We start from the raw sequence: 144179 nt of genomic DNA, 5'->3' as shown, positions 1-144179 counted from the left end.
TTTCACTTTCATAAGAGGCTCTTTAGTTCCTCTTCACTTTCTGGCATAAGGGTGGTGTCATCTGCATATGAGGTTATTGATATTTCTCCCGGCAGTCTGTGCTTCCTCCAGCCCAGGATTTGTCATGATGTACTCTGCATATAAGTTAAACAAGCAGGGTGACAATATACACCCTTGACGTACTCCTTTTCCTTTTGGAACCAGTCTGTTGTTCCATGTCCAGTTCTAACTGTTGCTTCCTGACCTGCATACAGATTTGTCAAGAGGCAGCTCAAGTGGTCTGATAACCCCATCTGTTTAAGAATCGTAGCACCTACAAGAACCCAGGTCCGGGTCCTTGATTGATGAGCGGAATAAGTTCTGAGCCTCTCCCACACATGGGGGCTCTCAGACCACCAGCAGCCCATCCGTCTACTACCAGTGATCTGCTGTTTCTACTGGCCACGTCCCTGACACACTCTCTGCTTGGAAACTCGGTGCCTCTCGGCGTCTCCACGACCGACGGGCAGAGACGAACACAAGGTAGGAAAGAGGGAGAGAAGACGTGGAATCTCGGAAGCTGGGCTCAAAGTGGGAAAGCCTGCGGGGGAGAGACTGGATCTTGGAAGCCAGGGTTGCTGGGGAAGGGCGTGGGGGTGGTGCAGTGGGGAGCGTGCGTGGTGAAGGAGCTGGCTAAGTGGCGCTGGAGCAGGAGGTGGCGATGTAAAAGAGTGAAGGCTGGGAGGCAGGTGGATGGCAGAGGAAGGGACGTGGGCCAGTCCTGGCCCATCAGCGACATGGGCACGTCCCTGTCCCCTCCATCCCGGGTCTGTGGTCTGCCCAGAGGGCGTGGACGCCCCACCTCCTCTCCTCGCATCCTTGGAGACGGAGGGTGGGCGTAGACCCATCGCATCACACACAACCCATCTAGCTAGCTGGCCCATAGCCTTATTTCTTGCTTTCGCAACAGCTTAGGGCTGTCCTCTCACTTCACAATTTAAGGCTTCCCTTGTGGCTCAGACGGTAAGGAATCAGCCTGGAATGCAGTTCGATCCCCGGGTTGGCAAGATCCCCTGGAGGAGGAAATGGCAACCCACTCCTGTGTTCTTGCCGGGAGAATCCCATGGACACAGGAGCCCCGAGCCCTATAGTTCACGGAGTCACAAAGAGTCGGACACAGCTGAGTGACTAACCTTTCCTTTCCTTTCCCTCATTTCTCCCCAAAGGCTCACACACACCTTAAGCTCCGTCCCAGTCCCTGAAAACGCACCACCTCGGTCAAAACAGGAGCCCAGGGGCTCGCTCTCTGTTCCAGCCAACGCCCTGCCTCTTGGTTGAGCGGGCTCCCCTCCCCTCCCTGTTCCTCCATCAACCTCAGTCCCAACACCCTCTGCTCCGTGGCAGCTGCTAGTTTTTTATGATTTTAATTGGTGCCGGGGCCCACCAGGTTTACAAGCCCCGTGTCGACACTAACGGGACTTTAATAAGACAGCTAAGAGGTAACGGGAGCCGGGGGCTCTATAAATGTTTTAATTCACACAAACCCACCCAAGTATTTCCATGTATACCCGCTGCGGTCAGGACATAAAATCCACAACACTCTGCGGTGGATTTCTCCATGCCGGCCTCTCAACTCTCCTACCCGCCCGCCCCCTCGAAGTCGCCAGCCCACAGCGTTTTAGTTTTTTTTCCTTTTTTCCCTTGACCAAACAAGGCTGAAGTTGAAGCTCCACCTGATGCGAACAGCCAACTCATTGGAAAAGACCCTGATGTGGGAAAGATTGAAGGCAGGAGGAGAAGGGGACAACAGAGGATGAGATGGTTGGATGGCATCACTGACTCGATGGACATGAATTGGAGCCAGCTCTGGGAGATGGTGATGGACAGGGAGGCCTGGCGCCCTGCAGTCCACGGGGTCTCAGAGAACTGGTCATGGCTTCATCAGTGAACAGCAACGAAACAGGGCTACGAGATCTTCGCCAGTCTGAGCGCTTAGAAAAAACTTCCTTGATAATGTACCCATTGCCTGCAAGAGCACCCCATGAAGAAACCAGTGTTTGTCACTGTGTCTTGTATTCGAATATGCATTTTGGGGTCATGGATGGATGTCCAAATGCACAAAAACATCTGCTGGTATTTTCATCTGTCTTCTTTGTACTTGGAAGACATGCATGGACATCTGATGTCCGTGGTTTTACAGGGTGGGGAATAATGGCTCCAAAGATGCTTTGACACAAATAAATGTATTTCAGGCACACCTGTTGTGCAAAACTGTAGGCAAGAGATTGAGATTTTTCACAAGAGGTGTGCCCTGGGTCAGGAAGATCCCCTGGAGAAGGGAATAGCAACCCACTCCAGTAATCTTGCCTGGAGAACCCCAGGCACGGAGGAGCCTGGCGGGCTGCAGTCCATGGGGTTGCAAAGAGCCATGGGTGCCTCCTTTATCAAGGCTGAATACTATTCTGTTGTGTATCTACACCACGGACACTTGAATTTTTTTCGTATCTTGCTATTATGAATAACACTGCAATGAACATGGGGGAGCAGATGCCAGTTTCATATCTCTGGACGCATAAATAAAGCTATTATATTTTATTTGGAAAATTTGTTAAATTTTATATTGGAATAGAGTTGATTAACAACATTGTATTAGTTTCAGGTGCAAAGTGATTCACTTAGTTATAGAGGAGTATCTCTTCTTTTCCCATTTAGTTACTACAGAATATTGAGCAGAGTTCCCTGTGCTATACAGTAGGTCCTTGTTGATCATCTATTTTGTTATTTTTCAAATCAGTTTTTTTATTTATTTTATTTACCACACTGGCACATGGGATCTCCAAGCCAGGTCAACCTGGACTGCCACCTTGGATCTCCAGACCATATGTATCCCTTTTGTGACTGTGTTTCTCATCCGAGGAAGCCTGAAACATAAACCAATCACGTGTGTGTGTGTGTGTGTGTGCGCGTGTGTGTGTGTGTGCCAGTCGTAACCGACCTGCCGTGACTCTTTGTGACCCCATGGACTGTATCCCACTAGGCTCCTCTGTCCATGGGATTCTCCAGGCAAGAGTACTGGAGTGGGTTTCTGTGCCCTCCTCCAGGGGATCTTCCCCACCCAGGGATCGAACTTATGTCTCTCAAGTCTCCTATGTTGGCCGGCAGATTTTTTTTACCACTAGCACCACCTGTGTGTGTGGACAGAGCTGCGAACTGGTCTCTGGATTCCTGGTTTGTTCGTTGACAAGAGACTTCATTGACACCAAGAACACTGAGAACATGGGACAGCCAGACTGTTCCCCCTGAGAAGAGCACACCCTCCTCTCCAGGAAGAACCGGACTCCGCTTCTCTTTCCAGTCATCATGCAGTTGTTGGCACACCTTCCCCCTGGATGGAGCCGAAGAATGGACCCCATTTCCAGCACCAGCCGCTCTGTGACCCAGCCATCTCCTCTCTGTGGAACAAGGTGAACGCTCCCTGAATGACTGGAAAATCCAGGCTTGTTTATCAGGGTATGAGTTTGCTCGAGGCTGCAGAGCAAATACCGCACGGGGTGGCTCCAACAGCACGCTTATTCGTCCCAGCGCTGGAGGGTGGGATTTGAGCTCCAGGTGTGGGCAGGGCTGGCTCCTCTTGAGGCCTCTCTGGCGGGTGTGTAGCCGGCCACGTCCTCCCTGCGTCGTCACGTTGCTACCCCTCTGTGTGTGTCTATATCCTCATCTCTTCTTCTGAGGACCCCAGTCTTATGGGATCAGGGCCCACACTGATGACCTCATTAACCCTCATCAGAATTCCAGTCACTCCCCTCCTCAGAATTACCTCTCACTCTCCTCTCAGAATTTCCTCCCATCCTTCCGATGTGTCAGAAACCTCACTCACATTGTATCTCGCAGAAATCATTCACACAGTTTTACTCAGAAAACATTTCTCACCATTCATTGCTTAGATGACCTCTATTTCCCTAGTCTTAGAATAACCTCTCTAATTTTCACAGAAATTCCTGTCACCATACGTCTCTCAAAATTCCATCATTCCCTCATAACCTCCATCATGAAAAGACCATGAAACACTACCACACTCAAGAATCCTTTGACCAGCCTTCTAACCCTCCTTCTTTCTGTCAAATGTCACAACAGAACCTTAGATTTAGCCTCAGAACTTCCCTATTTCTGTCAGACTTCAACTCAGAACTTTATTCGATGTTCACATTTCACATCAGAACTTCAGATTGGACCTGAAACCGGCTTCTTGTTGTCATATTTTATATATAGCCTCCTGTATTCTGTGAATTTTTCCATGAGAACTTCCTTATTTAATCAGATTTTACCTCAGAACTTCCTACTTTCTGTCAGATTTACCTGAAAACCTCCTTCCTTCAGCCAGATTTTACTTCAGAAACATCTATTTTCTAGCAGATTTTACCTCAGAATTTCAGGTGATAACAAAGACCTTCTCTCTGTCAAATCTGAATTCAGAACCTCGTCTTTTGGTTGGATTTTACTATGGAATACCGTAGTTTTGGTGAATTTTATATCAGAATCACCTAGTTTGTTACAGATTTTACCACAGAAGTCCCTAGTTTCTATCAGAATTTATATCAGAACCCCCTAATTTCTGTCTGATTTTACCTCAGAACCCTAACTCTGTCAGATTATACCTTACAACCTCATGGTTCATGTGAGATATCACCTCAGAAATGCCTACTTTCTGTCAGATTTTACCTTAGAACATCCTTTATTCTGTCACATTTGACATCAGAACCCCTAGTTTCTATCAAATTTGGAATCAGAACCCCCTAGTTTCTGTCAGATTTTACATCAGAAACTCCTACTTTCAGTTAGATTTTACCTCAGAAAATCCTTCTTTCTGTCAGATTTTACCACAGAACCTCCATCTTTTTGTCATATTTTACCTCAGTTCAGTTCAGTTCAGTCGCTCAGTCGTGTCCGACTCTTTGCGACCCCATGAATCGCAGCACGCCAGGCCTTCCTGTCCATCACCGACTCCCGGAGTTCACTCAGACTCACGTCCATCGAGTCAGTGATGCCATCCAGCCATCTCATCCTCAGTTGTCCCCTTCTCCTCCTGCCCCCAATCCCTCCCAGCATCACAGTCTTCTCCAATGAGTCAACTCTTTGCATGAGGTGGCCAAAGTACTGGAGTTTCAGCTTTAGCATCATTCCTTTCAAAGAACACCCAGGACTGATCTCCTTTAGAATGGACTGGTTGGATCTCCTTGCAGTCCAAGGGAATCTCAAGAGTCTTCTCCAACACCACAGTTCAAAAGCATCAATTCTTCAGTGCTCAGCTTTCTTCACAGTCCAACTTTCACATCCATACATGACCATAGGAAAAACCATAGCCTTGACTGGACAGACCTTGTTGGCAAAGTAATGTCTCTGCTTTTCAAGAACCCCCTCATTTCTGTCAGATTTTACCTCATCTCCCCTTAGGTTCTGTCAGATTTTGTCTGTTAGATATCACATCTTATGTCATTAGAAAAAAGTTGAGCCATCGCTTTGCCATCAAAGGCTTGTGTGGTCAAAGCTATTCTTTTTTCAGCAGTCACGTATAAATGTGAGAGCTCGGTCATAAAGAAAGGTTAGTGCCAAAGAATGGTGCTTGAATACTCTTGCTAGTTTCTTGGACAGGAAGGAGATCGAACCTGTCAATCCTAAAGACAATCAAGCCCCAGTATTCACTGGAAGGACTGATGCTAAAGCTCCAATACTTTGGCCACTTGATGTGAAGGAACGACTCATTCAAAAAGACCCTGCTGCTGGGAAAGATTGAGGGCAGGAAGAGATGGGGGTGACGGAAGTTGAGATGGTTGCTTGGCCTCACCGACCCAATTGACTTGCGTCTGAGTAAACTCCAGGAGATAGTGAAGGACGGGGAAGTTTGTCGTGCTGAAGTCCGTGAGGCTGGAAGCAGTCGGTAATGACCTTGCGACTGAAAAGTGACGACATGTTGGCTTCCAGTACTGGAGACCGGAAGCCCAGAATCCGGGCGCCTGCCGGGCTCGCCTGCCTCCCGCATGTGTAGACGGCTCTCTCCCCGCCGTGTCATGGGTGTTTGCCCCTCTGTGTGTGCCTGTCAGATCTCCTCTTCTTCTAAGGATCCCAGTCCTTCGGGTTCAGGACCCACCCTAGTGACCTCATTTATCCCCTTTAGATATCCATCTCTAAATCCAACCACATCCTTTGGTCCTAGGGGTTTAGGACTTCCAGGTAGGAATCTGGGGGAGACAGAATCCAGCCTCCAACATTCACGAAGACCAGAGTCCCTTTCTACTTTTAGGACGCAGTTTCCGTGAAAAGCCGTGACACGTTACTCACGCGCAGCTATTGGATCGCAGGGGAATGAGGGATCACCGAAGCTTCAGTCAGGGGTCTGCAGGTGATCGCGTGCGTCTCTGAAAGGTCAGCACGGTCCCTGGGCGGCTCAGACACGTGTGCTGGCTGTTCCCGACAAAAACCTCGACCCCCAGGAATCTCACAGCGATCACGTACTTCCAGACACGGGAATCTTGCCCGACCCACTTTCGGTGAAGGGGTGCACAGAGCTTCACCCCCTGAAACTCTGCTGAGACCCACAGCAGCCGTTTTCCTGCAGGTTCAAGCAAAGGGCCTTTCAAGTCCCCACATAAGCCACAGTGGCGTAGGAGAAACCTCTTTTTATTACACAGCTGCCCAGGGACCCCTAAATTAGATTCCTGTTCCGTCCAGCATTTCCCTCTGTTCTTAAACAACCACCCAATGCATTTCTCAGTGACTGTCTCGCTTCATGGGCTCACCCCGCTAGGAGGCGTGGGTGACAAGACATTAGCAGAGCCTCCGCGTAAACTTCATACTTAGCTGGCCGGTGGGGCAGGTGGGCCGTGCCTTCTGCTGTCTCCATTCTCTCACAACGACTGAGAGATGTCGGAGGCAAAGAAAACACAGCCCAGAGTCAAAAAGCGCGAACCCACATTTTTTCACATCAGGCCCCCGCCACCGGCGTCTGTGTTCCGACGAGCAAGACCTCACTAATGGACTCAGCATTGTGGGTTCCTAGGCAGGCTGTTCCCGCCTCCTTCCAGCCGAGCTAAACACGTCGGAAATTAACCAAGTCTGTGACCCAACAACCAACAATTCATAAATTCATTAGATTAAAAAAAAAAAAGACTAGCAACACAGCAATTCTCTTTAATAGGTTTCGGTCCTATGTCTAATTTACATTTCTGCCTTCCCTGGCAAAGATATTACTTCATTAAGATTTTTTTTTTTTCCCTAAATGAGAGAAATTTTAATGACTTCTCTTATTTATTGCTTCCATATGTAAGTAGTTATCTTCCTTACAAATGGAAATGAGACCCCAAAATTACCGCAAATGGGGCCAGGCCGCGGAGCGTATGTGTACCCGCTCAGAAAGGGCCCACCTGCCTCCTCGAATTACTGTTAACCGGCCCGTCCACTGAGCAGACGCTCTAATAAGCGGGCTTTGAAAGTTACTCTCGTTAAATTTATTTGGGACCGCGGAGAACACGCCATCAGACTCTGGGCAAATGAGGGCTGATAATATTAAACACCTGGTAAGCCTCGGCCCCCCGGGGGGGTCCGCGCGGCTGCATTTGACCCCTGACCCCGCAGGCCTGCGATTCCTGGGCTGAATTCAGACGAGGGCCGGTTCTGAGGGAAAACACCTGTTGGCTGAGGTGACCTGGGAGACCGAGAAGGAGGGGACGGAGGCACCTGGGCAGAGCTCAGCCCCCGGGGTGCAGAAAAAACAGGTGTTTCCTTCAGGAGGGGCCGGGGTACTGGGGTTGTCACCGCAGAAAGTGGAGGGGCCCCGGGGATAGGAAGCCGGGGAGGGTGACATGCATTCTGCCACTCCAAGGACGCTTTCCATCCCCGGTGACTGTCTCCCAGCCCTCTAGCAGTGGGTAACACTTCGGGAGCGTCGTCATGAACATTGTACTCAAGGGACCGGCGGGGGCGGGCGGACGGACCTGGGAAACTTGGGATCGTTGTGGGGCAAGCGCTGGGGTCTGACGGAATTCTCTGTGGAGGCTTCTTAGGGAGACACAAGAAGGCAGTCTTCATAGGTACAAGCCTTGATAAACTCTGTTTCCGGAGAAGTCACCACAGATAAAAGCAGGGAGATCGCAAAAACCTGTGGTTAAGCTGACTGGATCACGAGTGGTAGCTGATAAGTCACTTCTTTCCATCGACAAAGTCATGATGGTGAGAGAGGGAATTAATACAATAAGGTGGGGGAGCCTCAAGTGGAGGACAGATGTCTTTCTCTGTAGAAATAGGTCCTCGGAGGAGGACAGGAGTGTTTGTCTGTATATAGAGGTCCTCAGGAGCAGGACAGGGGTGTTTCTCTGTAGATACAGGTCCTCAGGAGCAGGACAGGGGTGTTTCTCTGTAGATACAGGCTCTCAGGAGGAAGACAGGGGTATTTCTCTGTAGATACAGGTCCTCAGGTGCAGGACAGGGGTGTTTCTCTGTAGATACAGGTCCTCAGGTGGAGGACAGGGGTGTTTCTCTGTAGATACAGGCCCTCAGGAGCAGGACAATGGTGTTTCTCTGTAGATTCAGGTCCTCGGGTGGAGGACAGGGGTGTTTCTCTGTAGATACAGGCCCTCAGGAGCAGGACAGGGGTGTTTCTCTGTAGATACAGGTCCTTGAGTGGAGGACAGGGGTGTTTCTCTGTAGATACAGGTACTCGGGTGGAGGACAGGGGTGTTTCTATGTAGATACAGGTCCTGAAGTGGAGGAGAGGGTTATTCTCTGTAGATTCATGTCCTCAGGAGCAGGACAGGGGATGTTTCTCTGTAGATACAGGTCCTGAAGTGGAGGACGGGGGTGTTTCTCTGTAGATACAGGTCCTCGGGTGGAGGACAGGGGTGTTTCTATGTAGATACAGGTCCTCGAGTGGAGGACAGGGGTGTTTCTCTGTAGATACAGGCCCTCAGGAGGAGGACAGGGGTGTTTCTCTATAGATACAGGGCCTCAGGAGCAGGACAGGGGTGTTTCTCTGTAGATACAGACTCTCAGGAGCAGGACAGGGGATGTTTCTCTGTAGATATAGGCCCTCAGGAGCAGGACAGGGGTGTTTCTCTGTAGATACAGGTCCTTGGGTGGAGGACAGGGGTGTTTCTCTGTAGATACAGGTCCTTGGGTGGAGGACAGGGGTGTTTCTGTGTAGATACAGGTCCTGAAGTGGAGGAGAGGGTTATTCTCTGTAGATTCAGGTCCTCAGGAGGAGGACATGGATGTCTATGTAGATACAGGTCCTCAGGAGGAGGACAGGGGTGTCTATGTAGATACAGGTCCTTGGGTGGAGGACAGGCGTGTTTCTCTGTAGATACAGGCCCTCAGGAGCAGGACAGGGGTGTTTCTCTGTAGATACAGGTCCTGAAGTGGAGGACAGGGGTGTTTCTCTGTAGATACAGGTCCTCGGGTGGAGGACAGGGGTGTTTCTATGCAGATACAGGTCCTCGGGTGGAGGACAGGGGTGTTTCTATGTAGATACAGGTCCTCGGGTGGAGGACAGGGGTGTTTCTATGTAGATACAGGTCCTCGAGTGGAGGACAGGGATGTTTCTCTGTAGATACAGGTCCTCAGGAGGAGGACAGGGATGTCTATGTAGATACAGTCCTCAGATGCAGGACAGGCGTGTTTCATGTAAATACAGGTTCTCAGGTGGAGACAGGGGTGTTTCTCTGTAGATACAGGCCCTCAGGAGCAGGACAGGGGTGTCTATGAAGATACAGGTCCTTGGGTGGAGGACAGGGGATGTTTCTCTGTAGATACAGGTCCTCGAGTGGAGGACAGGGGTGTTTCTCTGTAGATACAGGCTCTCAGGAGCAGGACAGGGGTGTCTATGAAGATACAGGTCCTTGGGTGGAGGACAGGGGATGTTTCTCTGTAGATACAGGTCCTCGAGTGGAGGACAGGGGTGTTTCTCTGTAGATACAGGCTCTCAGGAGCAGGACAGGGGTGTTTCTATGTAGATACAGGTCCTCGGGTGGAGGACAGGGGTGTTTCTATGTAGATACAGGTCCTTGGGTGGAGGACAGGGGTGTTTCTCTATAGATACAGGCCCTCAGGAGCAGGACAGGGGTGTTTCTCTATAGATACAGGCGCTCAGGAGCAGGACAGGGGTGTTTCTCTGTAGATACAGGCCCTCAGGTACAGGACAGGGGTGTTTCTCTGTAGATACAGGCCCTCAGGTACAGGACAGGGGTGTTTCTCTGTAGATACAGGCCCTCAGGAGCAGGACAGGGGTGTTTCTCTATAGATACAGGCCCTCAGGAGCAGGACAGGGGTGTTTCTCTGTAGATACAGGCCCTTAGGAGGAGGACAGGGGTGTTTCTCTGTAGATACAAGTCCTCAGGAGGAGGACAGGGGTGTTTCTCTGTAGATCCAGGTCCTCAGGAGCAGGACAGGAGTGTTTCTCTGTAGATACAAGTCCTCAGGAGGAGGACAGGGGTGTTTCTCTGTAGATAGAGGCCCTCAGGAGCAGGACAGGGGTGTCTATGTAGATACAGGTCCTTGGGTGGAGGACAGGGGGTGTTTCTCTGTAGATATAGGTCCTCGAGTGGAGGACAGGGGTGTTTCTCTACAGATACAGGTCCTCAGGAGCAGGACAGGGGTGTTGGTCTGTAGATACAGGCCCTCAGGAGCAGGACAGGGGTGTTTCTCTGTAGATACAGGTCCTCAGGTACAGGACAGGGGTGTTTCTCTGTAGATTCAGGTCCCGCAGATGTTGGACAGAGGTTTATACCTTTTTTTTTAGGTTTATACCTTATAGATCACACATATTCATTGTTGGGCTTCCCAAGTGGCCCTGCTGGTAAAGAATCCGCCTGCTGTACCGTAGACCTGGGTTCGATCCCTGGGTCAGGAAGTTATCCTGGCGATGGGAAAGCCCACCCAGTCCAGTATTCTGGCCTGGAGAATTCCATGGGCTGTACAGTCCATGGGATCGCAAAGAGTCAGACACGACTGAGCGAGTTTCACTATCTCGGTAAGTTCCAGGTAAGGACGTTGTGTGTATCTTATGAAACGCAGGGATTCGTACGGACCTTAACAGAGTTTTCCGAGCAGCAAGCCCCTTTCTGGGTCCTCACCGTTCTCTCAGATTCCTTTTCTTGATACTGATGTGCGTGTGATGATGGACTGGGAAGGGTTTGTCTTCTCTGGAAGGGACTTCTCTCCCGAGGTCCACTTAGAAGTCAGGGTGCAGGGGTTGCTGGCTCTCGTGTGAGGATCGCTCTCCAGGACACCCCCAGGGGGCCTTCTCCTGCCAGCGCTCCACCGGGGCCCCTCTCCCCACGTCTCATACTTCATTTTTGTCAACGGGTTCTGGCCCTGAAAGGCCTGTATTTCATCTCTCCTTTAATTTATTGACTGCCTCTCTTGCAGCAGGATGACAGGGAGGGAAGGTAAGCCCCCCAAATCCTTCCGTTAATTTTTTTCCTACGCGGTATTTGAAGGTCACCCCCGGCCAGGGTGGTGGCGGCAGGGAGGGGGCGGGTGGCATGTGTCTGGGGGGCGCCGGGCCCCCTTGGACCTGTCATCAGAGCCGTCTTACCTGCTGCGGGGGCCCCTCCGGTGGCCCGGGGCCCTCGCCTTCCGTTTCCACACCCTTGGGGACTCTGTAAGCGCTCAGATATTAAACAGCCAATTTGGGACCATTAAGGAAAAAAAAAAAAAAACGGCAAAGGAAGAGGGGGAAGGCGGCCGTGTCTGTGCTGGGGGAATTCAGCTCAGACTTGTCAGAAATCATTTCTCCCCGGACCGCGGGCAGCCTTCGGATCCAGCCGGTTCCCCGGCACTCGGGTGCAGGCGGCGGGGGTCTCCGCTGGTCCCGCACGTGAGAGGTCACAGGCCCGCGCGGCGAGCCAAGACTCTCATTAACGCAGCTAGATCGTCGAGGGGGGGGGCAGAAAGGAGAGAGAGAGAGAGACAGACAGGGAGAGACTGAGGGATGGAGCGTGAACCAGAGAGATGGACAAAGAGAGATGGGGAGAGACGGAGAGCCAAGACAGACATGCAGCCAGAAAGAAAGAGAGACACCGAGAGAGACAGACAGACAGACGGGGAGACAGACAGACGGGGAGAGATGAAGAGAGGGATGGGGGAGAGGCAGACAGACAGACAGACTGGCAAGACCGGTGACAGCTGCCTTTTAATTTTGTGTGTGTGTGTGTGTGTGTCTGTGTGTTTTGATCGTGCGCCTGGCTTCTTCTGCGTTGGCGGACACCCACATCTGAAACCCATCAGTGGAGCCTATTCGGTTTTTTTTTTTTAAATTTTTTTTCCCTCCAAGATGTATCAAAACTCATTGTCATAATGAGGTATTCATGCCGCCGTATTTTGGGGCGGTGGTGGGTGGGTGGGTAGGGGGTTCGGTTTAAACAATTTGCAACCTCTTTCCAAGACGACGGAGGTAGAAACGGGGCGAACACAGGTTTTCTCTGAACGACTTCCTCTCTCGGCCCGGGAGACAAGCGGCAAGAACTGAAGCCCAATTGCGTGCGCGGGGCCCGGAGTCATCAGTTCCCATCACGCTGCTGGCGTGATCCCTGCCAGCCTCCATCAGCGTGTCGTGCTCTTGACGGGCCTCCGTCGCTTCCACTTAGCGGTGAGAATGTCAAGCTGTCAAGGGTTTTTAAGGCCGCGAGTTTGGAGAACCCTCACCGATTTCTCTGCCAGCCAGAGGGTGGAATCTCAACACCCCACCCTTCCCATCACCTCCTCCCTGACTCCACGGCCTTCACTCTGCAGAGTAACTGAATGTGATGGCACCTCTGGAGAAAAAAAAAAAAACAGGGAGGGAAGATTTTCAAGATGATTCCCCTCCTCCCCGGGGGGACCCCGGAAAGGACCATTGTTTTCCTGCTTTCTGAAGAGCAAACTCCGGGCTTTTCTCTTGGCAAAATAACAGTCAGATGGTGGCGGAATAATGAGTGTTCGTTCACATTGCAATAAGCTTCCAGGTGCCACCTCTCACAAGGCGAGGCTCTCTGGCTGGGGGGGTCGGGGGTCGGTACAGGCCCGGGGCACCCCTCCTCGAAATCTCCGCCAACCCCGGATCTCTTAAAGAAACGCAGAGCGGCAGAAAGCGGGGCGTGGAGGGGATCTGTGCCATTGCCCACAGACATGAGGCACAGTTGCAGAACGCAGCCCAAGTCGGTGTTTTCCCATTCGCGAAAACAGTGGCTTTCGTGTCGGACAGAGTTCTGAAGCAGGAGAGGAACAGACATGGATGGCCAGGCCACCTCGTGCCAGGCCCCGTGCGGAAGCCGGGAGTCGTCCCAAGCGTCTGTGTAATTGTTCAATGTCCGTCTGCCTTGGATCATGGGGATTTCCGTGGCGGCTCAGACCGTAAAGAATCCGCCTGCTGTGCAGGAGACGCAGGTTCACCCCTGGCTCGGGAAGGTCCCCTGGAGCAGGGCATGGCAACCCACTTCAGGATTCTTGCCTGGAGAATCCCCTGGACAGAGCAGCCTGGCGGGCTGCAGTCCATGGGGGTGGCCAAGAGTCAGACAGAACTGAGCAAGTAACACTTACCTGGATCATGGCTCTTTAAAAATTTGTTATTTTGGAGTATTCGCAAAGAGTTGGACACGACTAAGTGACTTTTTCACGCTCCCTTTATGATTGCTTTGCAAAATCGCGCCACTTGGCGGTGTCTAGCAAACTGAATCAGATGCATGTATGCAGACATCCCCTCTCTTTTGAATTTCCTTTCTCTATGCCACCACAGAGCACTGAACAGAGTTCTCTGTGCTGAACACCAGGTTCTCAGCTTTTGATACCCGCCCCGCCTGCAAGGTAGGAGACACAGAAGACGCAGGTTTGATCCCTGGGTGGGGAAGATCCCCTGGAGGAGGGCATGGCAGCCCACTCGTGTTCTTGCCTGGAGAATCCCCATGGACAGACGAGCCTGGCGGGCTACAGTCCATGGGGTTGCAGAGAGTGGGACGCGACGTAGCGACTGAGCACGCACGCACGCACGCACACACGCACGCATGCACGCACACACGCACGCATGCACGCACACACGCACGCATGCACGCACACACGCACGCATGCACGCACACACGCACGTGTTATTGGGCAGAGTGCAGGCTCAGGCGTGTGTGCTGGCGCGCTTTATTGCAGACGCAGACACGGCTGTTCCCCACCAGCCGCCCCCGCCGACCCGCCCCGTCCACCTCCCCGAGGCCCTCTGCTCCGACCGCTGGCCTAAAACCACGTCCGGGGTGTCTCCGCTTGGCCCCCTCGCCTTCCTCCGCGGCATTGGCGCTGGGTGGCGGCTTCCGCCGCCCGCGGGCTGCCACTCACAGGCTAGCTCCCCCACCCCCCCACCCCGTGGCTGTAAAGTTTTATTCGCCATTTAGCAAATTGAAAATACACTCGCCTGCAATTGGGGGGTGTTAATGAGGATCACGTCCAGGAGGGCGAGCCTGCAGTTTCTCTATGAATCGGGTCTTTCTTTGCAGGGTCAGAGGCGGCCACAGAAAAATAAAAGGAAATAAAATAATAGTAGGGGTTTCTGCGATCCTTGAACCTCCCCCTGGCTGGCGCCTCTGGCCTCCCGGAGCAGAAGTGCACGAAAACGGCCTCCCCGAGTCTACGATAAATTTGTTCGCCTGTGTGCAGCCTCATTCCAGTTGAAATATGCTCAGGGTTTAAGTGATCATATTTACATGTTCTCCCCTTAATTCCTTGTCGTCTATATTTCTTATGATCTGGAGGCATGAGACAACTCCCTTTCACACACACACACAAACACACACACACACACACACACACACACACCACAACCGAATTCACAAAGGATGTAAACCTTGGGTTTATTCCTTAAAAGCATGTGTTCGAGCTGGTCTATTTCCCTTTCACCTTTTCAGGTTTAATCAGTAGTGAAATGATGGAAATGGAACAAAATTCCCATTGTTTAGAATTCAAGCAATGCCGTTGTGGTTTTTTTTTTCCCCCTCCATCCAAAATCAGGCCATAGGATAATCCTACATTTTTCTGCTGAGTGCTTCACATCTCCTAATTAATTAGAATGGTATAAAAAGTGCTTAAAGGTTTTCTTTTTCTGTTTATATGTTTATGTGTTTTGACATAGAACTGCAGCTCAGTGGCATTCTTGATGTGAAATTAGATAGGAAGCCTACAAGCAATAATCACTCAGTCGTGTCCAACTGTTTGCAACCCCATGGAGTGTGCAGCCCACCATGCAATTCTCCAGGCAAGAATACTGGAGTGGGTAGCCATCCCTTTCTCTAGAGGATCTTCCCGACCCAGGGATTGAACCGAGGTCTCCCCCAGTGCAGGCAGATTCTTTACCATCTGCACCACCAGGGAAGCCTTCCATGGCTCTGTAAGGTGCCCTAAATACAGGGCTGATCCAGCTCTCAAGGGGAATCTCACCCCGAAAACAAGAAACACCTAGCGTTGCAGGCTGTCCTAGAAATGAGAGGCTCTTGTGAGGCACACTGGTAGTTTTTAAGCCATGGCATCAGACGTGGGAACCCCATTCTCAAAGCTGGGATTTAAGGAAGAAGGAAGGATGGTGGGGTGTGCAGGTGTTACGGCACCTCTCAGAGACACCCCAGCCTTAATTGGTTAAAGTGACACAGAAAGTATTAGCTTAATGTAATGCAAATGTCTGTGAAATGGATTTCAGGAATGGCTCTATCAAGGCGCTTTGCTCAGCTGCACGTGTTTGGGTTCTTTCCTCCCCACCTCTCCCCGCTAAACTCCTTGGGGATGGCCCACTTTCGATGGCCCTTGTGGGAGCAAAAAGGCTGTGGCAGTTCTCCCTGCAAAGCTGGCTACATAGCACCTACCTCCACCTTTCAGACTTCGTGACTAACACTGCTACAAATGTCCATAAGCCACTTTTTGCTTGAAGACCTATTGATAAATATCTTCAGGTGACTAGATGCAGTCGGGTCTTAGACTCCCCACCTGAAAAGTGAGAAGATTGAATGAACTCTTTTCTAGTTATTTCAGCTCACCGAGTCACTGATTGTGGCTTTAGAAAAAAGTCCAAGCGGGGGAATGGGTTTGACTTTGACTGTTGGTATATCTCCCTTTCCGTACCCATCTCCTTCCCTCCCTCCATTTATCCAACCATCCACCCATCATCCACCCATCCATCATCTATCCATTCACCCACCCATCCATCAACCATCCACCCATCCATCCATCATCCATCCACCCATCCATCCATCCATCATCCATCCATCATCCATCCACCCATCCATCCACTCATCCATCTATCCATCATCCACCCATCCATCCATCATCTATCCATTCACCCACCCATCCTCAAACATCCACCCACCCATCCACCATCCATTAACCATCCATCCATCATCCATCCATCCATACATACATACATTTATTTGTCCACCCACCCACCCATCCACCATCAATTTATCCATCTATCCATCATCCACCCATCCATCCATCATCTATCCACCCATCCATCATCCATCCATGCATCCATCCATCCATCCACCCATTCATCCATCCATCATCCATCCACCCATCCATCCATCCATCATCCATCCACCCATCCATCCATCCATCCATCCACCCATCCATCCATCATCCATCCACCCACCCATCCACCCATCATCCATCCACCCATCCATCCATCATCCATCCACCCACCCATCCACCCATCATCCATCCACCCATCCATCCATCATCCATCCACCCATCCATCACCCATCCACCCATCCATCATCCATCCATCCAGCCACCCATCACCCATCCATCATCCACCCATCATCCATCCATCACCCATCCACCCATTCATCATCCATCCATCCAGCCACCCATCACCCATCCTTCATCCACCCATCCATCTATCCATCCACCCGCCCATCTATCTATCCATCCATCCACCCATCCATTCATCATCCATTCACCCATCCATTCATCATCCATCACCCACCCATCCATCCACCCATCCACCCACCCATCCATCATCCATCCACCCATCCATCCACCCATCATCCATCCATCCACCCATCCAGCCATCCACCCATCCATCCATCCATCCATCCATCACCCATCTACCCATCCACACACCCATCCATCCACCCATCACCCATCCACCCATCCATCCATCCACCCATCCACCCACCCATCACCCATCCACCCATCCATCCACCAATCCACCCACCATCCGCCCACTCACCACCCACCCCCCACCCCCCGAGGACACTCGGCTTGCCTCTAGGTTTTGGCTGCTGTGACTCGTGCAGCCTTGGACGCACGTATCTGATTTTCCATTTCGACACTCACTTTCCAGATGCCCTTGGGGTGCCCAAGAGAGTCGACACCAGGGTCTCCTTCTGGGCACCCCCTTTCTCCCCAGCATCCCGGGTTGGCAGGCAAATGTTCCTGTGTGGGTTAACAGTTTAGCCTTCTTTCTAGAGCCCAGATTCACTTCTCCTAGCTTGTGTTTTATACCCTCCCCATGACTTTTCTTGGCAGGCAAACCTCCATGCTGTTCAGACTCACTCTCAGGGGCTCTCCTGTCTCTCATCTCAGGGGTGCTGCCTTCCAAGAACAAAAGAGCTGGCCACCCTCTCCAGACGGTGGCCCATCCCTGTCCCCACCTTTGCCAGGAACTTTGTGGGAATGGTGGTCTGATAAGCTCACTCAGGTGGCCCCAGCTGGGAGAGAGAAGGGGAGATGTAGGGATTTTACAGCAGCTCAGGGCAGATTTATGGGCTATGGCCTCGGCAGGACCATAAAACAAGGTCACAGGCGCGCTGGGGCTCCTACTTAGCCTGGAGCAGGGGCTCGTGCGCTGAGTGGCAGCTGGGCATCGTCCAAAGCCACTTTGAGCCTCAGCAGCTGTTCCTACCACCCACCCACGAGCAGTCTCCAGGCGCGATGGTCCTGGGTGCACGCACAGAGCCAGAGGTCTTGGAAGGGACCTGTTTTGCCATACAGGCGAGCCTCCCAGGAACCCCAGCAGGCCGCCTCTGTTTCTGCACCTACAGACGAGAAGCCTCTGCCCCCACATTGGCTGAACATTCAGCATTTTTCTCATCATCGTCTGGGGAGCTGAGGTTCCTTGCAGTTCGCGTTGCAACTGTTGCTGGTGATGTTGAGGTCCTTCCTTCTTCTCGGCAGGAAGTGACTTTATTTAGAGAGAAACACACGCCACAGACAGAGCGTGGGCCGTCTCAGAAGGCTAAACAGAGAGCGAGACAGAGCCTCGCAATGCGGCATGGTGAAGTCTTCATGGGCTGTGTGTTAGCTGCTCAGTTGTGTCCGACTCTTTGTGACCCCGTGGACTGTAGCTGCTCTCCAAGCTCCTCTGTCTATGGAATTCTCCAGGCAAGAATCCCGGAGTGGGTAGCCATTCCCTTCTCCAGGGGAATCTTCCCGACCCGGGGATCAAACCCAGGTCTCCTGCCTGGCAGACAGATTCTTCACCATCTGAGCCACCAGGGAAGACCAGCTTCTCACTGAGGACCTTATTTCATCAACTGTAAAGAGGAGCCCCAGATAATGGAAAAGCATCTCTATGTATCAGAGATGTGTAACTTGTGTTTATCCAAAACAAACCATGCTTCATGCTAAAGAGTCCAACTCAGGACTAAACTGACCTTCCTGCTGCAAGACAAACATGCTTTTTAAAAACAAACAAACAAAAAACTTTCTTTTTCCCTCTCCCAGAAGCCAGGCTTTACAAAAAGCACAGTTTTGCTTGTTTAAAGAGCTGCTCACAGCCCTAGCAACTGCCAGTGAAAGAGGTCCCTTTTCCCAGTGTATACTCGCTGAGGTTTTTTTTTTTCCCCTCCCGAATCTGTTGTGATCACAGGAGCCGCACACACACAGGACAGAATCACAGATTCCAGAGATCAAATACGGTGCCTGCAGAGAGTGTGGGTTTCCTGGAAGCCTCAGAGTCGCCCTCTGACTTGATGAAGAAGAGATGTCACTTCTCGGGGACAAGGAGCGACCGTCTGGGAGCTTAAGGTGATGTCTCTAATTGACACGCAAACAAGATAAAGAGAGAGCAGGGGTGAAGTATTTCTTTTTTTAGCTGCTGGGAAGTCCTGAGTTCCCGCAACATGGTGGGTGTTGGGTGCGTGTTCTCAGGCTTCTTCCAGCAAAGATGAGTCTCTAGTTCTCTGGGAACTTTTGTTGGAGGAAGGAAGCGGCAGGCCAGCGATGGGCAGGACCCGACTGGGTCTCCTCTGCCAGCTGTGCGACATGGTCCGCTAAGAAAGGCTTCTGTCTGGCAGCGTCACTGGTTCTTAAGATATCCCTGGGGCTCTCGGCTTCTCCTGAATCTGATTCTCCCCTGCCCTGGGCTTAATCGGTGTCCTCCAAATTCTGATTTCTTGGAACAGGACCTTATTAGGAAACAGGGTCTCTGCAGAGCTAATGAACTGAAGGGTGTGAATTGAGGTCCTCTTGGACGGGACTGGCCCTAAACCCAGGGAAAGGGTCCTTGTAAGACATGGAAGAGGAGAGACACGGACGCAGAGGAGAAGCCACGTGGAGACGGAGGCGGAGACGGGAGGGAGGCGGCCACCAGCCCAGGGACGGACGCCCGGAGCCCCCAGAAGCTGGAAGAAGTGGGAGGACCCTCCCCTGGAGCCTCTGCAGGGAGCCCAGCCAGGGGACCCCTTGACCTCAGACGTGTGGTCCCCAGGGGGGGATGGGTGTCTCTCATTTAAGCCCCCAGTGTGGGGTATGTTGTTACAACCGCCCCGGGACACTGACATACTTCAAGCCATGAAGTGGAGGCTTCAAACCCCGGTGAAAGGAAGACATCTTCGAATCCCCATCTCCCTGTCAAGCACGTTGGCCCAGGTCTTTTCCTGTGAAAATAAGAACAAAGCACCTTTGTCTTCCGTGAGGGTTCTCATGCCCTCATTCTGATAGATCAGGACTGAGGGTGTTCAAAAGAGACTCATGACCATTAGGGAAAAAAAAATGTCTAGTGCAGATATTTCAACGCCTGTGAACATCAGTTCAGTTCAGTCACTAAGTCAGGTCTGCAACCCCATGGACCGCAGCACGTCAGGCCTCCCTCTCCATCACCAGCTCCCGGAGTTTGGTCAGACTCAGGCCCATCGAGTCGGTGATGCCGTCCAGCCATCTCATCCTCTGTCGTCCCCTTCTCCTCCCGCCTTCAATCTTTCCCAGCCTCAGGGTCTTTTCCAATGAGTCGGCTCTTCGCATCAGGTGGCCAAAGGATTGGAGTTTCAGCTTCAGCATCACTCCTTCCAATGAGTATTCAGGACTGATTTCCTTTTGGATTGAACACTAGTTACATCTCATTAATGATATGTGCCCTGACACAATTGGGTGATCATGTACCACCTTAAAGTTACCTCTTTCAATCAAGCAAAGGAATTCAGGGAAAGGAGAGTAGGTCAGACTTTGAAAAAAAACATTGGCATATTTGGACAAAAAAAAAAAGGAAAAAAAAGAGCTAGGGCAGTACATTTTGCAATTATCTGATTTTTGAGAAATTGTTTTCAAGGAGCCATTAAAAGTAACCTATTATGTAAAAAAGGTACACGAGGCAAGTAAGCGACCCACTTTCCTCGTCAATTAAGGTGCGGGAAAAGTGTCCTCAGCAAGAAGGAAGCTTGCGTCCCCCCCGCCCCCGGCACTGGCTCTGTTCACTGAGCCGCAGAGATACGAAAAATAAACCCGTGTGAGAGTCCATGGAAACCCACACAGGAAGCAGAGGTGGCCTGGAACGCTGGGCTTTTGTGGTTCTGCAATAATCTTACGCGGGGCTGAAAGCCACCTCCGAGGCGACTTCTGCGGTGGGAGGGTGGGGATGTGACGCAGGAGTCCCCAGCGCGGATGCACCGGCTTAGTGGCTTACTCTCCGACCACACGGTGCGTTGGCATAAGGACACTGGGTATTGTTTACCCGGATCCTCACACATCACAGACATGTACATTGTCCTCAGTTCAGAGTGGGGTTGTTCAGTCCCTCAGTCGTGTCTGACTCTTTGCGACCCCATGGCCCACAGCATGCCGGGCTTCCCTGTCCTTCACTGTCTCCCGGAGCTTGCTCAAACTCACGTCCATCGAGTCCATGTTGCCATCCAACCATCTCATCCTCTGTCACTCCCTTCTCCTCCTGCCCCCAACCTTTCCCAGCATCAGGGTCTTTTCAGATGAGTCAGCTCTTTGCATCAGGTGGCCAAAGTACTGGAGTTTCAGCTTCAGCCTCAGTCCTTCCAACGAATGTTCAGGACTGGTCTCCTTCAGGATGGACTGGTTGGATCTTGCAGTCCAAGGGACTCTCAAGAGTCTTCTCCAGCACCCCAGTTCACAAGCATCAATTCCTGGGCTCCCAGCTTTCTTTATAGTCCAACTCTCACATCCACACGTGACTACTGGAAAAAGCGTAGCTTTGACTAACGGACCTTTGCCAGCTAAGTGACGTCTCTGCCTTTCCATGCTCTTTTTAGCGCCTTGATTCAGGACTACTTCCTTAAAACGTAGACATACACGTGTGATGCCGAAGTCTACGAGGATACTGAACCACTGATACGTAATGTGTTTCAAAGGGGGCAGCGTGAGGACTGCGCAGGCGGGTGGCTGAGGAAGTGTAGGCGGGGCAGCCTGTGAAGGTGCAGCTTTCTTTGCAGATGGGTCTCTTGTATGGTTGGGATAACTTAGGTAGATAACTTAGGTAGTAGTTGGGCTGTTTTCTATCCCTGGGGTACCCTGTGTTATTAACATAATGTATATAGTTGTGACACCTTACGCAGCTTGGGGTATGCTATGTAGTTGCAATATCATATATATTTGGCATATATTGGGGATATATATATATTGGGGGTATATTTGGATACCCTGTTATTGAAGTGGCCTAGACAGCTCAGATCAGCTGTATATACCTGCAGGCTTCCCTGGTACCTCAGCTAGTGAAGAAGCCGCCTGCAATGCAGGAGACCCCAGCTTGATTCCTGGGTCAGGAAGATCCCCTGGAGAAGGGATAGGCTACCCACTCCAGTACTCTTGGGCTTCCTTGGTGACTCAGAGGGCAAAGAATCCGCCTGCAGTGTGGGAGACCTGGGTTCTATACCTGAGTTGGGAAGATCCCCCGGAGCAGGGCATGGCCACCCACTCCAGGATTCTTCCTGGGAAATCCCACAGACAGAGGAGCCTGGAGGGTTACAGTCCATGGTTTCACAAGAGTCGGACACAACGTAGCAACGGAGCCCACTCAGAATAATATGCAGTCCTGTCCTCCTTGCCTCTTTTGCAAACACAGAGGATAGGAATTGTTCACACTGAGACAAAACTGCCGTTTAAAGGAGATACCGAGGTCGGTTTTGCTCCAATAGATATATGCGTGTCGGAAAGTCAGTGTGCTGCGCAAAATCGGTGCATGACCGTGGATGTGATGAGGGGAAACGGGAGTAGGGGCCCTCACGGGTATTACCACCTATAAGTTAGACAGCCGGCGGGAATTCGCGCTGTGACACAGAGAGCTGAAGTCCACTGCTCTGTGACAACCAACGTTCGCCTGGAGGATCCCACGGCCAGAGGAGCCTGGCGGGCTACAGTCCATGGGGGTCGCAGAGAGCCCGACACGACTGGAGCGACTGAGCACGCATCGCCAACCTAGAGGGGTGGGATGGGGTGGGAGGCGGGAGGGAGGCTCAGGAGGGACGGGAGACGTGTGTACCGAGGGCTGATGCATGTTGATGTACGGCAGAGACCACCACGGTGTTGTAAAGGCATTATCCTGCAACGAAAGATAAGTAAGCAAAAAAGGTGGGAGTCTAAGAGAAATGCTGGTGTGATTTTATACACTGCTAGACAAGTGAGGCACGCTTCCACGTTTCAATGCCTGTGGCATCTGACCTGAAAAAGGGTCACATTTGCGGCTTGCTGGTGGAACTGGGCATCAGCGGAGCTGCAGCCTTAGGTGAGGAAATGGAAAAAAGCTCTGTCTGTTTTCAGAGAAAACGGCATAACCCCAGACAGCGACAGGTGGGGACCTTCCTGATAACCCGGTGGACAAAGGGCCTGGGTTGATATCGGCGGCATGCCCACCCCAGTGAGTGTCGTCTGTGTGTTCTCCCTCTAAGGCCTTGTTTCCAACTGTGTGCGCTTTTCTGCACTCACCTCGCCTTTTTTTTTTTCCTTTCCAGCCTGCGATTTTTGCATAAACAAATGCAGAACTCCCATTGGGTCCAACTTGTTTCTCTAATAGAGATCAGTTGCTTTGGAACAGATTCGCATTTTCAAAACAAATTTTTTACAGCAGAGCTGCGGAGTGTGCTTGCATGTCGAGACTGCTTTCGAAAATATTCACCGAGCTCCAAAATCAGTCTGTGCCCGGGGTCTCGGCCAGTAAAGACACGTGGCTTGAAACAGTAGCGGGGAGGGGTTCCTTTGGGTTCGGTGACCATCTGCCTGGTATGTGGGTCCCCGGGCAAGCCTGCTTCCCCCAGGGTTGTAAAGCCCCACCTGGAACACGTGTCCTTTCTGAGAACACCCCTGTGCTGCACACATCACACACAAACATGCGTGTTTGCACACACCTGCTCACACACACAGTACCTAACATGAGGTGTTAACGCCCACCACAGCCAGCGGTCTGCCCGCCTCCTCTCCCTTGACCCGTAAATCATTTGCATACAGGAATTCATCTCTTGATACCACTTTTATTGACAACGCTGACGATTCTTCCAATTTATTTGCGGAAGGGTGGCGGGGGTCGGGGAGGACAAAAATCAACATATGCAAAAGCTGGCTGATCCCGAACTTGACAGGAAAAGGAGGTGACAGTTGCTATTTTAATTTAATTCAAAATGTTTCCAGGCTATTTTTAACTAATCGAGTCCAAATTGTAGCAGCACCCACAGCCTGCCTTGTTTAAGGAACAAAAGTGAAAACAAAAATCTCTTACGGTCGTCAGCAATCCTAATATTTATACTGTGTGTTAAAAGTTGATTAAGATTGTGTTGGAATTAGTATCATTTCAATTCTGTGCAAACAACAGCTGAACAAACTCCCCCTCTACAAAACAAATATTACAGAAAAATAAAAACTTGCATGTGGAGAGATTGCTTATTTCTGGTACACCATCCAAAAAAAAAAAAAGGAGTTGCTAGAATCTTTTTTATTAGATAGCTCTCATTCATACCCCCACGTCTTCAAAGAATGATAAAAATGTTCTTCTACTCAACCATGCCTGCATTTTATTTTGAACGGAAGCACTGGCATTTTGTAGGGAAATGAATGTTCAGCCACCCTTTTATGGGTCCGTGGAGGGGAAAAAAAAAATCAGTAAGCTTATAAGGAAAGGTTTAATTCAAATTGTTGAGATATGAAGTCCATGCATTTGGTGCAAGAGAAAATCATGCAAGAATTGATGGGTCCCCATAGAAGGCTGATTATGCAGCCTGCCGGCCAGGCCCTGCACAGCAGAAGCTATGGACAGGATTCCAGCTCCGCGGTGGAAATATCTCATAGACAGGAGTTCATTTTCATATGGCTTCGTTTTCACTCACCATTTTTTTTGAGGCGCAGAGGAAAGTGGGGTTAGGGGAGAAAAGCTATGCATGCGTCTGAATAAAACATATTTTCGGCCGGACTAGTGAATGGACCGAACCATCTCATGGCTGGTTTCGTCTCAATCAAAAGGGCATGTTTGAAAATGACTATGCCTGTGTGCGTGCCAAGTCACTCAGTCGTGTCCGGCTCTTTGCGGCCCCGTGGACTGCAGCCCACCTGGCTCCGCTGTCCACGGGATTCTTCAGGCAGGAAGACTGGAGCGGGTTGCCATGCCCGCCTTGAAAATAGCTATATTCTGCCTCATTAGAAGAAGTCGAAGAGAAAAAAAGGAAAAGAAAGAGGGAGAGGGAGAGACAGGCTTCCTGCAAAATACAGGGCATCGTATGGAGGGAGATTTTCCTTAAAAAGTAAATAATCGCGAAAGGTCCACTTTACTCACACTGGAAAAAAAAAAAGCGGCTTGCAGCATCGCTGACTGGGGTGCCCCCTAAAGCTTGCAGACAGCAGCTGGAAACAAACACAGTCGTTCCCTGGAAGTCCGTGGCGTGTGAATACGCCGGCACCTCTCTGGTTACGGGAATGGGGACTGGGTCAGGAAACACCTCTGCTCTTTAAGGACAGAACGTCCCAAGGCTGGCTGGGAGGAGCCTGAATGCACCTTCCATAAATGTAATTTTATCGCTATATCGTTGGGGCCATTCATCGCTGCGAGATGCACCCCGAGGTATTAACAGGGACGTGTGAGCATATTTGGGAAGAATCACTATTCCTTTAAGTTCTAGAGACACATACAGTATCAGTGAATGTGCTTGGGAGAAATAAAACCCACAGGCTGCATTTAGACACAAATGAGACGAGATGGCCAGCATGTGTCATGTATACCTAGATAGCATGCATCCAGGGCTTCCCAGGTGGCGCTAGCGGTAAAGAATCCACCTGCCAACACACGACACAAGGGAGACGCGGGTTCCATCCCTGCGTCAGGAAGGTCCCCTGGAGGAGGGCATGGCAACCCACTCCAGTGTTCTTGCCCGGAGGATCCCACGGACAGAGGAGCCTGGCGGGCTACAGTCCACGGGGTCGCCCGGAGTCAGACACGACTGAAGCGGCTTAGCATTCACAGACGAGATGGATCTTAGGAACAGGCTGAGAACACAGTCCGCTTGCCGTCTGCAAGCTGGAGACCCAGGAAAGCTGGTGGTATGTTCAGTCCAAGGACACAGCCTGGAGGGAAAGAGATGATAGTGTCCTAGCTCAAGCAGAGAGAGAGACAGACAGACACGGAGAGAGAGAGAGACAGACACAGGGAGACAGAGGAGGACAGAGGGACTGAGAGACACACAGAGAGGCAGGGAGATTGAGAAAGAGACAGAGAAAGAGAGAGAGACACCAAGAGAGGCCGAGAGACACAGAGAGAGGCAGGGAGATTGAGAAAGAGACAGAGAAAGAGAGAGACACCAAGAGAGGCCGAGAGAGACAGAGCAAGAGGGACAGACGGAGACTTATCCATCCCCCGGCTTTTCTCACTATGCAGGCCGTCGCCCGATTAGACGAGGCCCACCCACCTCAGGGAGCGCGAGGTCCTTTACTGAGACGCCTTGTCCCTGCAGAGACCAGAGCCAGGGGACCGCTTCCCCCAAGATGACCTCCTTCTTTTCTTTACGGACTTTCACTCCACAGCTTTCCTTCTCCTCTGCCTGCCTTGGGGGTCTCCACCAAGTGTGAGCCACAGGGGCCGACCTCCTTGTCAGGGTGAGTTGTGAGCCCACAGCTCCTGTGAGGTCTTTTTTTGGGTGGGTTGCTTATCTCTGTGCCCGGAGGAATGAAAGAACAGGCCCCCAAATCGTGTCTCGATGTTCATTTCTGTTTGCATGGAGAATTCAAGGTTGGGTCTGCTTCTGGTTTGTTTCTTTCAATTTTATTAATTTTTTGAAGTATAGTTGGTGTACATGGTTGTGTGCGTTCAAGTACGCGAGAAAGTGATTCAGTTATACAAATGTACATATATGCATCTTTTTTTCATATTCTTTTCCATTGTGGGTTAGTATAAGATACTGAGCAGAGTTCCCTGTGCTGGGCAGCAGGTCCTTGCTGGTTCTCCGTGTTAAATACAGCAGTGTGTCCATGTCCATCCCAGACTCCCTGACTCTCCCTTCCCCCATCCTTCCCATTGGTGACCATAAGGTTATTACAGAAGATTGAGCGGAGTTCCCTGAGCTGGACAGTAGGTCCTTGCTGGTTCCCCATGTTAAATCCAGCAGTGTGTCCATGTCCATCCCAGACTCCCTGACCATCCCCTCCCCCATCCTTCCCATTGGTGACCATAAGGTTATTACAGAGGATTGAGCAGAGTTCCCTGTGCTGGGCAGCAGGCCCTTGCTGGTTCTCCGTGTTAAATACAGCAGTGTGTCCATGTCCATCCCAGACTCCCTGACCATCCCCTCCCCCATCCTTCCCCCTGGGAACCATAAGGTTATTACAGAGTGTTGAGCAGAGTCCCCTGTGCTGTCCAGCAGGTCCTTGCTGGTTATTTTTTTTATATTTAGCGCTGTGTGTATCTGATACTCCCAAGCACATCATTTTTTCCTCCTCTCACCCCCTTTCCCCTTTAGTAACTGTAAGTTTGTTTCCTTTTTTTAAGTTCACTTTCGTTTTATGTTAGAGTGTAGTTCACGCACCATGTTGTGTTAGCTTCCGGCATACGTTAAAGTCATTCCGTTATACATACATATTACACACGTACATACATATGTATGCGTATATATATATGACTTCCCTGGTAGCTCAGAGGGTAAAGAATCTGCTAATGCGGAGGACCTGGGTTCCATCCCTGGGTCGGGAAGATCCCCTGAAGTAGGAAACGGCAACCCAAGATTCTCCAGTATTCTTGCCTGGAGAATCCCGCGGACAGAGGAGTCTGTCGGGCTGCAGTCCGTGGGGTCGCAGAGAGTGGGACCTCACCGACCCGGTGAGCGCGCCGATTTGGCACAGGGAAGTGCTCCCACTCCCGCCAACGTTTTGGGATCGTCTGGAAAGGGAAACCAAAGAGGAGAAAACGCACGCATGCGCGTGTTTGCGCGAATCACGTTGCCCTTCAGCTGGAGCGAACGCAGCTTTGTGAATCGGCTGTTTCGCTGTGGTCCAGTCGCTCAGCCGTGTCCAACGCTGCGACCCCACGGGCTGCAGCCCGCCAGTCTTCCCCGTCCGCGGGGTTTCGCAGGCAGGAAGACTGGAGAGGGTTGCCGTTCCCTGCTCCAGGGGATCTTCCCGACCCAGGAACTGAACCCGTGCCTCCTGCGTTTGCAGGCAAATTCTCTACCCCTGAGCCGCCAGGGAAAGCACTGCTGTCAAGGTACTCAGCTCTTCTTTTCTAACCCTTTTCTGACTCCCTACTGCATTTGTTACAATATTGCTCCTGTTTTCTCTTTGGCTTTTTGCCTATAAGGCGCGGGGGGGTCTTGGCTTCCTGACTAGGGATCAAACCCTCAGCCCCTGCACTGGAAGGCAAAGTCTTAACGACTGGACTGCCAGGAATGTCCCCAGGCATTCAGTTTTGTTTTTAAGAATTCAGTATCGGTTTCAGTAGGCAGGAATACTGGAGTGGGTTGCTGTTCCCTGCTCCAGGGGCTCTTCCCAACCCAGGGGTCGAACTCCGGTCTCCCGCAGCGCAGGCGGATTCTTCACCAGCTGCACCTCCAGGGAAGCCCTATCAACGGAACGCCATTTACGTTATCAAAGGGGGCCTTCGGGTTCTGCGAGTGATTCAATCATAAGACAGCGCACTTGGAATTTCTCACCTGAATCCTGTCAAAGAGATGAATTCATTTCAGGGCGAGAAAAGCCCACAGAGGGAGGAAGGGAGGATGTTGCCCCGGCCGCGGTTGAATCTTATTAAAACCTGACAGAGCCCGGCCCCAGCATCTCAGAGAGATCCTAGGAAGATGTGGGAAGGCAGCATCGTTACAGTGCCCGCTGTCTGAGAAGTCAGGCCCGGCGAGGTCGTCGTTAATGACTCCCTGTCAGGTTGGGAGGATGCGGGGAGGACAGCTGGGAGACCTCTGAGAAGGACCTGCGGTTCCGCTGTAGTTTCATTAACAGCGGGAAGAGACGCCGGATTTGATCCTCTGGACAGAGGACATGAGGTCAGGAGGGGTCATAAATGCCTCGAAGAGAGATGTGAAGATACAGCGCAGCTTGGAAATGACAACGATGGGCAGGTAAATGAGATGCCGGTAAGGACCAGGGTGAGCTGCTGAACAGCCCGCGGTCGTCAGGGGACTCGAGACGGTCCCCTTGGGGTTGGGAGACAGGGGTGCCTTTGTGAGCTGAGGATAAACCATGCCAGCTGCACAGAACTGGGGGCTTCCCGGGTGGCTCAGTGGTAAGGCATCCACCTGTGCAGGGAGGAGACACAGGTTCGATCCCTGGGTTGGGAAGATCCCCTAGAGGTGAGCATGGCAACCCACTGCAGTATTCTTGCCTGGAGCATCCCACGGACAGAGGAGCCTGGAGGGCTAGAGTCCGTGGGGTTGCAAAGAGTTGTCATCTCCAAGGAGAAACCATGCCAGGTACCCAGGTTTGGCATTTCTGAGGGCAAACACAGAGGCACCCCATGTAATGCTGCTGCTGCTGCTAAGTCACTTCAGTCGTGTCCGACTCTGTGCGACCCCATAGACAGCAGCCCACCAGGCCCCCCCATCCCTCGGCTTCTCCAGGCAAGAACGCTGCAGTGGGTGGCCATTGCCTTCTCCAGTGCATGAAAGTGAAAAGTGAAAGTGAAGTTGCTCAGTCGTGTCCGACTCTTAGCGACCCCATGGACTGCAGCCTATCAGGCGCCTCCATCCATTGGATTTTCCAGGCAAAGGTGCTAGAGTGGGTACCCCAAGTAACGGGCAGTACTCAAATCCATTGTTCAGTTGCTCAGTCACGTCCGACTCTTCACAACTCCATGGACCGCAGCACGCCAGGCCTCCCTGTCCATCACCAACTCTTGGAGGCCACCCAAACCCGGGTCCATTGACCTGGTGATGCCATCCAACCAGCTCATCCTCTGTCGTCCCCTTCTCCTCCTGCCTTCAATCTTTCCCAGCATCAGGGTCTTTTCCAGTGAGCCAGCTCTTTGCATCAGGTGGCCAAAGTATTGGAGTTTCAGCTTCAGCATCAGTTCTTCTGATGAATATTAGGGCTGATCTCCTTTAGGATGGACTGGTTGGATCTCCTTGCAGTCCAAGGGACTCTCAAGAGTCTTCTCCAACACCATGGTTCAAAAGCATCAGTTTTTCAGCGCTCAGCCTTCTTCACAGTCCAAGTCTCACTCAAGCCTGTAACCACTTAATGAGGACCTTTACCTGCAAAGCTTCAGAGGAGAAAGGAAACACACGGTCAAAGAGAAGCATTTCTGTGGAGACGTGAAGACACCTGGAGATGCTGGCTCTCCCCTCCTGGAGATGTCCCTCTTCCTATCCACTCACCATTCACGAAAAGTGGACTTTCCAGGTCCCTGCACCCCAGACACACCTCTTGGAAAAGCCAAGATGGAGAAGATGGTACCTGTTGAGCCCCTCAGTCAAGCTGGAAAAAGCCCACGGCAGCTACCACCTTCCTTGTAGGGCCTCCCGCCCTGGCCCCAGCTTCAGAACGTTTTGCTGATGTGGAATGCAGGCCGGCTACCTTTTAGAGGATACACCTGAGAGATTTCCCTAGGGTCATGTTTAATGATTTTTTGTAATTCCAAATATTGTCTTACTGATAAGGATTCTATAATGCACACCCCCAGGAATTTGCCCGCTGAGAAGTAGTTAAGAGGCAGGAGTCCGCTGAGAAGTCCTGTTTATGCAAGCTGGGAAGATTTTTATTAGAAGGTTCAGCAGGGTCGGGACTTCTCTGGTGGTCCAGTGGCTAAGAGTCTGTGCTCCTGATGCAGGCGGTGTGGGTTTGACCCCTGGTCGGGGAACTGTATTCCATAGGCTGCAACTTAAGGACCTGCATGCCAGAACTAAGACCCACTGCAGTCCAATAAATTAAGCAATTAAAAATTATTAACAATAAACGATAGAGTGGGGTCCGGATGGCACGCCTGTCACACACATGATTGTACGCTGGTTGGTTCAATGTTCCTCTTTAGTTGCTGAGTGAGCAGATCAAGCATGACTCTGCCTTTTGCACGGGCATCTGTGGATGAGTCTCTGGGCCCCACGTGTGCTTACACCACTCATCTTGCTTGTACGGCTCCATACTATAATGCTGGTTGTGACCGAGGGGATGCTGGACTATTGGTGAGGAAGGGGAAGATGTTGTTTCTCAGTGAGCAAAGGGTGTGTGGATGGATGGATGATGGGTTGATGGATGGGTGGGTAGGTGGACAGATGGATGGGTGGATGGAAAAGAGGGTGGATGAGTGGATGGATGGATGGGTGGATGGATAGGTGGATAGATGAATGCATGATGGATGGGTGGATGGATGGATGAATGGATAGATGGGTGAGTGGATGGATGGGTGGATAAGTGGGTGGATGGATGGATGGATACGTGGGTTGATTGTGAGTGAGTGGATGGATGGATGGATGGATAAATATGTGGTTGGATTTATGTATGAATGGGTGAGATGGATGCATAGATGTGTGAATGGATGGATGGATGTATAGATGGATGGATGGATAAGTGGCTAGATGGGTGAATGGGTGAGTGAATAGATGGATGGATGGATGGATAGGTGGATAGATGGATGGGTGGGTGGATGGATGGGTGGGTGGATGGATGGGTGGATGGATAAGTGGGTAGATGGGTGAATGGGTAGGTGAATGGATGGATGGATGGATGGATAAGTGGGTGGATGGGGGAATGGGTGGGTGAATAGATGGATGGATGGATGGATAAGTGGTTGAATGCGTGAATGGGTGGGTGAATGGATGGATGGATGGATGGATGGATGGATAAGTGGTTGGATGGGGGAATGGGTGGGTGAATGGATGGATGGATGGATGGATGGATAAGTGGGTGCATGAATGGATAAGTGGTTGAATGGGTGAATGGGTGGGTGAATGGGTGGGTGAATGATGGATGGATGGATAAGTGGGTGGATGGGGGAATGGGTGGGTGAATAGATGGATGGATGGATAAGTGGTTGAATGGGGGAATGGGTGGGTGAATGGATGGATGGATGGATGGGTGGATAAGTGGTTGGATGGGGGAATGGGTGGGTGAATGGGTGGATGGATGGATGGATAAGTGGTTGGATGGGGGAATGGGTGGGTGAATGGGTGGGTGAATGGATGGATGGATGGTTGGATAAGTGGTTGGATGGGGGAATGGGTGGGTGAATAGATGGATGGATGGATAAGTGGTTGAATGGGGGAATGAGTGGGTGAATGGATGGATGGATGGATGGATGGATGGATAAGTGGTTGGATGGGAGAATGGGTGGGTGAATGGGTGGATGGGTGGATGGATGGATGGATGGATGGATAAGTGGGTAGATGGGTGAATGGGTGGGTGAATGGGTGGATGGGTGGATGGATAAGTGGTTGGATGGGGGAATGGGTGGGTGAATGGATGGATGGATGGATGGATGGATGGGTGGATAAGTGGTTGGATGGGGGAATGGGTGGGTGAATGGATGGATGGATGGATGGATGGACGGATGGATGGATGGATGGATAAGTGGTTGGATGGGAGAATGGGTGGGTGAATGGATGGATGGATGGATGGATGGATGGATGGATAAGTGGTTGGATGGGGGAATGGGTGGGTGGATGGATGGATAAGTGGTTGGATGGGGGAATGGGTGGGTGAATGGATGGATGGATGGATGGAAGGATGGATAAGTTGGTAGATGGGGAAATGGGTGGGTGAATAGATGGATGGATGGATAAGTGGTTGAATGGGGGAATGGGTGGGTGAATGCATGGATGGATGGATGGATGGATGGATGGATGGGTGGATGGATAAGTGGTTGAATGGGGGAATGAGTGGGTGAATGGATGGATGGATGGATGGATGGATGGATGGATGGATAAGTGGGTAGATGGGTGAATGGGTGGATGGGTGGATGGATGGATGGATGGGTGGATGGATAAGTGGGTAGATGGGGGAATGGGTGGGTGAATAGATGGATGGATGGATAAGTGGTTGAATGGGGGAATGGGTGGGTGAATGCATGGATGGATGGATGGATGGATGGATGGATGGATGGATGGATAAGTGGGTAGATGGGTGAATGGGTGGGTGAATGGGTGGATGGGTGGATGGATAAGTGGTTGGATGGGGGAATGGGTGGGTGAATAGATGGATGGATGGATAAGTGGTTGAATGGGGGAATGAGTGGGTGAATGGATGGATGGATGGATGGATGGATGGATGGATAAGTGGTTGGATGGGAGAATGGGTGGGTAAATAGATGGATGGATGGATAAGTGGTTGAATGGGGGAATGAGTGGGTGAATGGATGGATGGATGGATGGATGGATAAGTGGTTGGATGGGGGAATGGGTGGGTGAATGGATGGATGGATGGATGGATGGATAAGTGGTTGGATGGGAGAATGGGTGGGTGAATGGATGGATGGATGGATGGATGGATGGATGGATGGATAAGTGGGTAGATGGGTGAATGGGTGGGTGAATGGGTGGATGGGTGGATGGATAAGTGATTGGATGGGGGAATGGGTGGGTGAATGGATGGATGGATGGATGGATGGATGGATGGATAAGTGGTTGGATGGGAGAATGGGTGGGTGAATGGATGGATGGATGGATGGATGGATGGATGGATAAGTGGTTGAATGGGGGAATGAGTGGGTGAATGGATGGATGGATGGATGGATGGATGGATGGGTGGATGGATAAGTGGTTGAATGGGGGAATGAGTGGGTGAATGGATGGATGGATGGATGGATGGATGGATGGATGGATAAGTGGGTAGATGGGTGAATGGGTGGATGGGTGGATGGATGGATGGATGGGTGGATGGATAAGTGGTTGGGTGGGGGAATGGGTGGGTGAATGGGTGGATGGATGGATGGATGGAAGGATGGATAAGTGGGTAGATGGGGAAATGGGTGGGTGAATGGATGGGTGGATAAGTGGGTAGATGGGTGAATGGATGGATGGGGGAATGGGTGGGTGGAGAGCTGGATGCATGCATTGTGAGTGGGTGGTGCATGAATGGATGACACTATATCGGCCTAATTGAACAGAACTCTCTCGACACGGCTCCAGAGCAAAGGGTGCTGTCTGCGAGTTCTTGGGCAGCTGGCGAAGCACAGGGGGCAGAAGGTCCCAGGGCAGGAGAGGGTAGAGATGCAGACAGAGGGCATAAAGAGAACTCACCCACCTCAGCCCAGCTCACTACCCACGAGAGCGCTCTGCGACAGGGCCCTTGGGAAGCCAGGTGTGTTTCCAGGAAAAAAGAGTTCAATCCAGAACCCCCTTGCTTAAGGGGGTCGAGTGCCTGGTCCCTGGACACAGCTGTCTGCCGGTCACACGGAGCCCCCGTGTGCTTAATGATTTGCACTCCTGTAAACGCTAAGTTCATTGGAAAAGTTACTGCTTAAAGGGTTACACCCAGCACGCTGCAACTGAGGCTAATTTGTGTGTGCTCTCTGGGTTCATAAACCTTGTCATTGGCTCACCACACTGAACCACAAATGAGACATCAAATTAACCCTAATTGGATTGTATTCAGTTTGACTTTTTAAAGCCCTGGAGCTCTGGGCATTGAAGTTTCAATATGACAGAAAAAAAAAAAAAAAAGGATAAAAGCAAGAATTGATTTTCACGTCCCTCCTCCATTTCTGAGGGGTTTATAATTTCCTCCTAATTGGTGATGGACAGATATAATTGTACTAATTAAGGAATGTTTCCCTGGTCCCATTTTCCTCTTTCTGCCCGCCATGGCAAGCTCACATCACATGAAGGATAACTCTCAACACATGGGTCAATCAACTCTTTGGGGATATTTCCTGGAGCACTAATTTTCCAGAAGAAATTTAATCCCAACAATGCTGTCCCTTTAATTTCTGCTTCGAAGAGAGGTCTTTGCAAAGAGATATTTATCATGCCGTGCTAGAAACTGGCAGACAATTTTTTTCTGAGTTTTTCTTGGGAATCTAAAGATGATTTTATTCATAAGAGAGAATTATATTTTGCCCAACGTTCGGTTATGGGTTATTCTTTTTTCTTTTTCTTAAACGTTCTTAAGTTTCTGAAAACTTGCAGAATTATTATATTTTCAAAAGTAGTTTTGGAGTTTTAATATATCTAATAACATCAGATCAATAGTGTCACTGCTACCCAGTGTATTAGAAAAAGGAGAATATACCCACATCATGAGAGTAAGTGAATTTACTCGTGGGGCAGCCCCCGGAGCTTGTCTATAATCGGCCAGAAGGTTTTCAGTGAGACAAAATTAATGTGTTGGATTTTAATGCCTGCAACTTTTCTTCAATGTGGTAGAATACAAAAAAAAAAATTAACCATTTTAGACCAACTATCTTGGGACATGTGGAAAAACGTCCCTACACACAAACATTTCGTGCAAATGTTTCTTAATAAAGGGATGCTCTGTTTTATGTGAAGTCTGCCTTGTTTCAGCTGTATTCTAAGCAGATGGTTCTTATTTAGAATATTATATGCAAATATGCGGGTTGCTTTTTCGATACTAAATACGCCTGTGAGATGAGTGGGATTTTGGTTTCCTTTTTTCTGAAGACGAATCCAAGTTCTAATTTTACAAAAGATTTTTTTATAAGCTGGAATTATCATGTATAATTTCTGGGATAATTAAAATTCCTGGCAGGGGTACACAGATCTGGAAAAAAAAAAAAAATTGACCATAAGCCCAGTGCACTTGGATAGGCTCTCAGGATTCACCTTCCTCTGCATTTCTGGACACAAGTTTCAGCTGTGTTCCACTGAATTCTTTATTTTTTTAAAGATGTTTCTTTGACGTGGACCATTTTAAGGTCTTTACTGAATTGGTTGCAACGTTGCTTCTGTTTTCTTTTTTGGCCACGAGGCACGTGGGGTTTCAGCTCCCTGACCAGGGGTCGAACACGTACCCGCTGCATTGGAAGGTGAAGTCTTAACCACTGGTCCACCAGGAAAGTCCTTTCAACTGAGTCCTTTTTTTTCCACCCCCGCCCCCGTTATTTTTTTCTTGGAAGATAATTGCTTTAAAGTATTGTGTTGGCCTCTGCTGTATATCCAGCGGTCGTGAACGGATGACCGATGTGAGAGTCAGGCCATAAAGAAGGCTGAGGGCTGAAGAATTGATGCTTTTAAATGGTGGTGTTGGAGAAGACGCTTGAGACTGCAAGGAGATCCAGCCAGTCTGTCCTAAAGGAGATCAGGGCTGAATATTCATTGGAACGACTGATGCTGAAGCTCCAGTCCTTTGGCCACCTGATGGGAAGAGCTGACTCACTGGAAAAGACCCTGATGCTGGGAAAGATTGAAGGTGGGAGGAGAAGGGGGCGACAGAGGATGAGATGGTTGGATGGCATCACCGACTCGATGGACATGAGTTTGAGCAAGCTCCGGGAGTGGGTGATGGACAGGGAGGCCTGGCGTGCTGCCCTCAGACACGGCTGTGTATACGTACGTTTCCCGGCTACTCTGCCAACTTGTGCCACTTTCTCCTCCCCGCCTTTTCATGTGCAGAGGTCCTTTCTCTCTGTGTCTGCATCCCCATTGCTGCCCTGCACGCGGCCTCATCAGTACCACCTTTCTAGATGGCATGTGCACGCATTAATAGACAATATTTGTCTTTCTCTTTCTGACTTCACACTGTGCTCTGGGTTCATCTGCCTCACGAGGACTGACTCAAATGCGTCCTTTTAAAAAACTGAGGACCATTCCATTGTTTATATGCACCGCAATTTCTGTGGTACTCATCTGTCAACGGACATCTAGGTTGCTTCCGTGTCTAGCCATTGTTTAAAAAAAAAAAAACAAGTGCGGCGATGAACGGAGGGGCGCATGTGTGTCTTTCAGTTTAGGCTTTCTGACGGTTATACGCCCAGCAGCGGGATTGCTGGGTCACATGGCAGTTCTTTGCTAGTTCGTGTGGTTCATACGGGAGTCCCCTGCCCGACAGGCAGACGGAAGCCACAGAGGAATAACATGGGAGAGGGGCAAGAAGACAGCCACCAGCATCACGACAAGCCCCAAGCAGGGCTGTCCGTGGGGGGCGGGGGTGAGGTGGGGGGCGGCGCTGTAGAGACTGCTGCCGCTGTAACCGTCTTTTGAGGACGAACATAGCGAATGCATTTCATAAATTCCTTATTTGCAATTACATCCATCTTTTCCACGCAGCCTTGTTGAGGGAAATATCCTTCCTGCTGCTTTCAATTCTTCCTGTAATCTCTTATGTGTGGGGGAGACTGTCTCATAAATATCTCTCCTCACTAGTTTAATATAAGGATCGGGGGTATCATTTACACATCATCTTGAAAGTCCAAGCCTCTGAATCTCTACTTTAAAGGTGCATGCGGCGCGTCATCCGAGGATGGAGTTGCTGAAAGCTCGGTTTTCAGAGAAAACCTAGAGCATAGAATGGTGCTGGCCGTACCATATGTTAAGGGTGCCGCGTCGCACCTGAAGAATTCTCTTCTCACGGTGGGCACTGTGGAGGCCCTCTCTAGTCTCCTAACTCTTTGCATGGAGACCTGGACGTTCCACCTTTGTGCAGAGTGATGGTCTTTGAATACATTGTCATGCTGTCCTGATTTCGGTTACTTCTACCCAAATGAAAACCGCGCTTTCAACCACACTGGGGCTTCCATAGCCGCTCAGATGGTGAAGAATCTCCCTGCCGTGCTGGAGACCCCGGTTCAATCTCTGGGTTGGGAAGATTCCCTGGAGAAGGAAATGGCTACCCACTCCAGTATTCTTGCCTGGAGAATCCCATGGACAGAGGAGCCTGGTGGGGTACAGTCAATGGGGTTGCCAAGAGTGGAGCTCAGCGGTGTGACCTTCACTTCACTTCGCACAACAGCACCGTTTGATTTTTTCCACCCAGGATGACTTTTCTGTGAACTCCCAGGCGTCCAGAGTTCTCTCCTGCGGACACCTGCGTTGTGAGTGTGGGTCTCGCTTCCCCGTGAACATCCTTGTCCGTCCTTAACTGTGTATCTGTGACTGTTGGACGCAGCCATCAAGGGCTGCCCGGAGCCGTCTGCTTCTATATCCGTTATCCATCCCAGCTCCCGTGGTCTGCAGGTCAACACCTCCCCTCGGGCGAAGCGGCAAAGCAGCAGGTGACTTTCTGCCCCAACGTGGAGTTTTCCTTGCTTCCTGCTCTGGGAGTGAAGTGCCCATCTCTAGGTGGGCATCTGAGATGCAATTGCTGAGGTCCTTGTAGAACCCTTCTTCCTAATCAGAGGTCCCCAACCTCCAGGACCTAAAGCCTGATGATCTGAGATGGAAACAGATGTCCTAATCAGAGACACAGACGCACAGTAAACGCAGCGTGCTTGGATCATCATGAAACCAGCCCGCAGTGCCTGGAAAAATCGTCTTCCACGAAACCCGTCCTTGGCGCCAAGAAGCCTGGGGACGGTTGCGACGGATAACGAGCAGGTGTTGAGTCTGTTGATCTCCTCCTCTGGGGACTCACCCCCTCACAGAACATCCCGGGCAAACCTTCTCCCTTGGGGTCCCCCCGCCCCCCTGCCGCCATCTGACTCTTCTCTAATGTCCAGTGATGATGAGAAGAGTCCTCTGGGGACTGGTCGCTCTCCTCTCCAGAGGGGAACCTGCAAAGACAGAAGCTGAGACGCCAGGTTTCACGCTGTGCTCTGGGCAAGTGGACCTTTTGACAATAGCCCACGGGACACACAGCCCCTTAAAACCCAGAGACCCGCTCCCCTCCCCCGGCTCAGAAGGAAGGACTCTGTTTGGTTCTTAAATTGCCCCGTAGGGTAAAGAATGCCTCACAGTTCCTCACTCCGCAGAGGCGACTCGTCAGGCCAACAGGAACTGAGGAGTTACGCAGGAAGTTCTAATTGTGTTCAGATGTTTTCGTAATTATTAAAATCTTGCGACGGAGCGTGCGTAATCATTTTGCAATGTTTGGGGCACTCCGACATCACTGTCATAAAAAATAGCTCCATTTGTAGGGAAAGGCCTAAAGAACTAAAAAAAAGAAAAAATTGGCTCAAGTATGTTCTTCGTTAAAGCCATGAGGAGCTAGTTCATAACACGAGGCACTAAAAAGTCTCCTCAGCGACTTTCTGTACGTTGCGTGGAAACGTGTGTTCAAGATCACAGCTGTTGCCCTTGACCTCTGTTATCCTGTTGTTCAGTAGCTCAGGCTGTGTCCGAGTCCTTGCAGCCCCATGGACTGCAGCACACCAGGCTTCCCTGTCCTTGACTATCTTCCAGAGCTTGCTTAAACTCACGTCCATCGAGTCAGTGATGCCATCCAGCCATCTCATCCTCTGTCGTCCCCTTCTCCCGCCCTCAATCATTCCCAGCATCAGGGTCTTTTCCAGCGAGTCAGCTCTTCGCATCAGGTGGCCAAAGGATGAGAGCTTCAAGTTTAGCACCAGTCCTTCCAATGAATATTCAGTACTGATCTCCTTTAGGGTGGACTGCTTGGATCTCCTTGCAGTCCCAGGGACTCTCAAGAGTCTTCTCCAGCACCACAGTTCGAAAGCATCAATTCTTCGGCGCTCAGCCTTCTTTATGGTCCAGCTCTCACACCCCGACATGACTTTCTGTATAAAAAACCAAGGCTTTGACTAGACAGACCTTTGTCAGCCGGGCTGAGGTCTCCACTTTTTAATACGCTATTTGTCATGATTGTCAGCTGCTGCCACAAGAGCACTCTGTAACAAATCAGCCTGGAACTCAGTGGCCAAAACACAACATTTTTTCATAGGAGATTTGTGGGTCAGCTGTAGTCCAGCTGGGCTGGGCTAGACCGAGGACCCTGGGCTTCAGATCTGAGCTGCAGGGAACAGGCTGTCCCAGGGCTGCACCATGCGTCTGTTAAGCTCCTGCTACCAGTGTGCATCCAGGGCGCACACCGGGCTCCTCGTCTCTCCTTCCGGGACCCCTGATGAAGGGGCAATAGCTACCCTCAAGGCACGTTCTTCTCACGGTGACGTAGACTGACAGCGGGGGCAAAGCCAGGCATGCTCCTCCACTGACATGCACGGGGCACACAAGTCACATGGCCGAGTGCCTGACCCCATGAAAGGGGGCGTACGAGTGTGCCCCTGTGAGGGGTTAGTTGGTCCCCGCCCGCACCCCCCGAAATGTTCATGTCTGACACCCTGGAACCAGCAGTGGGAGCTCATTTGTAAACAGAGTCTCTGCAGAGGTGATGGGGTCTGAGATGAGGTCCTCCTGGGTGGGGGTGGCCCTAAACCCAGGGACAGGGTCCTTATAAGACACACAAGAGGAGAGACATGGGCACAGCAGAGAAGCCAGTGGAGATGGAGGCAGAGACGGGAGGGAGGCGGCCACCAGCCCAGGGACGGACGCCTGGAGCCCCCAGAAGCCGGAAGAGGCGGGAAGGACCCTCCCCTGGAGACTCTGGACGGAGCTCAGCCCTGGGACCCCTGGACCTCAGACGTCTGGTCTCCAGGGCTGGGGGAGGGTGGATTTCCTCTTCCTACAAATGCCCTGGTTTGTGGTCAGTGGCCACAGACACCCTGGGAAACGCCCAACAGAGCTCTTGAAGAATTTACATCAACAAGGCAAACCACGCCACCAGCAACAGTATTATTATTTCTTCAGAAGGACTCACTTTGGGCTGTTGTTTTTAACACATGCAGTGGAGGTGGCGATGAAGACAGGGCTAGGGTTCATGTCCACAGCGATGGCCTTGGCCTGTAGTCGCCTCAGGGGGAGGCTCTCCAGCGTTACCTACTGGGCCCGATCTTAGTTCGATAGAAGTTCGTGTCCTCTGAGGTCAGCCCGAAAAATCCTCCTTTGGTAGCAGTGACCCCCACCCTTGCCGAAGCAAGGCACAGTGTGTCCGTCTGGAATTATTCTCGGCGCATTTGTCTCCGGTGTAAAGTAGATACATTTTGATTACAATATTATTACTTTCCATCCAGTATATTTCCTATTTTTCGTTTTATGGCTTGTCACATAACTCGCAATCACTGCTCTCGCTCTGGGCGGCCGGCTCCCCTGGTAAACGGCACGGGAGATAGATAGATTAAATGCCTCGGCAGAGTTTTCACTATTTAATCAGCTCCTCCAGTCATTTATTACATTGTATCTTTCAAGCCGTAAGAGCTGATCTTTAAATACGTTGATTCACGGCCCCATGATGCGCGCTCATCAATGTTTCAAATGCACGCTTTTACATATTTCAGAAAATGGATCGGCTGGGGGAGCCGTGACAAGTCCGGCCCGGCGCGGGAAGAGGACAGCGAGGCGCTCGGCACGGAATTAAGCCAGAATGCCTTCTCTCCGGCAAAGCGCATATTGCTTTCTATGCAGACATAAACATTAAGAATCTGGAGGTGAATTAGAAAAATAAGGACTGAGCTGAGCGGCAGATTGACGGCAGGAGGAGACGCAGGGCACAGCAGTCTGAGAACCGGCGCACCCAGGGTGGATACGGGCTTCAGACACCCCTGGCGCTTCAGCGGTTCACTGGCTCAGTTGGGTCCGACTCTCTGCGACCCCAGGGACTGTAGCCCGCCAGGCTCCTCTGCCCATGGGCTTCTCCAAGCAAGAATGCTGGAGGGGGTGGCCGTTTCCTTTGTCAGGGGCTTCTTCCCAGCACAGGGGCCCGAACCTCGGCCCCTTCCATTGCAGGCGGATTCTACACCGACTGGGCCTCCAGGGAAGCCCTGCAGATGGGAATTCTTTTGGGTCCAGGGAAGGCAGGTGGCCAAGTTCCTGGGATTTGTGGCTGACGTTGCATCCATGAGGTTGTGGGCTTGAGAGGAAGTGCTCTTAACTGAGTCACCTTCGGGATAATTCCAAACAAGTCTGCAGTGCGTGTGTATTTCATGGAAACACAGGAGGAGGGACCTGTCCTGCCTGTCCGGCGTTCCGAGACACTGAGTGCAACCCAACGGCGTGATGTTGAACCCTGGACGCGAATGTCTCATCTAAGGCTTTCAGAGATGGCCACTCTCTCTCTCTCTCTCTCTTTTAATCAGAGCTCCATCAGAATTGCACGCCTCACTTCTTATTGTGCCTGCTGACATGTTGGGTTTCCCCGGAGGCTCAGATGGTAAAGAATCCGCCTGCAATACAGGAGACCCAGGTTCTATCCCTGGGTCGGGAAGAGTTCCCTGGAGGAGGAGATGGCAACCTACTCCAGTGTTCTTGCCTGGGGAATCCCACGGACACAGGAGCCTGGAGGGCTACAGTCCATGAGTTCACAAAGCGTCAGACACGACTGAAGCAACCCTAGCACCCAGATGAATAGATAGATGACAGGTGGATGGAGGCGTGGGTAGGTAGATACGACGTGCACGTAAGGAGGACAGCCGAATGACAAATAAAAAATAGAGGAATATAGAGGCAAATATAAGGACAGGTAAAATGTATATAGGTTGAAAAATTGTAGATAAACAGGTAGCTGGGTCATAGTGGATGGACTCACAGATTGAGTAGGGAGGCAGACAGGAAGATACCTTGGTAGATGTGTTTGTGCTGTGCTCAGCCGTGTCCAGCTCTTTGCAGCCCCATGGACTGTCCCCCAGCAGGCTCCTCTGTCCACGGAATTTCCCAGGCAAGAACACTGGAGCGGGTGGCCATCTTCTCCTCCAGGGATAGTCCTGATCCAGGGATGGAACCCACGTCCCTGGCGTCTCCTGCCTTGGCAGGCGGGTTCTTTACCACTGAGCCACCTGGGAAGCGGATAGACAGGTGGAATGGCCGACTAAAGGGAGATGGATATGGAGCCAGATAGACGCAAAAGTCGACCGAAAGGTAGCTAGGGCGACAGAGGGCACAGAGGCAATAGGCGGATGAATGAGAGTTATAGACGATGGTGCTAGACAGACACATAGTAGGTAGATTAATAGATAGAATGACATAAAAGAAAGATAGATGAGCATAGAGGCAGGTGGGTATCAAGGTAGCCGAGATAGACAGGCTGGTAGATGGTAGACAGGCAATAGGCGGATGCATAGAGATGATATTGATAGATACATAGTACGCTAGATTAATAGACAGAATGACAGATAAAAGGCAGATGAACATAGAGGCAGATGGGTATCAAGGTAGCCGAGATAGACAGGCTGACAGAGGGCACAGAGGCAATAGCCCGATGCATAGAGAGAGTTGTAGACGATAGTGATAGACAGATACATGGTTAGCAGGTAGATTAATAGATATAATGACAGATGAAAGGCAGATGAACATACAGGTAGATGGATATCAAGGTAGACGAGATAGATGGGCTGATAGATGGCGCGTAGGCAATAGCCCGATGCATAGAGAGAGTTATAGACGATAGTGATAGACAGATACATAGTTAGCAGGTAGATTAATAGATATAATGACAGATAAAAGGCAGATGAACATACAGGTAGACGGATATCAAGGTAGATGAGATAGATGGGCTGATAGATGGCGCGTAGGCAAGTAGCCCGATGCATAGAGAGAGTTGTAGACGATAGTGATAGACAGATACATAGTTAGCAGGTAGATTAATAGATATAATGACAGATGAAAGGCAGATGAACATACAGGTAGACGGATATCAAGGTAGACGAGATAGATGGGCTGATAGATGGCGCGTAGGCAATAGCCCGATGCATAGAGAGAGTTGTAGACGATAGTGATAGACAGATACATAGTTAGCAGGTAGATTAATAGATATAATGACAGATAAAACGCAGATGAACATACAGGTAGATGGATATCAAGGTAGACGAGATAGGCTGATAGATGGCGCGTAGGCAATAGGCGGATGCATAGAGAGAGTTGTAGACGATAGTGATAGACAGATACCTAGTTAGCAGGCAGATTAATAGATATAATGACAGATGAAAGGCAGATGAACATACAGGTAGACGGATATCAAGGTAGACGAGATAGATGGGCTGATAGATGGCGCGTAGGCAATAGCCCGATGCCTAGAGAGACAGATGATACTGATCCCCAGACAGATACTCAGGCAGACTAATAGGAAGACAGGTGAATGAGATCCAAGGCGGGTGCACGTAGACACAGGTGGGTATAAAGACAGATAACAGGGATAGACAGCTTCGTTGGTGGTAGATAACCATAATAGGCGATGATAGGTGCTTGTTTGGGAGATGTTGGATAAGCAGGTAGAAAGACAGGACAGAAACATAGACGATAGTCAGAGAAAGAGAGAGATCCCACAGGGTGAGCCACTGGGAAGAACAGAGGTGGCGGCTGAGAGTGAGCACAAGTTTTGGGGCCGTCCAGAGAAGAGGAGGAGAGCGACTCCTGGACCTTCTCTCGCTCCTGAGCTCTTTTCTCACTGTTTTCCCCAGAAGACGCCACAGAGAGTTCTCCAGAACGTTACGCAGATGGGAGCTAGACGGAGGGCAAGAGGGAGAGAGACAAAGCCTCTCTCTTGTCAGAGGGCAGACAAGCCTCCCCAGACGCTCACATTCCAGGTGGGTACCTGGTCCGTGGCTAACCATTAGTCAGGCATCGACTCTCCCTTCCTGACAGGGAAACCTGAGTCAGAGGATCTCATTCATCTCCAGGGCAGACTTTTCCCTCTCAGCCATGAGAGGCACCAACGTTCTCTTTGAAGAGACTTCCCCCAACCCCTGCTGCCCAATTTCTACAAGCAATCCCACTCTCAGGGTCCATCTGCGCTGGCGCTCTGCAGAGCAGAAAGTCAAATTGCAGCCAGATTTCGAAGGTTGCTTATGCAAAACTTAATTATTGCAGAGCTCACCCCGGCCAACGCTCGCCTTGACACCGGGACACGGTTCAGAAAGAAAATTCAAATGCGAACTCACAGAATGCTAATCGGTTCTGCACCCTTCCCCACCCCCCACCCCCTGGCCCCCCCAAAAAAAAAAAAACACATTCCCACGAGTCCTCCGAGACCCTGAAATGTCTGCATTTCTTACGGGTCGGAATTCATCCCACTGTCATCTTTTATTCAAAACCATGTTGCAACGATTCTATTTTTGCATCCCCCTCACCCACCACCCCCCCCCCCCCCCCCCCCCGCCCCTCCCTCTCGCACCGTGTGAACAGTTCATCCGTTCACTCGGGGTCAAATGCTTGCACACAGCTTGGTGAACATGTGCTCCCAAAGCAAAAAGGCCCTGTGGGCGATATCCAAGAAAGAGACGAAGAGACAGTGAGATGTCGTGAAGACACACACTCCTCTCCCCATGCAAACCTTGGACCAAGCCGGCTTAAGACGGCTGGCGTGAAGGCTGTCTTAAACAACGCGCTTGAAGGCTAGTAAGACTTGGGTGCGGCGAGAAAACAATGGGATTGTTTGTGAGCCCTTACCAACGAGCCAGTAAGAGAACCAAGGGTATATATAAACGATAGAAAACCAACGTTTATCCTTTATTCTAAACTAATGTCGTTTAGTTTGCTAAGTCAAGTCCGACTCTCGCAATCCCATGAATCGTAGCCCTCCAGGCTCCTCCATCCACTGTCCGTGGGATTCCTCAGGCAAGAAGACGGGAGTGGGTTGCCGTTTCCTCCTCCAGGGGATCTTCCCGACCCAAGGATCGCACTGGGGTCTTCTGCGTAGCAGGCAGATTCTTCACCAACTGAGCCAGCAGGGAAGGCCCAGAAAAACAGCATAACACGGCGTAAACCCGAGGGCAGGCTCAACCAGGGCAGGCCACTCTCAGTTTGGCCTCAGTTGAGTGCAGTGTGTTGAGAGACGCAGGCGTGTCCTGGGGAAGGGACTCAGGCCTGACGGGATCCAGCTGACCAGTCTCTTTAGCTCTCCAGCATGTAGACTCAAAGGCGTGTGGCTTCATCACTCTTTCCGAGATGATGGTTCTCATCAGCTTGCATAGACTCGGAGCGCCACGTTGGAAATCTCTGCTCGAGAAGAGGGGACAGCAAATGGTAAATGGTGACCTCAGAGAACCTCAACAGAGGGTTCATTAAGCAGAAACCAGGCAGTCTCGTGGTAATGTCTGAAGCCACATTATATTGGGTCAGAGCACAGACTGATGGTGATGTCCACAGCACAGTCCTTGGGCGATTTTGACTTCAGAGGAACCTAGTGAATTGGCCTGACACAGCTGGAGAAAGGGCGTCAGAATCCAAAAGGTGATTAGAAGGACTGTCGGAGGCAGAAAAGCTCAGGGGCAGAGCTTCCAGACCCTGTTCAACGGCTGTCCCTGCAGTGTACCTCGGCCATCAAAGGATCGGGTCAACGGTCCACACGAGGATGAACGGTCGACTTTGAAGGTTCCTGCTTGGATGCCTCGAGTCACATCACCTGCTCTTCTGGGGTCACGCAACATCCATTTCTCCTGCAGCTAGTCCGTGGGGAGCACAGACCTCGGAAGCGGCTGTGAAAGCTCTATTTGTGTGGGAGGTGGGGCCCTCCTCATACACGAGGCAGTGTAGAAGCTGATTCTTCCTTCGACTCTGTGCAAACTGTCCCCAACGCTGAACCTAGAGTTCACTGGGCAGACCTGGTTTTTTAAACCACAGAAAAAGCAAGCCCACCTCATGAATTCTCCACACTGTGTCAGAAACTTTACTTTCGAGATCGCTTCATTTTTAACTGAAGAGCCTCTTGATGAAGGTGAAAGAGGAGAGTGAAAAAAGCTGGCTTCGATAACTCAACATTCAAAAAAATTAGCATCATGGCCTCTGGCCCCCGTCACTTCATGGCAAATAGATGGGGAAACAGTGACAACAGTGACTGACTTTATTTTCTTGGGCTTCAAAATCACTGCGGATGGATGCCTGCAGCCATGAAATTAAACGACACTTGCTCCTTGGAAGAAAAGCTAACACAAAAACTAGACAGCATACTAAAAAGCAGAGACATTGCTTTACCGACGAAGGTTTGAATACTCAAAGCTATGGTTTGTCCAGTAGTCGTGTACGGATGTGAGAGCTGAACCGTAAAGAAGGCTGAGCGCCAAAGAATTGACACTTTCCAACTGTGGTGTTGGAGAAGGACTCTTGAGAGTCCGTCAGGCTGCAATGAGATCCAACCAGTCCATCCTAAAGGAAATCAACCCTTGAAATATTCATTGGAAGGACTGATGCTTCTGAAGCTGAAGCTCCAGTACTTTGGCCACCTGATGCTAAGTGTTGACTCATTTGAAGAGACCCTCATGCTTGGAAAGACCGAGGGCAGGAGGAGAAGGGGACGACAGAGGATGAGATGGTTGGATGGCATCACCGACTCGATGGACGTGAGTTTGAGCAAGCTCTGGGAGATACTGAAGGACAAGGAAGCCTAGTGTGCTGCAGTCCATGGGGTTGCAAAGAGTCAGACACGACTGAGCAACTGAACAACAACTTCCACACTGAAAACAAGCACCAGGAAAATGGAGGTGGACACGCACATGGAAAGTCAGGAGGTGGGGCACCTCCACGGGCCAGGCTGGGAAAACCTCCACAAAGTTCAGATGCTTTTCTAACGTTATTCAGACTTTGCACCCTCATACCCTCTGTGCTGGTTGAACGTTTGGACTTTCATTTCCTCTCCAGTCCTTCATTTCAACAGTGCATGCTATGTAAGCCCTCGCACCGGAGAGGGCAGTTATTGGATTTTATCGTTGAGAAGAACCGGCACGCACGTAAAACACAGGCCTGTCTGAAGGTGCAGGGGAAGCCGAGTATCGTAATGATACATTCAACTTTCATTTGAGATCTGATGGGGGAGGGGAGGACGCGGTGGAACGGTGGATAAAAGTGGTGATTTTATGAGACCGGGGAGCCAATGGATCCTGTTGGAAATGGGTGTAGGAGCGTGACCTTTGAAGTCACAAACACACCTCTCGCAGAATCACAATATTAACTGAGAAAGCACATTCGAGGTGAGCAGCGGAGGCGGGGGAAGGACCCAGAAGTGTTTAATTTTCATCGATCGTGGCCAAGAATCAAGAGTTTTCAGAGTCGAAGAATCAGATGAATGGACTGTCAGTGTGTCACGTGGGGGCTCCTCACCTGTTCTGTTCAGTTCAGTTCAGTCGCTCAGTCGTGTCTAACTCTTTGCGACCCCATGAATCCCAGCACACCAGGCCTCCCTGTCCATCACCATCTCCCGGAGTTCACTCAGACTCACGTCCATCGAGTCAGTGATGCCATCCAGCCATCTCATCAGGTGGCCAAAGGATTGGAGCTTCAGCTTCAGCATCAGTCCTTCCAACGAACATTCAGGACTGAGTTCCTTTTGGATGGACTGGTTGGATCTCCTTGCAGTCCAAGGGACTCTCAAGAGTTTTCTCCAGTCCCACAGTTCACAAGCATCAGTTACCAGTATCAGTGATTACTAGTGCTAAACAAATACCAGATTGAGACTATATACTAATACTAATCACTAGCTGTATATACTAAGTACTCGTACTAAAGAAATACTACACTGATAACAAACTAAACGCTCTTATGAAACTAATTACTAGCTGCTGCTGCTGCTAAGTCGCGTCAGTTGTGTCCGAGTCTGTGCGACCCCGTGGACGGCAGCCCAATAGACTCCCCCGTCCCTGGGATTCTCCAGGCAAGAACACTGGAGTGGGGTGCCATTTCCTTCTCCAGTGCATGAAAGTGCAAAGTGAAAGTGATGTCGCTCAGTCGTGTCCAACTCTTAGCGACCCCATGGACTGCAGCCCACCAGGCTCCTCTGTCCCTGCGATTTTCCAGGCAAGAATACTGGAGTGGGGTGCCATTTCCTTCTCCAATGCATGAAAGTGAAAAGTGAAAGTGAAGTCGCTCAGTCATGTCCGACTCTTAGCGACCCCATGGACTGCAGCCCGCCAGGCTCCTCTGTCCCTGGGATTCTCCAGGCAAAATACTGTATATACTAAACTAGACACTTATTCTACACCACTACTAAATTAAGAACTGATATGCAAAAGGCTAGTACTAATCTAAGAACTAACACCTAACCGATTACTGATACTAAATATTGAATTAATGCTGAACAAAGACAAAAGTAAACTTGAATAGTAGGACTAAGCAAACAGCAGACAGACATTAAGCTAAATGCTGATCCTAAACTAACTAACACCACCAAATACTGCATAATACTAGTATTAAACGGATGGAAGACTAAGAACAAAACGTTAATACTAACAAACCCCGGACTAATACTACAGTGAATGCTAGCAGCAGTGCTAGTTGCTCAGTCATGACCGACTCTCTGCGACCCCGAGGACTGCAGCCTGCCAGGCTCCTCTGTCCATGGGATTCTCCAGGCCAGAAGACGGGAGTGGGCTCAATTCCCTTCTCCAGGGGAGCTTCCAGACCCAGGGACCGAACCCAGGTCTCCTGCACTGCAGGCGGATTCTTTACCATCTGAGCTACAGCGAAGTGCTAGTACTAAGTTAATCACTAACACAGAGGATGAGATGGCTGGATGGCATCACCGACTCGATGGACGTGAGTCTGAGTGAACTCCGGGAGTTGGTGATGGACAGGGAGGCCTGGCGTGCTGCGGTTCCTGGGATCGCAGAGAGTCGGACACGACTGGGCGACTGAACTGAACTGAATACTAAATATTAAAAGCTAACGCAAACCTAACACTAAAGAAAATAGTAATATGGAACTAAATACTAGGTAATAATTCTAAATAGTAAATTAACGCCAAACTCAGCACTCGGAGCAAAATACAAATCTAGTCAAAAATACAGACTACTGAACTCACAAAAAGCCAAGTACTAGGACTAAACGGATTACCAGTACTAAACACAAACTAATATAATAGCAAACTAAGACAAAACTAATATACTAAACGAAAGACCGAAGCAAAACCAACCCTGAACTAAATGCTAATACTAAGTATGTAAGAGCTCTCAACACAAAACCAATACCCAAGTAACGCTAAGTCAGTACTAACCCTGAGCTAATTACTCATAGGAAGCATAACCCAATACCAAACTAACACAGACTATTAATACTGGACCAATAGCAAGAAACTAAGTCAGTACTAACCCTGAGCTAGTTCCTCATAGGAAGCATAACCCAATACCAAACTAACACCAAATATTAATACTAGACCAATACCCAAGTAACGCTAAGGAAGTACTAACCCTGAGCTAGTTCCTCATAGGAAGCATAACCCAATACCAAACTAACACCAAATATTAATACTAGACCAATACCCGAGTAACGCTAAGGAAGTACTAACCCTGAGCTAGTTCCTCATAGGAAGCATAACCCAATACCAAAGTAACACCGAATATTAATACTAGGCCAATAGCCAAGTAGCGCTGTCAGTACTAACCCTGAGCTAATTACTCATAGGAAGCATAACCCAATACCAAACTGACACTGAATATTAATACTAGACCAATACCCGAGTAACGCTAAGTCAGTACTAACCCTGAGCTAATTCCTCATAGGAAGCATAACCCAATACCAAACTAACACCAAATATTAATACTAGACCAATAGCCAAGTAACGCTAAGTCAGTACTAACCCTGAGCTAATTCCTCATAGGAAGCATAACCCAACACCAAAGTAACACCGAATATTAATACTGGACTACTTACCGACACTATTAAACTGAACCGTTATTGCACTAGTACTCAGGCAATGCTAAGCTCAGTCCTAGCGATAGACTAATGTCTGATTCACCTCTGCCTACCCTGTATTACCAACCAGTGAGGCTGTCGTTTTATTGCCAGATTGCAAGCGTTCTTCAGCATCCCCCAGACACCAGAGCGTCATCAGGTCAATCATTTGCAAATGTTGTCTCCCAGTCTGCAGACTGCATTTCTGCTTCTCCGCCTTCTGGAATCATTTCTTGTTGCTGTTTAGTCACCAAGTCGTGTCTGGCTTTTCGCGACCCCACACACCTCAGCACTCCAGGCTTCCCTGTCCCTGACCACCTCCCGGAGTTTGCCCGAGCTCCTGTCCAGTGAGTCGGTGATGCAGACGCACAGGGCCCTCGCCATGCTGGAGACGTGCAGACAGGGGCAGGCAGGACCTCTGGTTGTTGCCACCCCCCCTAGCTACTTATTTGAGCTGTATTTCCCGCACTCTACGTCTTTTTAACTTTCCCCTCCAGACTCTTCTAGTGGGATTCCTGTGTTGAAAGAAAAACCCCTAAACCCTGATGAAACCTCTTTCAACACGGCATATCCGGAGAGCCGCGTTTCAACACTTCTGTGTTAAGAACCCCAAAGGGCTTGCGGGGTGGGAGGGGCGAGCCCAGGATTGAGTGAAATTCCTAGCCAACCGGTGAGAGATTGTCTTAATCTGGTCTATTAATGAGGGACACTCAGTGTCTCACGTGAGAATCAGAAGTGGTGGTGGTTACTTTGCCATCAAAATCACACCTGAGACCATCCATTTATCGTAGAATACACACCAGGAGTTCAGCAACTGATTCTTCTGGATTGCTTGGGTATACACACTAGTACTGATATACACATGTACACACACACACACACACACATCTATATACACATACACTCACATGTGTACAGACACGTGTACACATGCATACATGGACATATGTGTGTAGACATGTATGCACACGCATGCCTGTGTGTATATACACACATATAATGTGTATACCACACAGTATACTAGTGTACATATATATACAGAGATTATACTGATAGATATTCCCGTGCGTGTTTATTATCTAGATAGCTGTATATACACACACACATTATATATGTGTGTGCGTGTGTGTGTGTATGAAGAATCCCCCTGCCCATGCAGGAGACACGGCTTTGATCCCTGGGTCAGGAAGATCCCCTGGAGAAGGGCACGCAACCCACTCCAGTATCCTTGCCTAGGAAAAGATCCCAGGGACAGAGGAGCCCGGTGGCTTGCAGTCCATGGGGTCACCAGAGGGCCAGACACGGCTTAGCAGCTCTACAGCAACGTGTGTGTATGTACGGATGTATGCTCACTTGCTCAGTCGTGTCCAGCTCTCTGTGATGGTGCGGACGGCAGCCCACCAGGCTCCTCTGTCCGTGGGATTCTCCGGGCAAGACTACTGGAGCGGGTTGCCGTTTTCTACTCTAAAGCAGCAGCATATAATGGATGACTACTAAAGACCTGCTGTATAGCGCAGGAACTCTCAATAGCCTGTAACTAGCTTTACGGTAAAAGAATCTGAAAAAAGAGAGTGGCCTTATGTGGATGTATGTGCACAGGGCTGCTGTGTAGTCTTTGCAGTTGTAACAGACTCTCTGCAACCCCGTGGACTGTAGCCCCGCCAGGCTCCTCTGTCCATGGGATTCTCCGGGCAAGAAGACTGGAGTGGGGGGCCTATGTATATGTATATGTATATGTATATGTATATGTATCTGGACTTACCAGGTGGTGCTAGGGGTAAAGACCCCGCCTGCCGATGCAGGAGATGAACTGGGTTTGATCCCTGGGTCTGGAAGACCCCCCTGCAGGAGGGCAGGGCAACCCACTCCAGTATTCTTGCCTGCAGAACCCCATGGACAGAGGAGCGTGGGGGTCTACAGTCCACGGGGTTGCAGAGAGTCGGACACGACTGAAGCAACTTAGCAGGCATGCAGGCATGCATATATACACACACACACATATATATGTGTCTGTATGTATGTATAACTGAGTGACTTTGCTGTACACCTGAAACAAATCCAACATTATCAATCAGCTAGACTCCAATCAAAAAAAAAAAAAAAAAGCCCCAAGATGGTGGACAATTGGTATTTTCAAAGCTAGCTCCTGTGGTCACCACTGGAAGACAAAACCAGGGAAAGAATTGCCTGGGATTTCGCGGGATGGGTTTAAGAGGCACAAGACCCCGTGCGTCCTAACACCCAGAAGCGGGATGTGTAGACGCCTGCCTCGGTCTGCAGATTGGAGATGAGAAGATTATCACGTAATTAGGGTCGGATCAATCGTCCTTTTCCCAGCAGAGACCTCCTTCCGGGAGGAGGACCTTCTCTTGTCTACGGAGAATGACCTGTCAATCAATACCTGACCCCCCCCCTTTCCTTCCTCCGCCTCCTGTGGGTGGGGAACAGACTCAGCCCCAGATCAAGCTTCCCCTTCATTAAACAAAAATCACATCACTAATTAGCAGCTCCCCTAGACTCCCCCTCCCGGGAAGGAGGAAGCCCCTGTCTTCCCCCCAACTACAAGCCTACAAACGCAAGTGGATGCGTGCGGGCAGGCGGAGAGGGTTTAAATAATTCAATACAAACACAAGTGAAGTATGGCGACGCTTCCTTAAATCCAACGCATGCCTCGTTACTTTAATTTTCATTTTTAATCCTCAGCACACAGACCACGACGCGGTCACCCGGTAATTGCCTAGCATAACCGTCTGACTTGCTCGGGTGGGGAAAAAAAAAAAAAAACACGCTTGTTCTCTTTCACTTGGCAGGAGCTGGGAGGGGGGGTTTGATGGGATTTCTCAATTTTATGATAATGGGTCTTTCGCAAAGCATGGGTCATAAAATGGTAATCTCAAGCATAAAAGAGCATTAACCCCTTCAGACTTGGTGGCTCGGGGAATTGGATGGACTCCTTAAGTGGGGTTTGATTTGAGCAAATTGTATTACTGAATTTTATTCAATAGCGAGGATGTCGGGAGGGAATTATCACACAGAGATGGCAGTCACCTTGAGTGGAGTCTTCTCTTGGAAAGCGTTGGGGCCACTGTTTTTTGTTTTATTTCTTTTAATTCAAAATATGTGCCATCTGGCATTTCCCAGGTGATCCAGGGGTTAAGTCTTTGCCTTTCAATGCAGGGGACAGGCGTTCGATTCCTGGACACGGACCTAAGATTCCCACTTGCCTCGTGGCCAAAAACAGTCAAAAGGTAAAACAGAAGCGACGTAACAAATAAAGACTAAAGACGGTCCACATCAAAGAAAAATCTGAAGGAAAAATGTGCCCAATGCGAAAGCTGATAACATTTTAAAGTGTTCTGTGTACAATGACATATTATGATTTTAAAGCTTCTGACATGTTTTGTATGCTATTCTGTCTTATGTGTTGCAAATCACCAATTATCTATTCCCTACGAACCAGTTAGTGGCGGTGAGAGTCACCCAGTCCTGTCTGACTCTCTGTGACCCCATGGACTGCAGCCCACCAGACTCCTGTGTCCATGGGATTCTCCAGGGCAAGGATACTGCAGTTTCTCCAGGCAAGAATCCTGGAGTGGCTTGCCATTTCCTTCTCCAGGGGATCTTCCCGACCCAGGGACTGAACCCCGGTCTCTTGCTTCGGCAGGTGGATTCCTTACCGTCTGAGCCAGCAGAGAAGCCCAGAAATGGACAAAGAAAACCATAGCTGTTGGCATCACCGGCTTGTTCTCTGCAAGAAAACCGGGTTTCACTTTCCCTGTACGCTCGCTGGCTGTCCGGTGCCAAGACTCCCAGGAATAAACGCCTCCAGGTCTGGGTGGGAAACACACAAGGTGAGTTGGGGGCCTCTTATATCCCCAGTCGGCATGAAAGCTATCAAAGAGCGATTGTTTCATGTTCAAAGGACTCTGGGGCTGATCACAAGGGCTGCCCCGATCTGCGATGATGCTAAGCAAGAACCCACATCGACAGTGACGGGAACCCTACAAAGCTCATCCAATGTGGCCAATCTCTGACTTCCTCTACTACAGAAAGAAGGGGAGAGACAGAGAGAGAGGCTCGTGCATTGCCTTTGGAGGAAACCAGAACACGGAGTCACTTGTCCAAAAATTGATTTTTGAAAACTAAAAAAAAAAAAAAAAAAGTTTTGAATTTCTTGTCTTCCCGTGTATTGTGCATTTCCGACCATCTGCACATTAGGTGGTCTTACCTGGTGGCTCAGATGGTAAGGAGTCTGCCTGAGATACCGGAGACCCGGATCTGAGCTCTGGATCGGGAAGATCCCCTGGAGGAGGAAATGGCAGCCCATTCCAGTGTTCTTGCCTGGAGAGCCCACGGGGCTGCAAAGAGTCAGACACGACCGAGTGAGTGAGCAGCAACAGAATGCATTAGAGGGAGGGATTTTTTAAAAAGGTTTTTTGATGCGGGTCATTTTATTTTAACAATCCAAAATTTTAAATTATTTATCGATTTATTAAAATTTATTTTTTTGTTGTTGGTGTTCAGTTGCTTTCCTGTCCTTCACCAACTCCCAGAGCTTACTCCGACTCAGGTCCGTTGAGTCAGTGATGCCATCCAACCATCTCATCCCCTGTCATCCCCTTCTCCTCCCACCTTCAATCTTTCCCAACATCAGGGTCTTTTCTAATGAGCTGACTCTTGGCATCAGGTGGTCAAATTATTGGACCTTCAGCTTCAGCATCGGTCCTTTCAATGAATAGTCAAGATTGATTTCATTTAAGGTTGACTGGTTGGATCTCCTTGCAGTCCAAGGGACCCTCAAGATTCTTCTCCAACACCACAGTTCAAAGGCATCAATTCTTTGGTGCTCAGCTTTCTTTATGGTCCAACTCTCACATCCGTACATAACCACTGGAAAAACCATAGCCTTGACTAGATGGACCTTTGTGGCAAAGTAATGTCTCTGCCTTTTAATATGCTGTCTAGGTTGGTCATAACTTTTCTTCCAAGGAGCAAGGGTCTTTTAATTTCGTGGCTGCAGTCACCATCTGCAGTGATTTTGGAGCCCCCCCCAAAATAAAGTCTATCACTGTTTCCATTGTTTCCCCATCCATTTGCCATGAAGTGATCGGACCAGATGCCATGATCCTACTTTTCTGAATATTGAGTTTTAAGCCAACTTTTTCACTCTCCTCTTTCACTTTCATCAAGAGGCTCTTTCGTTCTTCTTCACTTTCTGCCATAAGGGTGGTGTCATCTGCATATCTGAGGTTATTGATATTTCTTCCAGCAATCTTGATTCCAGCTTGTGCTTCTTCCAGCTCAGCGTTTCTCATGATGTACTCTGCATAGAAGTTAAATAAGCAGGGTGTCAATATACAGCCCTGATGTACTCCTTTTCCTATTTGGAACCAGTCTGTTGTTCCATGTCCAGTTCTAACTGTTGCTTCCTGACCTGCATACAGGTTTCTCAAGAGGCAGGTCAGGTGGGCTGGTATTCCCATCTCTTCAAAGAATTTTGCACAGTTTGTTGTGATCCACATAATCAATGTTGGTGCAGTCAATGAAGCAGAAGTAGATGTTTTTCTGGAATTCTCTTGCTTTTTCTATGATTCAACGAACGTTAGCAATCTGGTCTCTGGTTCCTCTGCCTTTTCTAAATCCAGCTTGAACATCTGGAAGTTCTCGGTTCACATACTGTTGAAGCCGGGCTTGGAGACTTTTGAGCATCACTTTGCTCGCATGTGAGGTGAGTGCAACTGTGTGGTAGTTTGAACATTCTTTGGCATTGCCCTTCTTTGGGATTGGAATGAAAACTGACCTTTTAAATTGAAGGATAATGGCTTCACAATATTGTGTTGCTTTCTGCCACACGTCAGGGGACTTTTGTAAACCTATGGATGTGGGTCATGTTTAAAGTCTTTGTTGAATTTGTTAGAATATTTGCTTCTGTTTCATGCTTCGGTTGTTTTGGTCCTCGAAGCATGCGGGATCTTAGTTCCCTGAGCAGGAACTGGAGCACCCTCTGCATTGGAAGGGGCAGTCACAACCGCTGGACCCCAGGGAAGTCCTGAAAGGTCCGAGCTTGGAAATGCGGAGTAAATTTTGGAGCTGCGCCTCTCTGCGGCTGAAACACGAGCACGCAAATCCGTGAGATGGCCATTCGTGAGTGCACGCGTTTTAAGGCGCTTCAGTCGTGTCTGATGCTTTGGGACCCCACGGACTGTAGCCCCGCGAGGCTCGTCTGTCCATGGGGATTCTGCAGGCAAGAATACTGGAGTGGGCTGCCGTGCCCTCCTCCAGGGGATCTTCTCCACCCAGGGATCGAGCCCACATCTGACTACATGTCCTGCACTGCAAACGAATTCTTTATCCCCTGAGGCACCCAGGAAGCCATGACGATCATTTTTAGGCGTTTAAACCATCCACGCACAAAGAAAGATGGGGGACGTTGCAGAGACTGGAAAGGCTGGCCACTACCAACAAGGCTCTAATTAAGGACGATGGACACTCTGACATCCTGCCCCGTGCGGTGAGACGCGGCAGGAGCGCGATTCAGTGTGAACTCACCAGGCTTCCATACCCTACTACAAGTTTGCAGGTCACGGGAGGGAGAGAGCAATGTGTCCCGTGAATTCCGTTCACCCCCACCAGCTTCTGGGAGATGCCACGGCACAAGGACACAGTTTCCAAAATAGCTGGCAAGTCACACAGTGCCTGAAGGGTGTGAAAGATAAGCCATCCATGGATGGGCGGGTGAGCAGCATGGGGACCCGCCCACACGGCGGAATATCACACACCCATGAAAAGGAGCGAATCTCTGGCACAGGCCACAGCATGAGCTCACCACGCTCAGTGAGAGACGCAGACACACAAGGACACGCAGAGTGTGATCCTGTCAGTAGGAAATGTCCGGAAAAGGCGAGTCCACAGAGACAGGAGGTGGGTTCGTGGTAGCTAGGGGCTGTGGGAGGGGCATGAGTAGATGGATGAGCAGATGGATGGGTGGATGGGTGGCTGGATGGGTGGACGAGTGAACGGATGGGTGGATGGGTGAATGGATGGATGGATGGATGGGTGGATGGATAGATGGATGGATGGGTGGATGAGTGGACGGATGGGTGGATGGATGGATAGATGGGTGGGTGGCTGGATGGGTGGATGGATGAGTGGATGGATGGATGGATGGGTGGATGGATAGATGGATGGATGGATGGATGAGTGGACAGATGGGTGGATGGATGGATAGATGGGCGGGTGGATGGATGGATGGATGGATGGATGGATGAGTGGATGGATGGATGGATGGGTGGATGGATAGATGGATGAGTGGACGGATGGGTGGATGGATAGATGGATGAGTGGACGGATGGGTGGATGGATGGATAGATGGGTGGGTGGATGGATGGATGGATGGGTGGGTGGATGGATGGATGGGTGGATGGATGGATGGATGGGTGGATGGATGGATGGATGGGTGGATGAATGGATGGATGGGTGGATGGATGGATGGGTGGGTGGATGGATGGATGGGTGTGTGGATGGAAGGATGGGTGGATGGATGGATGGATGGGTGGATGAATGGATGGATGGGTGGATGGATGGATGGGTGTGTGGATGCGTAGATGGATGGATAGATGAGTGGATGGATGGATGGGTGGGTGGATGGATGGATGGATGAGTGGATGGAAGGATGGGTGGATGGATGGATGGATGGGTGGATGAATGGATGGATGGGTGGATGGATGGATGGGTGTGTGGATGCGTAGATGGATGGATAGATGAGTGGATGGATGGATGGGTGGATGGATGGATGGATGGGTGGGTGGGTGGATGGATGAGTGGATGGATGGATGGATGGGTGGATGGATGGATGGGTGTGTGGATGCGTAGATGGATAGGTGGATAAACAACATGGGGGTGTCCATGCACACAATGGAATATTATGCAGCTATGAAAAGGAGTGAGACTCGGACAGTGGCTAAAACGAGGGTGGACCCTGCACACACTGGCTCAGTGAGGGAAGCAGACACAGAACACTCAGTGGGTGATTCCATTTACAGGAGACCACCAGCCGCCCTCCTTTGCATGGCTGTATACTATTCCCCTGCCCTCATTTATCTTTTTGAAGGCACCTCTGGTCAATCCCTCTGCACTTGCGAGGCTCTGCCCACTTGCAGGCAAACACATCTGCCCAGCATCATCACAAGCGCCACTCCTGTGTCACCTTCTTCCTGTCCCCTCCTTGACGTCCCAGCCGACCTTAAAGGCTTCGCTCCGCAGATCCCTGTGTGCCCTGGTGACATTCCCGGGCCAGAGTTTGGGGCTGGGCAGCAGGGAGCGCCTCATGAAACCATGAGCGGGAGGAGCTGAGGCATGTGTGGCCCATGTGTGGCTGAGGGCAGCTCCGCGGCGACCCGCCGCAGCCTCTGGATGCCAGCACGCGGCCCACTGCTGCCCCGCGCTCCCCCCCACCCCACACATCTCATTATAGGAATTTATTTCCTCACTTTGTAGTCGGTGGAGCCCCCCGTCCTAATTGTTTCTTCCATGTGTTGTAAATCTGTCTTCCATCCCCTCAAACACGAAGCTGAGACCTAGCAATTTCCTCTCGCCGTTGCCCCGGCCGGCGGAGTGGGTGTTGAAATAAAATGAAACGTGCGCGCGCGCGCACACACACACACACCTCCCCCTCCTTCCCTTCTCGCTAATGCCACTTGTCCCAGGAATTTTTAATATTCGGGCAGTATACCCTCTGCATGAGGTCATCCCGGCATCTAATTGGAACCGTGGGTCGGCGGGGCCAGCCGGCTGCCTCACAGCTGGCGGGGTGCCACGGCCAGCCTGCGACTCAAAAAGACTTTAATTCCGTCATGCCTCATCTGCGTTTATACACTCCTTTGTGGCGAGTTCACAAACGGGTTCTGGGGTTCCCATCCCGATGGGCTGGCCTGAAGATGGCCCCCGCCAGCCAGCCCCCAGTGGACCCAACTCCACTGTCTTCACGGGGGCGTCCTGCTCACACCCGCCCCTCCTGCATCCGCCACCCCATCACCTCTGTCTGTCCCAAACTCCACCAGAAGCTTGCCACTGCTGGGTAACCCAGGGCCCTCCTAACCTCTGCCGGGAATTCATACCACGTACATGGTTTTCAGGGGGCTCCCCAGGTGCCGGTAGTGGTAAAGAACCCACCCACCAGAGCAGGAGACGTGACGGGTGTGGTTTCAGTCCACGGTGGGGAAGATCCCCTGGAGGAGGGCAGGGCACCCCACTCCAGAGTTCTTGTCTGGGGCATCCCATGGACAGAGGAGCCTGGTGGGCTGCAGTCCTTGGCGTTGCAGAGAGTCAGCATGACTGAGCAACTTACACACACACACCCACTCCCGTGTTCTTGCCTGGGAGAATCCCATGGACAGAGGAGCCCGGCGGGCTATAGTCCCTGGGGTCACAAAGAGTCTGATACGACTGAAGGGACGTAGCATGCATGCAGGATATTTCTTGGCTTTGGTTTAAACCAATTTGCAACTTTGTTGGGGGGCAGGCAGATGTGAAGAGTGTTAGCTTTCTTTGCAGGTGGCTCTGGTTGGCCCTTACACGGGCCGGAAGCTCAGCTGAAGCTAGATGTCAGGCAAACAGTGCATGTCAAGGCTGCGTGTGTGTGTGCGTGTGTGTGCGTGTGTGTGTGCATGCGTGTGTGTGTGTGTACACACGTGCTCAGTTGTCTGACTCTTTCCAACCCTTTGGAAAACAGCCCGCTGGGCTCCTCTGTCCCTGGGAGTCTCCAGGCGAGAATACTGGAGTGGGTGGCCATGTCCTCCTCTAGGGGATCTTCCCGCCCCAGGGATGGAACCCGGGTCTCCTGTGACTCCAGCCTTGGCAGCCGAGCTCTTCACCCCACTGAGCCGTCGGGGAGGCCCTTCACTTTAGACGTGCTGACCCTGAAAATTTCGCTTCTGCTTTCCTGAAAATAAAAGGAACGTTCCGCCGTCGGCGCTGCATTTCCCTGGCAAGCCGATGTTCCGGCTCAGCCTTAAGACACCATTTAGGCAAAGGCAGGGGGCCCCTGCCCGGTGGAGACAGCGTGGAGCTTGGGACGGACAGGGTGTGGCCTGCCAAGGCTGTGCCTGCGGGCACGTGCGCAGCGGGGTCCACTTGAGGCACAGCCGCGGACCAGTGTGCACGGGCTTGGGGAACTCACGGGCTCGGGGAACTCATGGGCTCGTCTGTGCTTGTTCTGGCATCTTTAGCTCCTAGCACGCTTTCCCGGCATCTGTCAGGAGATATCCACCTCACGCCCAGCAGATCCAGGCCACCAGTGCGCGTGCGCACACACACACACACACACAACACTCAGTACACAGACCTCACTCACCACAGACACATCTCCATCACACGCACACACACACACACACACACACAACCCTCACTACTCAGACCACACTCACCACAGACACATCACCACACACACACACACACACACACACAACCCTCACCACTCAGACCACACTCACCACAGACACATCTCCACCACATACACACAACCCTCACTACTCAGAACGCACTCACTGCAGACACAACTACACACACACACACACACACACCCCTGCTCCATACACATATATAGATACATATCCCCACTACACACACACACACACAAACAGCCCTCTGTACACAGACCCACACTCACCACAGACACATCCTTAGTGCACACACACACACACACACCACTCAGTACACAGACCACACTCACCACAGACACATCTCCACCACACACACACACACACAAAACCCTCACTACTCAGACCACACTCACCGCAGACACATCTCCACCACACACACACAAACACACACACACACACACACCACTCAGTACACAGACCACACTCGCCACAGACACATCCTTAGCACACACACACACGCATATCCCCTCCACACACACACACACGCATATCCCCTCCACACACACACACACATGCATAGCCCCACCACACACACACACACACAGACACACACATCATGCGTCCAGCATGCGATCCTCACATCCCTGGCTTCAGAGGGATGCCAGAGGCAAGTTCTCCAGCCTCCAGATGATACGGACAGAATGACGACGAACTGTATAAACATGCGCCAACTGCCTGCATGATGTCATGAGCTCCAGCTCTCCCCGCCGAGCCGGCAGAACATGAGGCAGAAGGTCGGGCCAGGACTTGCTTGGAATTCCGTTGAGCCAATTACATCCAATTTGCGTGAATGTATCACAGAGAGAAGCCTGCCGGTTGATCCCGGTCGTATTAACAAGTTTATTTTCCACCAGGGCCGGACTGCGCAGCACCTCGGGGCCTCTGGGAGAGGCAGGGGGAGGGCCCCGCCTGTTGCGTGGGGCACCTTTGATGCTGTTTCCGGCTTCGAGGTCCCGAGTGGAGGAATTCCAGGGGGGTCTCCCCCAAGCGCACCTGACGGGTGTCTACAGGGCAACAGAAGGACGTGGAATTCACCGGGAAGGCCAGAGGCTCTGAGTGCTTTGCAAACAAAGTTTAGCGGCCTTCGGTCAACACGGTTTGAGAACAGTGGCCGTGAATGGGAACACCTGAGGATTCACACGACGCTGCTGCTGGGCGTTATTTGCTGTTATTTTTTCCTACGTTTGTTCATCAGTTGCGAGATGTGCTGGCCAGAGGCATCCTGAGATGGAGAAGTACAAACGCCCCTTCCCCCCGCCGCGAGCCTGACCCAGCTATCGTAAGCTCTACTAGGTGGAAAGCAGAAAGTATTAGCCACTTATTCGTGTCCGAGTCTCAGCGACCCTACAGAATGTAGCCTTCCAGGCTCCTCTGTCCACGGGATTCTGCAGGCGAGAACACTAGAGAGGGTTCCTGTGCCGTCCTCCTGTGCGGTTGGGAAGATCTCCTGGAGAAGGGAATGGCTACCCACTCCAGTATTTTTATCTGGAGAATCCCATGGACAGAGGAGCCGGGTGGGCTACCGTCCATGGGGCCACCTGGCCAGCTAGCTAGCTTTCTCTCTTCCCATCTAGCTATGTATCAAACATCTTTCAATTGACTGATCATGAGCCGTTTATCTTTCTATCCGACTATGGTCCATATATCTTTCATATCTATCCTGCATCAACCTACCTGTCATCTCTGTATCTTCTCTCTCACTGTGATCCATCATTTATGTTTCACATCATCTGTCTATCAGGTATCTATCCATGTATCTGTCCTTGTCTATCACCTATGTACCTGTCATGTTCTATCAACGAATCATCTAAATTTATCCATCTCTATCATCTATTTCATCTAATTTCCATCTACGGATCGACTATGACATTCCCCCTCTTTCTCTCTAAACACACACACACAGAATTTCTACTTCTAAGGATCTGGGGAATATGTCTAATGATATAAGTGCCCATTTCACTTTGGTACCGATTATCTCCATAGTCAACACCATCAAATTAGCAGAAGTCATTTAAACACTTCAAAAAATCTTTGTCTGTTTTCCTAAGCTTAGATCTACAGCCTTCTGGGATGTCAGTTTTGCAAAGCCCCACTTTGGGGAGCGTAGTCAAATGTTAGCCAATGAGTTGTGGAAACAGGTGGCTTCCACTTCAGATCAAACATCCAGAAAGCATCAACCTCTGCGCCGGGTGCCGTTTCCCTTTGAAAAGGTCAGAAGAGGTCCCGGGGAAAATGTGCTTGTATATTTTTCATTGTTTGGACAAGAAATTGGGAACAGATTCAGTCTGTGACAGAGAATGTCTGAGTCTGTTTTTGAACAGAGGTTTATTTAAAGAAAAAAAAAGCAATAAAAAGGAGCAAAGTGGTCAGGCTACTCCAATGCGGTGCCTGGTGTTGAGGCAACCGTGGACACGTCGAAAATGAATCTCGTCCTCGCCAGCAAAGGAAACCATGCTCCACACATGTCTGCAGCTGTGCAGATGTTAAAACGTCTGTCGCTCACTTTCAGGAGCACATTAAGACGGGCTGTGAAACACTTCTCCTAAGCAAGTCAGCAACAGGATCTCTGGAAATCCCAGCCGGAGGCCTTCGCTCCCACACCTCGCAAATAGACAGCCCCGTGCATGTAAGTAACACGCTAATTTATGACAGAAGCAGGTGTTACTGAGTCCAGGCCTGTACAGCTAGCCATACAATAGGCAGGTAAAAACGGAGAGATGAGTTGCCGGGGCAAGGAACAGAGCCCTTTGTTCAGAAACAGCAGACCGAGAAGACGGTGGACCAGCGTCCCGAAGAACCATCATCCCCAAGACTGAATTCAGGCTTCTTCAGTACAATAAAGGGGAGACGGTGTGGCTCTTGTTGCAAACACTTTGGGGCTGGAATCCTTGGTTCCCGCAACTGTCCACGTAGGTCAGGTCAAGACGTTCCTGTAAACCTCCAACGAGACACGTTAGTCTTTGTTCTGCCACCTCTTATCCCATATGAATGGAAACTTGTTGCACCTTTAATGATCAGAGTCTTGAGAATGGGCTATTCTGTATATTTCGGGCTACAGGCAACATTCTTATCTTACAAGAAAGCTATAAAAGCAGTAGAAGGTAAAGGCTGAAGTGAAAAGAAACAGATTGCAACGTGAAGCCAGATTTGGTCTTCCCTTGCGATACAGGGAGGCAGGCTTCCTGCAAGCAGCTGGCCACAGGCAAAGATGGGGGTTGCTCCCGTACCGCAGTCCACAGAGGTGCTCTCCAGGAAGACGGAAGGATGGTTCTCATTGCAGAGCTTTGCACCCTCTGTTCGCTTTCTGGGAAATTATTATTGCTTTCTCTTAAACCTCGGCTTTGCAGGGACTTCTCTGCTGGTCCAGTGGCTAAGACACTTCGCTCCCAGCACGGGGAGCCCGAATTTGACACCTGGTCAGAATGCTAGATCCCACATGCACGCTAAGTTGACACGGAGTCAGTTGTGCCTGACTCTGTGACCCTACGGACTGTAGCCCGCCAGGCTCCTCTGTCCAGGGCGTTCTCCAGGCAGGAAGACTGGAGTGGGTTGCCATGCCTCTCAGTGGGTTGGGACTGGAGTGGGTCTCAAAGAGGTCCTCCAGGGGATCTTCCCGACGCAGGGATCGAACCTGCATCTCTTACATGTCCTGCGTTGGCAAGCAGTTCTTTACCGCTAGTGCCAAGTGGGAAGCTCCTGGATCCTGTACAGCACAGCTGAAGGTCGCTCACGCCTCAGCGAAGATCGATGATCCCACATCCCGCAACCAAGACCTGGTGCGGTCAAATAAATAAAAATAAATAAATGAAACAAAAGCACTTCGTGTAGATACCAGAGTCTCTATTACGTCTTAACCGTGCCACGAATTCATGGAGATCGTGACACCCACGATAGTCATTTTCCATGTGCGTTCGTATCACTCCCCATTTGCCTGGAAAGCCCATACTGATGCATCCTGACAAGTGATACTGACCCAGCAGCAGAGACAACACTTTCATCTGAAGAGCCCTTGGCTGTAGACTTGACCTGCAAATCCAGCCCCGTGATTTCCCTGACTATTCTCGGTCTTTTCATGAGCCAGCACTGATTGGATCATGGACCTTCACTTCCCCAAAGCGACTCTTCATCGAACGGCCGCAGTTTCCAGTAGTCATGTACGGATATGAAAGTTGGATGTAAAGAAGGCTGAAGGCCAAAGAATTGCTGCTTTTGAACTGTGGTTTTGGAGAAGACTCTTGGGAGTTCCTTGGACAGCAAGGAGATCAAACAAGTCAAAACTAAAGGAAATCAACCCTGAATATTCACTGGAAGGCTGATGCTCAAGCTGGCGCTCAGGAGCTTCAGCTTTGGCCACCTGATGTGAAGAACTGACTCATTGGAAAAGACCCTGATGCTGGGAATGATTGAAGACAGGAGGAGAAGGGGACGACAGAGGATGAGATGGCTGGATGGCATCACCGACTCGACGGACATGAGTTTGACCAAGCTCCGGGAGTTGGTGATGGACAGGGCGGCCTGGTGGGCTGCAGTCCGTGGGGTCGCAGAGAGTCGGACGCGACTGACCGGCTGAATAACAGGAGGCCACACAAGTTCCTAACGTGGCCCACTTGGTTCTCCTCAACTTCCAGGTCCAGAAGGGCTTTGGAGAAAACACCGTCTCTGTCTGGCTTGGCATAATGCTTGCAGCGCTGTGAGAGCTATAGGACTTGGAAGCATTTTCCAACCACTTCCATTTGGGGCTTAACCTCTGTTTGAGTAAACACACTAATCCTTTAAAACGTGGCTTGAGACGTCCGTTTTGCTTCACAGATGATGAGGAATGAGCAAACAGGGATGCTTTGCCAAAACTCTCCGGAATCTGTGAGCCCTGATTAATAGCCGTGGCATTTGTGACGCTGAAACGCAGGGGTGCTCCAACCATCACCCTCTCACCCTTTTGCAGGACTCAGCAAAGAGCCCGTGAACGTGTCAGGTGGCATCCGTCATTTTTGTAAAATCGTAGGGACAATGTGTTGTTGTAATCCTGTCTGACCCTTTTGCAACTCCACGAAATCGTAACCCGCCAGGTTCCTCTGCCCACGGGATTTCCCAGGCCAAAATAACTGGCGTGGGGGGCCATTCCCTTCTCCAGGGGAGCTTCCCGACCCAGGGATGGAAACTGCGTCTTCTGCACTGGCAGGCGGATTCTTTCCTGCTGAGGCACTGCTTCGTAAGGACCATAGTGTCCCTCTGAACCACAGTGGTTTTTATGGAGGAGGAACAGATAAGAGGTCGGGTGTAGGGAACAGAATGACTCAATAAGCCTCGATTTTTTAGACTTAGAACTTGCGAGTCTGCTGAGCGTTACAGCTCACCCTCTGAATCGCCTTGGGCACTCCCCTTCTACGCCTCTGAAGTTCCCGACCCTCTTCCTTAAAATGCCGGCGTGCTTCTCTGAAATGTCTCACGGTTGTCTGGGGACTGAGCTGAAATTTTAATATGAAAGGGCTACATAAATATTAGTCCCTCCGTAGAAAGACAAGTGTTATCTTTTCTCCATAGCTGTGAACATAACATTTTTTTTCCAGATAACTTCAGGATGGAGATCATTTTGGATGCACTGAGAAAAAAATAGTGTCCGTCGAGGAAAATTCCCTAGGATCCAGTCCCTCATGGCTCACTGGTAAAGAATCCGCCTGCCAATGCAGGAGACCCGGGTTTGATCCCTGGGTCGGGAAGACCCCCTGGAGGAGGGCATGGCAACCCACTCCCGTGTTCTTGCCTGGAGAATCCCATGGATGGAGGAGCCTGGTGGGGCTACAGTCCATGCGGTTACAAAGAGTCGGACATGACTGAGTGATTAGCACTTTCACTTGTCCAGTATCGGCCCGGACACTTCACAGTGGGCATCAGTCATCAGACCTTTTCATGTCTCCCGTGTCTCTCTGGAAAGTGGGAGTATGGTCCATGCTCCCCCGCCATCAAAGAGGACTCAAGATACATGGCCCTTGGGTCATAGCTCAGTGATGACTCAATAAAAGTCGTCATAAATACAATTTCTCTTTCCTTTGTACGTGTCCATGTACAGCATTAAAGGAAATAAATACATTCCCCACCCCCCACCCCCAGAACCTTCAGTGTCAGATGAGAGTGTTGAGGAGGCGTCTTCACGTTTCTACCCGTGAGTGGCAATTGCAAGGTCTTACCTTCTTACTGACCGGCTTAAATTGATAACTCATATTTCTGGTTCTCTGACGCAGAGCCACACTGATGCTGGCGTAGTGGGCCTTTTTGCAAGCCATATTTTTGTGTCTTAACCAAAAGCTTGTTCAGTCGATAAGTAGGAGGGAGGCTCGAGAGGAAGGTGATTTGTGTATACATGTCTGATTCTCATGTTGTGCAGAAGAAACCAATAGAACATTGTGAAACTATTATACTCCAATGATAAGCATGCTAAGTCACTCCAGTCGTGGCCGACTCTTTGCAATCCCATGGACTATAGCCCGCCAGGCTTCTCTATCTATGGAATTTTCCAGGTAAGAACACTGGAGTGGGTTGCTATGTCCTCCTCCGGGCATCCATGAAGTAGTAGGTGTCAGAGTTCCCTTCCTTTTTCAGGCTGAATGATATTCCACTGTGTGCATGGACCACACTGTTATGTCCATCCATCCGTCCGTCCGTGTGTACATGCATCTAACCCAACCGTCCATCCATCATCTATCCATCCATCCGTCATCCATTATCCATCCATCATCCATCCACACATCCTTCCATCCATCCATCCATCCATCCATGTATCTACCCAATCATCCATCCGTCATCCATCCATCCATCCATCCATCCATCCATCATCCACTATCCATGCATCTATCCGTCCATCATGTATCCATCCGTCCATCCATCCACACATCCAGCCAGCCAGCCATCAGTGGGCGCTTGGGTTGCATTTAACTCTTGGCTCCTGTGAATAGTGCTGCTGGGACCATAGGTGTACAAATAAATGTCCAAGTCCCCACTTAGAAGGCGTGCACCCAGGACAGTGTCTGGACCACCTGACCATTCTGTGTTTAGTGTTCTGAGGACAGTCCCCCTGTCTCTCACAGGGGCTGCCCCATGTTACATTCCCCCCCCAGCAGTGCACAAAGGTGCCCCTTGCTCCACGCTCTCAACGTGGAGAACCCTTCTTGTTTGATTTTGATTTTTGGCAATAGCCATCCTGAACGGATGTGAAGTGGCATCTCACAGCGGTTTTGACTTGCATTTCTTTAATAGCTAATGATGGTGAGCACCTTTTGAGAAAACTATTGATTTTTTTTTTTAATTTTAAAATCTTTAATTCTTACATGTGTCCCCAAACATGAACCCCCCTCCCACCTCCCTCCCCATAACATCTCTGTGGGTCATCCCCATGCACCAGCCCCAAGCATGCTGTATCCTGCGTCAGACATAGACTGGCGATTCAATTCTTACATGATAGTATACATGATAGAATGCCATTCTCCCATATCATCCCACCCTCTCCCTCTCCCTCTGAGTCCAAAAGTCCGTTATAGACAGCTGCGTCTTTTTTCCTGTCTTGCATACAGGGTCGTCATTGCCATCTTTCTAAATTCCATATATATGTGTTAGTATACTGTATTGGTGATGGTTTTTAATTGGAGGATAATTGCTTCGCAGTGTTGCGTTGCTTTCTGCCGTACATCAACACGAATTGATCGATGTCCAGCGTCTTTTCATGTGCCTCTTAGTTGCTTATATATCTTCTTCAGAGAAAGCCAAATTCAGGTACTTTGCCCATTTTTCAGTTTGTGTGTGTGTTTGGCGGCATCGTGCAACTTTCGGAGTCTTAATTCCCCAACAACCAGGGATCAAATAGGTACCATCAACAATGAAAGTTCAGCGTCTGAACCAGTGGACTGCCAGGGAATTCCTATGTTGGTTTTGGGGTTTTTTTTGTTTCCTATTTTTTTGTTTTTAATTATTGGAGTACAGATGCTTTACAGGTGGTAATAGTGGTAAAGAACCCGCCTGCCAATACAGGAGACTTCAGAGACGCACGTTCGATCCCTGGGGCAGGAAGATCCCCTGGAGGAGGGCATGCAGCCCCCTCCAGCGTTCTTGCCTGGAGAATCCTGTGGATAGAGGAGCCCGGTGGGCTGCAGTCCTTGGGGTCGCAAAGACTCGGACGTGACTGAAGTGACTCAGCACGCATGCCTCCCACGTGGAGGTACCTTGAGGGCGTGATGCTGAATGAAATGTCACACGTGCTAAAGGAGAAATAGTGCAGGATTTCACTTATGAGAGGGTCCCCAGGAGTCTTAAGAGCCATAGAGACAAAAACTAGACGAGTGGCCATCTGGGACAGGGGAGAGGCGTGACGAAACAGTATTCAGTGGGGACAGAGTTCCATTTTGGGAAGACGAGAAATTTCTGGAGACGGATGGTGCGGAAGGTCACACAACAGCGTGAATGTTAACACAGCGAAGTTATACAGTTAGAATCCGTTTCGGTGCTAAATTTTATGGTACATTTTATATACCATAAGGTATATTTTACAGGATATAACTGTGTGGTGTATTTTACCATAAAAAATATTAACATTAAATGCAGCATTAAGAAAAAGTGGGTGTATCGGTCCAGGTCCGAAAAATCGGGAAGGATCTCAGGTCTCTGCAAATAGCCTTCTGACTTGGCGTTGTTTTTGTTCAATTGGCCAGTCGTGTCTGAGTCTCTGCCACCCCATGGACGGCAGCACACCAGGCGTCCCTGTCCTTCACCGTCTCCCGGAGCTTGCTCACACTCATGTCCGTCGAGTCAGTGATGCCATCCCACCGTCTCATCCTCTGCCGCCCACTTCTCCTCCCGCCCTCAGTCTTTCCCAGCATCAGGGTCTTTTCCAATGAGCCAGCTCTTTGCCTACAGAGCATAGGAAGAAAATAAAAAAAAGAATAGAAAGAAAAAGGCCAAAGAAGGGCTGTCTGCTTTCTCCGTTTGAGAACACTGCAGACCTGTCTCCTTCTACAAGACCCTCAGCCACTGGCGCGGGATGCTCACACTCCGACCTCTGGTCTCTGACCCACATGGTGCTCCCAGCAGAGCTCCTGGCCCACGTACCAGCGTTCACACTTGGAACTCCTGCCATCGCCGGAGAGCGGGGGGCGGCTTCTCATGCAGCTGCCCGTGTCTGTGCCCTGGACGCCCTCCAGGCGGCGGATCCTGTGACCCCACATGCGTGTGAAGAAGCTCTCATGCCCAGAACGTCAGGATGGGACTCTGGAGATGGAGGTCTCTGTAAAGGTGACTGGTGCAGAGTGGGGTCATGGGGTGGGCTCTAATTCCATATGATTGGGGTCCTTGTAAGAGGGGGAGATTGCTCACAGACAGGGGCACAGAGGAGAAACCTAGAAGAGGCAAAGGGAGGCGGTGGCGTCACGGAGACACAAGGCGGGGAGTGCGGACGGCAAGCAGGCACTGCTTCCCCATCAGCCATCTTCCTTCACGGCACCACAGTCTCCTCCCCCATCTCCCCCATCTGCTCCTCCATCTCCCTCTCCTCCTCCTTCTCCTCCTCCATGTCCTCCTCCATCTCTTCCACCTCCTCCATCTCCCCCTCTTGCTCCCACCTTTTGGAAACAGTAAGAATTTTTTGTTTGTTTGTTTGACCACATTTCACCCTTGCCCCACTCCAGCTCTTGCCCCCCCCTACACCCCGGGGGCATCACTTTCCTTCCGAGGGACAAGGCTGAGCTTCACTGGGCAGGGATGCTCTCTCGGAGCAGCTGTTGGAGGGCCTTCCTGAAATGCTGCATAACTCCCCTTCATCAGCTCGCAGCAATCAACTTTCAAAACCCTCCCATATGTCGGAGCATGGAGCGGGGGGCCCCGGGTTACAGCCAGGACACAGGCCACACTGAGGTTAAGATCTGGATGCAATTACAGGGGGATCCAGGCCTCTCCATAGTGCTTCAGGGACCACTTGGTCTTGGAGTCACTCATAATTGCGTGCTCGGAAATTACTCACCCTGAAATTGCTGGGGGCCGGAACGGACTCTGCCCACATGCGTCCCCCACCCCTCCCCGTGAAGGAAGAAGGGGCAGGGGGAGGGCGTTGGCTGCGTGGAGGCCTGTCTGTGAAGTCTCGGGATACTCCCAAAGGGACCCTGCAGGCCTGACGCAAGAAAGAGCGTTCGAAGCTTCCAGTGGGCTTCAGTTCAATTCAGTTCAGTCTCTCAGTCATGTCTGACTCTTTGCGACCCCATGGATCGCAGTATTCCAGGCTTCCCTGTCCATCACCAACTCCCAGAGCTTGCCCAAATTCATGCCCAGTTGAGTCAGTGATGCCATCCAGCCATCTCATCCTCTGTCGCACCCTTCTCCTCCTGCCCCCAATCCCTCCCAGCATCAGGGTCTTTCCAGATGGGTCAGCTCGTCGCATCAGGTGGCCAAATGACTGGAGCTTCAGCTTTAGCTTCAGTCCTTTCAATGAATATTTACGACTGATTTCCTTTAGGATGGACTTCTTGGATCTCCTTGCAGTCCAAGGGACTTTCAAGACTCTTCTCCAGCTCCACAGTTCCAAAGCATCAGTTGTTCGACACTCAGCTTTCTTTATGGTCCAGCTCTCACATCCCTAATGACCACTGACAAAACCATAGCTTTGACTAGACGGACATTTGTTGGCAAAGTAATGTCTCTGCTTTTAAATATGCTGACTATGTTTGTCATAGCTTTTCTTCCGAGGAGCAAGTATCTTTTCATTTCATGGCTGCAGTCACCATCTGCAGTGATTTTGGAGCCCAAGAGAATAAAGTCTGCCACTGTTTCCACTGTTTCCCCATCTCTTTGCCATGAAGTGATGGGACCGGATGCCATGATCTTCGTTTTCTGAATGTTGAGTTATAGGCCAGCTTTTTCACTGCCCTCTTTCACTTTCATCAAGAGGCCCTTTAGCTCTTCACCTTCTGCCATGAGGGTGGTGTCCGCTCCATATCTGAGGTTATTGGTATTTCTCCCAGCAATCTTGATTCCAGCCTGTGCTTCATCCAGCCTGGCATTTCGCATGATGTACTCTGCATAGAAGTTAAATAAGCAGGGTGACAATATACGGCCTTGATGTACTCCTTTCCCAGTTTTGGCTTCAGTTCAGTTCAGTCCCTCAGGCGTGTCCGACTCTTTGCGACCCCATGAATCGCAGCGCGCCAGGCCTCCCTGTCCATCACCAACTCCCGGAGTTCACTCAGATTCACATTCATCAAGTCAGTGATGCCATCTAGCCATCTCATCCTCTGTCGTCCCCTTCTCCTCCTGCCCCCAATCCCTCCCAGCATCAGAGTCTTTTCCAATGGGTCAACTCTTCGCATGAGGTGGCCAAAGTACTGGAGTTTCAGCTTTAGCATCATTCCCTTGGCTTAGACTATTCAAAATCCCACCTTGGTCTCCCCTGTGGGATTCTCTCTGCTTTCTGCAAATCTTGAGCCCTTTGGGTAAAGATGCTTCCTTATCCGTGCACTGAGCTTTCAGAGCCATTGTGCTTGTTTGATTGCTCCCTGGTGGCCCAGATGGTAAAGAATCTGCCTGCAGCGTGGGAGACCCAGGTTCAATCCCTGGATCCCTGGAGGAGGGGATGGTAACCTACTCCAGTATTCTCGCCTGGAGAATTTCAAGGACGGAAGAACCTGGTGGGCCACAGCCCATGGGGTTGCAAAGAGTCAGACATGACTGAGTGACCAGCACTTTCAGTGTTTTTGAAATCCCCGGACCATGTGGTGGGCGGGGCTGGCTGCTCACCCTGGAAGAAGCACTGCTCTGTGTCCAGCTGGCTAAATTCGCAACCAGTTATTTCTAAGATGCTGAACCTGTCTGCTGAACAAACCAGCAGTGTTGGGTGGAAAAAAATGAACGGATGTTGATGAAAAAAAAAAAAAATCATGATGAACTGGTGTTGAATGGAGCCAGTCACCACAAGTGGCTTGCACAGTAAAATGTCTTGGCTTATTTATGAACTTTCTAGAGTTTCTCAACCTAAAAACATTGAACTTGGGACTTTCCTGGTGATTCAGTGGTGAAGACTTCACCTTCCGATGCAGGGGCTGTGGGTTTGATCCCTGGTTGGGAAGCTAAGATTCCAAGTGCCTTATGGGCAAAAGAACTAAGAACATAATACAGAAGCAGTATTGTAACAGATACAATAAAGACTTTGAAAGTGGTCCGCATTAAAAAAAATCTTTAAAAATATTCATCTCAGTAAAGGAAATATATACAGAGACACAATCGGTTTATTCAGAGAAGAGGTTCAAGTTGGTCCAGCGACATTAGGAAATGAATCAATCAGAAAAATAAGTACAATGATTTAAAAAAAGACAAGTGGCTATTTTCACAGAACACTGTCAGAAGTGATTCGAAACTGTTTCCATTGAACAGGACTTCCCCGGTGGCTTAGCAGTAAAGAATCCGCCTGCAGTGCCGGAGATGCAGGAGGCGTGGGTTCAGTCCCTGAGTCTGGAGGATCTCCTGGAGCAGGAAATGGCAACCCACTCTAGGACTCTTGCCTGGAGAATCCATGGACAGGGGAGCCCGGTGGGCTGCAGTCCATGGTATCGCAAAGAGTCCGACATGACTGAAGGAACGTAGCAAATGGTATCATGGGATGGGGATCATTTAACTGGAAAAAAAAAAAAAAGCTTAATCTTGGGGAAAGCACAAACACTAATTTTTCAAAGGTGATGAGATGCCTTGCTCCCTGGATTGGACGTGGAATACCCCCACCCAGATTGGGGACCACCTCTCCATTTTGCAAAGCTAGAACCTTCTAGAATCTTCTGAGAATGGGGTGTTGGTTTCCTGTGATTTGAAAAGCTGACAGCAGAAAGCATGTAAGAGGCAGACCCAGAAGAACACACGCAGTGTGATGACATTGACGGGAAATGGCAAGAACAGGTGAGCGCGGAGACAGAAACGGGGCTCGTGGCGAGGGGGCTGGGGGAGGCGGCGTGATAGCTCATGGGGAGTCTGCTTCTGAGGGCCTGAGAAGGCTCTGAAACCAGATAGAGGTGGTGCTGGCGAAAAATCGCTAAGGCACTCGATGCCCCTGACTTGTCTCCTCTGGTTAACGTGGTAAACTTTACGTTATGAGTGAAAGTGAAAGCGTTAGCCACTCAGTCGTGTCCAACTCTTTGCAGACCCATGGACTCCAACACGCCAGGCTTCCCTGTCCTTCACCATCTCCTGGGATTACTCAAACTCATGTCCATCGAGTCAATGATGCCATCCAACAATCTCATCCTCTGTCGACCCCTTCTCCTCCCACCTTCATCAGGGTCTTTTCCACTGAGTCATCTCTTCCCATCAGGTGGCCAAAGTATCGGAGCTTCAGCTTCAGCATCAGTCCTTTCAGTGAATATTCAGGACTGATTTCCTTTAGGATGGACTGGTTTGATCTCCTTGCTGTCCAAGGGACTCTCAAGAGACTTTCTGAAGAGCAAGTGTGAGCTGTTCTCTCCTCTCTTCCCGTTGGCTGGAATGCAGGCACGAGGGCTGGAGGCCACGCAGCTACATTGGACCACGAGTAGCAAGTCCCACACTGAGGATGCTGGAGCCACACCGTGGAGGGTGCCTCACATCCTGGGTCTCCATAGCAACCCTGGACAGCTCACTCTGGCTTCCTATCACATCAGACAGAAAGAGACAGTCATCTCGCTTAAGTCCCTGTAGCTCAGTCAGTAAAGAATCTGCCTGCAGTGCAAGAGACCCGGGTTCGATGCCTGGGTGGGGAAGAGCCCCTGGAGGAGGGCATGGCAACCCGCTCCAGTATCCTTGCCTGGAGAAGCCCATGGACAGAGGAGCCTGGTGGGCTGCCGCCCACGGGGTCACAGAGTGTTGGGCACAACTGAGCGACTAACACTTGCTCACTTATTGTCTTGCTTCCATAATATTCTGTTAGATCCCAATACCAGAATGTCTACCCATCGGTCTATCTATCTATCTCTGTATTTATCTATCCATATCATCTAGCAGCCAATCAATCAATCAATCACCTTTATCATCTACCTATATCATCTATCAATCTATTTTAGTCATCTACCAGTATATCTATCCTTATCATCTATCAATCTATCTTTATCTGTTAAATCCTAATACTAGAGTAGCTATCCATCTATATCTGTATTGATAAGACCAATATCGTCTACCAGTCAAGCAATTGATCTTTATCATCTGTCTTCATCATCTTTCAAGCTATTTATGTATCTGTCTTTATTGTCTCTCTCTATCTTTGGAAGGAGTGATGCTGAAGCTGAAGCTCCAGTATTTTGGCCACCTCATGCGAAGAGCTGACCCATTGGAAAAGACTCTGATGCTGGGAGGGATTGGGGGCAGGAGGAGAAGGGGACGACCGAGGATGAGATGGCTGGATGGCATCACGGACTCGATGGACGTGAGTCTGAGTGAACTCTGGGAGTTGGTGATGGACAGGGAGGCCTGGCGTGCTGCGATTCATGGGGTCACCAAGAGTCGGACACGACTGAGTGACTGAACTGAACTGATCATCTATGTGTTTGCCTATCTTTATCATCTATCAACCTATCTTTATCATCTATGTTTATCATCAATCAATCAATCTATCTTTATCATCTCTCTATGTATCTATCCATCTATCCACCTATTTTGTGTCCAATGCATCCCCAGGCTCCAGGAACCTAACAGCTCATCTGGTACCTAGAAACGTTTTAACTGAACTGCCGTCTGCCCTTCAGCTTCACTTTTGGTGCTTTGCAGAATGGCTTCTGAATGAAGGTCCTTACCCTTTGTGTTTGTAAAATAAACACTCTCATTCCCTGGGAGGCAGCGAGCAAACGAGGCTTTCAAAGACCTCTGGGGTGTGTTTTCTTTACATTGGTGGTGGCCACTTAGCCCAAGCAAGAACAGTTTCCTGGCCGTGAGCACCTCCTGGCTGGATGAGCGAGCGGCCCCTTTCTGAGGGTCTCCCCTCCGGTTTCTCCTACTCCAGCCCCCTCCCCCATGCACTAATCTCCCTACAACATCACTGTCACCTCCCCACTCTTGACTGTCAAATCGTCTCCCACCTCTCCTCTCCCTGGCGCCACGATGACACAGTCGGAGGGCAAAGGAGTCAAAGTCCAGAATCTTTAGTCTCCCAAAGAGCCCTCGGGTCTGTGAGGCCAGATGGGACCTTCCGTGACTTTGCCCAGTACAGTCATTCCCACAGCCGGGAACTTTCCAGAAATTACCCACACGTAAAACACACTTAAAGAAAGCTGAGCGCAGAAGAATTGATGCTTTTTAAAAAATATATTTTAATTTTAATTTTTACTTTATTTTACTTTACAATCCTGTATTGGTTTTGCCATGCATTGACATGAATCCACCACGGGTGTACATGCCTTTGGACTGTGTTGTTGGAAAAGACTCTTGAGAGTTCCTTGGAGTGCAAGGAGATCCAACCAGTCCATCCTAAAGGAGATCAGTCCTGAATATTCATTGGAAGGACTGAAGCTGAAGCTGAAGCTCCAATACTCTGGCCACCTGATGCGAAGAGCTGACTCATTGGAAAAAACTCTGATGCTGGGAAAGATTGAAGGCAGGAGGAGAAAGGGACGACAGAGGATGAGACGGCTGGATGGCATCATCGACTCAATGGACATGGGTTTGGGTGAACTCCGGGAGTTGGTGGTGGACAGGGAGGCCTGGCGTGCTGCGGTTCATGGGGTGAACCGTTCCTGGACCTCTGTGGTCTGACCCAGTCTTGCTTTCCCAACAACACCCCCGCTGAGAGCTTTACAGAATCTGCTACGTGGGCCACTCTGGCCTTTTTATTTTTCATCTTTATTCTTTTTTTAACTTTTTATTTTGCACTGGAGTATAGCAGTCCATGGTGGAAGAAGGGACGGCAACCCACTCCAATATTCTTGCCTGGAGAATCCCATGGATAGAGGAGCCTGGTGGGCTACAGTCCCTGGGGAGGCAGAGCAGGCTATGGGGTTACAAAGAGTCGGATACAACTTAGCCACTGAACAGCAGCAACAGAGTTGATTTACAATGTTGTATTAGTTTCAAGTGTACAGCAAAGGGGTTCAGTTATACATAGACATGTATTTATTCTTGTTCCTTTTTTAAAAAACTTTTTATTTTATTGTGGTTATTGTTCAGTTGCTCAGTCCTGTCTGATGCTTTGCGACCCCGTGGACTGCAGCCCACCAGGCTCCTCTGTCCATGGGATTCTCCAGGCCAAGAACACTGGAGTGGGTTGCCATGCCCTCCTCCAGGGGATCTTCCCGACCCAGGGATTGAACCCATGTCTCCTGCACTGCGAGCAGATTCTTTACCATCTGAGCCGCCAGGAAAAGTCCCATAAGTGAAGGTGATCTCGTTCAAACAGACCTTAATTTGGGGAAGCTTCCTTTGCCTTTGAAAAGGGTCTCTCTCACTGAGTTCCAGACAGGATTTCCAATGGACTGGCCAAAGTTGGTGTCAAGCACTGACCTCAGTCTGTGAAATCATTTGTGTGCGTGTGTTTTTTTTTCTTTCTTTTTTTCTTTTTACACCTCTCTGGGGACCTCTGGGATCACTTTATTATTTATAGATTAAAGAGCATTGTTGCTAATTAGCACTGTTCTCGTTGTCGGTGGGTAGACGGGCTTTCTTTGAAGTCTTTCTGATTTGTATTTTGGGAATTCCAAACACTGCCGTAGTTGGCATAGTTTCGGACGTCGGAAGCTGCTCTCGTAAGCAATTATTTCGTGGTCCGTGGTCCTCAGGTCTTGTCAGTCGTCCCAGGACACTGCAGACGGGATCGGTTTCTGAGAATTCATTACTTTCGGTCAGTGCAGACAGCTTCCTGACGCTGCGTCTCAGGGTCAGTTCTGGTGGAACGCTCATACTGCCTGCATGCTCTGTGTCTGTCAGCCGATCGCTCGTGTCTGACTCTTTGCAGCCCCATGGACTGCAGCACACCAGGCCTCCCTGTCCATCACCAGCTCTCGGAACTTGCTCAGACTCACGTCCATGGAGTCAGTGATGCCATCCAACCGTCTCATCCTCAGTCGCCCCCTTCTCTTCCTGCCGTCAATCTCTCCCAGCATCAGGGTGTTTTGCAATGAGTCGGTTCTTCACATTGTGCGGTCAAAGTGTTGGAGCTTCAGCTTCCTCCAATTAAAATCAGTTTAAAAAAATACAATGCTGGAATTCCCAGGCATGAAAGTAAATAAACACCGAAACGAATACTTCATGTTGCCATTATATCACACCTTTCTTTAAATGTTTCTTTCCTCTCAAAAAGGTCTGGAAGTCTTCTTAGGCCTGCAGAAATTACAGAGTTGCCTGAAGCAGGGACATCCCTGGGTTTTCCTCCGGTCCCTGGAAACTGCTTTGCAATGTTTACTCGGATCTGAGTCTTTAGGGGAAAGGGGTTTTTGTTAATTGCCCCGTTGCTGAGATCCTGACCTTTATCTGATCTCTGTCCTTCCCCTCTGGAGGACCCAGGACGGAATCTCAGCATCCCTTCCTCACGGCAAGGGAAAGAAGCTTGTCGCCACAACGTGTGTGCAATTTTCAGCCCCGTGAAACGGCTTTTAATTTGAGGGCGGTATCGCGTCTCCACTCCCCTCTAACCTTTCAGCCAGAACACCCAGATTTCACGGACAGCAGAAATTACAGCCACTTTTGCCATCCATCTCGTTTTTCCCTCCGTCTCCCTGCCGTTCCTGATGAAAAGCTCCCCTCCTCCTCTCTGAGGGTTGGGGGCGGGGGTGGTTAGAAATTCGAGACGCCCTTACAGCTTAACACGTTTCACACTTTGATTTCACTCAAGGAGGAAACGTGAGGATTTCCGAGAGTAAACCTTAGCAAGTCACACGAACATCAAAAGGAGATGAAACAGAGCTCGAAAGGGGTGGGGGGGCGGGAAGCCCACGTGGGTTTTCAGATGCCTCCCGTGGCATGGCGAGTTTACAGGAAATGTTTAAAGAGGGTCATGATTTTGGAAGGGCCCCGGGAAGAGTTAACACACTACAGAACAATCTGCTAAAATCTCCTTTGCTGGTTATCAAAGCGGGGCGGGGGGACAGGCAGTTGCCCATTCTCATCTCATTAGCGTGACTAGGCAGAGGCTGAAAATCAAGAAAGTGCAACTGCAGGCTTGGAGACAGGCTGGGGGGCAGGGGTTCCCCCCTGCACACAGGAGGGCTGCCTGTGAGAGGAGAAAACAGATCTTGAGGCCCCCACCCACCCCTACCCCCACCCTCCGCTAGAGAAACCCTCGAGGCCCAAGCCTCCCAGTCGGGACCTCACCGTCTTGGCAGGCTGCTAAGGACCTGCTGCCCTTTCGTCTACAGGAGTTTGTGGTGGCTTCAAACACGTGCTGGGCGTGTGGACTGACACCTGTGATCCTGTCACTTTCTCGCCTGCCCCGGGGGGTCTGTTGCTGTTAAGTCCCTCAGTTGTGTCCGACTCTTTGCAGCCCCATGGACTGCAGCACACCAGGCCTCCCTGTCCATCACCAACTCCTGGAGTTTGCTCAAACTCAGGCCCATCGAGTCGGTGATGCCATCCAACCATCTCATCCTCTGTCGTCCCCTTCTCCTCCTGCCTTCTATCTTTCCCAGCATCAGGGTCTTTCCCAGTGAGTCAGTTCTTCGCATCACGTTGCCAATGCCTTGGATTTTCAGCTTCAGCATCAGTCCTTTCAATGAGTATTCAGAGTTGATTTCCTTTAGGATGGACTGGTTGGATCTCCTTGCAGTGCAAGGGACCCTCGAGAGTCTTCTCCAGCACCACAGCTCAAAAGTATCAATTCTTTGGCGCTCAGCCTTCTTTATGGTCTGACTCTGGGGTCTTGGGGTACCTGTGGGCACCGTCTGCAGTTTGTCCTCTTACAGCGAGCCCCCCCTGTGTGTGCACAGGGCTCTGCCTGCTTTCCAAGCCTGCAGTAACAGAGTCTGAGTCTCAGAAGCGAGGTCTGACTGCACCCTAGCTGTAAATCTTGGCCAGGGGATGCTGGCAGGGAAGCGTTCTCTGCGAAGCAGAGACGCCTTGGTCGTCTCTCTCTCCCCTCTGTCCCTGTATCTGTCTAGTCTCCACCTCACTGTCTGTCTCTTCGAGTTTTTCCTCTCCCTCCCTCTTATTACCGGGATATCCTGGTCGTGCTCACCTGCGAGGTGGATCACATGTGAGTTTCTGCTGCGATCCACACCCACAGAACATAAGTGTCAGCCGCTCAGTCGTGTCCGACTCTTTGTGACCCCATGGACTGTGGCCCGCCAGGCTCCTCTGTTCATGGGATTCTCCAGGCAAGCATCCTGGAGTGGGTTGCCATTTCCTCCTACAGGGGGTCTTCCCGATCCAGGGATTGAACCCGGGTCTCCCGCCGTGCATTGCAGGCAGATAGATTCTTTACCAGCTGAGCCACCAGGGAAGCGCATGAAACACACAGCAAGCCTGAGGACACGTGTTCAGCTTCTCTTCAAGAGGTCTGTCCCTTTAGTCCCGAGAAGCCTGCCTTCCGTTCAGAATGGTTCCTTCAAACGAGACAGGGAAATAGGCCATCCGTCAAGAAAATCCCAAAGGGCTCAAAGCCACACACTTTTCAGGGCACAAAAGTTGACAAAATACGCCACCCACAGACTTCCACCAAAGGAAACGCTCTAAAGTCAGGGGCGTGATCCAAATCGTATATGAAAAAGCACCATGGAATGAAGTTGAATGTTTATCAGGAAGTGGTAACGATGCCTGAGAGCGTGGATAGCTGTGAATAAATATTGGCGTGATGAAACCACACCCTCTTCAGGGAGTTAAGATGTAGCAAGAGTTACAGGGCATGAGAACAGTGGTGAGTAAGTAAGTGAACGCGCGTGCTCTAAGGTACTCATGTTGTTAGTGAACGTACGTGTTCTAAGGCACTCACATTGTTAGTGAATGCACGTGTTCTAAGGTACTCGCGTTGTTAGTGAACACACATGTTCTAAGGTACTCACGTTGTTAGTGAACGTACCTGTTTTAAGGTACTCGCATTGTTCTGGTAAAAAAGTAACAGTAACGAATGTTAGACTTTGAAAACCCACGGGTGTGTGTTGTTATATTAAGCACAATCTTCTCAAAAATAATGAAAGGAAATATGAGCTCGAACTGAGTGATGGTGGTCGTGAGAGTCGTTATAATAAACCACGAAAACCTCCCATATTTCTAAATAAAGAAAAGAAACAAAACACACGAACCTCTTAGGGACAAGTACAAAGCTCCCAGCCAGGTAGTAAAGGTTTATTAGAATTATTGAAAAATACTCGTGCACCTGGAAATTAAATTTCCAAATAACCCATGGGTTATAATAGACACTTGGAAACATGACAAGCTGAAAGATAATGGGAATGAAACACACCAAAGCAGCAGAGAGATCACCTAAAAAAGCACGCTGAGCATACAATGTGTACTTTAAAAACAACCACAAAATATCTGGGGAAAAAAAAAATCTTTGTGCAAAACAACCTGTTAAGAAATTAGAAAAAGAATGGCCCACAGGAATCAGTGGGAAGTACATAATAAAACTCAATTAATCAAGAGGGAAATGAACGCCTAATTTGGAACACTGCAATCTGAAGAGCAACAACATGGGGAAAAACCTTATAATATTGATCAGTGAAATCAGAGAAGGATAAAATCAAGGATAAAAAATAGGAAATTGGGAACTCCCTCGTGGTCTAGTTGTTAAGACTTTGCTTTCCAATGTATGGAGGTGTGAGTTCGATCCCTGGTTGGGGAGCTGAGATGCCATGTGCCTCAAGACCAAGAAACCGAAACAGGAAGAAAAATAAAAACTCAACACGGTGACAAATTCAATAAAGACTTTGAAAAGGGTCGACATTGAGAAAAGGTCCTTTGAAAAATGGGAACTTACTATGGACTCTGAAAACATTAAAAATTTCGTAAGAGAGGGATATGAACAATGTTATGCCTACAACATTGAAACTGTAGCAAGAATGAACACATCTGTAAAAACACACAGTTCAAAAGCTGACACCCAAAGAAATGGAAAATATAACGTTTTACAACCACACACAAGAGAGAATCTGTAATTATACATATTTACGCAAAGAATTCTTCACCCAAAAGGCTTTACCCTTATACTCTACCAAATACTTACGAATTAAAAAATGCTAATATTACTCAAAATATTCCAGAAGTTAGGAAAAGAGAATTCAGTCACAGCCCTTTTTTATGCTAGTGGTGTAGCCTGTTCACTGGCATTTTTGTTCACCTAGGAACAAAAAAGGCAGTATAATGTCTCTTGTGAAAACAGAACAATAATCAATAAAATACTAACAATATAAAAAAGATAATAGATCACACCGAGTCAGGTTTATTCTCAGAATGAAGAATGCTGCTGCTGCTAAGTCGCTTCAGTCGTGTCTGACTCTGTGCGACCCCAGAGACGGCAGCCCACCAGGCTCCCCCATCCCTGGGATTCTCCAGGCAAGAACCCTGGAGCGGGGTGCCATTTCCTGCTCCAACGCATGAAAGTGAAAAGGGAAAGTGAAGTCGCTCAGTCGTGTCTGACTCTTTTCGACCCCATGGACTGCAGCCCACCAGGCTCCTCCGACCACGGGATTTTCCAGGAACACTGGAGTGGGGGGCCATCGCCTGCTCCAGAATGAATAGATGATGACATTAACAGAATAAAGAGGGAAGCATCACACAGCTGTCTCCATGAGGGCAGATAAATGGATTCAAGTCAGCATTTATTCACGATGAAAACAAGCAAATCAACCTAGAAACAAACACCCGGACAAGCTGGAAATTGTCGCTGCTGCCCTGGATCTGACGAGACGTTCATGAAAGACTTACGGCAACTGTCACACGCAGAGGTGAAACGCTGGAAGCTTGTAAGCACAAAGCGTTTACCGTCGTGTCAGGATGGCCAAGTGGTCTAAAGGCGCCAGACCCAACACTCTGGCTTCCCTCTCTTTTGGAGAAGGAAGTGGCAGCCCACTGCAGTATTCTTGCTTGGAGGATTCCATGGACAGAGGAACCTGGTGGGCTACAGTCCGTGGGGTCTCTAAGAGACTCGTACAGGACTGAGCGACTAACACTTTCTCTTTCACTTTGAATCTTTAGAGCCTTAAAGATGAGTTGCCAGGTGAGGCCCCAACTCTCCCCGAGTTCATTTTAATATGGTCTTGGAGGTCTCAGCCAAATTACTTAAAAACATAACAACAACTAAAAATTATAAAAAATATATGCACCAGAAAAGGAGTAAAACGTTCGTACCTCATGCATAATATAAATGTCGATATAACCGTTTAACAATTACAGATAAAAATTAGAATTAATGTGGAGAATTTAGCAAGATCACTGGATTTAAAACGAATCGACTTAAAACATTCATGGTAGTCGTGAGTCCTAGTCACAGGTAACTAATTTTGAGAACATTTTCTGTTCAGTCGCTGAGTCGTGTCCGACTCTTTGTGACCCCGTGGACTGCAGCATGCCAGGCCTCCCTGTCCATCATCAACCCCCAGAGTTTACGCACTCATTTCCACTGAGTTGGTGATGCCATCCAACCATCTCATCCTCTGTTGTCCCCTTCTCGTCCCGCTTGTAATCTTTCCCAGCATCAGGGTCTTTTCTAATGAGTCAGGTCTTTCCTTCGCATCAGGTGGCCAAAGTACTGGAGCTTCAGCTTCAGCATCAGTCCTCTCAGTGAATATTCAGGACTGATCTCCTTTAGAATGGACTGGTTGGATCTCCTTGCAGTCCAAGGGACTCTCAAGAGTCTTCTCCAACACCACACTTAGAAAGCATCAATTCTTCGGCGCTCAGCTTTCTTTATAGCCTAACTCTCACATCCATACATGAGTCCTCGAAAGGCCATAGCTTTGTTCATACAGACCTTTGTCAGCAAGGTGATAGCTCTGCTTTTTCGTAACAGCATAAAGATGGGATATTTAAAATAAAAAGTCTAACAAAGATAGCAAGACGTCTAGCCTGCCACCTGTGAAATATTCTGAGGAGAAAGGAAAGCAGATATAATAAATGGAGGGAGATGCCACATGCAGAGACTCTTCTCGGGATTTCACGTCCTTCCCAGGGCTGTGCATGCGTGGGTGTAAAGTCGCTTCATTCGTATCTGACCCTTTGCGACCCCACGGACGGCAGCCCGGGAAACTCCAACAGCTCACCTCTACCTGAAACCGCCTGTACCTCCTTTACCTCCTCACCTGGAGTCTCCCTGAAGCCTGGGTTCACCACATGAGAGCTGGCGACAGCCTCAAGCGTTCCGTGTGCTCCCTCCTCATGAACCCAACCAAGGGAGGCATCTTCCCCGCCCGTGGGCAAGCTGAGCCTCCGTCTGAGCTTTCACCCCCTGAAGACGGAGCTTCCCATCAACCGCTGTCTGCTGGTCCCATCCCAGAAACGCAGCCACTTGCAGGAACACAGAATCCACCCACTCAGAAGTCCCGCTGACAACCTGCCCTGAAATAGTCGCGATCTGAGGTCAGTGATCAGGGCCGTCTGGACTCTGCAGTGAGAAAACCCATTTACACAAAGGATTCTAGACCCCAAAGGCTTTACTTTTTATATGCTACCAAGTGCTTTGCTGGAGCAGCTGTGAAGAGATACCCCACGTCCAAGGTAAGAGAAACCCAAGTAAGACGGTAGGTGTTGCAAGAGGGCAGACACACTGAAACCATACTCACAGAAAACTAGTCAATCTGATCACAGGGACCACAGCCTTGTTTAACTCAATGAAACTAAGCCATGCCCTGTGGGGCCACCCAAGAGGGGTGGGTCATGGTGTAGAGGTCTGACAGAATGCGGTCCACTGGAGAAGGGAATGGCAAAGCACTTCAGTATTCTTGCCTTGGGAACCCCATGAACAGTATGAAAAGGCAAAATGCTAGGATACTGAAAGAGGAACTTCCAAGGTTGGTAGGTGCCCAATATGTTACTGGAGATCAATGAACAAATAACTCCAGAAAGAATGATGGGATGGAGCCAAAGCAAAAACAATACCCAGTTGTGGATGTGACTGGTGATAGAAGCAAGGTCTGATGCTGTAAAAAGCAATATTGCATAGGAGCCTGGAATGTCAGGTCCATGAATCAAGGCAAATTGGAAGTGGTCAAACAGGAGATGGCAAGGGTGAATGTCGACAATCTAGGAATCAGCGAACTAAAATGGACTGGAATGGGTGAATTTAACTCAGATGACCATTATATCTACTACTGAAAGGAAAGTTATGACCAACCTAGACAGTATATTCAAAAGCAGAGACATTACTTTGCCAACAAAGGTCCGTCTAGTCAAGGCTATGGTGTTTCCTGTGGTCATGTATGGATGCGAAAGTTGGACTGTGAAGAAAGCTGAGAACCAAAAAATTGATGCTTTTGAACTGTGGTGTTGGAGAAGACTCTTGAGAGTCCCTTGGACTGCAAGGAGATCCAACCAGTCCGTTCTAAAGATCAGTCTTGGATGTTCTTTGGAAGGAATGATGCTGAAGCTGAAACTCCAGTACTTTGGCCACCTGATGCAAAGAGTTGACTCATTGGAAGAGACTCTGATGCTGGGCGGGATTGGGGGCAGGAGGAGAAGGGGAGGACCGAGGATGAGATGGCTGGATGGCATCACTGACGCGATGGACATGAGTCTGAGTGAACTCTGGGAGCTGGTGATGGACAGGGAGGCCTGGCCTGCTGCGATTCATGGGGTTGCAAAGAGTCGGACACGACTGAGCAACTGAACTGAACTGAACTGAACTGCACTGAACTGAACCAGGCACTGAAGAACCGTGTATGCTCAGTCGCTCCAGTTGTGTCCGACTCTTTGCGACCCTGTGGACTGTAGCCCGCCAGGCTCCTCCATCCATGGGATTCTCCAGGCAAGGATACCAGAGTGGGTTGCCATGCCCTCCTCCAGGGGGTCTTCCGGACCCAGGGATCGAACCCAGGTAGCCTGTGTCTCCTGCAGTGAAGGCGGATTCTTTCCCTTTAGCACCTCCAGATCACCTTTGGTGGGAACAAATTCCTGCCTTCCTGTCTCCCTTGGGGCCCACAACCCATCCTTCACAGCGACGCCCCCAACACTGATCGTCCCATCTTCAGAGAATCTGTCCTCCTGCAGAACTTTCTCCCTGTTTTTTTTTTTTTTTTCAAGTTGCGATGGAACGAGTTGACTCTTACCGGTTGGGAAATTGCCACGCAATCCAGACGGTCATAAGTCTCTGCCAAGACCCTGCGTACGAGTTTTTGGAAAGGAGTATTTAGAGACAGCTTCATTATTCAGAGAAACGGCAGAGGTGGGACTGAAAGGATGACGGGGCATTCTGCGGTTTTCTTACAGTCTGTGCGGAGAGGTCCTGCCTATACGCTCAAGGCCCCCCAGTCGGAAGCACGCATTCAACCAGCTGATGGCTGACGTGTTGAGACTTTACCCTCGAAATAAAGGCTGCCCGTGTTAGCATTCAGTTTAAAGACCTCTTGGTGTCATTTTTGAAACTGGAAGTTAATAATAAATATCATCTTTGTTTTCCCATTTTTTTTAACTTGATTTAAACACCCCTGACATCCCCAATCCAATCTTTCCATCCAAACTGACAAGCGTGACACGCAGGCCCGCGTACAACCTCTCAATTATGCATAATCCAATGTTTTCGCGGGTTTTAATTGAATCACTCGCCTCAAACTTGTTATTTTTAATTTACAACATTTGATTTCTGACACCAGCCCCTCTATGTCATAAATTATGCAGGCAAGAGCCTTCGTTGTGTGCGTGATTAAAAAAAAAAAAGAAAGAAACTAATTAGGCATGATTAAAAAAACTAAAACAGACACCTCTTAAATATGTGCGTGTTACCATGTAGAGGAGGCTTATTTCGCTGGAAATGCGCGTTCTCTTTCTAAGAGATTACGTTCCGTTTCGTACAATTTGATTGATTTTGACAGAAATGAAAGAAAATGTAGGACTTTTTTCCCCCCACCTCCTTCCTGAATATATACCAGAAATTGTATTACATGGCCCGTAATTGTGGATTTCTCCCACAGCTCATTGAATATAATTTTGTTAAGTGGGCAGGAAAATGAGAATGAACAAAATGGGATGCAGTCCAGCATTTTCTTTGGCATGGGGAGCAGGGTCACGACAGGGCTGCGCGCCCCGCCTCCCAAAACCCGCCCCCCACCTCGCCCGAAACAGGAATGACAATTGGAGTTATGGCCCTTTTCAAGCCCCAGCTAATGACAGCGAGGAGGAAAAGGGTGCGGGAAAGTGTAACTTTTTGAGGAAAAAAAAAAGCACTCCAGCTAAGCCCAGAGGTGACTTTGCACCGTGAGTAGCCGGGGATATGGGTGCATTTTCATCTGACCCACCGAGGACTTACAAAGATGGGATTCGAGCCTGGCGTCGATCCACGAGTGCTCGCTGGCAGGGGCTTTGCAGCTCGCTAAACCCGGCGGATATTTAGTTCGGGGGGGAAGCCTGTTTCCTTCTGCATGCGTTGTCTCTCTGCCTACCGTGGCCAACTCGCCACGGGAGAAGCTCAGTCACTTCTCTCTCTGTGGCGACCTTACACCCACTCCAGCCACTTCATTCCTGTTGTTGTTCAACTGCTCGGTCGTGTCTGATTATTTGCGACCCCACAGACTCCAGCACATCAGGCTTCCCTGTCCTTCACCATCTCCCGGAGTTTACTCAAACTCATGTCCATCAAGTCGGTGATGCCATCCAACCATCTCATCCTCTGTCGTCCCCTTCTCCTTGCGCCTTTGATCTTTCCCAGCATCAGGGTCTTTTCCAATGAGTCAGTTCTTTGCATCAGGTGGCCAAAGTATTGGAGCTTCAGCTTCAGCATCAGTCCTTCCCGGATTGAGTTCCTATAGGATTGACCCTTATCAGTCATTAGATTCTCCTAAATACATAGCTTCCCATAATGTACCTTCCTAGAAGCCCCAAAACTCCATTTCCTGAGTCTTGTCGCTTCTAAATTGATCATCATTTGTTTAAATGGTATAGAACCCCCCCAGGCCAGACTTCCTTGAGGTTAAAAACCTTCTATTCTGGAAGGCCTTATATGTATCTGAAACAAGTTTTTTTCTCCAGTTAAGCTTTTTTGTCAGTTTAATTTGCAGCCCTCAGGTCAGAACCCCACTCCAGATGGAGGAGCCTGGTAGGCTGCAGTCCACGGGGTCGCTAAGAGTCGGACATGACTGAGCGACTTCACTTTCACTTTTCAGTTTCATGCATTGGAGAAGGAAATGGCAACCTACTCCAGTCTTCTTGCCTGGAGAATCCCAGGGACAGGGGAGCCTGGTGGGCTGCTGTCTATGGGGTCACACAGAGTCGGACACGACTGAAGCGACTCAGCAGCAGCAGCAGCAGCAGAAGCAGCAGCAGCAGCAGCAGCAGGTCAGAACATAAGAGGATATAGGAAAGTTTATCCCCCTCCACTGCAATTGGTTTGAGTGAATGATGTGTCCATCAGTTAAACATCTTTCTTTCTTTTCTTTTTCTTTTCTTTTTTTGGCCTCACAAAGCAGCACAGGGGAATCATAGTTCCCTGACCAGGGATCGAACCTGTGCCCAAGGTAGTGGCAGCATGGGGTGCTAACTGCTGGGCAACCAGGGAAGCCGCAGGAACTTGCTGAGTGATGCAGGTGAGACAGCATCTGTGGTTACTCAGAACAAGCCCAGCCGCACCTGGGCTTATGCTAATGAGGCGGCTCTGGGAGGTGGGGGCTGGTTGCCGGAGGAACCAACCACGTGATTAGAGGGTTGGTCCTTTTCATCCCATCCCCAGCCTCCATGGAGGGCAGAGGGGCTGTGGAATGAGTTGCTACAGACAGCCAGGAATTTACTCAGTCTTACCTAATGGAAGCTCCACGGTTCAGGGAGCTTCAAGGGTTGGGGAACCCACCCACAAGCTGGGAGCGTGCTGCCCCCAGACTCCACGGAGACACAAACTGCTGCACTGGGGACCCTCCCGGGTCTCACCCTTCATCTCTTCCTGTGGCTGTTCATCCCTTGAGGATAAACCGTAAGTCTAGAGTTCCCTAAGTTCTACGAGGAGGGGGTCGTGGGGACCCTATGGTTGTAGGCACATTGGACAGAAGTGAGTGACCTGGGGACCCACTCCTTGCGGTTGGCGTTAACTGGGGGCGTCCTGGGGGGGGGGGCTGAGCCCTTTACCCCCGTGGGGTCTGCACCAAGTCAGCTCATATCAGGGTGGACCTGAATGGTAGGGCGCCCAGCAAGTGTCTGAAGAGAACCAGAAGATGGTTCTGTGTGGAAAACGCTTTGGGTGTCGAAAGAGCTTGGAGCAGAGAAACAGTTTTCCTTCAAGTATTAATTTTTGTTCCCATGGGTTTAGAGCAAACACCTCCTCCTGATGACCGCTCTGCTCTTGGTGTTTTTCCTGCAAGCTGTTCTCCTCTCCTTCGTCAGAATTCTCTAGAACACCAGTTAGATCCTGTCTGTACTTGTTAATGACCTCCCAATGCTGGGGTTCTCGTGGCTTTTAGGAAAAAAGCTCAAATTCCTCCACCTGTCCGGCTGCCCGAGAAGGCGCACGTGGTGATGGGCGGTCCTTGACGAAGCGGACTTGCTTTGCGGCGGGTGGAAACCACGTGGCTCAGAGTTCGTCTCGGGGTTTATATTCTGTTCTTGAAGTTCCGCAGCTCCGTCGTGTCCGATTCTTTGCCACCCCCTGGACTGCAGCACGCCAGGCTTCCCTGTCCTTCACTATCGCCCGGACTTTGCCTCAGGCAGCCAACGTGTTGGTGCGTTTCGGAAGTGCCTCAGTTCTGAGCAAGATGCTCGGCATCCCTGACGGGGCTGAGGGGAGGGACGTCTGATCCCTCAGCTGCGAGTGGGGGAGACAGGATTTTCATCTCCGCTGGGGCAAGTTGGCCACCAGCACTCACGCTCTGTGGCAGGTGGGCGGCCGTAACAGAACACCCCAAAACTGGGGAGCTTAAATCCACCTGCATCCATCGCCCCCCAAGGCCTGGAGACCGGACCTCTGAGGTCAGCGGGTCCCAGGGCTGCGCTCCCTGCAGAGGCTGCAGAGGCTGCAGAGGAGGCTCCTTCCCGCCTCTTCCGGCTTCTGCGAGCTGCAGGTGGCCGTCCCTGGGCTGGCGGCCGCCGCCCTCCCGTGACCTCGTGTGCCTTCTCCTCCATGTCTGGGCCTCTCCCTGGCGATGGAGAGAAAGACGGGTGGAGTGCAGGAGCGCGCACACGCCGCATCTGCTACTCAGCTGCTCTGAGTGTCGCTTCTTGTCCTCCGTCCAGGCAGCCTGGCCCCGGTGCAGGAGATGCCTTAGGGATGGTAGTGCCCCATTGCTCTGGGTGTGATCCCTGGGTTGGAAAGACCCCCTGGAGAAGGGCATGGCTACCCACTCCAGTATTCTGGCCCGGAGAATCCTATGGACAGAGGAGCCTGGTGGGCTAAAGTGCGTGGGGTCCGACAGAGCCGACACGACTGAGCGACTGAACACGGAGGTGCAGAAATCCCAACGCACAGCCCAGCGGTGTTTACACACGACCTCTCATTACGTTGCTGGTGTTGAGAGATGGATTGGTTCCAACAGCCAGAAGGGAAGGTCCGAAGGGCCTCTTCTGGGTCCGCGTCTCCTGAAGTAACCTCTGCGGTGCTCTGGTTTCTGGAGATGGTGAGAGCTTCCTTATTTCCCTTGTTCATTGTGTGTGTCCATCGTATGTGTATCTACAGACGTGCACACACACGTCACACATGTGTGATGTCACACGTATGAATGGCACACATTATACACTGCTCTCTGTTATATACCGGTGGTGGTTTAGTTGCTAAATCATGTCCGACTCTTGGTGACCCCATGGACTGTAACCCACCAGGCTCCTCTGTCAGGGGGATTTCCCAGCCTGGAATACTGGAGTGGGTTGTCATTTCCTCCAGGGGGTCTTCCCAACCCAGGGATCGAACCCAGGTCTCCTGCATTGCGGGTGGATTCTTTACCACGGCGCCACCAGGGAAGCTCCCCAGGGGTGAAGGGAGGATGGAATTCTTGTTTAATTCCCCTGGTTTGTGACCCTTTTTTTCTCAGCAGCCTCAAGAAACAGCAGCTACACGTCTTGACCATGAAATTTCCAAGACTGGGGTCCTTGTTCTCAACGGCCACTTCCTCCCATACGGCCCGCTTCAATATTCAGAAATCAGTGCCCGGGACCTGGGGGACATCTGCCAGAGGGGACAGGGTTCCCCTTCTGCACTCGGTCAGTTTTCCCATCAGTGGTATTGCAAACAACAACTGCCCTGTGAAGACAGCAGGCAGGGTTCCGGCTGTCCCGCCCTGGGTCCTTGCCTGCAGCCTGGCTCACCCTCCTTGTTCTGAAATAAATCTCCCTCAACCCCTGGAGCATCTGAGTTCTGCAAACCCGTCGTCAGGAATCAGCAGACAGACGGGAACACACAGACGCTTGAAGCTTTGATAGCAGACTCTGGCACCCAACATGTTTTTGAAAGCACCGGAGTCTAATTTTCATTCCCAAAAAAGCCCCCTTGAAGACTTCTCAGCACGGATTAGGCTATCCATATTTCATGCAAAAAAAAAGAAAAAAAATCAGACATTAAAAAAAACCCACCCAAATGACTCTTAGTTATGAGTGGAGACATTCCAAATCGAAAGCAGCACCTTCTGGCCTCTGCCAAGGCTATGAAAACGCAATGATCTCCAGAAATTCATACACGCATCCCTGGGGACATTGTTATGGGCTCATAAAAAGAAAAATTGCTGGTACTTGAGCTTGCAAATAATTTATGCATTGGGTTTTGTCTCGGACGCCTGGAGTCTTGTGTGCCGAATTGACCACCTACTCATACCCAGGAAACAGGTCGTCAGCATCAGAATGGAGTCCTGGTGGTCTTCTGCACGTGTCAGCCCCTGCATGAAGAAACACGCTTTTTCACGAGCCACCTTGAACGTTTACAACCCAGTCATCTTGTTGGACCAAGCCGCCTTTGGTCATAGACGCTATTGTTCAGTTGCTCACTCGTGTCCAACTCTTTGCGACCCCACTGACTGCAGCCCACCAGGCTTCCCTGTCCATCACCAACTCCCGGAGTCCACCCAAACTCATGTCCATTGAGTCGGTGATGTCATTCAACCATCTCATCCTTTGTCGTCCCCTTCTCCTCCTGCCCTCAATCTTTCCCAGCATCAGGGTCTCTTCAAATGAGTCAGTTCTTTGCATCAGGCGGCCAAAGGATTGGAGTTTCAGTTTCAGCATCAGTCCTTCCAATGAATATTCAGGACTGATTTCCTTTAGGATGGACTGGTTTGATCTCCTTGCAGTCCAAGGGGCTCTCAAAAGTCTCCAACACCACAATTCAGAAGTATCAGTTCTTTGGTGCTTAGCTTTCTTTATGGCCCAACTCTCACATCTGTACATGACCACTGGAAAAACCATAGCTTTGGCTAGATGGACCTTTGTTGGCAAAGTGATATCTCTGCTTTTTAACACGCTGTCTAGGTGTGTCATAGCTTTACTTTCATGGAGCGAGCGTCTTTTACTTTCATGGCTGCAGTTATTTTGATTTTGGATGATAAATATATCTGTTGCTATCGTTTAGACTCTAAGTCATGTCCAGCTCTTTGTGATCCCATGGACTGTAGTCCTCTAGGCTTCTCTGTGCATGGAATTTCCCAGGCGAGAATATGGAGTGGGTTGCCATTTCCTTCTCCAGTAAACACATCTGCATGATGATAAATATATATATATATATATACACACCATTTTGTGGCATTTTCTGACTCTCATCTTCTGTGTGGCCTCATAAACACAGGAAGCCTGGAGAGAGGAAAGGTTGAATTCTGCGAGGTCCTCCATGGCACCTCCAGAGAAGAAGCTCGTTTGTAACACAATCTGCAGGAGAGGAGAGGACTTCTCAGTTTCCCAAAGGAATCTCCCAGGGATGCTGTGCAGATCTGTGGAAATGGTGCAGGCCTGTAGCACAGCATGACATCCATGCCTGGAGAACTTCAGTTCCCGCTGGGTGCCTCACTGTTTTACAGTGTTTTCAGGGGTTGACCCAGTTTTTGAAAGGCAAACAATAAAATTCACGTTAATTATCCACTATAGCACCAAGTCAGTTCATTCTGCTGCTGCTAAGTCGCTTCAGTCGTGTCCGACTCTGTGAGACCCCAGAGATGGCAGCCCACCAGGCTCCCCCGTCCCTGGGATTCTCCAGGCAAGAACACTGGCGTGGGTTGCCATTCCCTTCTCCAGTGCATGAAAGTGAAAAGTGAAAGTCAAGTCGCTCAGTCATGTCTGACTAGTAGCGACCTCATGGACTGCAGCCCACCAGGCTCCGCCGCCCATGGGATTCGCCAGGCAAGAGTACTGGGGTGGGGTGCCATTGCCTTCTCTGGCTTTCATTCTAGGATGAGCCAATAATACACAACCAGAGAAAATGATCAGGTGTTCTTGCTGCCACATACACATGCTTAATTCTTCTGGTCTTGCACCTTGCTAAAAATAACCAGTTTGAACCCATGTAGTTACCTTTTGCACCATGGACCCAACAAGGCAAAAGTGGGTTTTAAAAACCATATCAGCAAAAAAAAAAAAAAAACCTACAAATAATTTTCCCCAAGTGAGGTGGAAATTCAACTAAGGGTGAAACCGGGAAAAAATGATCCAGTTTACCCTTAAACTTGGAAAAGTTGAAAAATGGAGTTATCATTGCAAAAATGCAATGGAAGGGAAAGAACTAAAGTAATTCCTTCTCACAAACCCAGTTTAAAAATTTTCTTTCTGCAGAGCAGGAAAGCGACACTAGAAGAATGAGGGGTGGAAGATATAAAATGGGTCTAATTTTACGAGTCTGTGTTGGTGTGTAATGACAGACTTCTAAATAAAGCAGGAAGATTTGAGTTTAAATCTGATAGAAAAAAAGGAGGTTCTAAGGTAAAATCTGACAGAGGATGGAAGTTTTGAGATAAAAATGAAAGAAGGAAGGAGATTCTGAGGTATTACCAGGAAGAAAAAAAAAGAGGACCTGAGGTAACATCTGACAGAAAGAAAAAGGTTCTCTGGAAAATCTGAAAAAATAAACACGTTCTGAGGTAAAATCTGACAGAAAGAAGGAGGTTCTGAGGTTAAAATGACAGAAAAAAAGAGGTTTCGAGGTACCATCTGACAGAAATTATCGGATTGTGAGGTAAAATGTGACACAAATTTGGAGGCTTTGAGGTAAAATCTGACAAAAAATAGTGGACTCTGAGGTAAAATCTGACAAAAAGAAGGAGGTTCTGAGATAAAAACTGACGGAAGGAGGTTCTGAGGTAAAATCTGAAAGAAAGTAGGGGTTCTGAGGTAAAATCTGACAGAAACTAGGAGGTTCTGAGGTAAAATCTGACAGATATTAGTGGAGTCTAGGTAAAACCAGACATAAAGAATTTTTGAGGCAAAGTCCAACAGAAAGTTGGAGGTTTTAAGGTAAAATCTAACAGAAACAAGGCGGTTCTGAGGTAAAATCTGATAGAAAGTAGAGGATACTGAAGTACAATCTGACAGAAATAAGATTCTGAGGTAAAAATGACAGAAAGATGGAGGTTCAGAGGTAAAATTTGACAAAGTAGCAGTTCTGAGGTGAAAACTAACAAAGTAGGAGATTCAGAGGGAAAATCTGACAGAAATAATGAAGTACAGAGGTAAACTTTGATAGTTGGGTGGACTTCCCTGGTGGCTCAGTCGGTAAAGCATCTGTCTACAACGCGGGAGACCTGGGTTCGATCCCTGGGTCCGGAAGATCCCCTGGAGAAGGAAATGGCAATCCACTCTAGTACTATTGCCTGGAAAACCCATGGAGAGGGGAGCCTGGTAGGCTACAGTCTATGGGGTCGAAAAGAGTCAGACGTGACTGAGCGACTTCACTTCACTGAGGCAAAATGTGAATAAAGTTGAAGGCTGTGAGGTCAAATCTGGAAAAAAAAAAGATTCTGAGATAAAATATGAGAGAACAAAGTTGTGAGGTAAAAATTACAGAAGAAGGCTGTGAGGTAATATCTAACAGAGAAGGAAGTTCTGACAGAAAATTTTGGAGAACTAGGTTCACAGGAAAATGTGACATAATGAAACAAATTGTGAGATAAAATCTGACAGAAACAACATTATACCTCAGAACTACCTTCTTTTTGTCCATCAGTTCAGTCACTCAGTCGTGTCCAACTCTTTGCGACCCCATAGACTGCAGCACAGCCAGGCCTCCCTGTCCATCACCAACTCCTGGAGTTTACTCAAACTCATGTCCATCAAGTTGGTGATGCCATCCAACCATCTCATCCTCTGTTGTCCCCTTCTCCTCCCGCCTTTAATCTTACCCAGCGTCAGGGTCTTTTCCAATGAGTCACCTCTTTGCATCAGATGACCAAAGTATTGGAGCTTCAGCTTCAGCTTCAGCATCAGTCCTTCCAATGAATATTCAGGACTGATTTCCTTTAGGATGGACTGGTTGGATCTCCTTGCAGTCCAAGGGACTCTCCAGAGTCTTCTCCAACACCACAGTTCAAAAGCATCCATTCTTCAATGCTCAGCTTTCTTTATAGTCCAACTCTCATATTCACACATGACCACTGGAAAAACCACAGCCTTGACTAGCCAGACCTTTGTTGGCAAAGTAATGTCTCTGCTTTTTAATATGCTGTCTAGGTTGGTCATAACTTTCCTTCCAAGGAGTAAGTCTTTTAATTTCATGGCTGCATTCACCATCTGCAGTGATTTTGGAGCCCAGAAAAATAAAGTCAGCCACTGTTTCCACTGTTTCCCCATCTATTTGCCATGAAGTGATGGTATCGGATGCCATGACCTTAGTATTCTGAATGTTCATTTCTGTCAGATTTTACCTATAAACTCTTTGGTTTCTGTCAGATTTTACCTCAAAACCTCGTTTCTGTCAAATTTTACTTAAGAACCTCCTAGTTTCTGTCATATTTTACCTCAGAACCCCTGAATTTTTATCAAATTTTACCTCAGAACCTCCTAGTTTCTTCTCAGATTTTACCTCAGAATCCCTCATTTCTGTCAGATTTTATGTCAAAACCTCTTTCTGTCAGATTTTACCTCCAAATCCCCTAGTTTCTGTCAGATTTTACCTCAGAATCCCATAGTTTCTCTCATGTTTTACATTAGAACCTTGTTCTTTCTGTCAGATTTTCACTCAGAAGCCCTTAATATCTGTCAGGTTTTTACCTCAGAACCTTCTTCTTTCTGTCATATTTTACCTCAGGACTCCCTAGTTTCTTTCAAATTTTACGTCAGAACCCCTTAGTTACTGTCAGATTTTACCTAAGAACCCCGTATGTCTGTCATCTTTTACTTTAGAACCTCCTCTTTCTGTTAGATTTTACCTCAGAATCCCCTAGTTTCTGTCACATATTACTTCAGTACACCCTAGTCTGTCTGATTTTACCTCAGAACCCCCTAGTTTTTGTCAGATTCTACCTCAGAATCTTCTTTCTGTCAGATATTACCTCAGAATCCCATAGTTTCTTCATTTTCCCCGTCAGAACCTTGTTCTTTCTGTCAGAATTTAACTCATAACCCTTTAATTTCTGTCAAGTTTTACCTCAGATCCTCCTCCTTTTGGTCAGATTTTCCCGCAGAACCCTCTAGTCTCTGTCAAATTTTCATCAGAACCCCCTAGTTTCTGTCATATTTTACTTGTGTTTGACTCTTTTTCACTCCATAAAGTCCAGCCCGCCAGTCTCCTCTGTCCATGGGATTTTCCAGGGTAGAATACTGTTGATTTCTAGTTCTTGCTCCAGGGGGATCTTCCCAGCGTAGTAATCAAACACATCTCTTTCATTGGCAGGCGGATTCTTTACCACTGAGCCATGTGAGAAGCCCAGAGGCTGGGCCACCGTGTTCCCAAGCTAGACAGTTGTCCCCAAATTCACCATGGAAAGTCAACATATCCTACCTGGGCAACCCCATGCAGCACTCACCTTTATCGTGCTTTTCTATATAAACAGAATATTCTTTCCTCCTGGAGCTCAGAGATCAGTGTATTATTCAGTTACTAAGTTGTGTCCAACTCTTTGCGTGCGACCCCATGGACTGCAGCATGCCAGGCTTCCCTGTCCTTCACCATCTCCCGGAGTTTGCTCAAAGTCATGTCCGTTGAGTCGATGATGCCATCCAACCATCTCTTCCTTGTCATCCCCTCTCCTCCTGCCCTCAATCTTTCCCAGTATCAGAATCTTTTCCAGCCTTGCATAAGTCAGCGAAACTACAAGCCATGCTATGTAGGGCCACCCAAGATGGATGGGTCATGGTGGACAGCTCTGACAAAACCTCTGGTGGTCCCCTGGCAAATGGGCTGGCAAACCACTTCGGTATTCTTGGCTTGAGAACCCCAGGAACAGAATGAAAAGCCAAAAAGGAATTGAGGAGAAAGAGATAAGGCCCCGTCCCCTGCCCCGGCCCTGGCTGGTGCAGAACCTGCCTGCCGTGTTTACCCACACGCACGCCTCCCCGTGTCAGCACGGCCGTGCTATGATTTATAGACATGCACACCCCGGAATCATTTAAAGTAGATTAGATTCAGGGGACAATTCCTTCTAATATGACAAGCTGATGCAGGCTGACAGGTAACTAGGTTACTTGGGATGGCAAGCGAGTTCAAGAAATTCTGATTAAATTAAAATATTAATGGTACCGCCGGGAGAAGGAGATTGAATCACATTAGGAGCATTCAGGATGAGACCGGAGATGCAGGTGTGTGTGTGTGTGTGTGTGTGTGTGTGTGTGTGTGCGTGTGTGTGTGTGTGTGTGTGTGTGTGTAGGCTGGGGTGCCAGGGGAAGTTATTTCCACTCAAAGGCACATTCCAGTGAAAGGGGAGATGAGGGGAGCCACTTCTTTCTCATCAGGTCTAGAACAGGATGCACCTGCTGCAGAGAATTTTGATCCGCGCTCACCTCATGTCATTAGCACCCAGCCCTTCTGTGAAACCATCACTGCCAAACTCTGCCAGCTCCATGGGACCTTATATTGTTTTTTCTTTTTCTTTCCTCCTGCAGAGAAAAACAACAAATAAGCATCTCATCTTGGCCACAGGAAAATGAGACTCAGGGACGCTGTGACTCATTCATTCCAAGCCGATAAGCAGCTGGTGGCTCAGACAGTAAAGAATCTGCCTTCTGTGCCCGAGACCCAGGCTCAGTCCCTGGGCTGCGAAGATGCCCCTGGAGAAGAGAATGGCTATCCAGTCCTGTATCCTTGCCTGGAGAACCCCATGGACAGAGGAGCCTGGCGGGCTACAGTCCATGGGGTCACACAGAGTCGGACATGAGTGAGCAACTAACGCTTCATAACGACAGCACACTCATTCATGTGGGGTCCCCCTTACAGGCGTTCTGAGTTCTAGGGATGAAGAGGAAAATTTTACTTTCTTGAGTCCCTACTAGGGGCTTCCGGGAGAATCATGTTGGTGCGTGTGTGTGTGTGTGTGTGTGTGTGTGTGTGTGTGTGTGTGAAGTCAGTCCGTCGTGTCTGACTCTTTGCGACCCCATGGACTGTAGCCCACCAGATTCCTCTGTCCATGGCATTTTCCAACAAGAATCCTGGAGTGGGTTGCCATTTCCTTCTCCAGAAAAGTGAAGTCTTCAAGTATTTAGCTAACACTTGGCCTCACTGAGCACAGAAATGAGTCAGTCAGTGAGTTGGGGGTTTCTCGTGAAGTCACCTACAAAGCAAAGCAGAGAGTGAGAACTCAGAAACTCTCCCCAAAAGAAAAAGCAAGACAGGCCATTTTAGGCTCAGCACTCTGGTGTTTACCTGGACCCTGCTGACCATCCCCTTATCAAGGGTCTGTTTCCATCATCTACAAATCTCTGTGACAGGACAAGCCTCCAGCATTGCTTTAGAAACAGAATGGAGACGAATCGTGTTATGCTTTTAGCGTTTGGGTTTTTTTTTTAAATTGATATATAGGGGGTTCCCTGGTGTCTCAGACGGTAAAGAATCTGCCTGCAATGCAGGAGACCCGGGTTCAATTCCTGGGTGGGGAAGATCCCCTGGAGGAGGGCATGGCAACCCACTCCAGTCTTCCTGCCTGGAGAATCCCATGGACAGAGGAGCCTGGTGCGCTACAGTCCGTCGGGTTGCAAAGAGGCAGACACGACTGAGCGACTGAACAACAATTGCTTTACAATATTGTGCTGGTTTCTGCAGTGCAGCAACGTGGATCTGCCACGAGGAGGGGCCCGTCTTTAACCACTGAGTATAGCAGTAGCGTTCTACCATGATGATTTATCATAGGGTATTGAATGCGATGGGTGAACAAGGTCCTACTTTATAGCATATGGACCGTTTTTTCTTTCAGCTTCTTATTCTGCATTAGGGTAGAGTCCATAAACAGTGTTGAGATGGTCTCAGGTGACCAGTGCAGGGACTCAGCCATCAGCTCTGCCGGTTCGCTCACTCAGCCGGGTCCGACTCTGCGACCCCATGGACTGCAGCACGCCAGGCCTCCTTGTGCATCACCAGCTCCTGGAGCTTGCTCAAACTCATGTCCATTGAGTTGGTGAGGCCATCCAGCCATCTCATCCTCTGTCTCCCCCTTCTCCTCCTGCCTTCAATCTTTCCCAGCATCAGGGTCTTTTCTAATGAGTCAGCTCTTTGCATCAAAGTATTGGGGTTTCAGCTTCAGCATCAGTCCTTCTAATGAATCGTCAGGGCTGATTTCCTTTAGGATCGACTGGCTGGATCTCCTTGCAGTCCAAGACAAAGACAGACAAATATCATGTGATATCACTTATATGGAGACTCAAAAAAGGAATGATACCAATGAATTTACTTCCAAAACAGAAAGAGACTCATAGACCTAGAGAATGAATTCATGGTTGCTGGGGGGACAGATGGAGGGAAGGGATAGTCAGGGAGTCTGGGATGGACATGGACACCCTGCTGTGTTTAACATGGAGAACCAGCAAGGACCTGCTGCCCAGCACAGGGAACTCTGCTCAGTGTCATGTGGCAGCCTGGATGGAGGGGAATTTGGGGAAGAATGGACATAAGTATATGTATGGCTGAGTCTGTGAACCTATGACAAACCTAGACAGCATATTAAAGAGCAGAGACATTACTTTGCCGACAAAGGTCTGTCTAGTCAAGGCTATGGTTTTTCCAGTGGTCGTGTATGGATGTGAGAGTTGGACTATAAAGAAAGCTGAGCACCGAAGAATTGATGCTTTTGAACTGTGGTGCTGGAGAAGACTGTTGAGAGCTCCTTGGACTGCAAGGAGATCCAACCAGTCCATCCTAAAGGAAATCAGTCCTGAATACTCACTGGAAGGACTGATGCTGAAGCTGAAACTCCAATCCTTTGGCCACCTGATGCGAAGAGGTAGCTCATTGGAAAAGACCCTGATGCTGGGAAAGATTGAAGGCAGGAGGAGAAGGGGGCGACAGAGGATGAGATGGCTGGATGGCATCACCGACTCGATGGACCTGAGTTTGCGTAGAGTCTGGGACTTGGTGATGGACAGGGAGGCCTGGCGTGCTGGGGATCATGGGGTGGCAAAGAGTCGGACACGACTGAGCAACTGAACTGACTGAATATTCCACTGATTATTCCACCTCTGTTTAGGTTTTGAAACAAGGTCCATTTCCCCCCGCCCCCCCCACCCCACCTTTCCCTATTATGTCTCTTGCCTGACACTTTTCTCCTCCCATCTCTTTCTTGATGTATTTCCATTCCTCTCAACTAGCGGTCCCCTACCTTTTGAGCATGAGGAAGTGTTTTCATGATTCAGTGCTACGTAGACATGTATTTATTCTCTTTCAGATTCTTTTCCCGTATAGGTTACTAGAGCATATGGAGTTACTCTGTATTGTGGTTCACTTATGCTTGGGCTTTCTCTGGTGGCTCACCGTTAAACAGTCTGCATGCAATATGGGAGATGTGGGTTTCATTCCTGGGGCGGGAAGATCCCTTGGAGGAGGGCATGGCAACCCACTCCAGTATCCTTGCCTGGAGAATCCCATGGACAGAGGAGCCTGGCGGGCTACAGTCCCTGGGGGTCGCAAAGAGTCAGACACGACTGAGCAACTAACACTTCGCTTCATGCAGATTTTCATTCTGTTTTAGATTTGTGGTTCAACGGAGAAGTCCATAAACATGTATTCTTCTTTTTTAAATTCTTTGCCCATAGAGTTCATTACAGAGGATTAAGTAGTGTTCCGTGCCCTGTACAGTAGGTCCTTGCTGTATGCGTATTTTATATATAGTCCTGTGTCTCTGTAGATCCTGTGAACTTCTTTACAAAGCAAAGACAGATTTACAGTTCCTGAAATCAAACTTGTGGTAACCAAAGGGGCAATGTGCAAAAGGGATAAATTAGGAGTTTGGGATTAACAAAGAAGAGTTACTTCGAGTCAGTTTTTTTTTCACTTGTTCATCTAAAGCGGAGGCAAGAAAAATTTTTTTCCACCTAGGGAAAAAATGGCACAGCCCTTCTCTAAAGCCTGCTGGTTCTAACGGAAATAATTATTGGGTGAAACGTTGCTCCCAGCCCCTCTGTGGTATATTAAAGCCACAGTATGGAAATAAAGATATTACCATGCTAGGAATGCTTATTGTTGAAATATGAATACACAGAATATATGACGGAGGTTAGTATTTAAATTGCAAACACGAGGAGATGTTTATTAAGGTATCAGAGATCCTGAGTTGTTTTTTTTTTTTTCACTCTCTCCCCCCTCTCATAATTTTCAATATAATCTAAATTAAGCTATAAAAAATCATTACCTTTAGCAATTTTTAAAATCATCTTTCATCTCAGGGAACCTAACTCATGGCCCACTGAAAATATTGTGAATAAATACTGTATTAAGAACACTGATAATTTTCCTTCATGCAATGGAAAGCTTGTGAGACCAGAAGCAAAATTAAGGGGAATTACCGACTCAGCCCCGGGGGCCAGTGAGGGTCCTTGGATGTGTCCACCGGGGAAATATATTTTTAGGAGCACCTTTTGCTAGCGGATGTGAAGAAGGCACGGCCACCCACTCCAGTGTTCTTTCTTGCCTGGGAAGACACCCATGGACAGAGGAGCGGGAGGGCTACAGTCCATGGGGCCGGACACGCCTGAGTGACTGAACACTTGCCCAGCTAATGTCTTCCACCAAGCCTTCCCGGAAACACATATCGCTGAGGTATAGTGCCCTGGTCAGGATTGATGGCCGGACTTTTAATCCAGCTCTTTGCAACAGTTTGGGGAAATTTGGAGTCTTTCAGGAAGACAAATGGTAGCATTTCGGATGCAAACGCTATTTTTAAGTCATCCTCTGTCTGTGACAAGGAGAATAAAACAAATTCAGGGCTCTCCCTCGGCCGTGGGCTCAGCCACCCATGGGTCCAAGGAGTCACCCAGCTTTTTCCAGGCTGATTAATTCTCAGACCTTATGCCTGTGTTTCCCTCTCTCCCTGGTCTGACTCCTTAATGGGAAAATAATTGCAAACTTTGTGCTGACGGGTCCCTGAAGGTAAAGGAGACGCACACCACCTTTGTCCTGGGAATGTTTTTGTCTTGCTCTGGAAAGAGGACTCAGAAAGGGAATCGGCCTCTCGGGTCTGTTGTTTTCAGACCATCTACTTTCTCTGCCCTGAAAGAAACCACAAAGCGTCACTCACAGCCCCTCCAGAGTCAGACACGACCGAGCAACCAAACTCCCAGCACCAGCGTTACACGGATGAAAGAAACAGGAGGGCGGTATTTTCACCTGAGCATGCAGAAAACTCTGCGCTCTCTCTCCTGTCTCCCCACCATCTTTGCTCTTCAACTCCCATTTTGTAGGATGCCCCCAGATACCCAACTATATACATACTTTTCTTTGCTTTTCCAGTCTCCCGCCCCCACTGGGGCAGCCACGTTGTCAGGTGGGGCTTACAGACAAATTCTATAAAAGGGGAATAGCTTCTCTTGATAATCCCCCCCCCCTCCTTTGCCATGTTGTTGGTTGTTTTTTCTTATTCGCCTCATCTGGAATGTTGATGTGATGGCAGGAGCTACCGTAGCTGTTTTGTGACAAGCCATTGGTGCTTAGTTGCCCAGTCATGTCCACTGCTGCTCAGCTGTGCCTGACTCTCCTGCAACTCCCGGCTTCTCTGCCCATGGGATTTTCCTGGCAAGAATACTCGGGTGGGTTGCCATTTCCTCCTCCAGGGGATCTTTCTGAACCCATATCTGTTAAGTCTCCTGCATTGTTAGACAGACTTTTTACCACTAGCGCCATGTGGGAAGCCTGACAAGCCACCAAGGAAAAGAAAAAACAGAAAGAAAAAAACTGCAGAAAGACCTACGCAACGTCTCTGAGCCTCTGCCCCAACCTTGCAGCCTACCTGCAGGATTCTTATTGTCCAAGAGAGACAGAAAAGTCCCAGGGAGCTTTGAGTTACTGGTTACACAGGCTACCCAGGCACTTGTACCCAGAACAGATGGAATTCTAGAACCAAAACTCCAGACACCGGTTCAAGCCACAGAAAGGGTGAGATTTGGATTCCTTAAACCAATGTCAGGATGATGGTTGAAGCAAGGAGTGGAAAGAAAGAAAGGGGGGAAAAAAAAAGACAGTGGGAAGATTGATGGAAAACACAGCCACAGTTTTCAGAATTAACATACACACTCTTGGGGGTGGTTTAAATATTTAAAGACTCATGTTTAATCATAATAAAAATATTTCAGAGAAATAGTCGACTTGCCAGAAGAAATGAAGAGGAAATTAATATAGATGGTGTATCCCGTGGCCGCAGGATAAACTGGTCATTTCTAACCTCACCTGTCTAAAATATAGAATTACTTGGACACGGGTAACAACTCAAGCGGCCTCGCGGAGATGGAAAACAGATCAGCAGAAAAAGGAGCCACAGAGAGCAATACAAACCCCATCCCACAAGGGAAGGTAGGGTAAATGTTTGTGCATGCTGGAAATACTACACCTTAAAAATATCTTGGTGCGCCTGGATTTTTCATTTTGCAGTGATCTAATCGAAACTGAAGACCAGTAACCTAGCCTAATTTTTTAAGCATGAAAAGGATTCTGGTGATATCAGCGGCCAGCGTGCAACCAAATAGAAACATCCCAGCTACCCAATTTGTTTCTAGATGCCGTTTCACCCTCCAAACAGACTCTAAAGTACGTGCATTATTTTCCTTAAGTTTTCCTTTTCTCCTTCAATTTCTTTTCAGTTCAGCGTTAGCAGAACATTCCAGGAGTGGTGGGGTGGGGGGTGGTGAGGAGAGAAAATCTGATATTTCTTTTAGTCCAAAGCACTTCATTTTTCAACGTCTAAAATATACGGAGCAGACGAATCCGTTTCCTGTGTTACATTCTCCTCTGCGTTCGAGTTCTCACTGTCGGTTTCTTGTTACCAAGTTCTTCCCAATCTTAACTCTCGTGGAGCTCAAAGAAAGGCTCGTCTTATCCCAGAGCTGGCAAGATTCAGAAAGGTGGCAACGTTAAATTTTTCTTGATAAAACAAGGCAAGGGCGGGATCGGCGTATAAAACTGTGACTTTTGATCATTTAGAGGCTGGTAACTCTTTCTCTAATAAAAGTTTATTTAAAAAAAACACCCTAATGATAACATTTTGTTGCCAAAAATAGGGGATCCTGAATCCCATACATCTGTGGCGGTGTGCTTTGGATCTGCGATGGAAGTCACTGAAAGGCTGTCTACTTTCCACATCACCCGATCACATTTCCCAACGCTACCGCAAGTATGAATTTCATGTCGGTATAACAAGCCTATTCTTTCGACTGAAATTATAATGCTAGCCTAAGCCCCCTTTCTTTCAGTATTTTATGATTTCCCATTCTTTTCTAGCACCGAATGTTAGTTTTAGCCCAAAAGGGATTTTCTGGGAACGTTTCGAAATCCCATTTCATCTATTTTTGAGCCGTCCGGCCATGGGGAGATGAAGGCTTTATACACATGAAGACATTTTTCAGATGCCTTTCGGAGATCTCGGTCAGACTTGTATTTTAAAAATGCAGACATGCCGGGGGAAGGCGTGGGGACGGACAAACCTGTGCTTCTTGCGACGAGGGGGCCGGGTGTTTATAAACGCACTCTGTACTCGCTTAAAATTAGCAAGCTGCGTAAACACACGGGAATGATCGCTGTCTCCAATAATACTTATTTAACATCTACCAAGCAGGAGGCTCAGAGGGAAAAGGGATTCTCGAGAAAATATGTCAGTTACCCTCAAAACTAGACCCGGAATCCAAGCTACACCGACCGCAGCTTCTGAAAAGTATCTGTTTAAGGGTACATTTGTTCAAACACATGGACTCCAAGTGAGAAGAAAGGTTGAGAGGGGACGGAGGTGGATGTGGTTTTTTTCAAAAATAGGTTTCACATATCTTCTGTTTCTTAGCTGGAAACCAAAGCCACTTTTCAGATACTTGTGTGTGTGTGTGTGTGTGTGTGTGTGTGTGCATGTATAAAAAAGGTACATATATATGAGATGTGTGTATATATGTACTTAGTTGCTCAGGCACGTCTGACTCTCTGCGACCCCATGGACTGTAGCCCACCAGGCTCCTCTGTCCATGGGCTTCTCCAGGCAAGAGTACTGGAGTGGGTTGCCATGTCCTCCTCCAGGGGAGCTTCCTGACCCAGGGATCAAACTGGTGTCTTCTGTGTCTCCTGCCTTGGCAGGCAGCTTCCTTCCCACTGAGCCACCTGCCTTTCCCCAATCCCCTGTGAAATTACAGGTCCCCTTCTTTCTCTGAGTCACCCCCGAGCCATTTACTGCGGGAAATTACCCGAGAAATCTCATGTGCTTGGCCGTTCCGCCGTAAACAGTGCCGTAGGAAGCTCCAAAAGTCACCCCAGCTTCACATTGCAAATTGAAGGCCCTTGCGACTTGCGCAGATTAAATACAGACTTTTTTAAAAAAGAAATAACTTGATGACTCAGGACTGAGCTTTTAAATGGATACCCTAAGAGAAGACACTTTGACCGTTCAGGATTTTTTTTTTGGCGGGGCAGGGTGGTGGATTGAAATGGACCTGGGGAAGGGGCGCCTTTCTTGCGTGGCTACAAACGGCTCTGTCTCCTTCGGGGACGAATTAAGGACAGTGTCCGGAGTCAGCCGGTGGCGTGTTGCACAGCCGTCCATTTTACGAGGAATCTGCTGGCTGTGCCCGGGTGACCGGGCCGTTCTTTCCACTGGAGACGCGCTGTGCTCCAGAAAGACGCAGAGCAGCGCTGCAGTGCCTGAGGGACGCATCTGGCTTCCGTGGACGCGAGTGGAGGACGCTGGCGCCTGTGACGATGAGCCGTCCTCTGCAGCGGGTTTGGAAGAGACCTGCTGGGTCTTGGGCTTGAGCCTCTGAGCCCTGCTCGGACCTGTGTTCAGTGTTCTCGGAACCAGGGTCCACGCTGCGCTTGGATGCATTCAGACATTCAAGGCTCACCCCCCTCATCAGAAAGCGATTTCTCACGGAGTGACAGCCCTTTCATGTGGAAGCTAAAAAGAAATGAGACACGTGAACTTACTCACGAGACAGAAACAGACTCACTGACCTAGAGAATGAACTTACGGTCACCAGCAGGGGAAGGGTGGGGGGAGGGATAGTCAGGGCGTCTGGGACGGACATGGACACCCTGCTGTATGTAACGTGGAGAACCAGCAAGGCCCTGCTGGACAGCTCAGGGAACTCTGCTCAATACTTTGTGATAATCTTATGGTCACCAGGGGGGAAGGATGGGGGAAGGGATAGTCAGGGAGTCTGGGATGGACATGGGCACGCTGCTGTGTTTAACACGGAGAACCAGCAAGGACCCGCTGTCCAGCACAGGGACTCTGCTCAGTGTCCCGCGGCAGCCTGGATGGGAGGGGAGTCTGGGGAGAGTGGATACGTGTGTGTGTGTGTGTGCCTCAGCCCCATTGCTGTCTGCCTGGGCCTATCACAGCACTAGTAATCAGCCATGAGAAAAAGGGAAAGTGATAGTCGCTCGGTCGTGTCCGACTCTCTGCGACCCCATGGACTGCAGCCCACCAGGCTCCTCTGTCCCTGGGATTCTCCAGGCAGAAATACTGGAGTGGGTTGCCACGCCCTCCTCCAGGGGATCTTCCCGACCCAGGGGTCAAACTGGGGTCTCCTCCTTTGCAGGCAGATTCTTTACTGTCTGAGCCACGATATCGCAACACAAAATGAAAAGTTCTTTTTTTAAAAGAAGCTATTTCTCCCTGGTGTTTGGACGTTCTTTCTCCATGTGCCCCTGAAGCTGGTCCCTTGAGAGCACAATTCCTTATCCCACACACTAGACCGTGAAAGGCAGTTCAAATGGCTCTTCCGCACAGCCGACATTCAGCTATTCACAGGCAGACAACACAGCCTTGCCCAATTCCTCCTTTCCTGGGAGGTTTTAATGATTGGGGCGGAATGCCTCCAGAACCCCCATCTTGCTTCAAATGCAGAAGGTTCCAGAAATGCCCCCACCATCGCCTTGTAGCCCATTTAAACGTATGCTGAGCCATTAAGCAAAAGTCTTCAAACTTGAGGGGCTGAAATAATATAGAGCACATTTTCCCACTCCAGTGCAATTAAGCTGGAAATAAATAACAGAAAGATAACTAGAAAATGCCGTGAGTTGGAATCTTAGGCACTGCACTTTCAAACAACCCACGAGCCAAAGAGAAAATCAGAACAAACCCTAGGTAGCGTTTCAATCCGAATGGTAACAAAAACATGAGCTATCAAAACCAAGGACTGTGTAAGCAGATTTGGGGGTGGGGATTTACAGCTTTAAGTTCTTTTATAGAAAGGAAGAAAAGCTGGAAATTAGTGAGTTAAAAACCCAACTCAAAAAGTCGGAAAGCATTGAGCAGAGTTCCCTGTCTTATACGGTAGGTCCTTGCTGGTTCCCCATGTTACGTACAGGAGTGTGTCCATGTCCATCCCAGACTCCCTGACGATCCCTTCCCCCATCCTTCCCCCTGGTGACCATAAGGTTATTATACCTGTGCTGTCCAGTAGGTCCTCGCTGGTTCTCCATGTTACACACAGCAGTGTGTCCATGTCCATCCCAGACTCCCTGACTCTCCCTTCCCCCATCCTTCCCCCTGGGAACCATAAGGTTATTACAGAGGATTGAGCAGAGGTCCCTGTGCTGGACAGCAGGTCCTCGCTGGTTCTCCATGTTACACACAGGAGTGTGTCCATGTCCATCCCAGACTCCCTGACGATCCCTTCCCCCATCCTTCCCCCTGGTGACCATAAGGTTATTATACCTGTGCTGTCCAGTAGGTCATCGCTGGTTCTCCATGTTACACACAGCAGTGTGTCCATGTCCATCCCAGACTCCCTGACTCTCCCTTCCGCCATCCTTCCCCCTGGGAACCATAAGGTTATTACAGAGGATTGAGCAGAGGTCCCTGTGCTGCCCAGCAGGCCCTTGCTGGTTCTCCATGTTAAATACAGCAGTGTGTCCACGTCCATCCCACACTCCCTGACTGTCCCTTCCCCCCATGCCTCCCCCGGTGACCATAAGGTTATTACAGAGGATTGAGCAGAGTTCCCTGCGTTGTTCAGCAGGTCCTTGATTATTATCCACATTAAATATAGCAGTGTATAGATTATATAACGATCTAAATGGGAAAAGAATTTTAAAAAAGAATAGACACACTTGTATGTATACTTGGAAAAAATGTATTATAATCCTAGAGGGGAAAAAAAAATCACAGAATTGCACACTTTAAAATGGTGAAATTTTATGATATGTGAATTATATCTCAATGAAGCTGTTATCTAAAACGTCAGAAAAGTCCTTAAACCCAAAGGAAGAACAGAAATGAATCAATTAAATAATGAACATAACACCGAAAAAAAAAAATCAACATAACCAAACTGTGTGTGAAGATTAATGAAAATTGTATACCCCTGACAAGACTAACCAAGGGAAAAATAAAGGACAAAGAAGCAACATTAAAAAGCAATATTAGAAGAGAGATGTCTGTAGAGCCTTTATATTTCTTTTTAAAAAATAAAGAGATTCAAAAACAAGTTTGTGCCAACATTTAAAACATAGATACCACAGACGAGTTCTTAGAAATAAAAACATGAATTCAAAACACTTAACGTATAATTTTAAAATTCGCCACAGGGAAATTACCAGGTTCAGATATCTTTGCTAGTAAATTTAATGAATACTTAAGGAAGAAAAAATTGCCAACTTTATGCAACTTTTCCAGAGTCTCCAAAGTCATTTTTATGAGGTTGGAACTGAGCGGGGAATTATTTTAAAGCAAAATTGCAGGTCAAGCTCATTTATGGACAAAGACAAAAACATTTATACTAAATAGTAGCAAACTAAACATAAAAAGTGGGCTTCCCAGGTGGCACCAGTGTTAAGGAACCCGCCTGCCAATGCAGGCTGCATAATAAGTCTCAGGTTCAATCCCTGGGGCGGGGAGATCCCCTGGAGGAGGGGGTGGCAACCCGCTCCAGTATTCTTGCCTGGAGAATCCCATGGACAGGGGAGCCTGGGGGACTGCAGTCCTTGGGGTCACAAACAGTCAGACACGACTGAAGTGGCTTAGCACAGCACATACAAACCCAAAAGCACTTGTTTTTAAAAAGGGTCATCGACTGCCGTGTTGCTCCAAGCATCTGCGACTCTACTCACCATGCACAGGGCGCAGGTTTGATCCCTGGTCCGGGACCTAGAGCCCACATTAAGGCAACTAAGACCAAATAAACAAATGATCGTTTTTAACAAAAGTGTTATAAACAGATGCTGGGTTGAGTTTATTCTGACTTCCCTGGGAACAGAGGATACAAGTGGTGCAGGTGGGGGACCACATACCGCTCTGTGAGGGAGAAGTTTCAGGAAATAAATGATTTGCCATCAACCCAAAAGAAGAGTTGGACCATAAAGAAAAGTGAGAGTGAAAGTGAAGTCTCTCAGTCGTGTCAGACCCTTTGCAACCCCACGGACTGTAGCCCACCAGGCTCCTCCATTCATGAGATTTTCCAGGCAAGGGTACTGGAGTGGGGTGCCATTGCCTTTTCCATAAAGAAAGCTGAGCACCAAAGAACTGATGCTTTTGAACTGTGGCATTGGAGAAGACTCTTGAGAGTCCCTTGGACTGCAAGGAGATCCAACCAGTCCATCCTAAAGGAAATCAGTCCTGAATATTCATTGGAAGGACTGATGCTGAAGCTGAAACTGCAATACTCTGGCCGCCTGATGAGAAGAACTGACTCCTTGGAAAAGACCCTGATGCTGGGAAAGATTGAAGGCGGGAGGAGAAGGGGACAAGAGAGGATGAGATGGTTGGATGGCATCACTGACTCAATGGACATGGGTTTGAGTAAGCTCTGGGAGATGGTGAAGGACAGGGAGGCCTGGCGTGCTGCAGTCCACGCGGTCACAAAGAGTCGGACACGACTGAGCGACAGAACAAAGACCTGCCAGCAAGGCCCCCCGTCTCCTCAGAAATCATAACGATGAGAGACCCAGCAAGACCCCCGTCTCCTCAGATATCATAAGGACCAGAGACCATGAAGACCCCCGTCTCCTCAGATATCATAAGGACCAGAGACCCATGAAAACCCCCGTCTCCTCAGATATCATAAGGATGAGAGACCCATGAAAACCCCCGTCTCCTCAGATATCATAAGGACCAGACCCATGAAGACCCCCGTCTCCTCAGATATCATAAGGATGAGAGACCCATGAAAACCCCCATGTCCTCAGATATCATAAGGACCAGAGACTGTGAAGACCCCCGTCTCCTCAGATATCATAAGGACCAGACCCATGAAAACCCCCGTCTCCTCAGATATCATAAGGATGAGAGACCCATGAAGACCCCCATCTCCTCAGATATCATAAGGACGAGAGACCCATGAAGACCCCCGTCTCCTCAGATATCATAAGGATGAGAGACCCATGAAGACCCCCGTCTCCTTAGAGATCATAAAGACCAGAGACCCAGACGTCCTCTGTCTCCTCAGATATCATAGGTGACACCCTTATGACACCCCAGCATGGCTCCCCCAGTCCCCCAGATCGTCGGGTGGCTGGGACCATGGTGTCCTTGGCGAGCACACTTCACCCATCCTACGAAGCCTGCTCCTCACACCTCGTATTTCACGTTTGCAGCAAACCTCTCACTTGGGGGCCGAGTGGAGCCTTCATCACTCCTAATACAATAAAAAGCCACACTTCAAAATATGATTAACCTCATCTGTCTACATTTGGGGCTAATAGAGCCTCCTGACCACATTGTCTTACACCTGGCACTTATGCCCGATTTTATTAATCCACTCTTCCACGGGGGCGGAAATTTAAAAAAACATCTTTTTTTTTTTTTTTTTGCCTTTTCTTCCAAGGGAACGCCAATGGCAGCCAGCCCGCGCGCGTTGGCTACGGGTTAGAGAGGGCAGTAATTAAATGTCAGGCTTGACAGATTAAAATTATGAAATTTAAAATCACCCCAGAGTTCTTTGTCATTGTCAAATTAGGAGTCAGGGTGACGAGGAGCCCGGCGGAGAGCCGGCCTAACGGATTGAATGGGAATGGGGTTGAACAGCCACGGTTTCAGCATCCAGATCAGCCTGGAGTTCAGATCAAAGCAGGTTTCGGGGGGGCAGTTAGCTGGGGGACTCCCACTTCATATTCAAACAGAGCGCATGGGGCCGCTACCACAAGCAGAACGCGTGCACTGTACCGCATGTATGCACCTGGGTGCCGGCAGGAGCCAGAGTCTGGGCCACGGATCATGCACGCCATGAGGTGTGTTGAGCCTGCACAGGAATGATTTATGGATTGGAATCAGCAAGGGACAATCTCACCCCCTCCCCACCTCTGAATTTACAAGACGGGGGCATGTTTGATTCTGGTTTAAACTAATAATGTCACACCCCACCCTTGCTCCCTTGGCTGACAAGCCCATCATTAAAGTGAGGAGAAACAGTGGTCACGTTCGGATGTGAGAGCTGGACCATAAAGAAGGCTGAGCGCCAAAGAAGTGATGCTTTCCAACTGTGGGATTGGAGAAGACTCTTGAGAGTCCCTGGGGCAGCAAGGAGATCCAACCAGTCCATCCTAAAGGAAATCAGTCCTGAATATTCATTGGAAGGACTGATGCTGAAGCGGAAACTCCAATACTTTGGCCACCTGATGCGAAGAACTGACTCATTGGAAAAGACCCTGATGCTGGGAAAGATTGAGGGCAGGAGGAGAAGGGGACGACAGAGGATGAGATGGTTGGATGGCACCACCGACTCTAAGGACATAAGTTTGAGCAAGCTCTGGGAGATGGTGACGGACAGGGAACCCTGGTGCCCTGCAGTCCTTGGGGTTGCAAAGGGTAGGACATGACTGAGCTACTGAACCAAACTGAAACTGGTATCACTAGTCATAAAGAACCCGCCTGCCCAACCAGGAGGTAGAGAGATGCAGGTTCAATCCCTGGGGAGCGAAGATCACTTGGAGGAGAAAATTGCAACCCACTCCAGTATTCTTGCCTACAGAATCCCATGGACAGAGGAGCCTGGTGGGCTACGGTCCATGGGGTCGCAGAGAGTCGGACACGACTGAAGCAACTTAGCATGCATGCATGCAAAGGTCAGTTAAGTCTTGGATGATATCGTAAAGGACCAGCTCCGGTGCCTGTTTGGTGGCTTCTTCCCTGAAAAGTGCTTGAGATTTCAGTCTTTGGGTGCAGCATGGAGGGTGGGGGTTGTTCCTGTTGTGGAAATCAGAAGCCCCGTAAATGGAGGGCAATGCAGGACCATGCTAAGAAGCTGTACACCCCTGTGTCCCCAGCCTAGGGGACCATTCATCTTGACCCTGCAGACCTGATGGGAGGCAGTCTCTGCAAACCCTGCCGTCCACACAGGTAACCACAGCCAGCTAAACCTGGAGACCTCCTCGTGAATAATTCAGCAGAGGTAACGGATGAAATATGATGCCTTTCAAAGACATTCCAGGCTGCTCTATGTCTTAGGATGACAACACCTCTCTCTTTCAAGAAGAGTCTTTGGCTCGAGAAATGCCCAGTTGCGGATCCCCAGACAACCCCCAGTGCCGTGCGAGGAAGTGGCCCCAAACCCAAGGGTGGGAGGCGTTCGGTGCTGCGGGGCTGCTCCCGTGCACTGGAGTGAAGGACCCCCCACGAAGGGCCCGGGACGCAGACAATGGCCACATGCTGGCCTCCAGGTGGGGCAAAGCCTCCGGCCGCAGGGCCATGGGAACGGACGTCAGAGCAAGCTGGCCTCAGAGACTTTAAGTGTGGGGTGGGTTTCAATGCCAGCCCCACCCGCCAAGGCCTCCTTCCCTGTCTACGATTTTCAGCATTCCCATCTTGGCAGACTTTTTCAGATTAACCTTTTCTTCATTTCATTTCATTACACAACTTGACCATCAGTGACACTGAGTGTATTCACAGAACTGTGAAAACACCCTCTCTGTCTGGTTCCGGAACATTCTCAGAGACTCCCCTCCCCTCGAGCTGTCGTTCCCCTTCCCCGTCCCAGAGGCCCTAGCCACCGCGAATCCACTTCCTGTCCGTGGATTTGCCTGTTCAGGACGTTTCCTATGACAGAATCGCACACCGCGTGTCCTTCTGTGTCTGCCTGTCTCAGTGAGCACCGTGAGTCCAGGGCCCGTCCACGCCGCAGCCTCTGTCAGGCCTCCTCTCCTTTTCATGGCTGCGTAATACTCCACTGGGTGCGTGAAGAAGTGTTGGTCTCTCAGTCCTGTCTGACTCTTTGCAACCCCATGGACTGCAGCCCGCCAGGCTCCTCGGTCCATGGGGATTCTCCAGGGGAGAATAATAGAGTGGGTTGCCGTTTCTGCCCCAGGGGATCTTCCTGACCCAGGGATTGAACCCGGGTGTCCTGCCATTGCAGGCAGATGCTTTAGCATCTGAGTCACCAGGGAAGCCCCGTCTCCTAAACAAATCAATAATTCACAGGACGCACGAGAATCTCTCGGCTACCCTGAGTGAAAGCATTTCACCTACCAAATATAACAATTTCCACACGCTTTCATCTTTTCATCAAAGTCCTTTATCGAGCGGCTCTGCAGAGCACTGCTGTGGGCTTGGTTTTCATCCCTGTACTCGCTTGAAGACGGATCTAGCGAGAAGCAGACGTCTGAACGGATATCTTACAGGCTTCACAAATGCACACGGATGTCTGCCCTGGCCCCCTCCCAGTTTGTCATAATTTGGGACGTTTATCTCCTGAGAATCGCTAAGAAAGGGAGCAGTTAGCATGACGTCCATTTTGTTTGCTTTTGGCCATATGGCTTGCAGGATCTTACTTCCCCAATCAGAGATCGAACGCCTGTCCCCTGAAGTGGAAGCGTGGACTCTTAACCACTAGACAGACCGCTGTGCTTGCATGCTAAGTCGCTCAGTCCTGTCCGACTCTTTGCGACCCCCAGGGACTGTAGCCCACCAGGCTCCTCTGTCCACGGGATTCTCCAGGCAAGAGTACTGGAGTGGGTTGCCATGCCCTCCTCCAGACCAGGGATCAAACCCGAGTCTCACGTCTCCCACACTGACAGGCGGGTTCTTCACCGCCAGACCACCAGGAAAGCCCCAGTCCAGTTTGTTTTATTCGCGGTTGATCCAGAGTGGATTTTTCCCACGTTTCTCTTCTTGGGCATTTCCTCCCATATAGTCATGCCGTCTGAGTCATGCATTTTGCAAGCTTGTTTAAATCCTCAGCCCCCTACCGCTGACCATATGGTCTCCACGAACATGTCACCTTGCAAATCTAAACCTTTCAAATGAGGGCTCCCGAGTGGCCTTTCAGTCGGTGAATCTGATCATCACAGATATTGAGCTGTGTCGCAAATCTTTACTTCTCTGTCTTGGCAACGTGCATTTGGTTTCTGGAGATGGGCTGGGCTGTCGTCGGTGTGGGGAGCAGACACACGTAAGGGTTTCTATCCACATCACAGTATTTTCTCTTAGAGGTGGCTGCCAGTTGCCCTTTGCAAACACCAGGTTCATCTCACTCATTGTCACACTGTCTTTGCACACGTAGACACCTACACTTTAGCAAGCAAGTCACCGTGTGTGTCCATGTCCTGCCTGTCTGTGTGCCTGGTCTCTTCGGTCGTGTCTGACGCTTTGCAACCCTGTGGACTGTAGCCCACCAGGCTCCTCTGTCCATGGGATTCTCCAGGCAAGAACACTGGAGTGGACTGCCGTTTCCTCCTCCAGGGGGGTCTTCCCAATCCAGAGATCAAACCCGTGTCTCTGACATTGGCAGGCGGACTCTTTACCACTGAGCCAGCTGGGAAGCCCCAGGTGTATTTCTTCATTTGCTTACGAAGCATACGTTTGTTTTTCTGTCGGCGTTGGTGAGGGGTTTGATTTAGAAAATTGTGTTAAAATAGGTGATAAGAGTGTCATCTCAGATCTGCTTGCGGTTCTTTCTGCATGTCATTAAAATGATTGATCGTTTAGGACACGGGAGGAAAGATGCAAGATTAAACCTGAGAGCCTTTATAAATTACTGGGGCTTACGTGAGCCAGGCTGTGTCAGGCTGTCAGAAACACCCCCCTACGTGGGTGTGAATGAGCAGGGAAAGGGGGACAGAGCTGCAAAGTCAGAATCTTGGAGGCAAACTGTGGGGGGGGAGGCGGGTCATTGCCACTAGATATGATATCGTGATGTTGCTCAGTCCTGTCTGACTCTGTGTGGCCCCGTGGACTGCAGCACGCCAGCCTCCCTGTCCATCAAAAACTCCCAGAGTGTACTCAAACTCATGTCCATTGAGTTGGTGATGCCATCCAACCATCTCATCCTCTGTCGTCCGCTTCTCCTCCTGCCCTCAATCTTTCCCAGCAGCACGGTCTTTTCCAATGAGTCAACTCTTCGCATCAGGTGGCCAAAGGATTGGGGCTTCAGCTTCAGGATCATTCCTTCCAATGAATATTCAGGACTGATTTCCTTTAGGATGATGTCCTCATGGAAATGGTGAATTCCGGGAAAGCCCAGACGTGTGTCACCTTGAGCCCCATGGTCCCCATCACAGGTCCAGCAGGAGTGTTTTCATCCAGGACCAACTTGGACCTCTCATCTCTAAAGACGATGAGACCCTTGGTGGGTCTTCACTCAGAAAAGCACTTCCTTAGAATCTTTGGTCTTTGAATCTGAAATCCCCTCCAACTTGCAGGTTCTTCCTTGTTGTTGTTCAGCCGCTCAGTCATGTCTGACTCTGTGCGACCCCATGGACAGCAGCACGCCAGGCCTCCCTGTCCATCACCAACTCCCAGAGCTTGCTCAAACTCATGTCCATTGAGTCGGTGATGCCATCCAACCATCTCATCCTCTGTCGTCCCCTTCTCCTCCTGCCCTCAATCTTTCCCAGCATCAGGATCTTTTCCTGTGAATCAGCTCTTCCCATCATGTGGTGAAAGGATTAGAGATTCAGCTTCAGCCTCAGTCCTTCCAATGGATATTCAGGGTAGACTTCCTTTAGGATGGACTGATTGGATCTCCTTGCAGTCCAAGGGACTCTCAAGAGTCTTCTCCAGCACCACAGTTCAAAAGCATCAGTTCTTCAGTGCTCAGCCTTCTTTTGGGTCCAGCTCTCACGTCCGTACATGACGACTAGAAAAACGTCTTCCTAAGGCTAAAATAGCAGCCCCTCTGCCCACCACCAGCCCAGCATTCTCCTGCCAGGACACAGCTTCTCAGTCAAGGCCACCAAGATCCATCATTCACGGACCCTGGTTCCACCAAAGGCCAGGGCAGCCGTAGGACTATGGGAACCCTGCTTCAGGAATCTATGCAAGGTCAACATGAAGGGGCAGAGGAGACATGTAGGAGCAAGCCCCCTTCTCACGGGAAAAGCTGGGAAGCAGATGGTTCACATCTAACGGAAGTGAAATCTGAGGCTGGACAGCACCTACCGCGTGCCTTTAAGGAGAGCTCAGCAGGTCAGGAAGCGCCCAGCTCAGGCCTTCGTGGCTCTGAAACCGGACTCATCTTTTAAAGACCTGACAACCTCTGGTGGGGAGAAGAGACCCGTGAGCTGATGGAGAAATTAGTTCAGAGAATGCACATTTGATTTGGCCAGCTACAACTAAGGGATCTTGCAGCCTTTTTAACTGTCACGATTCCAAGAGCCTCAATCCTTCCCTCACAGGGGAATCTTCCAGATTTTGGACACTGAGCCTGGACATTTGTAACAAGGACATAAAACCCCTCTGGGGCCAAAAGCCCCTGCAGGACCAGCAGGCGATGCAGCCAGTATGCCAGGCCGCAGTCAGGGCTCATCAGGCTGGTGGATGATGAGTTTAGTTTGCAGGCCCCTGTGCACTTCACCCACCAGTTTATGCGTGCTTGCTGGAATGTCTGTACTATCTGGGGCCAGCTGAATAAATGGCCCTTAAAGAGATCAGAATCCTCATAATTCATACATATGTGGACAGAAGATGTTTTGCAGATGTGATTAACAGTGGTGAGATGGGAGATTCTCTTGATGAATCCAGGGAGATCAATATAACACACAAGTCTTCATATACGAGGGCAGCTGAGACACTCGTGTGTATGTTGCTCTGAGCAGAGAGCTCAGCTCCGTGGTGGCTACAGCATACATAGAGATTGTCCCTGGATACTGTGTGGTCTGTGCCACGGGATTCACTCCCGTTACACAAACCCGGCGTCTTTCTGCAGCCCTGAGACTTGCCCTCTGCTTGCAACAACTACACTCTCCCAGCTGGTGGTAAAAGTCAGTAAGCCACAGGTAACCCTATCCCCCGTGAGCCACCCCTCCTGTCTCTTTGTTTGCTGTTCCCTTCACGGTTCAGAGCCCCCGAAAAAGCAAGGTCTCAGTTTATTAGAGACAGGTCACATTCAGCAGCAGCTTGCAATAAAGAAATTAGCAAACCAGAAGCTGCAATTCCGTGGAAACCCTCGAAAACGAAGACGATTTAAAGTGACAAGATCCAATTAAATTTAATTACCCAAGCTGTATTTTCATTTTAACTGACACTTTTTATTAAGCAACTGCACGCAGTAAAGCCAGCAACCCAGACCAAATTGCATACCGGTAATACAGTTATCTTATGCAAAATTCCGAGTATCTAATTTTCTAAAACGAAATTAGACACAGGGGGTTTGTAAAAGGTTTCCTTTGTTTGGGGCTCCGGAACGCAGGTTCATCCCGTGCGCTGTCCGAACGGTATTGTCTTCATCACGAGAAACCTAAGCGCCCTCCCTCCCCAGTAAGACTTATTCAGAGAGAGGAGGACGGATGGCTTGATTTGTTTCCACTTGCCTCGAATTCCGATACACCCGGCCGACCACAAAAAGGAAACCGTTTTCTGCCTTCTCCTCTTTGAAACCTGTATCCCTTGGTCTGAAGCTGGAGAAACGTCCTCAGCAGTCTCAGGAAGGAAACACACTCGTAAACAGCTGTCCCCACGAGAAGGTTCCTCGGCGTTCCTTGTCGGACGAAGCGAAAGTGTCGGTCACTCAGGCGTGTCTCTGCGACCCCGTGGACTGCAGCCCGCCAGGCTCCTCGGTCCATGGGGATTCTCCAGGCAAGAGCACTGGAGTGGATGGCCATGCCCTCCTCCAGGGGATCTTGGAGGGATTGAAGCCGGGTCTCCCGCACTGCAGGCAGGTTCTTTACCGTCTGAGCCCGCAGGGAAGTCCACGGTGGCGTGGGGTGAGAACAAGGCACTTGGTTAAAATGGGGTCTGAAGCCTGAGATGACCCACACACACGGCTGGGCGGCTTACCTGGGCTCGCGTCCCCGGGCGATGGCGACGAGGGAGGTGACTTCAAAGCATGGGAAGAGGGGTCGTGAGAGCACCTGAGTCATCTGGCCCTCGTTGTGGATTCCAGCCGTGACGGCACGCTCGGGTCCATCACTTCCTCCCGGCTTCCCTGTCGTCGGGGCGACGGTGAGAAGCCAGCCGGTGACGGTGGTTCCCGTCTCATCACAGAGGGGGGGGAGCCGGACCACACACCCGTGTGGATGTTGAGAAGCGTTCCTCACTCAGCACAGGAAACGTCTCACGTCGTGACGAGCGACGCAGACTACAGAGGCAGGGGGATGGACAGCCTCGACGGGCCCATGTGACACGGTCCGGGATGGAAAAATACCTGCTGTAGGAGTTTCCTGGGGCAGCCTTATCCGATGACCACACACTGCGGAGCCCAACATATCCAAATCCATCCACCCCCGGTCCTGGAGACCAGACGTCCGAGGGCACAGTGTCCCAGGGCTGGGCTCCCTGCAGAGGCTCCAGGGGAGGGCCCTCCCCACCTCTTCTGGCTTCCGGGGGCTCCAGGCGTCTGTCCCTGGGCTGGTGGCCGCCTCCCTCCCGTCTCTGCCTCCGTCTCCATGTGGCCTCTCCTGTGTGTCCGTGTCTCCCCTCTTCTGTATCTTATGAGAACCCTGTCATGGGGTTTAGGGCCACCCCCATCCAGGAGGAACCTCATCTCAGACCCTTCACTCCGTCACCTCTGCAGAGACCCAAGGTTCCATTCTGAGGCTCCCGGGTTCAGACGTATCTTTGTGAAGAAGGGGGAGGCCACCCTTCACCCGGGAGCCACATGGCTGGAGGTCCAGGAAGTCCGGGTTCTAGACGGACAGTGAGACCAAAGGTCCTGTGTCCTCCTGCCCCCTCTGACCTTCTTTCTTCTCTGTCTCCTCATCCTCCACCTTCTTCTTCCGTTGATTTTTCTGGCCCTCCTCCTCCTCTTTACCCCAAGCTCCATAGGACATTTCTTCTTCTCTCCTTTGGAGGAGCTTCCCATTTGTTTCTCCGTTGAATGACAGACATCACAGACTCAACGGACACGAGTTTGAGCAAACTCCGGGAGACAGGGAGGACAGGGAAGCCTGGCGTGCTGTATCCCTGGGGTTGCAAACAGTGAGACATGACTGAAGCGACTTAGCGCGCACCCAAGGACCACAGGCTCCATTGGCAGGCGTGGGAACAGAGAGCGCACGGGGCCTTTCCACCTTCTTCTTCAGCAAGGGGTCACGAAGCTCCGCAGGCAGACACAGGCAGAGTCCACGACGCACCTCTTAAGTCTTCCTCCTGACTTCGGACATCCAGTCTTCCTCCGCCATCTCTCAGGTACTGACAACTCGTCACGCCAAAGTGAGACCATGCAGACCCCCTGGTTTCCCCTCCAGAGATCACAGACCCCCCACCCCCGCGCAGCTCACTTCAGGAAAGCCGTCGGTAAATTTCCAGGAATACAGGAAATAAACTAAGGTGTCCTCCTGAGTGCGTAGTCCCGCCACGTCCAACCGCAGTGCTCAAGGTGTCAGAAGATGAGAGAGATGCTCGGTACCCAGACGGGCAGCGTCACTAAGGCGACGGGGTTCCGGCGAGGGGACCCGGGGGCCGCGGGCTTTCCCAGTTCAGAGCAAACGCTCCTGTGCCCCGATCATCGACCCCAGTCTCAAAAAGGAAACCGTCTGCTCAGGAAGCCCTCTTATTTGGGGCAATTAAGTGAAACGCCAGGAGCCTGGGAGAGACGGCTCAGCGTCGGCGCAGGGGAAGAAATAAAAATGCAGGAAAGAAAACACGCTTTTGAGTTTTATGATGTGACAGAAAATCTTGAGTCTGTTTCCGTCCCGACGACTGCCTCCGGGAGGTTGTGTCTCTCATAGCCTGGCTACGAGAAGGAGGTGGGTGGGGGTACACCTCAGCCCTCCAGTTCACCGAGGGGAGACACAGTCCCCCCTCCGGACACACCGGAGATTCCTTCCTAGGCCTCACGCTGCTCACTGTCCGCCCTCTCTAGTCATTCGGTCACGTGTTCCTGCCCCCAGTCGTGGGTACCACCTTTGGGTAGACAGCTTGGAGGAAAAAAGATAAAACGGACTCACGTAGGCCTGCCTCTTTCGTTCCCTTTGGAGATGTAACAGTCTGGCTGTAGGCCCCTGGAAAAGGTGACGTAGAATTTCCACTTGTTCATTGCTGAAGCTTAGTCCCTCAGGCCTGTCCGACTCTCTGCAACCCCATGGACTGTAGCCCCGCCAGGCTCCTCTGTCCACGGGGATTCTCCAGGCAAGATTACTGGAGAAGGTTGCCATGCCCTTCTCCAGAGGCGTCTTCCCGAGCCAGGGATTGAACTCACGTTACTTACATCTACCTGCGTTGGCCAGTGGGTTCTTTACCGCTAGTGGCACCTAGGAAGCCCCTCCGTGACTATGCAGACACCTCAAAATATTGAAAGCAGAGACTCAACTAAAAGGTGTTTTCCCCATGATCGTAGCAGCACTACTCACAAGAGCCAAGAGGAGAAAACAGCTCAGATGTCCATAAAGGGTTGGACGGATAAGCAAAATTCTGTGCAGAGGAATATTACGCAGCCATGAAAAGGAGTGAAGCCCCCTGACGCAGGCCACACCGTGGATGGACCCTGAACACACGACGCTCGCAGACAGCAGCACAGAAGGCCACACAGTGTGTGACTCCGTTTACAGGAAGCGTCCTGAACACGCGAATCCGCGGAGACAGGGAGCGGGTTCGTGGAGGCTAGGGGCGGGGGTGGGGCAGGGGCAGTGGCTCCTAATGAGCACAGCGACCCCTCTCGGGAGGATGAGAATGTCTGGAACCAGACAGAAGGGCCGAGTGAGGAGCACACTGAACGTGTTGAATGCCCCCCTGAACTTTGCACTTTAAATCGGTTACTTTTACGTTACGTGAATTTCACGTCAATAAATTGGTTTTTAAATGCAAGCTGGGGAAAATACACATGTGAATAAACATTCTTTTCCTTCAGTTGACACAAAATCCTGGCTACAAGGACAGAGGTTTGAGCCCTCAAAAAAAAAAAAAAAAAAAAAACAGAATACTTGAGAAAGATTTTGAGAACCATGACTATTCACGACGCAAAAGTACTGAGCCAGCTTAATTTATGTGCCTGAGGAGGGTTTACGAGAGCCTCATAGCTGGGGGCTGCCCCCGTGACAATCTCACCTTCTACATTCAAGAGGATCTCTGCGGATAATCTCAACAGTATTCTAATAACTCATCCCGTCGCCAGCCCGTACCCGGTATTTATTGATTTTCCAACTCAAAAAAACCCCTCAAGTCTGTGTCAACACCTAGGTCTCCTACCTTACGCCAGGAAAACTTTAAAACACAAAGTCACATTTGCCCTCGCGCATCTAAAGAATGGGCGCCCCTGGAGGCTCAGTGATAAAGAACCTGCCTGCCAGTGCGGCAGACCCGCGTTGGATGCCCGGGCCGGGAAGGTCCCCTGGAGGAGGAAGCGGCAACCCCACTCCGGTCTTCTTGCCTGCAGAATCCCATGGGCTGAGGAGCCTGGCGGGCTGCAGTCCATGGGGTCGCAAGAATCGGACACGACTGAGCGCGGGCGCGCGCACACACACACACACACACACGGGCTCACACCTTCTGGGATGTTTCTCCTCGGTACTTGGCGCTAAGGGTCAGCACACACACACACACACACACACACACACGGGCTCACACCTTCTGGGATGTTTCTCCTCGGTACTTGGCGCTAAGGGTCAGCACGCACACACACACACACACACACGGGCTCACACCTTCTGGGATGTTTCTCCTTGGTACTTGGCACTAAGGGTCAGCACACACACACACACACACACACACACACACACGGGCTCACACCTTCTGGGATGTTTCTCCTCGGTACTTGGCGCTAAGGGTCAGCACACACACACACACACACACGGGCTCACACCTCGGTACTTGGCGCTAAGGGTCAGTGCGTGCGCGCGCACACACACACACACACACACACACGGGCTCACACCTTCTGGGATGTTTCTCCTCGGTACTTAGCGCTAAGGGTCAGCACGCACACACACACACACACACACACACACACACGGGCTCACACCTTCTGGGATGTTTCTCCTCGGTACTTGGCGCTAAGGGTCAGTGCGCGCGCGCGCGCGCACACACACACACACACACACACATGGGCTCACACCTCGGTACTTGGCGCTAAGGGTCAGTGCGTGCGCGCGCACACACACACACACACACACACATGGGCTCACACCTTCTGGGATGTTTCTCCTCGGTACTTGGCACTAAGGGTCAGCCTGGCCCACACCCAAGCACTGTTGAACTTGCTGTGCCCACTTTCTGGGGACATTCTCAAGTCGTAAAACACCTGCAAACCAGGTCTGATCGGGACCATCTGTCATGAACCCCCACGGGCTCTGCCTCCCCAGTGCCATACTAAAACCAAAACAGGTGTCGTTCCAGACACCGCCGTGCCCACCCACTTTCCGATGGCATCACCATCTGCTCCACACGACAAGAGTTTAGACGCATCGCCCCCCAAAAACCAGGAACCACCCAGCCGGTTGGGTCAAGCCCAGCCGACCTCACGTGGCTGGGGACGGGGCAGGCGGTGATGACGGTAGGGTTTAAAAAAAACTTTCCCTCTTGACTCTCTGGGTCCACCTCGCAACACACAATACCCTTTTATGGATGATTTCTGAATTTCCATTTTAATAAAATAAATGGTGGTACCTGCGGATAATGGCGCTGTTCAATATTTATGAAGTGCCTTTTTAGAATAAATTCAGAAATTCGGTATTAATCATTCCAGCCATCACCCTGCAAGAACCCATAAATAACAAAAGGAAACACCGTTGTTTTTTTTTTTTGAAAACCCATAATGGAAAGCAGCTGAGTACCCAATTTCATTTTGGAGGAATCCATCCTCCTCAAGGCTGGATTTATTGTGAATCTTCCGAGATGTTTCTCGGCTTACCCGGAGCTCAGGAAGGTAGGTGTGATCATAACAGGTGCCCCTGCTTCCCACCTCCCCCGACACTGCTGTGAATAAGCACTTTTTTATTTAACGCAAGTGAAGCAACTCGGGCTTTCCACCCAGCCCCCTCCCCCGTGGCAAAGGAGAATATTTGTCTTACAGAACTAGGAGGTCTCCATGCAGGGTTGGCGCCCAGACCTCCAGACACGAGAGCAAACGGGTCTATTAAGAAGTGAAGCCGATGGTCGCAGGGTAGGGCCAGGAGAGCAAAGACCAGCAAAGACCCAGCGGAGCTGTGTGGATTTGCTTGTTTCCAGCAAAGCACACTCGGGGGCGGCCCGTGGAAAAGCTTTTCTGCAGACTTCATACAGCCAGGTGGTGACGGCTCCTCCTGGTTTTCTGATTGCTGCAGGCGCTGTCCATGGGCAGGGTGTGTCGGAGCCCCAACGAGTCGTCCAGCGAAGCCGTGGTTTCACGCACAGACTCCCAGATCCAACTGCAACGGGCCTTTGTCCACGCCATCAGGGTGGATAAGTCTGTGGCGGTAACCACAAGAGATGACTCCAAACCAGAAGGTGTAAACAACAGACATCCATTGCCCCCTGACCCCCTACCCCGGTGCTGGACACCACGTGTCTGAGGTCAGGGTGTTCCACTGCTGAGCTCCATCCAGAGGCTCCAGGGGAGGGTCCTCCCTGCCTCTTCCAGCTTCTGGGGGCTGCAGGCGTCCGTCCCTGGCCTGGTGGCCGCCTCCCTCCCGTCTCCATGTGGCTTCTCCTCTGCGTCTGTGTCTCTCCTCTTCGCTGTCTTGTAAGGACCCTGTCCCTGGGTTTAGGGCCACCCCCATTCAGGAGGACCTCTCCTCAGACCCTTCACTCCATCACTTCTGCAAAGAAAGAAGTGAAAATGTTAGTTGCTTCAGTCGTGTCCAACTCTGCCAACCCTTGGACTGTAGGCTCCTCCGTCCGTGGGTTTCTCCAGGCAAGAATACTGGAGTGGGCTCCCACTGCCCTTCTCCAGGGGATCTTCCCAACTCAGGGATCGAACCTAGGTCTCCTGCACTGCAGGCAGATTATTTTCTGAGCCATCAGGGAGACCCCTGTGCAAAGACCCCGTTTCCAAATAAGTAAGTTCCTGTTCCCAGCCATCAGGATCAGCTATCCCTGCTAAGTGTTGTTTTTAGGGAGGACAGAGACCAGCCCAGTCCACCCCGTAAGCAGAGTCCTGGGACCACGACGTTCCCTCTCTGCCTTGGAAAGCTGTGCTAACCTGTTGCGTTGCAGAACCACACAGGACAGGCCGGGGACGTGCCCACCTGGCCCCAGCCCCTCCGGAGGACTGTGTGAGTGACTCCCTTGTCCTGTTAAGCGTCCCTCCTGGATCATGTTAGCGGCCCCCTCAAATGCGATGAGAGACCCGTGCGTGCCTCACGCACACGGCTGATCGGATTTTGCAAAGCACATTACTCAATCGGAACACCGGATGCGGCGCCCGCCAGGATGCAGAGGAACACAGCGCGCATCCCGCCTGGCGGTCAGGCCAGGGGCACCGAGCGCGGGGCCACCCCGGACGCTCACGAGCGACACGAGGGAGGTGAGAGCTGTCTCCAGCCGTGTCAGAGGACGGACAGGCAGGAGGGCCTTGGCTGTCTTTGCAGAGGACTCCAGACTCGCCGCATGGACAGTCTGCTGGGGGCAGAGCCGCGCGACACCTGGGCGCAGCGTTTCCATAGATTTGTTGCTTTTCCGCCGCACCGGGTCTGCCTTGCACTGCGTGGCCTTCCCCTGGCCGCAGCGAGCGGGCCTTCCTCTCTGGTGCGCTGGCTGCCCTCCGTGCCGAGCACGGGGTGTAGGTTGTACAGGTTTTGGTAGCTGAGGCTCGCGCACCCAGCAATGGAGGGGCACGCCCCTGCATTGGCAGGTAGACTCTCAACCGCTGGATGACCAGGGAAGTCCCCTGGGTGGAGCGTTCAACCTCACCCAAAGCAAGGTGGGGGCTCCCTGAGTGGCTGGGGCCGGGGGCGGGGGGGGGGGGGGGGGGGGGGCGGTGCGGGGGTGCGGGGGTAAAGAATCTGCTGCAATGCGCGAGACCAGGGTTCCATCCCTGGCTCGGGAAGAGCCCCTGGAGGAAGACATCGCAACCCACTCTAGGATTCTTGCCTGGAGAATCCCATGGACGGAGGAGGCTGGTGGGCTACAGTCCACGGGTCACAAAGAGTCAGCCAGGACTGGGCAATGAACACTTCCAATGCTTGTCATCCTGTGGTACCATAACCATGAGTCCAAGGGCTCCTAGCAAATTCTGCAGGTCCTTGGAGTGAATTTCCCGTCACTTCATGGGAAATAGATGGGGAAACAGCGGAAACAGTGTCAGACTTTATTTTTGGGGGCTCCAAAATCACTGCAGATGGGGACTGCAGCCATGAAATTAAAAGAAGCTTACTCCTTGGAAGAAAAGTTATGACCAACCTAGACAGCATATTCAAAAGCAGAGACATTACTTTGCCAGCAAAGGTCCGTCTAGTCAAGGCTATGGTTTTTCCTGTGGTCATGTATGGATGTGAGAGTTGGACTGTGAAGAAGGCTGAGCACCGAAGAATTGATGCTTTTGAAGTGTGGTGCTGGAGAAGACTCTTGAGAGTCCCTTGGACTGCAAGGAGATCCAACCAGTCCATCCTAAAGGAGATCAGTCCTGGGTGTTCTTTGGAAGGAATGATGCTAAAGCTGAAACTCCAGTACTTTGGCCGCCTGATATGAAGAGTTGACTCATTGGAAAAGACTCTGATGCTGGGAGGGATTGGAAGCAGGAGGAGAAGGGGACGACGGACGATGAGGTGGCTGGATGGCGTCACCGACTCGATGGACGTGAGTTTGAGTGAACTCTGGGAATTGGTGATGGACAGGGAGGGCTGGAGTGCTGCAATTCATGGGATCGCAAAGAGTCGGACACGACTGAGCGACTGAACTGAACTGAACTTGGAGTGAATTTCCGAACCTTTTAATAGCTGCTTCTAATGCAGTCTGCACTCCATCGTAGTAAATAAACAAAAGCTTCCGGGGGGCTCAGAGGTAAAGCATCTGCCTGCAGTGCGGAGCTACCGGAGATTCCCCGGGAGAAGGGCGTGGCAACCCACTCCGCTGTTCTTGCCTTCAGAATCCCATGGACAGAGGAGCCTGGCGGGCCACAGTCCCTGGGGTCATAAAGTCGAACACAACTGTCGCGACGCAGCACACACGTACACAGCCTGGACCCAAACCGTGTGAGCTTCCTGGTGCCCCCATAACAAAGTGTCCCAAGCCAAGTGCCTTAACACAAGAGACGCCCACCCTCCCCCAGTCCTGGGGACCAGACCCCTGGGGTCAAGGTGTGCCAGGACTCTTTCTCCCTCCAGAGGCTCCAGAGAAGAGTCCTGTGGGGAGGAAACATCCCTGGGCGTGACTCTCCAAGGAACTTTTCAGCCCACATTAGCTCAGGAAGTGTCCTGACTGCAGGAACGAGGAACATGCGGTCTGTGCAGGGCCCAGTGTCCACCCTCAATCGCCCTGCTCGGAGTTTCAGTCAATACGGAATGAATCTCCTATTGCTTTACTCTTGGCAGAGGGGCACCCGACTCCCGCCTCAGTTTGCTGCGGATGGCTCCCTACCTTCGTGGTGAGCCCCCCTTGAGGAAGTTCCTCACCATCCAGCGCCAATATGTCGCTGTCCAGTCGCTCAGTCGTGTCTGACTCTTTGCGACCCCATGGACTGCAGCACGCCAGGCCTCCCTGTCCTTCACCATCTTCCGGGGCTTGCTCGAACTCAGATCCATCGAGTCGGTGATGCCCTCCAACCATCTCATCCTCTGTCATCCCCTTCTCCTCCCGCCTTCAATCTTTCCCAGCATCAGGGTCTTTTCCAAGGAGTCAATTCTTCACATCAGGTGGCCAGAGTATTGGAGCTTCAGCTTCAGCATCTGTCCTTCCAATGAACATTCAGGACTACTTTCCTTTAGGATGGACTGGTTGAATCACCTTGCAGTCCAAGGGACTCTCAAGAATCTTCTCTAACACCACAGTTCAAAAGCATCAATTCTTTAGCATTCAACTTTCTTTTCTTCCCTGGAGAGGGGAACGGCTACTCACTCCAATATTCTGGCCTGGAGAATTCCACGGACTGTATAGTCCATGAGGTCGCAAGGAGTCGCAGACGACTGAGCAACTTTCACTTCACTTCGGCCTTCTTTATGGGACAACTCTCAGATCTGTACACGACTACTGGAAAAACCACAGTTTTGACGAGATGGACCTTTTGTCGGCAAAGTGATGTCTCTGCTTCCTAATATGCTGTCTAGGTTTGTCATAGTTTTTCTGCCAACGAGCAAAGAGTCTTTTAATTTGATGGCTGCAGTCACCGTCTGCAGTGATTTTGGAGCCCAAGCAAAAAACAGCCCCTGGAAAGAGAAGCCAGATCTGGGCCCCAGGGGAGGTGCGTTTCTGTTCAAATGTAAAGAGACCCTTAAATATGCAAATCTCAGAGGCTGGAGAGAAGCGTTCAGAGCTGAAGGAAGCCCTTGGGGGCCTCAGGGCTCTCAGCGCCCCCTCCCCTGCCCCCTGCAGACCGCTGGCTGCCGCCACCTCACTCCCACTCCTGCTAGGAGGCCTGTGTCCTTCCGTGTCCATAGCCCCTGACCCTGCCCACAACCCCCCAGAGTCCATTCCTCAACTCGACTGCGACCTCTGCTACAACGGCTGCAAAGAAGTACATTTTCAAAACTTTATCCTGATATGGTCAGAGAAAATGAGCCGCCCCACCGTTCATATGGGCCTACCGACGGCCTCCCTGGGGGGCCCAAACAGGATTCCCCAGCTACCATCCTTCTTGGTGGGGGCGACTGCGTGGGACCCTAGCGGGACCCATGCCCAGCGGGCCGGCCAGCCCTTGAGTAGAGAGACCCCCACCGCTGGGCTGGGGACGGCCGGGGACGCAAGAGCAGCGCCCCCTTGCCCCCCCCCCCACCGCCCCGGGTTCCCATTCGAAAAAGCTGCCCGCATCCAATTAATTTCGGCGTCATCCCCAAATTCAATTAGATGGGGACCCCCGCGCGAGGTGGCGGGGTTGTGTGTGTTGGGGTGGGGGGGTAAGAAAGGCTTGACAGATTGCTGCGCTTAGCGGTGCATACCCCGCTGCGGTGCTGAGTCTTGTTAATCTTGCTACTAATTCTCAATTACCGTAAAATGAAGCCGTAAATCACGCGGACAGCGGATCGATGCAAACGTTGTTTTCCGGGTGATTGGCAGTTTCCCCAAAGGTTTTCTGTAAGTTGGTTTAAGGTTACCGGTTCTCCGAGTTGGGGCCGGGGGTGGGGGGCGCGGGGTGAAGGGCGCAGGGGAGGCACGTCGTCTGCAAGACCCAGGCCGCCTCCCACCCACCCCGCCATCTCCCCCCCGGCCTTGGGAGGGCAAGGAGACCCTGCACGGGGACGGTGACAATTTCAGCCCATCAGACACCCGCTCCTTTCTCCTTTCATACCTGCTGTAGCAAATGAGAAACAAATTAAATTTTCTCGCCACAGAAACCATTTAAATTTTTCATGGAAACTAAATTGTCCCCAGACAAATAGCCCCCCGATTGTATGAGAATATACCGCGGGAGCCGGGGACAGAAATAAATTTGTGTCACTACAGATCTGCCACTGTCTGTAATGCCATTCACCGCGGCCCGCAAATGAGGCGCCCTCGGAAACACAATGCAGAAACGGTGAACCCGGCGGGAGCGGCGGCTGGGAGTTGGGCGGGGGGGCCAGACTCCCCCTCCAGGGTCCCCCCCCTCCATGGCGGTGGGGCAGCCTCCTCGCGCTCCCGTTATTAATTTGCAGCTCTTGGTATTACATTCATGAGGCCGAGATTGAAATGTAAATGAGACCCACACACACACACACACACACACACACACACACACACACAAATTCTTGCTACAGCGAAAGCTCAGCCCACGGTGTCAGAGACTCAGGGGAACATGAGAACGGGGACACGGGTGCTGGGAGCGCCAGTCCCCAAGCACAGGGGTGGTGGGGGGAGCTGGGTTTGGGGGGGCTGCTACCTGTTGCCTCAATGCCAGCAGTGCTCCAGTCCCCCTCCGTCTCCCGTTACGCCGGAGCCTCTGGTATTTAACGCCCGTCCCCTTGTTCCGGGGGTCTCTCCGTCAGCTCCAATGATCTCATCTGGGACCCCCGCTACTACTCCCCTGTTTGGGAGTATGGGGGAGACGGAAGGAGGAACCGGCAGAGTTTCTCGCCCTGGAGAAATTGACACGTCTCATCCACGTCCTCAGGCCCCCACGGGCTCACTAATGACCTTCTGTGTTAACTCAGCAGCTCAGCCAACTGGCCCCCCGCCCTCGGCCGCCCCGCGGCAACAAAGACGCTCGGGGTCCACTCTCGGGGCTCCCTGCCTGCCAGCTCCCATCCAGGGCAGAATGGACCCTCTTCAGGGATCTCCCATCTCACTAGAGCCAGCTTGCGTGACCAGCACTTGGGGACCCTCGATGCCCCCTGCTCAGGTCACTGCTAGGGCCTCCCTGGTGGCTCAGCTAGTCAAAAATCCGCCTGCAATGCAGGAGACCGCTAGGTCAGGAAGATCCCCTGGAGGAGGACATGGCCACCCACTCCAGTCTTCTTGCCTGGAGAATCCCATGGACAGAGGAGCCTGCTGGGCTACAGTTTCACCCGCTCACTCAAGGTCACCTCCAGCTGAGGGCCATCCAGCATAGCCTCCCAGTTTAGCATTTGTGCCCTGGGAGTAAACCCCGTGGGGGCGGGGACTAGACCCCCGGCATCTCGCATCCTCATGGGGAGGGGGACAGGGACTTTGGCTCAGAGGCTCCCCCCACCCTGCCCCTCTCCTGATGGGAATCCGGCTTCACCTCTCCTTCCTCTGGCAGAACCTACACTCTCTGTGCTCCTGACTTGCCTGGGCAAGGTACGTGTCAGTCGCTCAGTCGTGTCCGACTCTGCGACCCCCTGGACGGCAGCCCTCCAGGCTCCTGTGTCCGTGGGATTCTCCAGGCAAGGATACTGGAGTGCGTGGCCATGTCCTCCTCCAGGGGACCTTCCTGACCCAGGGATCGAACCTGGGTCTCCTGCATTGCAGGCACGTTCTTTACCATCTGAGCCACCAGTGAGTTGCCTGGGGAGAGACCAAAAAGGCCCCCCGCCCACCTACAGAGCCAGAGGGACACACCCCGGACAGCCACAAACACACATCCAAGGGCTGTGCCACTTGCTGGATTCACAGAACCAGCCCCCAGGTGTGGGCCTCCTTCCACAAACAGAAGGGAAACCGAGTCACGAAGCCACTGGGTCTCACACCCGGGTTACTGAGTGACCAGCGGGAGGACAGGGATCTATTCCAGGCCATCCAAGGCCACCTTGGCCCGTCCCGTGCAGCTCAGCTGGGCGTTCCTGAAATCCAGGTTCAGGGGACAGGCAACCCTGAATATTCGCTGGAAGGACTGACGCTGAAGCTCCAATCCTTTGGCCACCTGATGGGAAGAGCCAACTCATTGGAAAAGACTCTGATGCTAAAAAGACTGAGGGCAGGAGGAGAAGGGGGCGACAGAGGATGAGATGGTGGGCGTCATCGACCTGATGGGCGTGAGTGTGAGCAAGCTCCAGGAGATGGTGAAGGACAGGGAGGCCTGGCGTGCTGCAGTCCATGGGGTCGCAAGGAGTCGGACACAACTGAGCGACCGAACAACAGCAAAGCCCATGGGAAGCCATCAGGACCTTGGTGTTTGTACAAACCCTGTAGCCTCGCATGCGCACACACACCAAGACCCCGTACCAGGCACAGCTGAGCTGCACCTACCACGCCAACCTTGGGTCGGCTGGACCCCTTAGGTGGACCTTCTTGGGACTGGAGGGTGCAGCGTCCTCCTCGAAGCCCCTACTGCTGTGTCTTGGCGTGACCCCCAGATCCACTCAGCCTGTTTCCTGCTCTGCCCAACAACCACGCCCCCAGACTGGCTTATGAAGAGGCTCAGCCCGAGAAGCACATGGACAAACAGGCGGCCAAGCCGGAGTCCGGTGGAGCCCTGGAGGGCGGCGCGGTTTCTCCAGTGTGGATGCCGTTCTCCTCCCATTACCTGCAGGAGTATCCACAGGGGCTGTCCTCGGCGCGCCCGTGCAGATGGATGCTCCTCAGGAGGGTCTCACCGCCTCCACACTCTCGGCAGTGACTGCAGACGGAGAGGTGTCCCAGGCAGGGGCCTTGAAGGGTCAGACTTGAAGATGGACATCGTGACATGGCGATACGGCTCCTCCCCAGACATCCGCAGAGCTGCAGGCTAGGCGTGGAGCAGATACTTGTATGCGCATCATTCACACAAGTCCTAAAGGTGGAAACAACCCAAGTGCACGCCACATGGATCCCTTCTCCTTGGAAAGTCAGAATTGCTGCAAAAGGGCAGAAGCATTTCTGCTGTTCATCAACATTGTATTAGACCTCCCAAAGATGGAAGCAACCCAAGGGTCCACAATGAACAGATGGATGGGTGGGTGGTGGATGGATGGATGGATAAGTAGGTGAATGGATGGGTGGGTGTTTGATGGATGGGTGGATAGATGGGTGGGTGGATGGATGGATGCATGGATAATGGATGGATGCATGGATGGTTGGGTGGGTGGGTAGGTGGATGATAGATGTATGTATGTATGTATGTATGTATGGATGGATGGATGATGGATGGATGGGTGGATGGATGGATGGATGGATGATGGATGGATGGGTGGATGGCTGGATGGATGGTTGGGTGGGTGGGTAGGTGGATGATGGATGGATGGATAGATGGATGATGGATGCATGGGTGGATGAGTTGATGGATGACGGATGGGTGGATGTTTGATGGATGGATGGGTGGATGTTTGATGGATGGATGGGTGGATGGATGGATAAGTAGATGAACACATGGATGGAGGAGTAGATGGATGAAGGGGTGGATGGAGAAGTGGGTGGATGCATGGATGGGTGGATGCATGCATGGGTGGCTGGCTGGCTGGATGGGTAGATGGATGGATGGATGGATAATGGATGGATGCATGGATGGGTGGGTGGATGGATGGATGGGTGGATGATGGATGGATGGATGGTGGATGGGTGGATGAGTAGGTGGATAGATAGATAGATGGATGGCTAGATGGATGGGTGGGTGGGTGGATGGATGAGTGGATGGGTGGATGGATGGTGGATGTTTGATGGATGGGTGGATGGATGGGTGAGTGGATGGATGGATGGATGGATAATGGATGGGTGCATGGATGGTTGGGTGGGTGGGTAGGTGGATGATTGATGGATGGATGGTGGATGGGTGGGTGCATGGGTGGATGGATGGATGGGTGGCTGGGTGGGTGGGTGGATGGATGGGTGGGTGGGTGGGTGGCTGGTGGATGGATAGATGGATGGATGGATGGGTGTGTGGGTGGATGGATGGATGGATGGGTGGATGGATAGATGGATGGGTGGATGGATGATGGATGGATGGGAGGATGGGTGGATGGATGGTGGATGGGTGGGTGCGTGGGTGGATGGATGGATGGGTGGATGGATGGTGGATGGATGGATGGATGGATGATGGATGGGTGGATGGATGGATGATGGATGGATGGATGATGGATGGATGGATGGGTGGGGGGGTGGATGGATGGATGGATGGGTGGGTGCGTGGGTGGATGGATGGATGGGTGGCTGGGTGGGTGGGTGGATGGATGGATGGATGGATTGGTGGATGGATGGATGGATGGGTGGATGGGTGGATGGATGGTGGATGGATGGATGGATGGATGATGGATGGATGGATGGGTGGATGGATGGATGGCTGGATGGATGGATGACGGATGGGAGGATGGGTGGATGGATGGTGGATGGGTGGATGATGGATGGATGGAAAGGTGGATGGATAGATGGATGGATGGGTGGATGGATGGTGGATGGATGGATGGATGGGTGGCTGGGTGGCTGGGTGGATGGATGATGGATGGATGGATGGATGGATGGATGACGGATGGGAGGATGGGTGGATGGATGGACGGAAGGTTAGATGAGTGGAAGGGTGGACGGATGGGTTGATAAACATCATGAAGTCCACCCACACAGTGCACTATGACGCAGCCATGAGAAGGAGTGAGGCTCTGACCCGGGCTACAGCGAGGATGCACCCTGAAGACACGCTGCTCGTGAGGGAGAGACCACCACAGAAGAGCACGCAGTGTGTGATTCCACTGACAGGGAACTTCCGGAACAGGCATGTCCCCAGACAGGAAGTAGCTTCGTGGTTACTAGGGGCTGGAGGATGCGGTGGGGAGTGACTGCTTCCTGGGGACAGGGGTTCTGTTTGAGATGAGAAAAAAAAAGAAAAACCTTTGGAATTAAATAGTAGTGGTGGTTCGTGTATCATTGTTCGTGTATTTTAAGCCACAAAATGGAAGATGATGAAAGTACACGTTTTTACATATTATCTATTCATGAGAACGGAGTTTGATCCCTGGGTCAAGAAGATTCTCTGGAGAAGGAAATGACAACCCGCTCCATTATTCTTGCCTGGAAAATCGCATGGACAGAGGAGCCTGGCGGGCTACACTCAATGGGGTCACAAAGAGTCGGACACGACCGAGTGTCTAACACTTTCACTTCTTCTTCCTTTTTTTTCATGTTTAATCACCTTCTTTGGACTTGCCTCATACCTCAGTCGGTAAAGAATCTGCCTGCAATGCAGGAGACCCGGGTTCGATTCCTGGGTCGGGAAGATCCCCTGGAGAAGGGCATGGCAACGCGCTCCAGTGTTCTTTCCTGCAGAATCCCATGGGAAGAGGAACCGGGTGGGCCACAGGCCACGGGGTCACCAGAATTGGACACAACTTGGCAACTAAATCACCACAGCCACCTTCTTTCAAACCTGTGATCTCCATTAGTCCATGCTCACAGCCAGGTCCAGAGAACCACCGCAACATCCCAGAAAAAGAAGGTGAATATTTCACATGGAAAATGAACACTGTTCAGCACGGGGACCTCTGCTCAACCCTCCGTAATAACCTTGTGGTCACCAGGGGGAAGGATGGGGAAGGGACAGTCAGGGAGTCTGGGATGGACGTGGACACACTGCTGCATTTAACGTGGAGAACCAGCAAGGACCTGCTCTCCAGCACAGGGAACTCTGCTCCATGTCATGTGGCCGCCTGGATGGGAGGGGAGCTGGGGGAGAGTGGATGCGTGTATATGGATGGCTGAGTCCCTCCGCTGTCCACCTGAAGCTCTCACAGCACTGTTAAGTGGCTATGTTGTTGTTATTCAGCAATGTCTGACTCTTTGCGACCCCATGGACAGCGGCACCCCAGGCCTCCCTGTCCCTCATCATCTCCCGGCTATACCACAATCCAAGATAAAAAGTTTGTTTTTTGCTTTTGTAATAAAAGGAAGCAAGGTGGAGTCCTCAGACAAGAAGGGCTGCTCTGAGGTCGTGGGTGCTCAGACGAGAGAGAGGCAGGCCCATCACTTCTCTACCCCGGGGGACACCCCACCCTCTGCCCCTGCCCCAGCTCCACGTGGGAAGCGCGACATGAATCCTACGGCTTCTAGATAACCAGCCTGTCTTCCTGGAGGCAGAGAGGCTGTCATCTGGCAGAGAGATGGAAACAAACTTAGCGAAGGCGAGCAGATGAATCTCCTAGCAACTCTTCTGGGTCCTGGTACGTCCCCACGCCTGCCATTGTCTCCACTCTCCGTGTCTCCAAACATCTTTTTAATTGCTTATCAAATGGATAGTTATTGAATCATAAAATCTTCAAAGCCATCGCCCCCTCCCCCTGGCCCCATTCCGTCCAGTCCCACGGAAGGACGGACTTTCATACGTTGATGTATCACAACGGATTATGCTAATGGGCTTGTTAATGGCTCTGCGGGTGGAGCCCTTAAGAGCATTAAAACCCGCCAGTCCCTCTGATGGACCAGGGAGAGGGCGTCAACACAAGGCTGGTAAATAATGGCAGACGCTCCCAAGACTAAAGAGATACCCCGTTAAATTATTTATGCGTTCATCAGAAATACAGTCGTGTAGACATATCCGTAGCTCATTGCTAATTGTTTTATGTATTTGTGACGGTGAACCAGCTTGCTTATCTTTTTTTCCGCCCCCCTCATCCTTTTATGTGTCCCTCCCATAGCGTGCTTTCTCGGCTGGATGCCGAGGGACAGAGCACGGAGGTTTGGCAAGGAGGTGGACATAGACTAGTGGACACGGCGGGGGAAGCAGAGGGTGGGGTGGACCGAGAGAGCAGCTCTGGGATATGCATACCACCACGTGTGAAAGAGCCAGCCAGTGGGAAGGTGGGGATAGACAGGGAGCTCAGCTCGGGGCTCCGTGATGACCCAGAGCGGTGGGTGGGGGTGGCAGGCAGGCTCAAGAGGGAGGGGATGTATCTCTACTCACTCCCTGGCGGCTCAGATGATAAGGAATCTGCCTGCAATGTAGGGTCATTCCCTGGGTCGGGACGATCCCCTGGAGGAGGGCATGGCAATCCCCTGCAGTGTTCTTGCCTGGAGAATCCCAAGGACAGAGGAGCCTGGTGGGCCACAGTCCACGGGGTGGCAAAGAGTCGGACACGACTGAGGGACTATCACACACACAGCTGCTTCCCGTTATTGTACCGGGGAGACTAACATCATGTTGCAAATCAACTATACTCCAACTTTAAAAACAGAAAGCAGAGCTGACACGCACGGACGTGGCTTGGCTCTGGGGTGACATGCCCTGCACTGGCAGCTCGGAGTTATTCTTGGGTGCGTATGTACACAGTTCTTCATCCCACAAGGATTCCGTTGGTTTGGGTTTTGCCGCTTGAACCCACAGCATCCCTGCGTTGAACAGCTCGACGCTGTGAGCCTGTCGTGTGCAGGATTTGAGCTGGCGTCGCCCGAGTGCCACGTCTGATGGCGCACACGCTAACTGATGCCTACTCTAGTCAGCTCGGAATGAAAACATTCCCGCACAGACAGCCCCAGAACGCTCGCCCAAGGAGGACAGAGTGACTCCCCCCGAGACTTAGGGAGGCAGGCTTTCCAATGACAACAGGGTGAGGCAAGCCCTGGTACCTGGGGGTGGCCCCTGTTCCTCGTATGCGCAGAATGCCCTGGGTTGCTGGGAAACAGGAATCACATCTCTTGCACCTTCTGCATAGCAAGCAGACTCTTTACCCACTGAGCCACCTGGGCAGCTCATTTTCAATAGGGCCTCCCTGGTAGCTCAGCGGGGAAAGAATCTGGCTGCAATGCAGGAGACCCTGGTTTGATTCCTGGGTCGGGAAGATCCCCTGGAGAAGGGATAGGTTACCCACTCCAGTATTCTTGGGCTCCCCAGGTGGCGCCAGTGGTAAAGAACCCGTGACTCAGGTTCGATCCCCAGATTGGGAAGACGCCCCAGAGGAGGACATGGCAACCCACTCCGGTATTCTTGCCTGGAGAATCCCATGGACAGAGGAGCCTGGCGGGCCGCAGTCCCTGGGGTGACAGAGAGTCAGACACGACTGAGTGAGTAAGACTTTCACTATCACGTAATAGTGAGCACAGATATTTTAAAAACTTTTTTCAGCATCTAGTTGAGTTACAACCGTGTGTTAGTTTCATCTGTACAGCATAGCGAACCAGTTATACATAGACTTTCCAGATTCTTTTCCCATTTCGGTTATTCCAGAATACTGACTGGTGCTATGTACTAGTGAGGTTTTTGTTTTGTTTAATTTTTCTTTTCAGAGGATAGTTGGTTTACATTGTGTTCATTTCAGGTGGACAGCTAAGTGATTCTGTGATACACGTACAAGTACCTATTCTAATGGTTTTCCCAGTTATTACAGAACATTGAGTACAGTCCTCTACATGTAGTAGGGAGTGTATCTTTTTTCACAATTTTTACTGAGTACAGCTGATGTACAATCTTGCATTATTTTGAGCAAAGGGAATCGGTTACACATGTGTGCGCTCAGTGACTTCAGTCGTATCTGACTCTTTCGAACCCCTGGACTGTAGCCCGCCAGGCTCCTCTGTCTATGGGATTTCCCAGGCAAGAATATTGGAGTGGGTTGCCCTTTCCTCCTCCAGGGGATCTCCCTGATCCAAGAATCAAACTCACATCTTAACGTCTCCTGCATTGGAAGCGGGTTTTTTACAGCTAGCATCACCTAGGAAGCCCTCGGTTTTATATAAACGTGTGTGTGTGTGTGTGTGTGTGTGTGTGTGTGTGCGTGCCTCCAGTGCTAATAGGCACATATGTATATGTCACCTGTACCATACGTGTGTGTGTGTGTATATATATATATATTTATCTCCAATGATAACAGGCATATATATGTATCTGTTCAATCACTCAGTCATGTCCGACTCTTTGTGACTCCATGGATTGCAACATGCCAGGCCTCCCTGTCCATCACCAACTCCCGGAGTTTGCTCAAACTCATGTCCATCGAGTCAGAGATGCCATCCAACCATCTCATCCTCTGTCGTCCCCTTCTCCTCCTGCCTTCAATCTTTCCCAGCATCATGCTCTTTTCCAATGAGTCAGTTATTCACATCAGGTGCCCAAAGGATTGGAGTTTCAGCTTCAACATCAGTGCTTCCAACAAATATTCAGGACTGATTTCCTTTAGGATGGACTGGTTGGATCTCCTTGCAGTCCAAGGGAGTCTCAAGAGTCTTCTCCAACACCACAGTTCAAAAGCATCCATTCTTCAGCGCTCAGCTTTCTTTTTGGTCCAATTCTCACATCCACATACATATATGTGTATATGTGTGTGTGTGTGTGTGTATATATATCCAATGGTAACAGGCATACATATGTTTACGTGTGTGTGTGTGTATACATGTATCTCCAACGCTAACAGGCATATATATGTATTCAGTTCAGTTCAGTCGCTCAGTCATGTCTGACTCTTTGCAACCCCATGGGTTGCAGCACGCCAGGCTTCCTTGTCCACCACCATCTCCCAGAGCTTGCTCAAACTTATGTCCACTGAGTCGATGATGCCATCCAATCATCTCATCCTCTGCATATGTAACCTATATGTAATGTGTCTATACATATATGATGATAAGTCATATATACCTATATGTGTGTGTATATATGAATGAGTGAATGAATGAAAGTTGCTCAGTCGTGTCCAACTCTGCAACCCAGTCCATGGGATTCTCCAGGCCAGAATACTGGAGTGGGTAGGCTTTCCCTTCTCCAGGGAATCTTCCCAACCCAGGGATCAAACCCAGGTCTCAAACCCAGGTCTCCCATCTTGCAGGCGGATTCTTTAGCCACCAAGGAAGCCCATGTGTATATATAGATATCTCTAATGGGAACAGGCTGGAGAAGGAAATGGCACCCACTCCAGTGTCCTTGCCTGGAGAATCCCAGGGACGGGGGACCCTGGTGGGCTGCCGTCTATGGGGTCGCACAGAGTCGGACACGACTGAAGCGACTCAACAACCGCAACAATGGGAACAGGCATACATATATATGTATATGGGAGTACGTGCGTGTATATACACATGCATATGTGTATGTATATGTGTGCGTGTGTATACATATATGTGTGTGTGTGTATCTCCCACAGTAACAGGCAAAGTTCAGGGAAACAGCAGGGAAAGTGCAAGCTACCCCTAGCAAATTTCCCCAATGGAGATGCCCTATAAAGGCAGAATAGCCACCTTTAGGAAAACTTGGTCAACGCATCTCAGAGGAAAGGGTGACGACCAGCCAACATCCACAACAGAGCTGCCCCCGTGCGCCATCTGGAACCCGCCCAAGAGCTCCCCCTTGAAACCTTCCAAGAGCTCCCCCCATGCGCCATCTTGAATCCTCCCAAGAGCTCCCCCCATGTGCCATCTTCAATCCTTCCAAACGCTCCCCTCCCCATGTGCCCAAGAGCTCCCTCCATGCCCCATCTTGAATCTTTCCAAACGCTCCCCCCGTGCCCCATCTTGAAACCTTCCAAGAGCTCCGCCTGTACCCCATCTTGAACCCGTCCAAGAGCTCCCCCCATGTGCCATCTTGAACCTGCCCAAGAGCTCCTCCTTGAAACCTTCCAAGAGCTCCCCCTGTGCCCCATCTCGAATCCTTCCAAGAGCTCCCCCCGTGCGCCATCTTGAACCCGTCCACCCACCAGCAGAGCTCACAGTATCTTCACACTCTCAGCAGCCATGCTGGTCCCCACGCCCGGAGCTGCTGCTAGACATCCAAGGCGCTTCCCGCCGAGCAGCCTAGCAGACGACCCCTGGCCGGGATCAAGAACCAGTCCACTCTTGGGGCAGCGTGCCTCAAATTAGAACGGCAGCTCAGACGAGAGGCGAAATTCTCCAAAGATCACAGCGCCTACCCTATCATTAGAATAATATTGCACTGCTCACCTTCAAAGCGCTCTGCCGATGCAGGCTAATCAATTAAACATGCTCTTATCTTTTCTGATTGGAGTCCTGCTAGGCGGGTCAAACAGGCAGGACGGCTGTTCCTCTGGAATGAGGAGTCTTAAAAGGAAACGCAGACGTGCATACATTCTGAATTTTGTCGGATGTGAGCAGTGTCAGTGGACTAAAGTCTGTTATTAAAAAAGAGCCTGCAAGAGGGTTTTGGGTGGTGATGGCGGTTTTATTATTTTGCTTTGTCTTTTTGCAGGATCCAAGATGAGTTGTTGAGGAAATCCTCAGTTACTCAGTTCTGTCGGACTCTTTGCGACCCCATGGACTGTAGCCTACCAGGCCCCTCTGGCCATGGGGTTTCCCAGGCAAGAACACTGGAGTGGGTTGTCTTGCCCTCCTCCAGGGGAGCTTCCAGACCCAGGGATCGTTCCCACGTCTCCTGCATTGACGGGTGGATTCTTTACCACTGTGCCACCTGGGAAGCCCTCTGCAGAAAGATATCACCACAAAAGAAAACCCTGTTGGGTCTATGGGGTGGGCAGGCCGTAAGCCCTCTCTTTCCGAAATAAGACTTTGCCCTGCTCCTCCCCCGCCCCCAACTTCTATTTGACGTAAGTGTCTAGGTCTCTTCCTAATGTAAACATTCTCTGTTATTTTAAGGTACTGCAGAGGCCACATCTATGGTGGGGACTGATGGACATAGTGCGCTTTTTCCACCACCATGGCTTCCTTCTAAGAAACCAGTTTCCCTCCAGCTCTGAGAACTTGCTTGGGCAGGTTTCATGGATCTCCAGAAGTGAAGGGACCGTAGTCCTTGCTAGGGGCTACTCCATCCGTTCCAGAGAACCCCGAGAGACCTCCAGGTAATGACTCTTCCCTCTCCTGAGGAAAACAGGTACAGCCATCCACGTGAGAGCTTGGCAGACAATCATAACCTCGCAGGAGGAGACCCATGCCTATGTGGAGAGTTCTCACTCCAGGAAGATTTTTGAGAGTCTGGAGGGTTGAGTCCAACCCCTGGGGAGAGTCCTGACTGGGTCTCCAATACACTTCCCTATGAGGCTGGTATCACTGCCATCTCCATTAGGCTGACCCAGCAGCATGGCTGGATGGAAACTTAATTTGCTTGCAGACTTGAAAGGGGACATGCTTAGTCCCTCTGGTTGTGCCCAACTCTTTGTGTAACTGCGTGGACTTCAGACCACCAGGCGTCTCTGTCCATGGGCTTCTCCAGGCCAGCACACTATAGCGGGTTGCCATTTCCTCCTCCAGGGCATCTTCCCGACCCAGGAATTGAACCTGCATCTCTGGCGTCTCCTCCTTCGGCTGGAGGTTCTGTAGCACTGACACCACCTGGGAAGCCTCTGAAAGGGGACACACCCTCTAAGTAAGCATCTAACATTGACTGTGACTTTTTAAAATCGAGTGTTGAGCGTGGACAAGAAATATAAGGTATCTAAGACCTAGCGCCACATCTGAGGTGTAGCCACACTTTTTGTCTGGTCCATACATCCATCCTGGAATTAACCCAAGACTCGCCCTCAAACACTTGTGTGTGTGCACCTGTTCGGTTTCTCAGCCGTGTCCAACTCTTTGCGACCCCACAGACTGCAGCCTGCCAGGCTCCTCTGTCCATAGGATCCCCCAGACAGGAATGCTGGAGTGCGTTGCCATGCCCTCCTCCAGGGGGTCTTCCTGACCCAGGGACTGAACCCATGGCTCTTGCGCCTCCTGTGTTGACAGACAGGTTCTTTACCACGAACAGCACGTGGGAGGCCCTGATGCCCATGGGGGAGTCCTCCGTGGGAGGACCAGAAGGAGATGTGGGGCAGTGTCCATGTGAGAAAAGAGAGGACCCACAGACACACAGCTGGGGGGCGACAGTCGGGGGACAGCTGAGGCAGCTGGGGTGACTTCTACAAAACAAAGTGGGGGCCAGGATTTCTGGCAGCCCCCTGGGAGCTGGGAGAGAGACCAGGGATGCATTCTCCACTGGAGCCTCCAGGAAAACCCAGCTGGCCCACACCTCTGTCCCAGACGTCTGGTCTCCAGAGACACCCGAAGACCTAGTCTTACTGGTTTAAGCCCCAACTCTTTGGTCCTTTGTCTTGGGTCCAGGTGGACCAAAAAGAAGGCTCAGCACCAAAGAGTTGATGCTTTCAAACTGCGGTGCTGGAGAAGATTCTTGAGAGTCCCTTGGACAGCAAGGAGATCCAGCCAGTCCTTCCTAAAGAAAATCCACCCTGAACAGTCACTGGAAGGACCAGTGCTGAAGCCAAAGCTCCAATACTTTGGCCACCTGATGCCAACAGCTGACTCATGAGTAAAGACCCTGATGGTGGGAAGGATTGAGGGCAGGAGGAGAAGGGGACAACAGAGGATGAGATAGATCGTTGGACGGTATCTTTGACTCAACGGATGAGTTTGAGCAAACTCCAGGAGACAGTGAAGGGCAGGGAAGCTTGGCGTGCTGCAGTCCGTGGGGCCACAAAGAGCTGGAAATGACCGAGCTCATGAACCACAACAAGCAAGTGTGCCAACATGGCGATGGGCTGGCACTGGAGCCAGGCAGGGCCATTCGCTGGCGAGGCACCAGCTCGCTGCAGGGCAGGCCATTGGGAGAAGCAGAGACACCGTCCCCGAGGTCATCAGCAGCTCCCAGGGCAGTTCAGGGGCTCGCGAAGAAGGACAGAGCCCGCCGTCTCCTGTCATTACGGCAGGAGACACAGCCTGTGATGTCTCCAGGAGCGCCCTGGAAAGCGGGCCCCCTGCCTCTCATCTCTCCCACATTATGAATAAAAACATGAAATTAGTTTTATGTCAGAAGAACAACCCCTAAGACACTTGTAACTTATAATGATGATTTCTAAGCTGCTTGCCTTGTCAGGATCAGGAAATTCACAGCGCGGGACTGCCTGAGCTTTATGGGCTCAGACACTCGGCGCTCGGTGCAGAAAATTAACCACGAGTCTCTCATCTACATTCTGATTTATGAACTACGAGTAGGAGCAGGAGGAGAGAAAGAAAATGGACTCCCGGCCAGGGGAGCCCATGGTCACGGCCAACAACTGCCCACAGAGGGTCCAGGCAGGCCTCTCCCCCTAGGGCCACATGCGCCCTGCAGCGAGGCACAGCTCACGACTCCGGAGGTGGCCGTCATCCCAGACTCCGGAGGTGGAGACAGGCGACGGAATCACGCCTCGAGAGGAGGCATGCCGGCCACACCGGAGATCTCGGCGGGCCCACCTTGAAGTCACTAACGCTGCTCGTCTGGAAGCAGGTGCCGCCAAGTTCTGGCCCATCGGCAAACTGATACCCCCCGCGGTGCCCAGCTGCGTGGAAAGAGGCTGAGAGATGCATCAAGGCCCGCGTCCGGCGGTGGGTGCCCGGCAACCGTGATTGTGCATCTTTGTAAGAAGCCCTGGAGGAGGGTGCCCGCGATGCTGGAAGGCGACTCGACATTTGGGATTTCTTGCTGATTCTACCTTACGGGATGGTTTGCAAAGGGTGTGCTCAGCGCACCATCCTGGGTGTCGGGTGCTGCCAGCCTCCTCCCTGTCACTGGAGCATGCCACAGGACATGCAGGCTCGCTCCCCGGGTCAGGAAGTTCCCCTGGAGGAGGGCATGACCACCCGCTCCAGTAGTCTTGCCTGGAGAATCCCATGGACAGAGGAGGCCTGGCGGGCTACAGTCCATGCGGTCAGAAAAGGGCTGCACACGACTGAGTGACTAAACAATGACAAAATATTTTTACTGACCTCCCCCAGTTGGTTACGGCCAAACCTGGGGCAAAGATACGTTCAATCCCTGGTCAGGGAACTAAGATCCAGTGTGCCACACAGCATGGCCGTAATAATATTAATGAATAAAAAGTTTAAAGCAATAAGTTAAAGAAAACAAAAGATAAGTCAGGAAATGTGAGTGTCCTTTCTCCCACGTGTGTGCACGCATGCAACACGGTTTGGGCAGGTGTGTGCAAGTCTGCACCATTGCACACACGAGGTTGCATGCGGAGGGCACGCAGGACACGGTGGTCCCCTAAGGACCACAGCCGTCGCTCCCCCATCACCTGGCGACCAACCCCAGGAATCACCCCCTACCGCCAGCCACGCAAGGTCAAGCGCTGTGTCCGCCTTTCCCATAAGTACAATTTCCAGCGGGCCGGCGAGCGCCCGGGCCGTCTAATGAGCACCCACCTGCCATGAGTTCTCAGAACAGCAAGCGTGTGCGTGTTCCTCACTCTAATCCGCTGCCTAATTCAATCTCCCCGCAGATCAAACCGGCGGACGCCCGCTCTGACACATCCCTCAGTCACTTTCCATGGAGCCGGGCGCGGTGGTGTGTGGCAATCTGCTGCACGACCGCGGGTGCCCTTCCTTCCTGCTGCCTC

Source organism: Budorcas taxicolor, chromosome X, assembly GCF_023091745.1.
Source record: "Budorcas taxicolor isolate Tak-1 chromosome X, Takin1.1, whole genome shotgun sequence".
Lineage (NCBI taxonomy): Eukaryota > Metazoa > Chordata > Mammalia > Artiodactyla > Bovidae > Budorcas > Budorcas taxicolor.
This window is presented reverse-complemented; position numbering follows the sequence as displayed.